This window comes from Pyrus communis, chromosome 8 (genome assembly GCF_963583255.1).
Source record: "Pyrus communis chromosome 8, drPyrComm1.1, whole genome shotgun sequence".
NCBI classification, from domain to species: Eukaryota; Viridiplantae; Streptophyta; class Magnoliopsida; order Rosales; family Rosaceae; genus Pyrus; species Pyrus communis.
Window position 1 is genome coordinate 18,700,789 of NC_084810.1, and position 111,148 is coordinate 18,811,936.

Below are 111,148 nucleotides of genomic sequence, written 5' to 3' on the forward strand. Positions count from 1 at the left end.
ACTAACGTTTATCCTCATGGGGTTGTCTACATTATTAATGAGTAAAGTGGTAACACATTCAATGTGAATGATCACAGGCTAAAACCACACTTAGACCATCGGACTTCTGCTACGTACCGGACTTCTGCTACGTCTAGCTATAGACGTTACTAAAGTGCTTATTAAGAGGCATCCCAAAAAATCCAAAAAAAAAAAAAAAAAAAAAAAAAAAAAAAAAAAAAACAGTTTGCTTTCGATAATACTAGTTTAAAATTTTGTATTTTTAACTTTATATTTGTTGACCCTAAAAATTACAAAGCCTACGCGGCGCGTAGGTCGAATAACTAATAAGCTAACTAAGTCCTTTGGTGGAATGCGGGGTGTGCCAACTCGTCGGCCGAGGAGTAAAATTCGTGGTTGTCGCATTGAGCGCGTTGCTGACTTCTTAATCTTGTGACTGCGACCGAGGAAGGAACACTCTCGGTCTTTGGGTTCTAAAGCCTGAAGACGAGGCTGCTAGTTCTGCGAAGCTCACAAATCGTCGGTGCCTGATTCGGTCACTGTGATTATATTCGTAAGAGTATAAGCACGTCGAATCGACACTAGACTATACGGACACAAATACTCAAAGGTGATGTATGTCTTGATGGTGAACGTGGTTCGGCCATCAGAATGTCGAACTCTAAAACTCACTTGTGAAAATCCAATCATAAAATCACTCGGCGTCCGATACGCCGAATGTCATAACTCGTAACACCTTACTTCGTCGAGAGGGCTGATAAGATGACCCCCTCCAATAAGGATTCGAAAACCTTTTTCGACCGAGATTTGGATAGGTAACCAGTCGGCCTCGACGCAGTGCTGTTTATCCAAACTAAAGGTACTCCTCGGTCGGTTGATTCTACAACAACAGTGCTGTTTATCCAAACTGAAGGTATGTTGGCAGAAAAAGAAAAGGAAAAATCTCAAGGTGTTTAGGAGGTTTTGCGCAGCGCAATTGTATGTTGAATTCCAGGTCCCTCCTTGTTGCATGATTTCTTCTATTTATAGCACCAACTCCTTGAGATCGAATTAAACCCCTATCTGGATTGGGAGTCCTTGTTCCGTTCCAACTTTGCTTCAAACCACCCTACTCCCATTATGACTTTGAACTCACCTCCTTTCGGGGCTTTGTTCATTGCTGGTCGAGAATCCTAGTTGCACCAGGACTCCCTCGACCCTCTTTACTTATCCGGGCTATTCCTTCTTGCGATAGGACTCGACCATTCTTGCTAAATGACCCAGGATCATCAGGTGGCCCATAGTATTTTGACATAGCTTTGGGCCGAGCACAACCCTACACTCGGCCCAACAATATTATTTTGGGCCAAAACATTGCCCCCTCGCTTCTGAGGTCATCGACTGCCAATCTTTGGTCGGATTTCAACCTTGAAGAAGCGGAAACATCTTTTGCTTTTTAGACTTAACTGTTCTTGATAACCATTACCATGCACATTTATGGGAAATGATTGCACTATCCTCGTTACTCCCGACGTACAGCCACATGTCGGCTCTCTGCCGCTCCTAACAACTTTCAATCATAGCCCTCGAAAACGTGCGCCTGTCGAAACGTCTCTTCCTCATTAATGCCTTAAAATCACCGCCGCACGCAATTGTGCGTCCCAGATCCTTGAAAACCTCGATCATATCCTTGCAAGTTCCCAAAATATTCGAAATGATTAGGGCCATTTCTCGGTTAATTTTCCCCCCAATTCAAACTCTAGTGCTTTCGAATACCGAACATTTGATCTTCCTTCTGAAACGCCTATAAATACCCAAATCTCTTCCATTCGTATCCCACGCCTTCAGAGATTTTGAAATCTTCCTTTCGCCATTCCTGCTTGCTCAAACCACGCACCCTCAAGCTCATCTCTCCTAAACCCCTTTTTCAAACCTACACAAACCCTTTACTCCTTATCAATGGCCTCCTTCATCTCCAAGCTTTCCGACGAGTGCAACAAATGCAAGGACTTCATCGACCGAAGCGCCATCAAAACGCTACGCTTCGAAAACGACCTAGCCACCACTCACAAAATTCTGGGGCCACTATTCAAAGACGCAGTGTCGTCGTGCATCACCAACCTCCTCAAGGAACAGTGCCTGGCACCCTTGTTGTAAGGGTTTGACGGTCAAAATGGTGTTTGGCAAGGCCCCAAGGAGCTTGATCCTCGACCACTGCAGCCTAGGCCGCCTGGGTCGACCGAATGAGAGCATTCTTCAGCAAAGAATAGGAAGCTCTCGGCATTCATGACGTCATCATGCTCTCGACCATAGAGATCACCATGGATAAAGAACTGCTCATGGCGGCCCTGAGTTTATGGTGTTCGGCTACCAACACCATTATCCTTCCTTTCGGCCCTCTCGGCCCCACCGTCCTTGATATCTCAGCTATCCTTAGGACTTCCCTGTCTGGTCTCCCAATCAATGCTGCCCTTTTCGGATGCCCCTCGCATCTCGACCTTAAAGCGCTGTTCGACGAACGGGCCGTCGAGACACTCAGCCGAGGAGATTGAGAGTCTCAGGAAGGGAGAACATGAAGCCTTCATGTTCTACTGGTACAACAAATTCATCTGTTGTACTAGGTCGAACATCTGTTGTACCTTGGCACTCAGTCCGGCCATTCTTGCCAATCTCTTCCGTTGTTTGGTCGAAACGACCATCAACAAAATCGACCCGCATCAGAACAGACCCCTCTAGGTATTCCAACTCTGGCTGCAGGTTTATTTTTCCACACTTCAGCCTGAAGTCCCCGTTTTCTAGCCTACCGCAGCACTTGGTCCTCAACTGGCCTCTCGACCGACGCCTCCTCACCGGGCCGACTAAGTCCTCAAACATTTTTTCGGCCTAGACGTTCTTTCTGACGACGAGTTCCTGGTGTGCCGGCATCAGAAATACCCCGCCTCGATCAGGCTTCCGAAGATAACATGGGGTGAGGCCGAGGATGCTGATCTTCGTCAACACTGGGGGTCGTTCGTATTGACTCGCGACCTTCCCTTTGGTTGCGACGCCTGCCGAGCTAGTTGGGAGGTCTACTATCCTTATTTCGTCGCCCGGCAACTTGGCTACCTCCAAGGTTGCCCAGTACCCTTGCTCTCTTCTCATTCCCTCTTAAGTCGAGGACTCCTTTCTGGTTCCTCCGAGAGGGAGTGTAAGACGACAGAACAGGAGTTTCAGGACAAGTGTAAAAAATTTCGACTCCGATCGACCGTTCCTGAATCTCTAGGTACTGACACCTTTGGGGACTGGTGGGAAAAGTACACCCGTGACTTCTTCGGCGTTTCGGCCGAAGACGTGGTGAGTAAAATCTTCTGCGACTACCCCAGACAAGCTCCTCCAGCCCAATCCAAAGAAATGACCCAAGGTATATTGTCCTTTCGCCCTTTGTACTTCAATTACTTGCCCCCTGTTACTGACTACTTCGCTATCTCAAGTGGTCGTGTGTTGAGACGGGTGGAGGTGGTCGCCGCGGCGGTGGCCTAGAAAAAATCGGTCCCCTTGAAGAAGAACGTTATTACTGGGCAAACACCGTCGACCAAGCGCCCCCATTAGGACGCTGAGACAGGGGATGACGCTCTTCGCCCTTTCAAACGCGTTAAGAAGTTAGCGAAAAAGGGGGAACAGGAGATTCATGTCATTCCCAGTGACACCACGGGAGCAACCACTCCTGCTGTTTCTCCTTCCGTCCCGGGTGCCCAGGCTTCGGCAGACCACCTTCATTCGATCGTCCCCACAACTGGGGTTATGGCCCATCCGGCCGCTGTACCAGTTGCAGCTTTGGAGCCGGCCATTGCGCCTATCTTAGGGGAAACGGCTGCACCCGTTGAGGCATCCCCCATCCAGCAATCGACGGTCATTCTGGAAGAGGTATGATTCCACCGCTGACCTTTGTTTATTTAATTTTCCAGTCGTAACAAAAGTTTCCTCAGGATGATGAGAGCGAGGAGAGTGACGAGAGTGACGACATACCGCTGGAGCGTCGCTTTCGACCAGCCAACTCTCCTCCCGTCAATCCTTCCCCTGTGGTCGAGGCAGGCGTCCAACCGGCTCCTCCTCTGGCCAATCGTGGGAAGAGGCCCTTGGCCGAGCTTGAGGTGATGGTCGAAACACCGCTTCATTCGCACAATATTCCTCCACAGGAAGTGTCCTCGGCCTTTGTAATTCTTACTTCTCTTTTTGTTGATTTTATCATGACACACCTGTACTTAAAAGAAATATTAAATGTCAGGTGCCCGAACGTTCATTTCACCGACAATTTTAGGCGCCGACAGGCGTTGTCTATATTTCCTAGCCACCGTCGTGGCCATCAAATGTAGATAACCTCCATCGGCCGCGTGAATTGAGAAGCGGTCTTAGGCACTGAGCTCGGCCATTAAGTTATCTAGGTTCGAGCAATGAACCAGAGGGCATGGCCGAGGTCTCCTCCCGGCAGGTCTAAAAAAACACTCCCTTTGTCATGCACTCCCATCTAAAAACACATTCCCGTTGTTATGCATTTCACATCTTTCCTTTTATTGACATTTTACTTTTCTATGCAACCTTCATGGGAGGTCGAGCTCGACGTCTTGATTGCGACTACCTCGGGGGTGGATGGCTCTTCCACGCCCACACCAAGAACTTCTGCATCCACGGTCGAACTGAATGCCCTCGACAAGCTGCAAGAATTGCTGTCTCTATCGGCGTCGCAAATCCTTGAGCACCAAGGCCTCGACTCCGCAGAAGCATATCTAAACGATCTAGCGGTTAATGGTCAGTTAAGCACCGAAGCCATCACTCGAGCTTCTTCCACTCTGGAATGCACTCGGGAGTATTTCAGTGTTTTCGAGAGAGCTCTCCGGGCCGAAGATGACCTGAAAGCCACGATGGTCGTTCAGGAAGCTTTGCATCCACGGGTCGATATGCTGAAGGCGAAAAAAGATGTGCTAGCCGACCTTGACCGTCAAATTTCGGAACTTCAAAACCGTAGGTCAGCCGTTGCTTCTGAGCTAGCGAGAGACTTCGAGTCGGGCGGCAAGTTCTGCCTGACTGAATATGTTGCTAGTGTGCGGCATGTCGAGCAGCTAAAGATGGACAAGAGGAATCAGCAGGCCAAGGTTACTATAGGTAAAGTGAGGTGGTTAGAATTAAAGGCTGTTCTCGAAACTCTCATTCCTTCTTCACCTTAAGGGTGTGTTAGCTGTAAATAGGTCGATCATATGTACTTGTATGCTCGTTTTTACGAGCTTGTTAATGGAACAGTCTATTCTTGCATTTCCCATGTGATCGGATAGTACTTTTTTATAAATTTTCCATTAATCAGTAATTTGTGAATTAAACCGGTCCACTCTCTGAGATGATACACCCCTTTGCCGAGAACTTTGTGAACAATGAACGGTCCTTCCCAATTCGGCGACCATTTACCGAACCTGGAGTCTTTGATCCTGACAGGTAACACTGTTTGCCAAACCAATTCTCCTTCGCCAAACATTTTTTGTCTGACACGTTGGTTATAAGCTCGCTCGGCGATTTTCTTCTGTGCTATTAATAAGTTACCCGCTCGGCGAGTTTCTTCTAATTCTTGTCGCATGACTTGACAATATTCGGCACTAAACAAACTACTCTGCTCGATCACTCGCAATGAGTTTATACTTAGCTCGACTGGCAACATAGCGTCATGTCCGTAAGTTAACGCGTAAGGAGTTGTTCCGGTGGCCGATCGGGGGCGTAGTCCGGTATGCCCATAATGCTTCGTTTAACTTTAAATGCCACATCCCAAGCCTCTCTCTTACCATTTTCTCGAGAATACCGATTAATACTTTATTGCTTGCTTCGACCTGCCGGTTTGCCTATGGGTAATACGGCGTAGATTGCTCAAGTCGGATATTCAGACTTGCCGTGTATTCCCTAAACCTATCGGCCGTGAAGATTGTGCCATTGTCGGTTACGATCGTTTCAGGCACGCCGAATCTGGTCACAATATTTTCCTCAACGAAACTGCAGACTTCTTTGGCTGTTAATTCAGCATATGACTTTGCCTCGACCCACTTAGTGTCCATTTCCCAATTTGGCCTTTGACGATAGGCCGAGTGAACATGTAACGAATCACATCTGTTTGGGCAATGACCTGCGTAACAGATGGGAGCATGTAGTGCCGAAGTTTTGATGCGGCGAAAAACAAAGTTAAGCAAAGTTTTTCGACGGGTGAATAGTTGAGCTCCGGCGAATTCAGATTACGGCTGAGATAAAAGATAGCTTGTTCACGCCCAACATCGTTATCTTGAGCGATGAGACAACCAATGAATTCAGCGGCTGCCAAAATTTACAGTTTGAGAGGTTTGCCGCGATAAGGTGGAACTAGTACGGGTGGTGTGGAAAGGGATACCTTAATTTGCGTAAATGCCTTTTGATGTTCTTCGCGCCATTCAAACTTGTCGGAATCTTTAAGTTTGAAGAGCGTAGAGAATGCCTTCATTTTGCCGGCCGAATTGGAGATGAAGCGACGGAGAAAATTTACCTTCCCGAGCAATGACTGGAGCTGCTTCTTGGTTGTCAGGTGTGGAGCGCTAATGATTGTGCAAGCTTTATTTTCGTCGACTTCAATACCGCGATGGTGCACCAAAAACCCCAAAAAATTACCTGCCGATACACCGAAGGCGCACTTAGCCGAGTTCATTTTTAGATTATTCTTGCGCATGCGGAGGAACGCTTGCCGCAAATCATCCAGGTGCGTTCGGCGACTTTTCGATTTCACCACCACATCATCGATATAAACTTCTACGATCGTACCAATCAAGTCGTGAAATATCGTATTCATGGCTCGTTGGTATATGGCGCCGGCGTTCTTGAGGCCGAATGGCATGACAACCCATTCGTAGGTACCGAGTGCCCCTGGGTAGCGGAAAGCGATCTTGTGGACGTCGGCTTCAGCGATAAAGATCTGGTTGTACCCAGCATGGCCGTCCATGAAGGACAGCAGCTCATGATTGGTGGCATGCTTGTTGGAATTATGATACTTGCAATATATTTTGCCTTTCAACTCTTCGGCCTTAGGGATGTTGTGTCCTAGCTGAAGTTTGATGATTTTCGCTACCAACAATTGGTCGAAAATTGCATCGGCCTTCGTGATATCGAAAGTGTAAACTTTCGATGTTTTACTAATCTCTTCAGTGGCTGAGCGGGTCTTGGTGTCTTTGGAACTAACTTGAGTTACACTTTCGATGTTTTACTCATCTCTTCGGTGGCTGAGCGGGTCTTGGCGTCTTTGGAACTAACTTGAGCTAATGCCTTGCAGACGTAAGATTTATCTATCACTATCTCAGCCGCGTCCACACTGGCATACTGGGTGTCCTCGCCTTCAACCAATGCGTAGCTAACCGTGGGATTCTTATATAATGTTCCCCGGGATGGTGACTTCGATATCTTCTCTTCTCGGAGCAAATAATCATACTGCTCAACGTGTTGAGCAAGTTCATACATATCTCGAATATTTGCCCCTAAAAACTTCTTTTTGTATTCCACGTCCAAGCCATTTAGGGCAATTCTGACGAATTCAACTTCAAGGAGAGGTACTCGGCACCAATTCCTGGCTGACTGGAACCTTGTTAAGTATTCCATTGGAGATTCGTCGGACGCTTGGGCCATCCTAGCCAACGATGAGACAGACATTTCCATCCCTGGTCGATAGAATTATTCATGGAATTTCTCGACCAATTCCTCCCAAATCTGGACAGAGTTTGGTGAGAGATTAATGTACCAAGCGAAAGCTGACCCTGTCATTGAAAAGTTGAATAGCCGTAGTTTATGGAAGTCACTATTGACGTCTCCACATTGTGCCGTGAACCAAGCCACATGTTCTAACGAGGATGAGGACGATTCTTCGGCGAACAGACTTAAATCGGGAATCTTGAAGCCTCGCGGGTATTCGAACCTTTCTACATAAGCTGGGTATGGATTAATGAATTTTGGGAATTTCGGCCCCTTTTTTAGGGCTGAGTCGATCATTCTTTGGACTTCGGTCACATTGACGGATGTTGCTTCTCCTCCCTGCTTGGTCCATCAAATCTATTGACTGGTCCACCTCTTTTCTCTAAGTCAATTGGTTGTAGCCGAGTGGACCCTTTCTCGGCTTGTACTGGGACATTTGTAAAGGAAGGCTGCCGAGATTGGCCGGCCTGGCCATCTTCAAAAGCTTTACTAACCAGCAGTTCAAGCATCCTAGTCTGTGTGTCGCTGTTGCTTCGTATTGCGTCTAGTAAATCATTCATTTTTTGGCTAATCGACTGCTCGACTTGTCGATATTGTTCATCAGTCGTCTCCGAAGAAACGACCTAGTTGGCGGATCAGAACCTTCCCCACCATCTTCGTCGCAATCTTCTACTATTCCTTCAACAAAAATGCCTGCTGTTTGGTTAGGAACTTCTGGGTTGCGAGATTGTCCGCCGAGACAGATTTTATTCTCTCGGCGCGTCACACTTGTAGCTCGAGCGGTGCAACAATGATCGGATTTTTCGCCTGATGCAAATCCTGCCCAATGCCTTGCACTGGCAAGTCAGTTGTTGACTTTCCTATGATTGTTTTCTTTTTCACGGACCAAGTCTCAATGGTCATGAACTCCGAAGGTCTAGCACAATGCTCCCACTGGGCGTGCCAAAATATTGACCCTAAAAATTACAAAGCCTACGCGGCGCACAAGCCAAATAACTAATAAGCTAACTAAGTCATTCGGTTGAATGCAGGGCGTGCCAACTCGTCGGCGAGCTCGGCCGAGGAATAAAATTCATGGTTGTCACGTTGAGCGCGTTGCTGACTTCTTAATCTTGCGACTATGACCGAGGAAGGAACACTCTCGGACTTTGGGTTCTAGAACCTGGAGACGAGGCTGCTAGTTCTGCGAAGCTCACAAATCGTCGGTGCGCGATTCGGTCACCGTGATTATATTCGTAAGAGTATAAGCACGTCGAATCGACACCAAACTATACGGACATAAATACTTAAAGGTGATGTATGTCTTGATGGTGAACGTGGTTCGGGCGTCAGTATGCCGAACTCTAAAACTCACTTGTGAAAATCCAATCATAAAATCACTCGGCGTCTGATACGCCGAATGTCGTAACTCGTAATACCTTACTTCGCCTAGAGGGCTGATAAGATGACCTCCGCCATTAAGGATTCGAAAACCCTTTTCGGCCGAGACTTGGATAGGTAACCAGTCAGCCTCGACGCAGTGCTGTTTATCCAAACTAAATATGCTCCTCGGTCAGCTGATTCTACGGCAACAGTGCTGTTTATCCAAACTGAAGATGTCCGCCGGTTGCCTCCACAGTGCTGTTTATCCAAACTGAAGGTATGTTGGCAAAAAAGGAAAAGGAAAAATCTCAAGGTGTTTGAGAGGTTTTGCGCAGGGCAATTGTATGTTGAATTCCAAGTCCCTCCTTGTTGCATGATTTCTTGTATTTATAGCACCAACTCCCTGAGATCGAATTAAACCCCTATCTAGATTGGGAATCCTTACTTCGTTCCAACTTTGCTTCAAACCACCCTACTCCCATTAGGACTTTGAACTCACCCCTCTTCGGGGCTTTGTTCATTGCTGGTCGAGAATCCTAGTTGCACCAGTACTCCCTCGACCTTCTTTACTTATCCAGGCTATTCCTTCTTGCGATAAGACTCGACCATCCCTGTTAAATCGCCCAGGATCATCAGGCGGCCCATAGTATTTTGACATAGCTTTGGGCCGAGCACAACCCTACGGCCCAACAATATTATTTTGGGCCCAAACAATATTATATTATATTTTTTGTAAAAATTGTTAGCTATGAAAATTCTTGTTTGCCTAACAATATTATTTTTCAAGATATACTTGCATCTTCACTAAATATTGGTTCTAAAAATATTTTCACCAAACGTGCTTTCAGTCATTTTAAAACCACATCCAAATGAGCTGTAAGTTGATAAAAACAGGTCATTGACTGAAAAACTTTGGCTTTTGTAGGTTGCAATCAAGACAAACAAGGCGGCCCTATATCTTAAGACATGCAAGGAAAATAAAGTAAAACTGGATACTGCATCCGGCAGCAATTCATTCATTCACATTAACCACAGCAGTTCTAAGGCTTTCATATTACAGAAAATGTAAGCAGTTCAAAGTAATCGAATTTCACGCGGAGGACAGTCAAAACAGACAAGCAGATATGGGGTCCTAGCCTATCATTGAATTGCTAAGTCTCTAAGGTCTCATCCTAATCTTGTTTACCTAGAAGTTAACTCCTATGCATGTTTCTAAGCAGTCATAGCAAGCAGCAGTGATAAAGTGGATTTTTAGAAAGCATACCAGGACAATTCTGATGAAGCTTCTACATTTGGACCGACTGACTAATGAATCACTTCATTGTAAAGTCTTTTTTGTTCTTGTTTAAAAATTCATGTTCAATACCTAGACATCCAGAAACAACCAATTACAATCAAAGGGAGAAGGAAAGTTGGAATATAATCGCGAGTGATGAAATATAAAAGGACTCACTTAGCAGCAGAATGGTGTTTAGAACTGCAGGGTCCGGAAAGGGATTCATTGTGTGCTTGGCTTCATTAGACAAGACAGTATGCTCTCTCTTCAAATCCTAAAGAATAAGAACAATTAGTGAATTTGCCGAGAGATTCAAAACAGAAAGAATATACAAATGCTTCCAATCACTTTCTAAGCTTTCGTCAAATCAGTGATCCTCCACAAAACTGGAAGGACCATCTGACATGGAGAACCTTCTTGAGTTCCGTTCGACGTGCGACTGTCACCAATGAACTCAGAATCTCCCTCGATGGATTTGGTAGCAATATCCGAAGTGCATTATGAAAATAATGTTATAATTAGAGCCCGACTTCAACAACCACTCAAAAGTTAACATTTCCATTTTCTTACAACTCAACTACTCAATTGAAATTCACAATGTAACAATTCAGTTGAAAAAGTTCCCAATTTTTATTACGAAAGTAAAGAATAAAAAAGCCAAGAATTGCAGAAACTACCCACCTTTGTCGCTCACGTCACTCTCCAACTGGGTTGTAATCATCTCTAGGGCTTTAACTGAAGAAAAAGAGGGATGAAATCGAATCAGAAAATTTCACAATTCTACATTTTCTTGGACCGAAAGTAAAATTAAAATTATAAGAAGCAGTAACAATCGAATCCAAACCTCAAATTCAACATTTCTTGTAATTCAAAAAATTAAAAGAGGGGAAATTGAATAAAATAAGACAAGAACACGAACCTGCTTCAGAGCTTGAAGAGGGCTTGGAGTCGTGATCTGGAACGAGGTCTTTTCATTTTTTAAGAAACATTTCCGCCGTTTGATCTGAATTAAAGCGCAAACATTCGCGATTATTACCTTCCACGGATTTGACAAGAAATTAAATAAAAAACAAGAAATAATTTGATAGAGAGAGAGAAAGGAGAGTACCTTCCACGGATTCGGATCACAGCAAAATGCGAGTTCTAGAGAGAGAGGGTTGTGAATTTTGGAGAGAGAGAGAGAGAGCATTTGTTTTTAGGACCAGAGGGATTGTGAGCGTAAGGTTTTGATTGCATTGAAGTTTGAATTAAGTGAATCTGACCCTTGGTTTAAATGTAAGCGACCAGGGAGTTCTTTCTTTCTAACGGCTATCAAAATTTTCTCCTGGACCAGGGAGCCCTTGGCTTAAAGACCCCAATTTACATACAAGGCGTTTCAGCACGTAGAGGCCCTCTCAACACTGAATTGTTTTAGTATACATCAAAAGTTTACATTTAAATTGCACATCTGACCAAGAGTCATTAGATTCCGTTAAGTTAAAAGATCTATCGACTCTCGTTCAAATGTATAACTAAATGTGTACTAGAGAAAGCCTCATCTCATCACCGGTTGCTCTCTCAAGCACGAGCCCTGTTTTTTTTTTTTTTTTTTTTTTTTTTTTTTTTTTTTTTTTTGTCAAATGATAAATTTGTTAGATTAGTCACTGACGGAGTTTGAACTCACGCCGGCATGCAATGCGCTCTTAGAATATGGCTCCCTTGGGGCTTTTTATTTGGTTGTATCGAAAGGCCCAATGAATTAGGATTTCTCTATTGGGTTAGGTCGTTTCGGGACAAGCAGATCATTTATGATAAAAATGATGGATTCAACACTTTTCCATCATTATAGTTACGTGCCCCGCTAAATGTGTATATTAAAGCTTAATGGGCCCGCATGATCTCGTGGAAAAAGGCAAAAACTAAAGGTTGATGGGCCCAACCTGATATTTGTTCTCCAAGGTTTCACCACCCGACCCACTAATAATAAGAATTTGGATTCTAACAAGATTCTTTTTGTGAGGATCTTAGGAATCCTCACATCCTATCCGTTTATCGTACATTGTGCTGTCATAAATCATTTTGAATTTCTTTATTTAAAATTAAACACAAACATTACCTAATGAAAATTGACCATACAATGAATGATAAACGGATAAAATCCCTAAAATCTTCACAAAAAAGATCCGAAGAGTATTCTCGTCCTAATGAAGAATACCATCATTCCAGAATCAAATATTTCCAATTCGCAATGTGATTGTCTAGTGGAACGAAACACCGACAAAAAATGAATGTATTGTTTTTTACCCATAAAAAATTCGAAAATTTTACTCAATTATACTACCATTTTTTGCATGGATTTTTCTTGCAAATATGCCTTTTAAAAAAAAAAATTATTGTTATTAAGGGAAAGGAAAAGGGTTCAAAATTATTACAACAATTTTGGGGAGGGAAGAGTTTTAAACTCAAGATGCATTGGTAGAAACCAACACCCTATGCCCTAAGATCTTAGATGACATACAATAAAAGGAAGGACAACTCTATTGGGGATCGAATCTTAATCATGCCCCTTAATTCTTCTTTTATTTACTTAGTCTAATGAATTAAAATGGGTTAATCATATTAACACCCCCTAAGGTTTTTCATGTTTTCACAAAAACCCCTCACATTTGAAAAATATCACAAATACCCCTAGAGGTTTTAATTCACTTTCACAAAACCTCTTTAAAGACAGATATACCCTTCTAATTAATTACTTAAAATAAAAATCTTTATGAATAAATAAAATAAGTCTAGAAAAATGTTAAATTAACGAAAATTACATGAAACACCATTAAATAAAACAAAAGAAACCCTACGAAGCCATCTACTTATGAGATGCTTCAAGATCAGCATTCTTTTCAAAGGATCTAGTACCTGTCCTTAAGTCATCACCACAAATGGATAGCAAGAACATTCCAAAATCCCAACAACGATGCCGCACAGACCGGTACCAGCCTAACACGTTTACACGACAATCAGCCAAATTATCCATTATTTCTTAGCCACGATTCAATCAGAATCACCCTCATTAAGTGCAGAAAACCCGCAAACCCAATATGCACAGACCATTTTTATATTAATACACCCTTCAACCCGTTGTCATTTATCGTGGAAGATTTCCCTCGCCAGCCTCTGCAACTGCTTCTTCAACTCCGCCGCTTTGGCCACTGTCGTCATATCAGAGTGGAAAACACCCGTCTTTGCAATTTTTATTCTTTTTTGTTTTGTATTTTGGTGGATTTTTTTTATTTCTGGGAATTAAAAATGATCAATGAAATCTTTATTTCTGTAAATTATAAACAATATTAGAAGAAGTTTTCGTTGTCGTAGTATATGTTCTTCTCCGTTCTACTTCCATTCTCGCAAAGAGAGTATGAATCCGACCAACAAAATATAACGAGAATAATTATGGAACTTGAAATTATTGAAGGAAGCCACCAGTAGTTAAATACCAAAACCAAAAACCCAACACACACGTATCCCAGAACTCAAAGACAAGAAGAATTCTACAATTTGGCCATTTTTAATGTTTAATGTGATTCTTGTTAATTTGATTTCTTTTTCTATTTATTTATAAAGATTTTTTATTTTAAGTAATTAACTACATGGGTATATACGTCTTTAGAGGGGTTATGTGAAGGTGAATTAAAACCTCATGGGTATTAGTGATATTTATCAAACGCGGGGGTTTTTATGAAAACACGAAAAATCTCAGGATGTGTTAGTGTAATTAACCCGAATTAAAATGAAACATGAGAGTGTAACAACCAAGTGAAATGTTTAAATAACTAATGGCATGTCTGTATTAAAAGCGAAGTAAGATGAAATTTGAAAACCGAGATCCGATAGGTAACGGAGGAGTGGTCCAACTCTCCAAACTTTTAGATGTGCGAAACTCTTCACATTATGATATTAGATCTTGGTTCTGCCTACGTGTGAACCTAACGATTGTACGTGTCCAGTGTCACTTTATTTGTGTTGTGAACGTGTTTTACATAACCAACCAGATTATTCAACTTGAAATCTTGAAGTGACCAGAATCTGTAGAGACTGGCAGATCAAATATAAGAAATATAACTAGAGAGTAAATGCAAGGACAATTTGTGTAGTGCACTAGTTATGTGCTTATTCCAAAAAGCACTTCAAGTATTTTTTCAGAATGTACTTAATTTTTATTAATAATTGATTCCAAAAGCACTTTCATCAAAAACACATCCTTATACTCTCATGGTTACTTCAAATTCTCACTAAGGTTTTTTTATTATCTTCGTTTTTTCTTTTCATATTAAAATAATGCTAGTACTACAATATTCCAACTTAAAACAGAATATTTCTTTACTTTTTTTTCTAAATTTTCTTAAATAGTTTGCATTATTTAATAGTATAAAAAATGAAAGGTTATGATTGACTTAAAGAAATACTATTTTCTTCTTTATAAGCCTTCAAGAAGTACATGCTAAGGCTATAGGACCGAATTGATAAGCCTTTGAACTACCATTTGATGTCGTAAATGATGTGAACATGCCCCATCAATTATTAAATTTACCAAATTGAGTCTTTATATATTTGTTATACAAGTGGTAGATAGATTACCCTTCAACCCGTTGTTTTTTATCGTGGAAGATTTCCCTCGCCAGCCTCTGCAACAGCTTCTTCAACACCGCCGCTTTGGCCACTGTCGTCGTATCAGAGTGGAAAACACCCATCTTTGCAATTCTGATTGTTTTTGGTTCTGTATTTTGGTGAATTTTTTTATTTCTGGAAATTAAAAATGATCAATGAAATCTTTGTTTCCGATAAATTATAAACAATATTAGAAGAATTTTTCGTTGTACTTCCATTCTCGCAAAGAGAGTATGAATCAGACCAAAAAAATATAACAACAATAATTATGGAACTTGAAATTATTGAAGGAAGCCACCAATACTTAAATACCAAAACCAAAAACCCAACACATGCGTATCCCAGAATTCAAAGCCAAGAAGAATTCTACAATTTGGCCATTTTTAATGTTTATTGTGATTTTTTTAATTTGATTTCTTTTTCTATTTATTTATAAAGATTTTTTATTTTAAGTAATTAACTACAAGGGTATATACATCTTTGGAGGGTTTATGTGAAAGTGAACTAAAACCTTAGGAGTATAGTGATATTTATCAAATGTGGGGGGTTTTTATGAAAACACAAAAAACCTCAAGAGGTGTTATTGTAATTAACCCGAATTAAAATGAAACATGAGAGTGTAACAACTAAGTGAGATGTATAAATAACTAACGGCATGTCAGTATTCAAAGTGAAGCAAGATGAAATTTGAAAATCGAGATCCGATAGGTAACAGAGGAGTAGTCCAACTCTCCTAACTTTTGGATGTGCGACACTCTCCGCATTGTGATATTAGATCTTGGTTCTGCCTACGTGTGAGCCTAACGACCGTACGTGTCCAGTGTCACTTTATTTGTGTGGTGAACGTGTTTCACTTAACCAACCAGATTATTCAACTTGAAGTCTTGAAGCGACCGGAATCTGCAGAGGCTGGCAGAGCTAACATAAGAAATATAACTAGAGAGTAAAGATAATGAATAGTTGACATACAATGAGACCAATACAAAGACAACTTTTGTAGTGCACCAGTTATGTGCTTCTTTTAAAAAACATTTTCAGAATATACTTGACTTTTATTAATGATTGATTCCAAAAGCACTTAAATCAAAAACGTTTTTTCTTTTAATTATTTAAAGTACACTTCCAAACACACCCATATACTCTCGTGCTTACTTCAAATTCTCACTAAGGCTTGCTTGCATATTATCTTCTTCTTTTTTTTAATATTAAAATAATGCTAGTACTACAATATTCTAACTTAAAAATAATATTTCTTTACTTTTTCTCTAAATTTTCTTTAATAATCTGCATTATTTAATAGTATGAAAAATGAATGATAATAATTGAATTGAAGAAATAATATTTTCTTCTTTATAAGCCTTCAAGAAGTATATGCTAAATGATGTTGTAAATGATGTGAACATGCCCCATCATTTATTAAATTTACCAGATTGACGTTGCTTCTGTGCATCATTTGTGGCATTATAACCAATATTTATGCAGGATCGAGTCTTCGTATATGTGTTTTACAAGGTGGTGGTGGTAGAGAGATTACAATTGTTTGGGTTTTAGATTTCGCAAGAGTAGACTCTATCTGAAGCAACATGGGGTTTTGATTTCATTATTTCGAGGGAGAGCATTTTCCATCACACTCAACAAGGGTGGTTTATTCCCGAGTAGACTCTATTGTGGAGGATTAACGCACTGAATCGCTGACTTAAGATGCTGTTGATGATGCGGGCAGCGATTGCTGCTGCTTCTTCTTATTTGAAGGTTGGTTATGGCAGCAGAAGCAGCACCACCAGACTCAGACTCAGAGGTATGCTGCCTTGTCTTCTTCATTCTTCTTCTGTTGTTGTTGTTTTCTTCAACAATTACTTGGCTTTATTTCATTCTCCAGCTTCTATATCGACCGAATCTAGAAATACCCAACAACACCAGCGTGTGAAAATCACTAATGTTGAGGATGCTCTCAATGTGTTCGACGAAATGCTTCAAAGGCGTCCTCTGCCTTCCGTTGTCCCTTTCAACCAAATCTTGACTCAACTTGCCAAGTTGAAACATTATTCGGCAGTCATCTCCTTGAATAATAAAATGGGTGTGTCGGGAATTCGTCCTGATATTTATACTCTGAGTATTATCATTAACTGCTTTTGCCATTTGCACCGGATGGGGTTTGGTTTGTCAGTCTTGGGAAACTTCTTCAAATTGGGTTTTGAACCAAATGTCACGACCTGCAACACTCTAATCAACGGTTTTCTTCTCCAGAATAGAGAGGCCGAGGCAGCAGCACTTTTCAACAAAATGTTGGACAGTGGTACTTGCAAGCCGGATGTGGTTACTTTCGGTACCCTAGTCAAGGGCCTTTGCGCGATAGGTAACAACACTGCAGCAATCCAATTGCTTAAGAAGATGGGAGAAGGGGCTTGCAAGCCTAACATAGTTATTTATAACACGATTATCGACAGTCTTTGCAAAGATACTCTAGTTGCCGACGCACTGAACCTCTTCTCAGAAATGACGAGTAAGGGTATTGCCCCAAATGTCCTGACCTATACCTCTGTGATTCATGGAGTTTGCAAATTACAGGATTGGAAAGAAGCTACAAGATTGTTGAATGAAATGGTGAGTAAACATATCTTTCCAAATGTGTACACCTTTAGTGTCTTGGTTGATACATTTTGTAAAGAGGGAATGGTCCAAGAAGCAAGGAGCGTGATTGAAATGATGATTCAAAGAGGTATCGAACCTGATATGATTACTTACACTTCGTTTATGGATGGGTATTGTTTGCGAGGAGAAATGGATGAGGCAAAAAAGGTTTTTGACGTAATGTTTAGCAAAGGGTGCATGGTTGATGCTCATAGTTATAACATATTGATAAATGGCTATTGTAAACTTAAAAGGATAGATGATGCCCGGATGCTTTTTCTGGAAATGTCTCAAAGGGGAATTGTTCCAAATATGGTTATTTATAACACTCTTATAGATGGGTTTTGCAAGATGGGAAAACTACAAGATGCACATAACTTGTTCTCTCAAATGCATACTTTAGGTCAACTTCCAAATGTTCAAACGTATAATATTTTACTGGATGGCCTTTGTAAAAACCAACAATTTCCCGAGGCAGTTGAATTGTTGGACGAGATGGAGGAAAAGAAGTTGGATTTTAATATTGTAACTTACAATATTCTTATTCAAGGTTTGTGCAGAGCTGAAAAAGTTGAATATGCATGGGATCTCTTTCGGAGTTTGTCATCGAAAGGAGTTCAACCTGATGTCAGGTCATATAATATAATGATTAGTGGATTTTGTAATGGGGGGCTAACATGTAAGGCAGAAAACTTGCTAAGGGAAATGGAAGAGAGAGGTCGTTCTCCAAATGGTTGCACGTACAACACAATTATCCGAGGGTTTTTCAATAACAACAACATATCAAGGGCGGTGAGGCTTATTCAAGAAATGGTGGAGAGGGGTTTTTCTGCAGATGCATCAACCACGGAGTTGATCGTTAATTTATTGTCTAAAGATGAAGTAGATCCTACTTTGTTGGCATTTATAGAAAGTCCGCAATGAAACTGATTTGCATCTTAGCAGTTAGACAAGTTTCGGGGCTTCTTTCCCTTGAATGCTGCATTGGAGGGTGTTGTTCCACTGCTGAGTCCCGTTCAGGTAACCATTCATTCGTCTATCACCTAGTGATGTATGATATGTGTTATTAATTTAATCTATCAAGTGATAGAGCAACTTTGATGTTATACTTTTAAGATGATATCTGTGTCCATTCAAAATCATTACACAAGTAACAGAATCAACGAAATACAAACCTTCATTTGCTGACTGCAATTACTGCTCAAGTAAAATACTCAAACAAACAGCCAATTAGAACACAACACCTCCCAAAAGTACAATGTGTGATCATATTACGTACATAAATTTGTTGTAGCAAAGCTTGTATCGGTGTTCTTTTGGTGTAATGTATAATTCTTATGCATGAGGATCAAGAAAGAAGTTGGGATTGCTCTTAACACACGTGCTTATGAGTGACGTATCTTGAACTTAATACACACGTAAATTGTTTAGCTAACAACGTATATAATGTGCTCTGATATATTGGACAAATAGGTTGGACAACTGCTTGCTTCGAGAATTTCTCTCTTTGAAAAGAACCAAAGGATCGTAAGAAGCCATTTAAATTACATGTAAAATTTGTTAGTTCGAAGGAAATTGACTCAACCTCGAGTTTTCCACTATTGAATAATGAGTTTATCGTACTTGGCCATAAAAAAAAGATTGAGTTTACTGTCATACTATTTATGTACAATCTGATAATAAAAAATGAGAATTATTACGGGAATTGCTATTTTAACTTATCAACTTGCACTTCATTATTTTAAAGACTTATTTAGAAGAGCTTTTAAATAATTAAAAGCGTTTTTTGAAAGAAACAAAATGTTCATAGGTTCCAAAAACACTCCAACTGCTTTTTCACGATTTACTTGCATTTTCATTAAAAATTGGTTTCAAAATTATTTTCATAAAAGTGCTTTTAGCCATTTTAAAAGCAGTCCCTAAATCATCAGTACAACATTTTTAAATTTCTCTTAAGAAACAATGTCTAACGTCTTTCAAAAAATTCGTGAAGCCAGTGAAATCATTAAGTGTTTTTCTTTATAAGAAGATTGATTGATTCTTAAATATTTTTAAAGGAAAATGAGATTTTTAATGATTGGAAATGAAGAACAAGCAAAAAATAATGCAATTGGGGAAGAAAATTGGAAGAATTGGAAATGTTGGGCCCTTTTAGAATGAACATGCCCTCTTAACACTGAATTTTTTATATCATACATCAAAAGTGCAAAAATAGATAATCACATTTTGAGAAGTTTAATAATGAATTGTCGTGCTCTAATGCACCAAAGTTGATCTTCTGAAATTCGTCATAACTATTGTGAAGGGAATTTTGTTGCTTATAATTTGGCTTGTTTGGGTCCAGGTTTTTTTTAGCAAGGTCAACCTTCTTGTCTTTGCTTACTAGTTGCATATATAAATGAGGTCGTGGTCTCGTAATATTCTTTCCTTATCTTTTAGGCTTATGCCCTATTGGGCGCATTTTTTTTTTTTTTTTATGTATGATGAGTCGATTTTATATTATGTATTTTACCCTGTTTTTGTATATTTTGATGAAATTTTTATACTTTGATTTATTATTCCAATGTAAGACTTGTGATTTCCTCTTGAGAAAAAGTGATCAAACAAACGAATTTTGAAGTAATTCTGATTGGAAGACGTTCGCAAGTCTTTCAACTTGTTCGTATCAAAGTTTTAGATTTTTGTGCCAGCTAATTAATTTATGACGAATTAATAAAGGATCAGCGCATGAAGCTGGCAGATTGACATTTTGTGCTTAATTGGACTTTTTGGTGCACCAGACGATGTTTTCTCGATTCGTACGTTTCTACAAAGTTGTTTAGAACCTCTCAAGTTTTAAACAAATCTCTTCTCCCCATTTTGGAGGTGTTTTGGGCCCTGAACATGGCATATTTGTGACTAGGCAACTCTAGCATATTTGTGTCCTAGTTTTTAGAAGATATTTTCTAGGAAATATTTCATTGCTGAATAAATAGATCTAGTCGACCATTAGGGTTCTCTCTATGCGATTTTGAGAGAGAATTCGGCTAGAGCTGTTGGAGATTTGTAGATTTTGTAATCCAAGGTGTTTTCAATTTTTTTTCCCTTCTTAATAATATTTTTCTTGATTTTGATTATGAATATGCATAACTAATTCATTTTTCTAGGGCGAAACCACAAGGCTTAACATGAATATACGGACTTTATTTAATTGTTTATGATATAATGCATGCATACTTTGAATTATTAATCATTGTGTTTAAACTGTCTTTATGTCTTAATAACTAGTTACCATTAGAATGTTTAGATAAGTAATCAGATGCAATTTCTGTTAGAAAGGTCACTTTGAAATTGACGAATGCTTTTTGTGGTTAATAATTGTAATTTCACTTAAGGCGAGTACCACGTCTTAAGGGTTGATGGTTTTCAAGGGTTTTCACAAAGCGTAATGAGTCTTGCATGTTTACATTTGATAAAAATGCTACAAAAGGATTGCATATTTGATATACGTTGTATTTGCCGCAAGTAGAATATGCATTAGGAAAACTAACATTCAAGTTGCATGCGCAATTCATAAGTAATTGGTAAAACTACATAAGATTGTTAAGGTGACGGCTGAACCTAAGTGTCTCTTTACTCTTATTTTATCAAACTAGTGTGTTGTTACAATTTGTTTTCCAAAATTTTTTGGAAAAGACCCCAAAATGGGACAATTTCTTAATCTTGGGACAGAAATAGGACAAATCAGCCATGCACAAGCTATGCACACCATGCACACAACCAAAATTACTAAAATACCCACATATAAATGGGTTATTCCTCACTTTCTCTCCTCCATTTTTTGATTTCTCTCTTTCTCTACTCTCTCTCCCTTCCTCTCTCTTCTCTCACTTTCTCTCTCTACGCTCTCTCCCCTCCTCTCTCTCTTCTCTCACTTTCTCTCTCTACTCTCTATCTACTCTCTCTCTCTCTCCCTTCCTTAGATCTTTGAGCATAGGCAAGCGAGAGCGATGTGAGAATAGTGAGTTGGGTTTTGTACTATATTTTCTGTTTTGGCCATAAAGTTCCATTTTTTTTCCGTGACTAAAGCTTCGACATGCATAGTAAGGTAGGGTGTTTAGTTCCAAGATCCTTCATCAATGATTTATGGAATAAATGGGTTGTTGTAACATGAATTAATACTTAGAAGTTAAATTAGGGTTTGTGTTTCATGTTGGTGCGTATGGGTTGTGGAATAAATTTCAAGTTTTGATGTGCTATAAGACTGGGATGGAACAATTTCTGGTTCAAGTGTCCAATTGCAGAAATTTGCGAAATTTTTTTCATAATGTGCATGTGGTGTGCATGGCTACATCTTAATATAAGAAGCGGAAATGTTCACTAATTAATTATGATGCACGTATGTTGTGCCTCATAATTTAGCGAGTATAACCACAACCTAGTTGGCCTCAACGAAAAACAAAATTAAGAAAAAACTTAGAGGATGTTAAGGATCATGCGTGTCTATGAAATAACGACAACAAATATCATGTTTTCCACGTGCATGGTTAAGCGGTGGTTGATATACGTAACAAGACTTTTCAAACTGTCACTATAACCTTATATACATAACAATTATGTTTTAATTGTATGCACAATACCAATATGTTGCCGTTAAAGTTTTTCTAGTTCTGTGCATATCATGTGTATGTATTGTGCATATTATGTGCATGTGGTGTGCATATAGTGTATTATGTGTAGATGGTGCATATTTACATCTTGGATACTCTTCGCATTAATGTAGTTTACTACTTTTTCCTTTGATTCAGAGGCAGGCGTTGCAAATACGGAAAAAGCGAACGAGTTCGTGAAACAATTTTTTTTTATTCACTTGGGTTCTTTTGTGCCCATTCAAACTGTAATTTTTCAAATCCTTGAAATATTTGAACCCAATCAAATTTGATACCAAATTCAACATATAATGTTTAGGGTCATTTATCTAATTGCGTCATTTTTTCTGATTTCAAAGAGAGAACTATGAGCTATGGGTTTTTGGGTTGAGCTCAGATATGTGAGCATAACATGTCCATGTCCTATGCATGTTTTGTACATACAGTGTATGAGCGAGCTTGATACGAAGAGATCGAACAAGTACGCGAAACAGTTTCGTCCATATCATTCTCACTTCCTTCTTTCCACTCTAATTTCTTCTTTTTCCCTCAAATTTATCTCCTCTCCAAAAGGCAACGGACCTTTAATACGTTATTTCATTTAATTGCAGCAAAAGCCAAACCTTATTTTAGTGCTTGTAAATTTGGATTGAGAGAGGGAGCAGAGGGAGGGAAAGGACAGAAGAAATGAAAACCCACATATAAACCAGAGAAATGGTAAAAAATCAAAAATCAAAATTGAAGGATTTTGGTTTCCTCCAAGAAACACCAAACCAATCACTTCAACTCCAAAAATCCATTAATCAAAAAGCAAAATTAAGCAAACCCAGTTCAGAAAACTTACGAATGAAAAGGTAAAAATCAAAGAAGATGAGTGAGTTAGAGAGAGAGCTCTTGTGCATATTCAAAATGTAGAGAGAGAGAGAGAGAGAGAGAGCGAGCTTGGATGAAGAAGATGAGTGAGTTAGAGAGAGCTCTTGGATGCAGAAGATGGGTGGGTTAAGGTTCTTTGAACTACAATTAGGGGAGGGAGATTTTATCTCTCCTCTCTATTTCTCTCTCTACAAAATGAGAAATGAGAGCTAAAATTTCTAGATAACTCATTTATATGGAAGGAAAATTTAGGAAAAATCTTATTTATGTCCAATTGTTGTGCATGGCATGTGCATGCCGTGTGCATGTTTGAAATATCCTATTTATGTCCCAAGATTAAGAAATTGTCCTATTTCTAGGCATTTCCCAAATTTTTTATGTGATTGCTGATTTCTTCTTAATTGTTTTCATCAAAACGTTTTTCTTATTTTAAATTGTAAATTCAATCTTTTCTAAACCTTGTTTCGGATAGTTAATTAAGATTTGGTTTTTAACATAAATTGTTTCAAATAATCACTTTGGAAAACGACCTTGCATAAGCATTCTTCCTACAACTACCTTGTACTCTTGAAAGCATTTGCAAGTATTTTGTGTGATTTTAACCCCTTTTGCGTATGTGGTAAAAATCCTATCAAGAAGCCGGCGACGTTGACGGAGACTGTTTTTAAATAATTTGTGCTTTACCATATTATTGGTTAATTATTTTTGTGAATAGCTTTTTATTAAATCATTTTTTTTTCTCATCGCAGCAAGCAAAATTTGAATGGTCAAAACTTGTTCACAGAGGATATCACTTGAACAGTTTGATCCAGAACCTGAACAAACGGGCACTTAGGAGAGACGCAAGGATAGTAATTTGGCGTAGGAACCTCCTTCCAGAGGGCTTTCCTACATTATTTGTTTGCAGATTTTTTAGAGGAACCAATGGCGTTGGTATTACTAACCTTTCATGGACCGGCCATGCAGAGAACCATTGAAAACCTGTGCCAATGATGTCCCGAGCTGCATTATGTATATAGGAAGAAGACGATGCTCTCGAGATCAAGCACCATATGCTTGAAATTTTAGTAACCTTTCATGGGATGCCAAATGAGGATGCAGATATGCACATTATGAAATTTTTGGTGGTGGGATGCAAGAATATTTTGATCATGGGCTCTTCGGGTGAAACTATTAAGCTTCATCTTTTTCCATCTACTCTAAAGGAGAAGGCAAAAACATTGCTATTCACCATTCCGGCTAACGGTATCACTACTTGGCAGCAGTTGCATACAAAGTTTTTGAACAAATACCATCCTACGTCCAAGACCTTGAATTACAGGAGAGATTTTTGTCATTCTCATAGCGGCCAAACAAGGAGTTTCACGAGGCATGGGAGAGGTACACTGAGGTGTAAATGAAATGTCCACATGCTGGCGTTGACACAGACCCACATATGAGCATCTTTTTACCGGGCTAATCCTACATCTAAGAGCTATGTCAATGCATCAGTTAGAGGATCTTTGTTTTCTAAGTCAGCTAGGGTGGCGTTTGAAGTATTTGACAAGATGGCCAGGGAATCTCAACAATGGGCAACAGAGAATTCGTTGAATTATATGCATTGGAAAAGTTTTGTTCATACTTGGTCGGGTCAAAAGTAATTGTTTACACTATTCATGTCACCTTGAATTATTTGTTGTCTAAACAGGATGCAAAACCAAGGTTAATTTATTGGTTCTTCTACTTCAAGAATTCGATTTGGAGATTAATGATAAGAAAAGTAGTGAGAACATGGTGGGTGATCATTTATCGCAATTAATTCTTCCAACGGTTGAAGGGATTCACTCACATTAAGTGAAAGCTTTCTAGATGAATAGCTCTTTGCCGCCCATAGCAGTACACCTTGGTTTGATGACATTGTGAATTATTTGGCAGTTGTAAATCCATATTTAACGTTTCAGCAAAGGGAAAAAATTTAGGGTTTATGCAAAGCATTATTTCTAGGATGAGCCATATGTTAACACTCAAAATTATAAAGTTAGCAAACTTAATTAAATCCCTTGTAATGGGTTTATGATATGGACTGAAATGAAATGGATTCAAAGATATAAGTGGTTCATCTCTCAAAACTGTGCTAAATCCATTGTATAGCTCATAATTTATTGACTTTAAGAAAATAGCGCTCAGCTCTTACGATCATTATTTTCTCTCTTATTCATCCGACCCCCATATTGAAGGTCTTCATCTCTATATATAGGCCTCTCAATCTTGGAGTCTTTCAAAGTGTCATTTAATGTGCCAACAACTTGTACTAACTCACTAACACCATTCCACCTATTCGGCCAGGCTCTTGTCAGTGACAATTTTGTAGTATGGGTTTTTTTAGGTCTAAGCGAGTTAATCGTCCTACTTGGACCTTGGTTAATTCGCCCCATCATAGGCTTCTATTGTTGAGTGCAAACCGCCACATAGTCCAAATGGCACTTGAGTAGTTTTACCCTTGGAGACTTGTCCCATAAAGATGTCAGTTTACCCACGTGGTTCATGCAGTTGGACAACTCTTTTTTTATTTCGTCCGACTATAGTGCTCGGGGAAACTTTCTATGAACCCTTTGGGCCTTAGGCTCCTAGGTTTTTCCTTGGGGGTGAGCCTAAAAGTGACCAGCGTTAACAAGTATCATAACTCCTTGGTCAAGGGTTCCTCATCAGAAGGTTCGTCGTTTGTTTCTGGGGAATGGTCTTTCTCTAGCTACGCGAAGAAGACTTAGAGCATGTTGCCGACCAGGCAGCCCTCAGCGAAATGGGAGTCGAAGGCTTTCCCAATGCATCCGAGCGCTACGCATTACAGTTCCCTGCGCTCGGTAGTATGTGCTTTGAAGACGTTCTTTCGCCTATCGAGTCGGTGTCCTGCTGACCCGTTTCACTATAACGCTTGTGAATAATGTCGATCATACCCATATCATCATAACCCAACCGTTGTTAGAAAAGTTGGCACATCTATATAGCATCCCTTCTGATGTCATCCTCAGACCACCGGTTACGGGGAAAAACTTAGCCGACTGCCACATGATTGGGTGGCTTTCCACCCCTTCCTTCATCATATCATGGCCTACACTGGTTTAGCTTCCCATAAGTCAATCACAATAATTTTCGCTTCTTCCTTAGCGTGTATGTGATTTAGAGGGAGTTTTTCAAACTAGCCTTGCTCTTATCCGACACTACTATAAACTACGAAACAGTCATAGCCAGGTCAGATTCTACCACATGCTCGGCTTTTGTCTACTATTTACGGACAATTCATCAAATCAATGACCCTACAAGAAGAGCTGGTTCCTTATAAGCGGCAACTGGGGAGCTTGACTAAGTTAGAAATGATAGACGCTCGAATCGCAAGGTGCTTTAGGATTAACTTGCTCAACTCTTGTTTATTATTTACGGACAGCCGATCAAATCAATGACCCTGTAAGAAAAGCTGGTTCTTTGTGAGCAACAATTGAGAGAGCTCAGCTAAGGTGGAAGTGACAGGCACTCGGGTTGCTAGGTGCTTTAGGAATAAAGGTTCTAATACATACCATGCCTCATTCGTATCCTAGTGTCTCGTAGTTTGTTATGAGTTTTCTAACTTAAATACAACTTCCCACTTTTTCTATGTAGTTGACTGTTCTCAGCAAATCTCCTGCTTCGAGAAGGAAGAGCTTTAGTTGGCAGTCGTCACTTTTTTGCCTTCTAGAGAAATTTACATTGCCACTATCCTAAATGACTTTCATTTACGAGCGATTGGTATTCTAAGAGATAAATTGCATAGTCTCTCAGTACTTGTCTATCTGAATAGACTCACTTCTACTTGTTCATTTCTGACTTCTTCGTACTTTACAGAAGAAGAGATGAATAAAATGGACAAGGATGTTGAGCGGAATGCCCGCCAAGCTATGGGATAAAATAGTGCTCTATGCAGAGCTCGCAAACAGCCAACTGGCGATCACTGCCTTCCCTCTTGGTTGGTGCATAGTACCCTTTTTTAAGCATGAGCAAATCTTCGGGCAAGGCATGGCTGCTAATGGGCCAAAAGCCCCATTTCCTAAGAGACCGGTGGTCAGCGCCTCTGCTTCCCTAAGAATAGAGAGGTTGGGTATGACCGCCATGACAGTAGCTCGTTCGAAAGACACCTCTATCCAAGAGATCGACTCATTCTTGAAGGTTTGCATGAGGATCTTTCACGAGGTGAGTGTCGTGGATGACATAGCGCGAGCCGAGGGGAACACCTTTTCCTTGAAGAAGCAAGTAGCCTCGCCTTTGATCTGCAGGCTGGAGTAAGTTCTTCTTCCCATTTCACTTTCTTTTGCTACGGAACTTCTTTTCCTTTGTTGATTTCCATAGTATTTTCCTGCGCAGGCTCTCTTTTCTCAGTACCGGGCGATCTGACACCTCTTCTCTAAACCAGGCAGAGTGTTCAAACTCGAGTGAGACCTGAAAAGGCTTCAGGATGCCTTGGTAACCAAGAAGACGGAGCTCAGGGCTGCTATGAGGATTGTCGAGATGGTTAAAGAATGCTCGCATAAAGCAAAGTAATGGGCGCCTAGGAAGGCAGTTGAGCGAAGCAGCCACCAAGAAACTTCTAGTTGCTTTGGAGCTGGGTAAGGCTAAAGATACCGCTCGGGTTGAGGGGAAAACGAGCCAACTCTTATGCTTCCGGCCGACCCGTCGAGTGTTCTTGCTGATCAAGCTGACCCAGTAACTCCACACTTAACAGCCGTAGACTCCTTGGATGTCGACTACGCAGCAGTAGACGACATGACCAAACCAGCCGTAGACTCTTTGGTCGTCGATCTAGCAACCGCAGCTGGCAAGAGACCAAACCGCCTCCGTCAACATAATTTTTGTGCTTTTAGTTTTTAAGTGTTCTGTGACAAAACGAAAAATTTTAAGTTTGTGATAATTTTTTCTTTTTATTGGACAAGGTCTTTCAGGGGTTAATTTTAAATATTTTTATGAAGCGTATTTTGCTTTATCTTTTAACATGGTTGGGTGTTTGATAAGGCATGGAATATTCTGAGTCATAACAGTGATGATTGGTTTAAATTTTTGAGTAATTAGTGATAAGACAAATGTGTTTTTGCAAGCTTTTTAGTGTAATAAGGGACCAAAATGCCTTTACAACATTTTGCTGGCTTCTGATCCAAAATGCCAACTTCTTTCAAGTCGAGTTCTTCCAAAAAAACGTTCGCGTTCACCTTCCTTTGAGCGGCCTCAACTGACACACCTCAACCTGGAATGTCCACCTGGACTTCGAATCGGGTTGTGCTGGCAGACACCCAGAAGGTGACAAAACCATAAAGTGTAGTGAGGTGGAAAATGTGAATAAATTTAAACCTAAAAGTGCATAAATGCAAGAGTGCGCATGTGAATAGGATTGAACTCATTTCATACGTGATATCAGAGCATAAACATAGTACAGTAAAAGTAGAATGAGAATTATACCATCAAATGTAATCTCATATACCAAGATTTGCCAAGAATCCTCGTCGACAAAGAAGCTCTGCCACTAATAACCCCTCGTTATAAAACAAGTATACTTTTCAAATATAACATACTACGTATAATATGACAATACTTACCGTAAACAGTACAATCATTGAAAATGCAATACTTCATAATATTTCCGCATATAAAACATATAACACCTGCTAATCACAATATCTCAAATAAACGAACGTATACTATCAAGTGCTCATCGATGTATGCTAACATACGAGTTCATGCAGAGGTATTCTGACATGAATATGACTGGGTGTAATTTGATAGTACTACAATCACGTGAAGACTGATACTATGCATATCAAGTACGAGTCCTAATTGCCTATAGCAATCTAGGAATTGGCACCTACAATGGATCCCAGGTGAGCGTGTCGGTGTGATGTGAGCATACATGTGAAGCCTGGCCCTGGCTTGGACTAGTATAAACATCAATGTAGCATGCATATGAGCAGTAATATAAATATGATCATACTACGAAAATTTGGTAATTCAGAACAATAAATAATAATATTTGTAACCTAAATATATATGTACATCGCGTCAAAATATGTATAAACATGCATCCTGATAGAAGCATTATTTATCACATTTTCATGTTAATTATCCCTAAGTTTTGCTAAGGAATTGGTCTTAAAAGAGACTTATTACTTTCCTTTTCTCTGTTTCAGCCAATCTGCGCATGCAGGACGTTTTTGGTAATAATTCGACTTTCCGAAGGAGTTTTGATGTAAGGTCAATTGGAAAAAGAAGCTAAGAGGCAGAATATCATTGTATCCAAATTTCATAATTTTCCATGAAGCCAAACGTTCTAGTTTTCCAAGTTAATCCCGCAGAAGTAGTTTTCCCGTCAAAACTGCACAGCTGTAGGAGAATGAAGATTTGAAGGCTTTCCCGATTTTTCCTAGTGGCATGTGATATATATCTGGAAAGATAAGAGATAAGTTTACGTTTCCCATATTTTTAAAGAATTTTCCAGAAGATACCCAAAACTGGTGTGAAAAACAGATGACATTTCCCAAGTCAAGAAGGATTCTTTCCTAGTTTATGTCATTAATTATTTAGGAGTTTGTTTTCGTTTAGGATAGTTTTTATCAGATTTTTGAGGGTTTTACTAGAATAAATAGAGGGCCTTAGGCTATCTAGAGGGGAAAAAAATACACATAATTTGTCCAAAGTGCAGGAAGGAAGCCTAGCGTGTTTTACCATTCTTTTTCGGGTTTTATCTTCTTCTTTGACTTCTTTTGTAATTTTTATTATGACTATGTGTAACTAAACTACTTTTCTAAGGTTTATGATGAAGCCATGACATGATTATTCCCGAAGCATCTTGTTGATTATTATCTTATTACATGCCATGTTTAGTTCTTAATCTTTGTGCTTAATCTATTCTAGTTTCGAATGTTCTTGTGACTGGCCATCATTGTGAACTTGTTTCTAGATAATTAGATAAATCTAAGAGGATAACCTATCAATTAGGTTTATTGGAACTAAGATTAAGAAGAGTAGACAAACTAGTGAGGATGACCAATATCAAACTAGTCCTACTTGGTTGACATAATTCTTAAGTGCTTAATGGGTTTTTATGTGTTTAACTGTATGTGTAACCAATAGGATATAGTTGTCACATAGAGATGCACGAGTTGATGTCTGACCACGGATTAATTCATATTTTAGAAAGAACAACCTCAAATATTAGCATGGTAATTGGAGAGTAATCGGCTTGAAGAAAAGGGAATAGGATTGTTATTAGTGGATTCATGACCTTAGCCTTTCATCACATTAATTTCTTTTAGACTTTCATTTGTTGTGTGTTTTCATCATTCATATTCCAGTTTAATTTTAAATTGAAGTTTTAATTATTTTTCATCATTAATTAATCAATCATTTTTTTCCTAGTCGAGCTAAGTTTTACGTAATCAGCTGGTTGAATTGGTATTAAAAGCAATCCCTGTGGGAGCGACCTCGTATTTGCATTTATTTCTACAATTGATTCGTGTGCTTGTGAGTTTAATTTGGTTTAAGTTAATCTATTATTTAGGTTAGTTTAAATATACATCGCATCCCATAGAATTCTTGAGCATTTCATAAATTTCGTCAATACGCTAATTCTTCAAACGTTGGTCTAATTAAGGTATAACGTAGAAAGTTCGTTGTTAAGTATATATGGAAACTAAATAAATATATAATATTTTAAAGCAAAGACCCATTCACAAATCATGTCGTCGGGTCGAACCTACCTCACTGGCATTGAAGATTCTTGCAATGCGTTTCACCTAAAAACGAAACCATTTACGTAAATATAACGTACTAACTTGTATATGGATGTGACGTTGGGAAAGAGAGGAATCAATATATACCTACATAGGACCAACTCGTGGCCGAAAATATCATCTGAAAATGATCGAATAGTCATTGATTTTGCCAGAATCTGGGGAACTTTTCCTTCCAGTGGTGTTTCTGTATCAAACTTCACCAAATCAGACATCATGCATCTTAACATTGCTTCTAAATCACGAAGGAGGAATGGCAGAGGTGACCCAAGGCTTACCTTGGTCGAAACACGAGAACCTGTTAGGAAAATAACACAATGTGCACAGACGATGAGAGAACAGACGAGAGAAAGAGGTGCTGAGTTGGGTACGTGGAGGTGGTGACTTTCTGGTAACGCTCGACGTTGCACAATCTCAGTGCTTGCCGAGGAATGAGGGAGAGAGATGAGAGTTAAAATAAGAGAGAGAGTGAAAGAAATGAGAGTTGAAAGAAAGAGAGAAAGAGAGAGAGATCTGGGAGATTGAGGGACACGAAAGAGAGGGAAAAGTTGGGTGTGAGCTCCACTGGCTCACCAAAAAAGGCCACAAAAGACAAAACAGAAAATACATCCCAGGAACATGAAATTACTAAAACACATTTCCAATTCGTAGTTCTGTAAAATTTTAACCGTAACTCTTGCACCTATGCGTTCGTACCATCGAGTACTTAGAGAATATGATAAAATAATAGCTCATACGCTTCACAAAATAACGATCAACGAAATCAACAATCTTGCATTTAAGGGCATTATTGTCAATTCACTCTTAAAATTAATAAAATCGTAAAATTAGTGACGAGTTGTTACATCAACGACTAGTTGTGGGTCAAGTTTTGTACCATTTGTCATTTCCGATATTCTATCATTTATTCTCCATCTTCTCGACTTGCTTGTTTCTAGCTCTGAGCATTTAGCCACACGTCGTGGTCGTTGTGAAACTCTTCCTTTTATTTTTCTTACTTTGGTGTTATCCACCTTAGACAGGCTAAAAGAGTCTTTCCTATAGAGAGACAGGTTAAGAAAGTATTTCCTATAGAGTTTAATTAACGTGTTAACTGATGCTCGGAGTAAATGCTTCAAACTAGGTCTTCCTTAACCTTCCTCCTTGTTCTTTTCATCCCAGGTAATGCATCTGGGCAACCTTTCCGCTCGAATGAGCAATCAGGCCATTCAACAAGTATTGGGATTTGGTGCAAGCAACCCTCCAAGCATTTGTACGAATCCCTCGGTCGTTACCTTGGTCTTCACTTTTACTATTGACGCATAGCACACTCTTGCTAGCACCTAATTTCCTCTGATCACTCCTACCTCCATAGGAATCGGGAACTTCATCATTATCATCCTTTAATTAATTGTCACGTCTATCTTAATGAGAAATGGTCGCCCAAAGTTAACATTGTAAGTTGAAGGGCAGTCTAGAATTGTGAACTTAATCGTTAAGCTGGCCTTTCTAAGATGACCTCTGATTGACACCGTAAAGTTTGTTTCTCCGATTAGGTGTACTAGAATGTCCCCAAACGATATAAGGGGTTCTATGTTTTTGCACAAGAGATCCTTGTTGACCTTTAGCTAATCAAATGTTGAGAAGAAGATGATATTTATAGAGTTACCAGTGTCAACAAAGACTCGCGTAACCTCACAGTTAGCTATCTTTGTCGAGATGAGCAGGGGGTTATCATGGGGTTGCAAATGAATCCATCCTCTTCATTAAACATGACAAGCTATTTTGACAATCTTTAAAGCTTTAAGGGTTGGCTTACCTCTTCAAGTAAAGATGCGAAGTTGCTTAGCACGACACCTAAGCATAAGCCTTCTTATCTCGATTAGAATTCCCTGCTAGTGAAGAGCATCTGGACAAAGTCTAGATCACTTTTCTTCTTACCAGATCAGAATTTACAGTGGCACCCGATGCCAAGAAAATGTTTGGGCTAGGCCGAGGATCTATTGGCTACATATTCTGTAAGTCGCCATCGAGCGAATGCTTATAAGTCGTCTTTAAGATCCATGCAGTTGTTGACAACGTGGCCGTGGTCTCTCTGATACCAACAATACTTTTGGTATCATCTCCCCGCCTACGAAAATCATTTTCACCCTTCGAGTGGTAAAGAGCTAACGCATCACAAAAAGGACATTTCCCTCTAAGACGTATTCATGAGGGTATATGACTTGTAACTATCATGTTGCCCGGAGCAACTCTCTGTGTTGGGTTGCTAATTCTTATACTTTTTTCTTTTTTGACGGGCAGTCGTACACAACTTCCTAATTGGCTTCAGGCAACATACTTGTCCTTAGCCGACATGCTCGGCCTATTAATCCTTGTTGATGCAGTAGTTATCTATATCCTTGTTTTGTTAATCCTTATCTTGTTAAGTTGCTTAGCTCAGGAGTAATTGGTTGACTCACGAAGCAAATTCTTGAAAGTATCTGGGGAATTTTGAGTTAGATGGAAGTAGAAATCGCCACCAGCAAATCCCCCATGAAGACATTATTTCGTCGCCTCATCACACCATTTGCATCTAGTGTGGTCTTTGAATCTAGATATATAATCTCCTAGGGTTTCATTCAGACTCTGTTTCACGCAAGCAAGACCAGTCGATGTGTACTGCCTTTTAAAGATGATTACACAGGTGTCCGGGAAAACCTACCTCATTCCCAAGAAAGATGTATGAACACTGGGGATATTTGCTTGAACTAATCCCAAGCAACTTTACTGAGGGTAATCGAAGATAGCTTGCATTTGGTGGCATCATTGTCTTCTCAACCCTTGATAGCATTTATGAACCCATAAAGATGGTTATATGGATCAGTATACCTCTCATAGCTTTCCATCTTGAGCGCTTCGGTGTCCCCACTTGTTGAGTAGCTCTTTGAAGAATGGCAGTAACATCTCATCCTCGAAATAATCAGGGTTCTTTAGTTTGGACGATTGCTTAATGTCTCTAAGCTGATACCGCATGTTTTTTTAATTTTCTAAACCATAACTTCTCTCAGGGTGCTTCTCAGGTGATGAGGACCAACCAGAGTTCTCATCAAGCCTCCTAGTGCTTGCTCAATGGCTATCGCCCTTTCTCCTGAACGTCATCATCTACTCATAGCTTATTTTTGATGACTTCACGGGCATCTTTGTCTCCACTCCTGACATCCAAGAAGAGGATGAGCCATTTACTTGCATATCCTGTCAATCTTCTTGTTCGTCTAATTGATTTGTATCAGGAGGTCATCATACTTTTCCTGGAGCAGGGTATTTTGGACGTAGATAAGGTTCCCCACCTAATTCATCTCTTTGGCATCAACAAGTATGTCATTCATTTTCTCTTCCAAGCTGGCAAGTCAAGCTCGCTCTTCTTGTCTTCTTCTTCGGAGTGTCGTCTTAGGCCTTGCTAAATATAGGATCATCCATTGTGTAGCCACTGCGTATCATCCTTAAACATCTGGGTAACTCTTTTTTTGTCTCAGTCGGCTTAAGTGCTTAGGGCGACCTTCAACCTTTGGGTCTTGCACTCCTAGGTCTTTCCTGGGGCCTACACCATTGGGTGGGGCAATGGTCCTGAATTTCCTCTAAGATACAATTTTTCCGCATTCGAAAATTCCAAGAGCTATTATCAGTGATGTAGGTAAGCACTTCTTGAATAAACCTTTTGTTGCACTCATTGCAAAATATGGGATCACCCATCATGTAGCCACTGCATATCATACTTAGATGTCTGGGCAAGTTGAAGTCTCCAACAAAGAGATAAAACGCGCCCTAGAGAAAACAGTCAGCTCCACTCGCAAGGACTGGAGCATGAAATTAAACGATGTTCTACGGGCGTACAGAACAACATATAAAGCTCTAATTGGGATGCCTCCATTACGGCTCGTTTATGGTAAAGAATGACATCTACCTATAGAGCTAGAGCATAAGGCGTACTAGGCTATCGAATAGCTAAAGTTTGCCTATTTTTATGCGGGTGATAAGCTTAAATTGCAACTCAACGAGCTGGACAAACTTTTGTAATGAGCTATATGAAAGTGAGAAGCTCTACAAGGAGAAAACTAAGGCGTTTCATGATAATCAAATTTAGAAAAGAGTTTAAACCATGGCATAAAGTTTTGTTGTTTAATTCAAGGTTGAAGTTGTTTCCAGGGAAGTTGTAGTCCCATTGGAACGGGCAATATCGGGTTAGTAATGTTTATCCTCGTGGGGCTGTCAACATTATTAATGAGTAAAGTGGTAACACATTCAATGTGAATGATCACAAGCTGAAACCACACTTAGACCACTGGACTTCTGCTACGTCTAGCTATAGACATTACTAAGGTGCTTATTGAGAGGTAGCCCAATTTTCTAACCCTAACTTGAAAAAATCCAAAAAGCTTTCGATAATACTAGTTTAAAATTTTGTATTTTTTTACTTTATATTTATTTTATTTTTTGTAAAAAATGTTAGCTGTGACAATTCTTGTTTGCCCAAAGAGTATTTTTAATTCGAAAAAAGCATTTATTTTGTTGGATAAAATTCTTATTTTTTCAAAGAAATTTTTTTTCGCAGAAACTTCTATTGCGAAAAAGTAAGTTGATAAAAACATGCTATTGACTTAAAAAACTTTGGCTTTTGCAGGTTGCAATCAAGACATACAAGGCGGCAGGCGGCCCTATATCTAAAGTCGTGCAAGGAAAATAAAGAAAACTGGATCTTGCATCCAGCAGCAATTCATGCATTCACATTAACCATAGCAATTCTAAGGCTTTCATATTGCAGAAAATTTAAGCAGTTCAAAGCAATCGAATTTCATGCAGGGCTAGAAAAAATTCCCAAAAATCCCTAACCAAATCAAAAAAATCCCGATCCCAAACCGAAAAAGTTCCATACCAAAATTCCCAAAATTTTCTAGATGAAATACCGAACAGATCCCGAAATTTTGGTACGAGATTAGGTATTGTGTACTCAATTTTTTAGTAATCCCATACCGAACCAAAAATAAGCATTATATATATAGCAATATAATTGGTGTGGTCTATGGGTAGCAACCATAGCCATTTTTGTTACTTATTTTATTTGGGTTGCATGTTAATTTAACTTGGCATAAATGATTGCTATTTCAATTTGTATGAAATTTGGGAATACCAAACCATCCCAAAATACCTAAAATATTTCAAGAATCCCGAAAATTAGGAATACCGAAATTTTGGTTTGGGATTGGTCTTCAAATTCATGTTCCAAAAAATTTCAATTTGGGATTTGGGATTCCATTTTTGGTTTGGATCCCATACCAAACCACCCCTATAGAGGACAGTCAAAACAAACAAGCAGATATGGGGTCTAGCCTATCATTGAATTGCTAAGTCTCTAAAGCCATTCCTAATCTTGTTTATCTAGTAGTTAACTCCTATGCATGTTTCTAAGCATCAAGGTTCTAAAAAACGCTAGACGCTAGTCGGGCAGCGGGCTGGTGCCTAGCGCCTAGGTGGCTAGGCGAGGTCTAGGCAGATTTAGATAAATTTCTTATATATTATATGAATGAAATAAATTTACTTTATCAAATGTAAATAATTATTGACTAATATGGTATTTCTAGAAGAACATACATATGTGAATGTTTTATGTACATATATAATATGTTTGCCTAGGGAAAAAAACAAACTATTATCTAAATAATTTATAATTTATATAACATATATATATATATATATATATATCCCAGACTTTTAAAAATATAAAAAACCCACATAGTGGGTGGTTTTCATAATTAAAACCATCAGCCGTCCACCTCACCTCTTTCACATCACTCGTCCACCTTGGGTGGTTTTCATAATTAAAACCATCAGCTTTTGACCTTGGATTTGAGATCCCAGTCCTCTACTTGCGCCACCATATATTGAAATGTTTAAGTCTCTCTCTCTTCACACTCTCTCTTCCCTCATCTTCACATAGACGAGCTGCAGTAATTTGTCTAGGCTCTGCTACTACGTACGAGATCGGAAGTTGTAGATCCATTGCAAAAATTGCAGCAAGTTTGAGATTTGCAACAAGATTCAAACTGCCTAGACTGCCGCCTAGCCCCCCTCAGGCGCCTAGCGAGCGCCTAGGTGGCCGCCTAAGTCCTCCCCGCCTAACTAAATGTTTTGGTCTAAATCGGATCGGAGCTCCACCGCCCAGCACCTAAACGGCCGCCTAGGTCGATTTTTAGAACACTACTAAGCACAGTCATAGCAAGCAGCAGTTATAAAGTGGGTTTTTAGAAAGCATATCAGGACAATTCTGATGAAGCTTCTACATTTGGACCGACTCACTAATCAATCACTTCATTGTAAAGTCTTTTTTGTTCTTGTTTCAAAATTCATGTTCAATACCTAGACATCCAGAAACAACCAATACAATCAAATGGAGAAGGAAAGAATATAATCGTGAGTGATCAAATATAAAAGGACTCACTTAGCAGCAGAATGGTGTTTAGAACTGCAGGGTCCAGAAAGGGATTCATTGTGTGCTTGACTTCATTAAAGAAGACAGTATGCTCTCTCTTCAAATCCTAAAGAATAAGAACGATTAGTGAATTTGCCGAGAGATTCAAAACAGAAAGAATATACAAATGCTTCCAATCACTTTCTAAGCTTTCGCCAAATCAGTGATCCTCTACAAAACTGGAAGGACCTTCTGACATGGAGAACCTTCTTGAGTTCCGTTCGACGTGCGACTCTCACCAATCAACTCAGGATCTCCCTCAATGGATTTGGTAGCAATATTCGCAGTACATTATGAAAATAATGTTATAATTAGAGCCCGACTTCAACGACCACTCAAAAGTTAACATTTCCATTTTCTTACAACTCAACTACTCAATTGAAATTCACAATGTAACAGTTTAGTTGAAAAAGTTCCCAATTTTTATTACAAAATTAAAGATTAAAAAAGCCAAGAATTGCATAAACTACCCACCCTTGTCGGTCACGTCACTCTCCAACTGGGTTATAATCGTCTCTAGCATACATTAAAGAGGCCCTCTCAACACTGAATTGTTTTAGTATACATCAAAAGTTTACATTTAAATTACACATCTGACCAAGAGTCATTAGATTCTGTTAAGTTAAATGATCTAACGACTCTTGTTCAAATGTATAACTTAAACGTGTACTAGAGAAGGCCTCATCTCATCACCGGTTGCTCTCTCAATCACGTGCCCCCTTTTTTTTTTGTTTATTAAACGATAAATTTGTTAGATTAACTACAAACGGAGTTTGACCCTACGCAGTCATGCGATGAGATCCTAGAATATGGTGCCCTTGAGGCTTTCTATTTGATTGTATCGAAAGGCCTAATGATTGGGATTTCCTTATTGGGTTAGGTCATTTCAGAACAACCAAATCATTTATGATGAAGAGGATGAATTCAACACTTTTCCATCAGTATAGTAACATGCCCCGTTAAATGTGTATATTAAAGCTTAATGGGCCCACATGATCTCGAGGAAAAAGGCAAAAACTAAAGGTTGATGGGCCCGATTTGATATTTGTTCTCCAAGGTTTCACCACCCAACCCACTAATAATAAGGATTTGGATCCCAACAAGATTTTCTTTGTAAGGATCTTAGGAATCCTCATATCCTATCCGTTTATCGTACATCGTGCTATCACAAATCATTTTGAATTTTTTTTATTTAAAATTAAACACAAACATTACCTAATGAAAACTGACAACACAATAGACGAGAAACGGATAAGATCCTTAAGATCCTCACAAAGAAGATCCGGAGTGTATCCTCGTCCTAATGAAGAATATCATCATTTCATAATCAAATATGGAAAGTGTTATTGGCACTTCAAAATTCTCATTATACACTCCTCACAAGTGTATTTTTCTTTCTAAATATAGAAAGTTTGGAGTGTAGAATGAGAAATTTGAAGTGTCAATAACAATTCCCTCAAATATCTCCAATTTGCAAAGGTGATTGTCAAGTGGAACGAAACACCCACAAAACACGAATGTATTGTTTTTTTTTTCCCCATAAAAAATTCGAAAAATTTACTCAATTATCCTACCATTTTTTGCATGGATTTTTCTTGCAAATGTGCCTTTTTAAAAAAATAATAATAATAATTGTTACTAAAGGAAAAGAAAAGGGTTCGAAATTATTACAATAATTTTAGGGAGGGGAGAGTTTTAAACTCGGGATGCATTGATAGAAACTAACACCCTATCCACTAAAATCTTAGATGACATACAATAAAAGAAAGGACGACTATGTTGGGGATCAAATCTTAATCATGCCCCTTAATTCTTCTTTTATTTACTAAGTCTAATGAATTAAAATTGGTTAATTACACTAACACCCCTTGAGGTTTTTCGTGTTTTCACAAACTTAAGAAATATCACAAACACCCCTTGAGGTTTTAATTCACTTTCACATAATCCCTTTAAAGACAGATATACACCAGTAATTAATTACTTAAAAAAAATACTTATAAATAAAATAAGTCTAGAAAAATGTTAAATTAACTAAAATCGCATAAAACACCATTAAATAAAGGGAGTTTTAACGAAAAGTCCACGGTACTGTTCACTTTAACGAAAAACCATATTTTTACACTAAAAAGTAAATCCTGGTACTATTCACTTTACCCTTTATTTTGTCCTTATCATTAAAACTCAAAGTTTTTAAGCCATTTTCATTAGTTTTCCTTTAAATAAAACAAAAGAAACCCTATGAAGCCATCTACTTATGAGATGCTTCAAGATCGGCATTCTTTTCAAAGGATCTAGTCCCCGTTCTTAAGTCATCATCACAAATGGATCAAGAACATTCCAAAATCCCAACAACGATGACACACAAACGGGTCACAGCTTGACACATTTACACGGCGGTCAGCTAGATTATCCATTGTTTCTTAGCCACAATTTGATCAGAATCACCCTCGTTAAGTGAAGAAAACCCTCAGACCCAATGCACATACCATTTATATATTAATACACCCTTCAACCGGTTGTTCTTTATCGTGGAAGATTTCCCTCGCCAGCCTCTGCAACTGCTTCTTCAACATCGCCACTTTGGCCATTTTCGTCATATCAAAGTGGAAAACACCCGTCTTTGCAATTCCGATTGTTTTTGGTTTTGTATTTTGATGGATTTTTTTATTTCTGGGAAATTAAAATGATCAATGAAATCTTTGTTTCCGGTAAATTATAAACAATATTAGGAGAATTTCTCGTTATCGTAGTATATGTTCTTTTTCGTTCTACTTCCATTCTCGCAAAGAGAGTATGAATCAGACCAAAAAATATAAAGAGAATAATTATGGAACTTGAAATTATTGAAGGAAGCCACCAGTAGTCAAATACCAAAACCAAAAACCCAACACACACGTATCCCAGAATTCAAAGCCAAGAAGAATTCTACAATTTGGCCATTTTTAATGTTTAATGTGATTCTTTTTAATTTGATTTCTTTTTCTATTTATTTATAAAGATTTTTTATTTTAAGTAATTAACTACAAGGGGGCGTTTGTTTGCCCTCACTAACTCGGACTGGACTGGACTAGACTAGCTATTAGTCCAATACTGTGTTTGTTCCATGCTGGGACTAACATTAATGAGACTAAAGGGGACTAGCATGGACAAAACCCTTCACTAAGAGGTCTTAGAGAGACCCCCCCAATAAACATGGGACTAGCTAAGACTATCCTCTATTTCTCGTCCTTGTCATGCTCAACGACCACTCCCGACAGACTCCTCGTCATCGCCAGTCACCTAGATCAATCATTAACTTCCCGACTCTCTTTCAGATCCATTTCACAACCAAATTTCATATAAAATATACCAAATTGAAGCTGGGAGTGACAAGATTACGATTTTACTTGAATCGAGGCCAAAATGTGGTCAAATGTGGCCGGAAAATGGCCTGGAAGTCTCGCCCTGTTTGGGCTTCTTCAAATCCATGACAAATTCGAGCATGCAAAGCCAAGATCTCGGTCCAGGGATGGTGATGAATTTTTCGGCGGTGCTAACTTCATCCAATTTAATGAGGGTTGGCCAAAAAACACATCGGGAAACCTGCAACTCGTCGGGAAAATTGGAGCCGTGAGGTTCCGTTCGAACAACGCATAGCTAGAAAGGGAGGGAGGACAGAGAAATAGAGACTGGAATCAATAAGGAGTTTGACCAGGAATGAGAAAGAGACATGAATTGAGAGGTCTGAGAGGAAAAAAAGAGGGAGAGGGTGGGACGATGAGAGAAGAGGAAAAGAGTGGGACGGAAATGGTAGGAAAAGATGGAGAAAAAGATAAGATCATAATAAAATATTAATAATTTATATATTAAATAAAATAATATTAGAATTTGTTATTATCCAGCTTCTTAGTCCAATACTGCACCAAACGCTTCACTAAGTTAGTCCAGTTTAGTCTGGTCTAAGCCAGTCCAGCTTAGTCCTTGAAGCTAATCTAGTCCGAGATAGTCCGGCGCAACAAACGCCCCCCAAGGGTATATACATCTTTAGAGGGGTTATGTGAAAGTAAATTAAAACCTCAGGGGTATTAGTGATATTTATCAAACGTGAGGGGTTTTTATGAAAACACAAAAAACCTCAGAAGGTGTTAGTGTAATTAACCTGAATCAAAATGAAACATGAGAGTGTAACAACTAAGTGAAATGTATAAACAACTAATGGCATACCAATATTGAAAGTGAAGCAAGATGAAATTTGAAAACCGAGATCCAATAGGTAACGGAGGAGTAGTCCAACTCTCCTAACTTTTGGATGTGCGAAGCTCTCCATATTATGATATTAGATCTTGGTTCTGCCTACATGTGAACCTAACGATTGTACGTGTCTAGTGTCACTTTATTTGTGTTTTGAACGTGTTTCACTTAACCAACCAGATTATTCAACTTGAAGTCTTGAAGCGACCGGAATTTGCAAAGGCTGGCAGAGCTAACATAAGAAATACAACTAGAGAGTAAAGATAATGAATAGTTTAAATACAACTAGAGATTACAATTGTTTGGGTTTTACATTTGGCAAGAGTAGACTCCATCTGAAGCAACATGGGATTTTGATTTGATTATTTCAAGGGAGAGCATTTTCCATCACTCAACAACAAGGGTGGTTTATTCCCGAGTAGAATCTGTTGTGGAGCATTAACGCGCTAAATCGCTGACTTAGAGATGCGGGCAACGATTGCTGCTTCTTCTTCTTCTTTGAAGGTTGGTTATGGCAGCAGAAGCAGCACCACCAGACTCAGACTCAGAGGTATGCTGCCTTGTCTTCTTTCTTCTTCTGTTGTTGTTGTTTTCTTCAACAATTATTTGGCTTTGTTTCATTCTCGGTCTTCTAAATTGACCGAATCTAGGAACACCCAACAACAGCAGCTTGTTAAAATCACTAATGTTGAGGATGCTCTCAATGTGTTCGACGAAATGCTTCAAAGGCGTCCTCTGCCTTCCGTTGCCCCTTTCAACCAAATCTTGACTCAACTTGCCAAGTTGAAACATTATTCGGCAGTCATCTCCTTGAATAATAAAATGGGTGTGTCGGGAATTCGTCCTGATATTTATAGTCTGAATATTATCATTAACTGCTTTTTCCATTTGCACCGGATGGGGTTTGGTTTGTCAGTCTTGGGAAACTTCTTCAAATTGGGTTTTGAACCAAATGTCACGACCTACAACACTCTAATCAACGGTTTTCTTCTCCAGAATAGAGAAGCCGAGGCAGCAGCACTTTTCAACAGAATGTTGGACAGTGGTAATTGCAAGCCGGATGTGGTTACTTTCGGTACCCTAGTAAAGGGCCTTTGCGCGAAAGGTAACAACACTGCAGCAATCCAATTGCTTAAGAAGATGGGAGAAGGGGCTTGCAAGCCTAACGTAGTTATTTATAACACGATTATCGACAGTCTTTGCAAAGATACTCTAGTTGTGGATGCACAGAACCTCTTCTCGGAAATGACGAGTAAGGGTGTTGCCCCAAATGTCAGGACCTATAACTCTTTGATTCATGGAGTTTGCAAATTAGGAAATTGGAAAGAAGCTACAAGATTGTTGAATGAAATGGTGAGTAAACATATCTTTCCGAATGTGTGCACCTTCAATGTCTTGGTTGATACATTTTGTAAAGAGGGGATGGTCCAAGAAGCAAGGAGCGTGGTCGAAATGATGATTCAAAGAGGTATCGAACCTAATACGATTACTTACAATTCGTTTATGGATGGGTATTGTTTGCGAGGAGAAATGGACGAGGCGAAAAAGGTTTTTGAAGAGATATTTAGCACAGGATGCATGGGTAATGCTCGTAGTTATAGCATATTGATAAACGGCTATTGTAAGCTTAAAAGGATAGATGATGCCCGGATACTTTTTCTGGAAATGTCTCAAAGGGGAATTGTTCCAAATATGGTTATTTATAACACTCTTATAGATGGGTTTTGCAAGATGGGAAAACTACAAGATGCACATAACTTGTTCTCTCAAATGCAAGCTTTAGGCCAACTTCCAAATACTCAAACTTATTCTATTTTACTGGATGGCCTTTGTAAAAACCAACAATTTCCCGAGGCAGTTGAATTGTTGGACGAGATGGAGGAAAAGAAGTTGGATTTTAATATTGTAACTTACAATATTCTTATTCAAGGTTTGTGCAGAGCTGAAAAAGTTGAATATGCATGGGATCTCTTTCGGAGTTTGTCATCGAAAGGAGTTCAACCTGATGTCAGGTCATATAATATAATGATTAGTGGATTTTGTAATGGGGGGCTAACATGTAAGGCAGAAAACTTGCTAAGGGAAATGGAAGAGAGAGGTCGTTCTCCAAATGGTTGCACGTACAACACAATTATCCGAGGGTTTTTCAATAACAATGACATATCAAGGGCGGTGAGGCTTATTCAAGAAATGGTGGAGAGGGGTTTTTCTGCAGATGCATCAACCACGGAGTTGGTCGTTAATTTATTGTCCAAAGATGAAGTAGATCCTGCGTTGTTGGCATTTATAGAAAGTCCGCAATGAAACTAATTTGCATCTTTGCAGTTTAGACAAGTTTCGGGGCTTCCTTCCCTTGAATGCTGCATTGGAGGGAGTTGTTCCGCTATTGAGTCCAGTTCGAGTAGCCATTCATTCATGTATCGCCTAGTGATGTATGATATGTTTTAGTAATTTAATCTATCAAGTGGCAGAGCAACTTTTGTGTTAATCTTTTAAGATGATGAAATATGTTGGAGAAGCAGAGTATCTAGACTACTATGAAATTAGTAAACGTATTTATGGCTTGGTTTAACTCCTCTTATTTTTTTGGTAATAATTCTGTTAAGCATATGAGTCTGATGGAAGAAGCAATGGAGGAAGTGATAGCTACAGGAGTAGGACTCAATCCATTTTTAAAATTCAGCACTTCCTCCAACACCAGATACAATATAGACATCTGATCAAATAAAAAAATAAAAAACAAAAAACCAAATAATATTTTATTATAATTGCACAAATGAACACGGGGATTTAAGCGGTTCACCAAATCGGCTACATTCACGAGGGCTTGTTTGCGTTTGTATTTCACTATATAAGCTTACTGAAATGTTGGTTTAATGATGCTATTTGTTGCTGGAAGTCAAACTCCACAGTATCACGGTGGCGAATAGACACCGGAGAGGTGATGGAGACAGACTGTGTTGGTTGCCTAGATCATTTGGGATGTTACAATTACACAAATGAACACGGGAATTTAAGTGGTTCACCAAATCGGCTACATCCACGAGAGCTTGTTTGCGTTTGTATTTCACTATATAAGATAATCTTACAAATGCAATGAAAAGTGATCTAAAGCGTATACATAACGTAAAAGAAATAGCTGATGGGGAGAGAGGAGAAATCTTTCTTGTTGGTGTGTTCTTCCTTCGGTAACTCGGTTCTTGCTCTTCCTTAAGGGGTTGGCTGAACTGTCTGCGTCAGGATATAGAACATCTTTGAAATTGACGTCGACAGGTTCGTGAACACTACAAGTCGGAAAAGGATCTTTGCCGGATCATTTTCCTATCGTGGTTGTTCATCGTACATCATGCAGTCAGAAATCATTTGAAATTTAAAATTTAAAATTAAATATAAATAGAATCTAACGAAAACTGACCGCACGATGTACGATGAATGGCTGATCACAGGATCCTCGGGATCCCCAAGAAAAGGATCCAGCGAGGATCCTTTTCCCTACAAGTCGAGGCCCGTAGGCACTCCTATTCACTTCCGCAAACTTCCTCTTATAATCTCATTTCATAATTCTACATATATAAAACAAACAAAAAGCACAACTAATTAATCACATTATCAGCTATATTAATCTGCTCTGTTTTGCACTGAATCATAGTTTGTGTATTGATAATATGTGGTATAAATTAATAAAAATGCTACACAAAAGAGAGAGAGAGAGAGAGAGAGAGAGAGAGAGAGAGAGAGAGAGAGGAAACGTTTACAGAAACGGTTTGAGTAGGAGTTGCAATAGCCATCTGCAAAATATTAAAAAAAAAAAATGTGATGAATAAGATGCTTTTTCCTTAAGGTGTTTGACATAACACACAAACACGTATCACACTTACGAAAGGAACAAAGTAATGTAAAAGCAGTGTAAAAATACTAGATAAATTTTAATGCAAAAGTGATATAATTGTATATCATGACAAAAATGGACATGAAAACGTGGGCAATGACGACGACAACAGTGGTGAGGGCAATAGTGGTAAGTGGCAACAACGACAATGGTGGCGGTTGTGGTTGTGGTGGCAATAGTGGTGGTTGTGTTTATGGTGGTGGTGGTGGTTGTGGTGGCAACAATGGTTGTGCCAGTTGTCATTGTGGTGGAAGTGGTGGTAATGGTGGCGGGTGGCATGCCCCAATCTCAATGTCCGAGGGACATCAGAATGGTCACGTGTTGGCCGACACCCGAGGGTGACGCAAGCCATTTAATGGATGCATATGCCAAGAACATGTGAAACATGCATATAAATTTCGCTCATAACTACGCAAAGTAATATTCAAATATAAGTCTTACAAAATACAATAATAATATTCAACTGCCAACAATGAATATAATGATAATGCATGACATGTTCAGAGCATACAACTAATCCAGAGTACAAGCGAAAGGTAAAATAGAGAGGTGATATTACAATAGATGTCAAAGCAGAAAAGATGATATGAAATCACCGGTAGGGGAATGTCTCGTAACTCGGATTGTACACCTCGTTCCTATGTCTTGAGGGGGCACAAAACAAACATGAGTGGACCAAGTTAATATATATATATAATACTGAAACAGTTATTCAATGTACTGACCCCAAACTTTTATGAAAACTCATAGCATAATATGTAATAGGTTTTCCGAAAACCCTAACATGCCATAAAACTTTTCATGAAAAATATATCGTAAAATGTGCTAAATAGTGGTATCATGTATCATTATCTCACGGCCGAAGCCACCAACCTACGCCTGGCCGAAGCCAATATAAGTATCTCGCCCATAGGCAGAACAGTGACCACTAGATACGCACAAAAACATTGAATATAATCTTTCCAACATAAGTACATATATCTCAAAAACATCTTCATAGCATATAATCATCCATCATATATACTACAAAGAAGTGTAAAAACATGTTCATAAGTAGTTTATAGTCATCGATCATATATACTACAAAGAACATAAGTTCGATAAAGTATGGTATTCCAAAATATTCTTAGTAAAACATGATAATAATAAAGTGCAAATCTAATTTACTCATAAAACGTAACCATTAAATCATGTTTTTCATGTATGCATTTCTACTATTAAAACATGCATTTTAGAAGGGGTCCACTTACAGATACTCTATCGTCGAAGAGCCGTGCGAAATAGGAATGATGGAATCGCCGCTAATAAATGCACCTAAGCATATAAATGGTCCAATTAATAAAACTATACTCAAACGATTGAATTTCGGAAAACGAACATCATAAATGGATTCAGGATGTTGAAACTAGCCTAGGAGGCGTCCCGACTGAAAGTCAACAAAAAGTCAACGATTAGCGTTGATTGGAAGTCAACGGTCAACAGTCAACGAGTCCGGATCAACAAGTCAGGTCACGGGCCAGATCATCCGGGTCGAGTTAGCTGGGCTGGGCCAAGGGCTAATAGGCCGATTCCATGGCCCAAAAGCCTGGGGTCACTTGGGTTTTTGGGCTTGGGTTTAATTGGCTTAGAGCCTGAAAGCTCGACCCAAAGGATTCAATTGGGTTGGCTCAGTGGGCCGAAGCCCTTAGTTCTAAACAGTCCTAAGGCCCGGGTCCAAAGGTTTAAAAGGTTTACTAAATAGGTTTGGGCTTTAGGGGGGTCATTGGGTTGGGTTTAAGGCTTAGAGCTAGTACGGCCCGAAAGGCCTGGGTTTGATGGGTTAAGGGTTTTGGGTTTCCAGGTGTGGGTCAACTGACCCATTTCTGTCGAGAACAAAGGCCGAAGCCTCCTGAGCTTTGCTCGACGCTGATTGGCCACATTAACCTACAATCTGGCATCTAAAATAAACATAAAGACAAAAGGGAGCATTTGGTACCTTCGATTCGCTTTGAAATGGCCAGAGGTGGCCGAACTTGGGTTCGAGCACTACGGCTCGCAAAGGGTTCTCTGTGTTCCATAGAGGCAAGGAAAGAGAGAAAGAGAGTGCTACCACAATGGTGAGTGTGGTGGTGTTGTCGCCGATGGATTTCCTTGGGTGTGGGGGTGTCTGGGTGTGTGGGTATCGATCGGGAAAGGGAGAGAGTAAGCTGCGAGAGAGATTTGAGAGTGAGAAGGAGAGTGCTCGGGAAGAAGAGAAAGAATGAGAGATAAGCAAACAGAGAGAGGAGGAAATTTCAGAGAAAATTTAAAAAGTAGATTCAGATTGGTTAGAGATATAGGGTAGAATTGTAATTTCATAAATTGTTAAAATAAATGTAAAATTACAATTTATTTGGGGATGGGATTTCACAGCGGGTATGGCTGTGGTGGTGTTTGTATTGGTGGTGGTGGTGACGCGACTGTGGTGTGGGCCGTGTGGTGGTGGCGGGAACAATGGTGGTGTAAGAGGTTAGCGTTTGTAGTGGTAGGTGGGCCGGTAGTGATCACTTTGTTTTCTAAAGATAAATAATATCATTCTTTAAAATTAATGGGCGTATTGCATGAATTAAAAATATTCATTAAAGGCTCAACTCCACTTTTTAGTAAATCAACTTTTAAAAGCAATATACATGCTGCTTTTAAAAGTTGTTGTCTGAAAGCCATTGTTTTTAAAATAAACAAGATATTTTGTCTTTACCAAACATTTTTTACTACTTAACTTTAAAATGAATCAGATTTTGATGAAAAAATAAAAATGCAACACCCAAACTTGGCCTTGGTGGGTGACCATTTTGAAGTCATTAGACAAGGAGTTAAGTATTGCAGAGTTTGCCTACAATCATTCTGTCAGCATCAGACTGTGTCCTTTCTATATTGTTTATGGCTTAATTCTGCGAGCACTAGTTGATCTTGCTCTTGCCCCAAACATGAATAGAATTAGTGGCAACGCTGAAAATTATGTTGACAACATCAAGCAGGTCCCTAGCGTGACTCACAAGCACCTTCACGAAACAAGTCATAAATACAAAGCTCATGTAGATTCCAAAAGGCGAATGGCCGAGTTTGATGTGGGAGATTTTGTTTGGGTAGTTTTGATGAAGGATTGTTTTTTAGCTAAAGATTATAACAAATTATGTGCAACGGAAGATTGGCCACATAAAATTCTTGAAAAGATTTACCCCAATGATTATGGCCTGAAGTTACCAAGTCATATTTGTGCTTCAGATGTATTTAATGTGAAACACCTCATACTATTCAGTGGGGACATCGACTATACTGGACATGCAAAGTGATCACCACCGCTGACTTAGAGATGCTGAAGATGATGCGGGCAACGGTTGCTGCTTCTTCTTCTTTGAAGGTTGGTTATGGCAACACCACCAGCAGACTCAGACTCAGAGGTATGCCGCCTTGTCTTCTTCAATCTTCTACTGCTGTTGTTTTCTTCAACAATTACTTGGCTTTGTTTCACTCTCCGTCTTCTAAATCGACCGAATCTAGAAACACCCAACAACACCAGCTTGTGAAAATCACTAATGTTGAGGATGCTCTCAATGTGTTCGACGAAATGCTTCAAAGGCGTCCTATGCCTTCCGTTTTCCCTTTCAACCAAATCTTGACTCAACTTGCCAAGATGAAACATTATTCGGCAGTCATCTTCTTGACTAATAGAATGGGTGTGTCGGGAATTCGTCCTAATGTTTATACTCTTAAGTATTATCATTAATTGCTTTTGCCATTTGCACCAAATGGGGTTTGGTTTGTCAGTCTTGGGAAACTTCTTCAAATTGGGTTTTGAACCAAATGTCGCAACCTTAAATATTCTAATCAACGGCTTTATTCTTCAGAATGGAGTGGCTGAGGCAGCAACACTTTTCAATAAAACGTTGCACAGTGGTAAACATATCTTTCCAAATATGCACACCTTCAGTGTCCTGGTTGATACATTTTGTAAAGAGGGGATGGTCCAAGAAGCAAGGAGCATGGTCGAAATGATGATTCAACGTGATATCGAACCTAATAGGATTACTTACAATTTGTTTATGGATGGTTACTGTATGCGTGGAGAAATGGACGAGGTTAAAAAGGTTTTTGAAGTAATGCTTAGCAAAGGTTGCATGGTTGATGCTCATAGTTATAACATATTGATAAAACGGCTATTGTAAGCTTAAAAGGATAGATGATGCTCAGATGCTTTTTCGAGAAATGTCTCATAGGGGAGTGGTTCCAGATACAAAATGCACATAACTTGTTCTCTCAAATGCAAGCTTGTGGCCAACTTCCAAATACTCAAACTTATTCTATTTTACTGGATGGCCTTTGTAAAAAGCAACAATTTCCCAAGGCAGTTGAATTGTTGGAAGAGATGGAGGGAAAGAAGTTGGATTTTGATATTGTGACTGACAATATTCTTATTGAAGGTTTGTGCAGAGCTGAAAAAGTTGAATACGCATGGGATCTCTTTCGTAGTTTATCATCAAAAGGAATTCAGGCTGATGTCAAGGCATATAATATAATGATTAGTGGATTTTGTGATGGGCGGCTAACATGTGAAGCAGAAAACTTGCTAAGGAAATGGAAGAGAGAGGTCGTTCTCCAGATGGTTGCATGTACAACACAATTATCTGAGGGTTTTTCAGCAACAAGGAGACATCAAGGGCAGTGGGGCTTATTCAAGAAATGGTGGAGAGGGGTTTTTTCTGCAGATGCATCAACTACGGAGTTGATCATTTATTTATTGTCTGAAAATAAAGTCGATCCCGCTTTGTTGGCATTTATAGAAAGTCCGTGATGAAACAGATTTGCATCTTTGCAGTTTTGACAAGCTTCAGTGTATCCTTCCCTTGAATTCTGGCATTAGAGGGGGTATATTTAAGGCTTGGTTTAACTTCTCTTTTATTTTTTGCTAATAATTCTGTTAAGCATATGAGTCTGATGGAAGAAGCAATGGAGAAAATGACAGCTACAGGAGGACGACTCAATCCATTTTCTAAAATTCTGCACTTCCTCGAACACCAGATACAATATACACATCTGATCAAATGAAAACAAAGTTGTGATGTTACGTCTTGCAAAAACTGTCATCTCCCAAAGTTTACTAAATTGTACCTGTGCTTGTGCGGACTTACTGAAATGTTGGTTTCAGTAATGCCTAATGTCATTTGTCAACGATTTAACTTTATGTCATTCTATTATTGATGCATAATGTCACAACTGAACATATACGTCAAAAGGACCATAATACAGACTTCTTAAAACTGCAAGGTCCTCGAGCGAGTACATTCTCCACTGCCCTCGTCTTCATGTTTTTTTTTTTTTTTTTTGAACAAACGATATTAACTATATTAAGGGGTGAAGAAGTAGACTAAATCTCAGAATGGGCTAACTGCTAGCATAATGAGGTTCAAATCACCTTAAGTATGAATCGAACCTAAGATCTTTCACTTACAAATAAAGACGAGTACTACTAGACCGTAATATTAAATGACGTCTTCATGTACGTTTAAAAAAAAAAATTAACAGAACAAAGTCAAATCTTCTATAAAAAGGAATAAATAATGCTAGGTAGACTAAATTTGTAGATTAAATGTACAAACTAAATGATATGTTACTAATAAGAAAGAAGCACGTTAATCAACACTTAAGTAATGATCCAATTATTAACTCCCATGTTTTACAAATTTAGTCTATCTAATACTAGCCAAAAGGCATTAGAATGTTATATAAAGGGTGCATTCCCAGCAGAAAATCAAATTAATCCAGTAAATTGGACCGGTCTACTCAATTCGGTGCAGTTTTGTATTTGTACTTTTTATGAGTAAACTATAAAATTGGTCCCTAAATTTACACTCTAGTTTAGATTTAATCGTGGAGTTAAAAATTCATGAAATATTGGTCTTTTTGTTCCTTTTATTTTTGTCAAAATCAAACTCGATAACAAAACCAAAATTTTCTCAATATGCGTATTCCCACTCAAATATTTCTGCTTGTTTTCTTTGGGATCTGGATTTTTTTTTTCTTTATTTAGCAAAAATTTCTTCTCTAGTTGGAAGAATTTGAAGTTTCAAACCTATAGGAAATTGTCTTGAAATGATTTTAACGAATCGAGTTGTGGTTGACTCTCTCAATTTATAACTTTATGTCACGGGCAGTGTGTTGTCCTTTTTTCAAAGGCGAAATAAATATCCTCAATCTAGTAATGTTGGTTTCACAAATATCAGTTTGATTTCAATGTACAAACTACAGACCCGTGATTTTCTTTAAGAAGGCTTTTAACATATAGACCCACTTGTTTTCTATTTTTTGTTGTTCTCCTCTCATTCAAATTTCGCATTGAGCTTTTGATATATGCGTCCCATTACTAATCCAATGAAAGAGGATATTCAAAAAAATAAAGATCGAACAAGAATCACTTTTTTATGCGGGAGGTAATGAATTTTTTTTTTTTTTTTAATTAGGGTTTTTCCTTGAAAGAACAGACTTTTTAAATTTATAAATAAATATATAAAAAAATAGTTAATTTGATGAAGAAAGAGTCGTAATAAATGTAAGGAAGAGGGATCTTTCACCCAATAGCGAAGGGTTTGAACTAAGATTTCCAGATAAAAGAGTACTAGTATATCTGATACATAATTTAAATGTGGGAATTTGTCCTCTAAAAAGGAAATATTGAATGAATTGATCGCAAGTTAGAAGATTTTACAATTTATGTCGCCTTTAAGAAAGATACTAATAGTAGGAAAAAGACGCAATTTTTATTCTTAATATTTACGTCGGGTTAGTTTTCAAATTGCTTAAGATTGTAATTGTATGAATTGATCTAATAAAGGGCCTTTGCGGGAAATGTGACAACACTGCAGCGGTCCAGTTGCTTAAGAAGATGGAAGAAGGGGCTTGCAAGCCTGACATAGTTATTTATAACACGATTATCGACAGTCTTTGCAAAGATACTCTAGTTGCCGATGGACTGAACCTCTTCTCAGAAATGAAGAGTAAGGGTATTGCCCCAGATGTCATGACCTATAACTCTTTGATTCATGGAGTTTGCAAATTACAGGATTGGAAAGAAGTCACAAGATTGTTGAATGAAATGGTGAGTAAACATATATTTTCAGATGTGTACACCTTTAATGTCTTGGTTGACACATTTTTTAAGGAGGGGATGGTCCAGGAAGCAAGGAGCATAGTCGAAATGAAGACGCAAAGAGATATCAAACCTGATACTATTATGTACAACACGCTTATAGATGGTTGCTGTTTGCGAGGAGAAATGGACGAGGCGAAAAAGGGTGCATGGTCGATGCTCGTAGTTATAACATATTGATAAATGGCTTTTGTAAGCTTAAGAGGATAGATGATGCCCGGATGCTTTTTCTGGAAATGTGTCATAGGGGAATTGTTCCAAATTTGGTTACTTATAACACTCTTATTGATGGGTTTTGCAAGATGGGAAGAATACAAGATGGACATAACTTGTTCTCTCAAATGCAAGCTTTAGGCCAACGTCCAGATATTCATACTTATTCTATTTTACTGGATGGCCTTTGTAAAAAACAACAATTTCCCAAGGCAGTTGAATTGTTGGAAGAGATGGAGGGAAGGAAGTTGGATTTTAATATTGTAACTTACAGTATTCTTATTGAAGGTTTGTGCATAGCTGAAAAAGCTGAATATGCGTGGGATCTCCTTTGTAGTTTATCAATAAAACGAATTCAACCTGATGTCAGGACATATACCATAATGATCAGTGGATTTTGTAATGGGGGGCTAACATGTGAAGCAGAAAACTTGCTTAGAAAAATGGAAGAGAAAGGTTGTTCTCCAGATGGTTGCACGTACAACACAATTATCTGTGGGTTAATCAATAACAACGAGACATCAAGGGCAGTGAGGCTTATTGAAGAAATGGTGGAGAGGGGTTTTTCTGCAGATGCATCAACTACGGAGTTGGTCATTAATTTATTGTCTAAAGATAAAGCAGATCCCGCGTTGTTGGCATTTATAGAAAGACCAGGGTGAAATTGATTTTCATCCTTGCAGTTTGACAACTTTCGGTGCATCCTTCCCTTGAATGCTACATTTGAGGGAGTTGTTCCACTGCAGAGTCCAGTTCAGGTAGCCATTTGGTCATGCATCGACTAGTGACGTATGATATGTGTTAATTGAATCAATCAAGTGGTAGAGCAAATTTTATGTTACTCTTTTATGATGATGAAATATGTTGGAGAAGCAGAGTATCTGGACTGATATGAAATTCATAGACATATTTATGGCTTGTTTAATTTCTCCTTTGCTTTTTGGTGATAATTCTGTTAATGACATTATCTATTAATACTTTTGAAAGCATAAGAGTGATGGAAGAAGCAATGGAGGAAATGATAGTTACCAGCGCAGGACTCGATCAATTTTAAAAATTCTGCACTTTCTCTAACACCAGATACAATAATGCATCCGAATTCCATCGCGGAAGGAACAGTCTGTAGCCGATCAAACGCCGCCTTGCGTAATTCTATCTGCACTATAAATGTTGAAAGAATAGAAGGCCATCTCTCAGTATACAGAAGCCATCTTACATATTTTTAAGCATTCTGTCAAGGAAGAGTATTCTGAAGCTTCTTTTCAGACGTATAATCGTAATGACTCGGGAATTGGATACACATATATCATCATTCTACTTAGGAGTTGCAATAGCCATCTGCAACGTAAAAAAAGAAAAGTGATTAATAAGATGCTCTTGCTTTATGGTGTTTGACATAACACACAGTATCACACACACATCACACTTAAGCAAGAGGAGGGGGAAGTTTCAAAAACTCAACATCATATACATTAGGATATTGGACACATGGGTAGAAACAAGGGATGGGCAAACGGGTCCTAGACCCGCGGATTGGGACGGATCTTTGCAATTTGGGACGAATACGGGACAGGTCCAAAAATTACAAATAAAACACGGGGTGGGGCGGGCCGGTTCTAAATATTGGGGAAAACGGGGCCCCCGGCCCGGACCGTTTATTCCCTACAATGATTACCCTCTATTGTCTATTAGACTATTACCCTCTCTCCCTTATTCTTATACCTAATTCGACCCTCACCCTCGTTCTTTCCGCTATCTCAATCTCTCTCCGTTCTCTCGATCTCCTCCCTCTCTCTCTCTCTCCCCTATCTAACCTCCAACTCACTAGCCGTAAACCATATACGCCACAAGCGACCGTCCACAAAGCATCACCAGCTGCGCCACAAGCTGCCGTCCACGCCCTTCTCTCTTTCCTCCAATCCTGCGCTTGAGTTGTCGTAACTCTCACTCTCTCTGGACGCCTCTGTCTCTGATCTGTGCAGCTCCGAGAGGAGCTCGATGAGAGGTTTCAGACGCTGTGGAACGAGATGAGGATCTTGGTCGGGTCGGACTTATCCTGCAGCGATTTGAGTCTGTGTGGGGGACGAGGCTCGACGAGCGAGTTGAATTGCTTGGAAACGGCCAACGAATGAGGGTCTTGACGTCGGACAGTTGGAGATCGAGTAGAAGATATGGAGGATGAGCGCCTCCAGGAGGTGACCATAACCGGAAAGAAAAAAATAAAAAGATTTGTGGACCCGTCTAGAACCGGCCCGTTTCAAACAGGCTAGGTTAGGTCCGGTTCTAGTGATCAAATTTGCAATGCCCGGCCCGTTTCCCTTTTAAGCGGGTCCGGTCCGGTCCTTTCAAATTTGGGCCCGGTCTGGCCCATGCCCACCCCTAGTAGAAACACACGATTGTCCAGTCGGAGATTGGTGGAATGTTGGGAGGTGGGAAACAATGTAGGGGTCATGTAAACTGATAAGGAATAACATTTGGTATTAGAGCACAATTTCGTTCTATTAAGACCATGAAGGAATTAGTCTGCCATATATATATATATGAAAATGCTAAGGAGACTTTCTCAAAAGTAGAACTCTCTATGAATTCTCCACCACCTCATATTTTTGGCATAATTCCAACATTACAAAGCATTGTGCAAAAAACATGAAGTAGTAAAATTATATTTTAAGAGAATCTAAAATCTACTTTAAAACTATTACAATAATTTAAAAAGAGAGTTTCAAACTCGAGACAGCTGAGCCGTAAATTCTTTAAAAACCAGGAATAGCACTCGATATTTCCTAGCGAGTAGTGAACCCATGACCTTAAACGTGTAACATTTTACTACGCAAACAACTTAAATATTCATTAAAAAGGGCAAGAAGTGGAGCCACTCAGGAAACGAGAGGCGCAGTGCGCTCAATCGCTTTACGCCTTCTCTTTTTCCCACGACTCTCTACATAATAAAAGCTCCGTTTGTTGTTTCGTCAGCCCAATTTCCCCGAGCCGTCGAGCAAAAATGGCCCTCGTCGGCGTGCTTGCTCTTCAGGGGTCTTTCAACGAACACATAGCAGGCACTCCATTTTTGCCGCCCGCCCCCTCTCTCGCAGCATATGTATTCGATATATGATTTTGCTGACTGTTTGTGTGTTTGTGTGTGTTGTAGCTCTGAGAAGGCTTGGGGTGAAGGGCGTAGAGATAAGGAAGCCGGAGCAGCTTGAATCTGTGGCCTCCCTTATAATCCCTGGAGGCGAGAGCACCACTATGGCTAAGCTCGCTGAGTACCACAACCTGGTCTCTCTCTCTCTCTCTCTCTCTCTCTACACTTTTGGGTTTGTGTCATTTAGTACTTTTATGTATGTTAATTCTTGGGTTAATGTGTATATGACTGCTATAGAACTTCAATTTCCAGTAAAACGTTGTATAGTTTTGATATTTAAGTGATTAAATTTGTAATTTTTAAGAGAAACAAAAGGTAATGGGTTTTGTTATAATAGTAATTGTGGGTTAGGAGAGCTATTAACCAAGCATGAACAATTTCGGTTTGCCTTTTGTACTAAAACTCCAACAGAGGGGATAAATAAAGGAGGAGAAACTAGACTATAACCTTATTTGATTGAAAAAGCAAATGACTTTGCCAAATGTAACCACCACCTTTTGTTTCTTTTTTGCACAAAAGGAATTTTGCTAAATATTTGTACAGTGTCTAATTGTTTATACACTCTAATACGTTTTTGGCTTACCAAATGGTTAGGAATTCGGACATTTTCTACGTTTTCATATTTGGTTATCATTTCTGCATTTATTTTGTTCACAGTTTCCTGCTTTGCGCGAGTTTGTTAAAATGGGGAAGCCTGTTTGGGGGACCTGTGCAGGTCTTATTTTCTTAGCAAACAAAGCTACAGGTTCGTTTCCTTCTTTCTTTTCTGCTATGAATCTTCGAATTTTATTTTGCTTCTTCAATACAAATGAAAGTAACCAAACATTTAACTTTATAATTGAGACGAGTTGCATGTTTTTCAGGACAGAAAATAGGAGGACAGGAACTTGTTGGCGGCCTAGATTGCACTGTTCACAGAAACTTCTTTGGCAGTCAGGTAATGCACTGACTTCTGTATTCTCTCAAGTCAAGCATGCTTATCAAGACATATATGCCGTATGCAGCAAAATGATGAGACACATGTTGCATTAGTAAATTTGTCAGTATTTACCATGGTAAGAGAGTCCTAGAGTTCGTGTTCAAAAAAAAAAAAAAAAAAAAAAAAAACAAAGAAAAAAAGTCCTAGACTTCTTTACTTTAGAAAGTTCATAAAAAAAGAGTTGTACGTGGCACATAGTATTTGATTGGTTGAACTGTGTTTGAATATCATTTCTGTTACCTGTAGTCTCATCTGTAACCTATGTTCCTGTGCTTATTAATGGGAAACTGTGGATTCCATAGTTTTAAATTTTTGGTCACACATTCATGTAATCTTGAAAGTTGTGCGCGATATTGGACCTGGATGATGTTTTAGATTATGATGAAATATATGATGTATATAAGAAAAAAAAAAAAAAAAAAGGCATCCACTATTTCTTCACAAAAAACCACGTCACTGTCTTATCTAAGGAGTCCAGTGGTGGTTATTTTACTAGCACAGACATAAAAAGAGAATAAAACACTTGCATGGAACTTTATTCATGTGCTTTTATGTGTACTTCATAGGGTTTGTATTTGGAAAAAAGAGCATGGAGCTAATGGACTACGATATTGGCTCCATTACTTATATTTTTGGTGTCATCTGGAGGAGTCAAACACTTGTCTGATGACTAGATATTACTTTGAAACTAGATAAAGGAAAGGAGAAGGGCAAGAGGGGCTGGGATAATACATACGTATTCTTGGTGGAAAAAAGAAGTTATTTTAGATGGGTGTAGGGCACCCAAACCACCACTTGGGTACATACCTGGTTTTAACGTTAAATAGATAAATAAAAAAGGAACAAGAGCTATGAGGAACTGACCTATTTAGGGAACCGTCTGTTGGAACACATAAGTTTACGTAATTTTGATATTCTGTGTGGTAATTGTTTTGCTTTTCCTAAAACACAAACTTACAGATTCAGAGCTTTGAGGCTGAACTTGCAGTACCAGAGCTTGCTTCTACGGAAGGTGGTCCTGAAGTATTTCGTGGAGTTTTCATCCGTGCTCCTGCTATCCTTGATGTAGGACCAGAAGTTGAAGTGCTGGCTGATTATCCTGTCCCGTCCAATAAGGTGTTGGATTCAAATTCCACAGTTGAAGCTCAAGAGGTTCGTGGTTCTCTCCTGTCTATAGAATTTTTTACTGGTTATACTGTTGTATAATCAGTCTTTAGTCAAGCCTCCTTTGTTTCGTTTAGGTTGGCAGCTTCATTTGCATCTTCAGTAACCATATTTCCTTGTAAACCATAAAACATCTAATATGTAACAGGTGGGTAAGTTCAACCAGCTCCGTCAGTGGTTGGCGGTTCTATTATTTGTGGATAGGGTATATAGGATTTTCTTTCGAAGGAGTTGAAAAAATCAGGTTCATTTCTTCTAAAATAGGGTAGTTAGTTTGCAAGTTCATGATAGCCGAGCAAGCAAGTTACAGTCAAAAGTACATTTTCTTATACGAGAAGCTGTAAATTTCTTGTGGTCTTGTCTTAAGTATATGTCTATGATTGAAAGCGGTTGACTACAATCAGACTAGAATAATTTGATCTGTTCATCTTCTCGCTTAGTTTTGGGCTCTTAGAATCACCACTCACAAACCTGGTTCTGCCATGTGTTTATAACACTTATTGTGTAGTTAGTTAGATTTTGCACAGAAATATATCGTCCGTAACACTGATTCTGCAGTATATATAAAAAGACACTATCAAAGCTTCTGTTCTGGTGTGCAAATATGCTGTTATTTTGCTCCACAAAACCAGATCATCATTCGTCTAAAATGAAATTGCCAATGACGGCATGCTGCTGGAATATATTAAGTTCGTTTTTACCTTCTTTGTTGCTATTTTCTTATTACTTTTTGACATTCCAGGAGAATCCTGTGTCTGAGAATAAAGTGATTGTAGCAGTTCGACAAAAGAATTTGCTGGCGACTGCCTTCCATCCTGAATTGACAGCAGACACTCGATGGTAAATATGCTTACTCTGTCATCCATTCTCCGAAATTCACACGAGGCTCTAAATATTTAAAATCGCAGGCATAGTTACTTCTTGAAGATGTCAACTGAAACCGGAGAAGGAGCCTCAAGTAGCATCGTTGCTGTTGGAGCTGATCTAAGTTTAGACCAACAAACAAAGATTGACCTCCCTATATTTCAATAGTGGCCCATATAGAGAATTGTCATGGTTTATTCCCTGCAGTTATTAGATTCCTTACTTTCTAATGTCTGTTAAAGGTCTTTGATGGTGGACAGTATTCTTTCAGATGAATGGTTTAGTTCTAAGGAATGGTTTAGTTCTGAGAAAAACTAACGAAAAGTCCAAAAAAACTTTAGTTTTAATGAAAAATGATAAATAAAGGTGTAGTGAATAGTATCCAAGAAAGGTAAAAATGTGATTTTTTGTTCAAGTGAACAGTTTCGGGAGTGTTTCATTAAAACTCCCATAGTTCTAAGGTAGATAACGAGTTCTGCACTTCAGATGGTTGTATATACAAACTTTCCTTTCAAAACCCAAATTACCATCTTCCATTTACCTAGTACTGTATCATTAGGATCTCAGCCTGTCCTTTTAACTGCAGTTACTGTTGTATTATATCGTAAGGTTGTCCGTCTTCCCTATATAGCTGGTCGGATAAACGTTGTCGCTAGAACCGACCCTGCGATTACACATTTGACACACGTCACACACAACACAATTACTGGTGCAACTGATGGGCCTGGCATATATAAATGAATCAAATTATCAATTTGCCTCTCTTTTTGTTTGCTTGAAATTTTTTTGTTATAACTCCATTTTACGAACGGTTTTCGCCTACGCGCCTATGAGATTTGGCATGCAATAACATTAGTGAACAATACTGATTTGTTGTGTATTTGACATACCTTAAATGACTCACACAAGCCATATTTCATTAAGATATGTATGGACGATGAATTGTATCCTATGCTATAAGTAGAATGAACTGTTTTAGTATGTGAAACTTTCATTATTGTTTTAGCAATACAGTAATTTTATTAAGTCAGGACAAATAGTCTAATTGCATCTTCCCTTATTTGCATATTTATAAGTTCTAGAATATCTGTTTCTTTTAGGTCACAAGAATCTATCCATTTCAAGCACCATTTGTTTTGCAATCAATATATCAGAACTCTTTCATTACCTGTTGCATTTTTTAATAGGTACTAATAGGGGTGGGTGAGGGTTGGGTTGGGTCGGTTTTGGGCTAAATTGAAACCAAACCGACCTAGTCGGTTAGGCCAAAATTGCAAACCGAAACTGATCAAGCTGGGTCTAAAACCGATAATGTCGTTTAACCAACAATGGCGGGTTGGTTTGGGTCGGTTTTCAATTTGTGTGAACACTAGTTAAATTCAAAGTTTAACATCCAAACATTCTTAAAGTTACAAAAAAGAAATTCATCAAAGCTCCAATTTTTCAAAATATTACAATCCAAAAGTTTCAAAAGATCAAAAGTTCCAAAGTTCAAAAGATCTACTGGCGAAGGTAGTACATATAGATACTTAAATATTACGTTCAGACATTCTTAAAGTTCAAAAGTTTTACTGGAGAAAGCATTATATATAGACAATTAAGAATTAGCATTACATATAGATAATTAAGAATTGAAGTCCCAAAAGTTCCAAAAGATCAAAAAGTTCCAAAAGTTCCGTACTTCCATGCCTCTGGTAACTTTCCCAGCACTTCCTACACTCCAACAATCTACCCATGTAATAATTATGTAAACACAGAAGCATAAGCCTTGCACAAGAGTTCGCAAAACTACCACGTTTTGTTTTGTTGTGGTGGGTACATGGTATACCTATTATGATTAAAACAAATAAAAACAAACACACGGATCAGTTTGGTTAACCGATGTCCAAGAATTATAAGAACTGCTCATCAAACCGACCTTAGTTGGTGCGGTTTGGTTAACTCACCAAAAAATAGAAAACAAAAAAAAAAAAAACCAAACCAAACTAAACCGTCGGTACGGTTTGGTCGGTTTTGTCAGTTTTTTCTTTTGTTTTTAATTGCCCACCCCTAGATACTAATATTCAATAAGTGCTAGTGTAACAAACATATCATAATTAGGCATATATGTGTTAAAAAATCAACAATAAAGAAACCATCCCATCCCATCCCATCCATCCCATAAACATTGTACCAAACAATAGACAGAACATAGGTACGCTAGTCATTTAATCTTCTCGTTCATTCCACCTAGTGTGTACAAACACAAAACAGAACAAAATGTCCCCTTCAAGCATGCGCATACCAAACGTGGCACTACACCTCTGTCCTATCATGTTCCATTCTATTCCATTATGTTCTCCGTACCTAACTCTACCTAAGTGACAGAAAAATATCACCAACCACGTCACAATTGTTGCCCAATCTAATTCAACCCCATAGATCTCTCTCTTCACAACAATTTATTGTCATGCAGTGGTTCGGTTTAGTTCGATTAATAGTATTTCAACTCACTTGTATATAATTGTAATCGTGTTTTTACTCAAAAATAAGTTTTTCGTATTTAGAACCCAATCCAATCCAACCCATATCGGATGAGTTGGTCGGTAGACCACATGCCCACTATTTTGGCAAAAAGTAGCATATGTAATGCCGGTTAGGTCTTCAAATAATATAATTTTGGCAAAATATTAATGTCACATATTTTCCCTCATAGAAATAGGAATCCATTCAGGATTTGGACATCAGTTAAAACAAGGGCAGTACTTGGAAGCATGGACTATGACTATATATATGTATGTGTGTATATATAGGTTTGGTCGCCAAATTCTTTGCAACACTATGAACAAGCAAACCAATCGAAACCACCGGGAATCAACGCCGGTTTGGTCTCCGGTGTACTTTCTGACAAAGGGTATCACGCCATGGCACTAACCCTAGACACCATTCTTGATGCTGTGATTCTTCCAACCCTAAACATAAACCCTAATACCACTCTTACCCTCTTTTGCCCTCAAGACAAAGCTTTCTTTAACCCCAAATATCCACAGCCTCCGTTGACACTCCTTGAGGAGCATGTTGTGCCATTCAAGATGGACAAAGATGCCATGGAGGCGTCTTTGCGTCACGGTTCCAAGGTTGACACTCTTCTGCTCGGCCATCCTCTCGTTGTTACTTCCCTGCCCGCCGGCACTAGCGGATATGCTTCTCTTAACCAAGTCAAAGTCAACGAGTGGGATGTCTACAACGACGGACGACTGATTGTACATGGGGTAGAGGACTTCTTCGATCCGGCTTTCCAAACCCTAAGGTATCCAGAGTATGACGTGACAAATTTGGGAGAGGATTCTTCTCAAGGATTTTTCAGGTGGCCAGATGCAGCTGGGATTATTGGTTGGTTTCTCTTTCTAGCACTGCTTGCTGGTTTCACCACTCGATCACGTATTTCTTGTAATAAGCCATATGACGATGGAGAATATGAACCTCTGCCACTTCATACTATGATTTAGAGGTTTTTTTTTTTTTTTCACTTGTACTTGAGAGAGATTAGTTTCGAACATCGTGAAACACGTTGATTGTTGCTTCTTTCACTTGTTTGTTAGCTAGCCTAGTTTTGCGATTGACAGAAGTCCGAGACCGCCATTTTGATGCAACTCCGCCATATTTCATACTCGATGAGCTAAGGTCATGAAGAACACAAAAGAAACATAACAAACAAGACTAACTAAATCGCAACTAAAGCACAAAAGAAATTTTAGGCCTTTGGAGAAGAAAAGAAGATGAAGGCAACTAAAGCAATGTAATCACACCGCACAATCCGAATACAAAAACCAGTTCAAAGTACAGGACGAGCAGCATCTGATGGCGGAACTGGAACAACTTCTCTTCGAAGTTCCTTAACAACAGCAGCCAATGCCTCAGGGTTGAGACCCAAATCGCATAATGCAATGAGGATGGAGAGGGTGTGACGATCAAGCCCCGTGTCAAGAATGTTGGACATTTGAAATGCTAGTTCAAGAGATTCCCGGGCAATTTTTGCAGCATCCGCATCCATATTAAGAAGCTGAATAAATGAAAAGAAAACAGTATTATTGAACCCTCAATGATTAAAAAGAAATAAATAAGTTCATCATAATAATTCAATAACATTACAACCTATCAAAACACTCTAGTATTCCTTTTCACCTCTCCAACAAGAATACACATGTACAAACATACTTGAGCATAAATCATTATAAACAAAACTCAAAGGTACGAGATTTCATTAATACGCAAGAGAGATGACTTAGTGATGCCGCCGCAATGAGCCTTACTCAAAATGCGTACAACAACCGAAAAGACAACAAAACCAGGAAATAGCGAGATTTAAATACGGAAGCATAATCAACTTCTTGGATTGATCCAAGCCTTTTCTGTCATCAATTTAGGATTAATCTATGCCCTTGATTAGTTTAAGGCATTCAAACCATAGGGAAACTGAATTTTCTAAACAAGTTAGAAAAATTGATTGCACGGATTTTTCTGATTCTATTTTAATTTTTGAATTACTGGTTTCAATTGGAATCTGTTCTCTTGTTTGAGACGGTCATGGCATTTCCATATTCCACAATGTTCTCAAAATTCATTTCGTTTCTATGAGATGCCTGCCTATCAGGTGCATAAACAATCTGTATACGGAGACGACAGACGACTTAGCTTGAGGATACAAAAGCCAAGTTTTGGTGTTTGGGGTACAATGGACGAACAGCTAACTCATTGCTTGAGGTTGGGTGTCATCCGGACTACTATTGGGAAGCAACAACACAGCAATAAAATTGTGGCATGTAATTCACTTTGAAGTCCTTTTCTTATTCTGTTTATCTTCTTATTGTTTCCAAGCTTTTGTCAGAATAGCATTGCATTTCATTTGAATTCGATTTTTCATAACACAATGATTATTTACTAAGAACACCGAACCTATTGGGGATCGGGTTGCTAGGTCCATGAAACTACCTAAACCCCCAAACCAAACCCAAGAAAAAGGTTAGTACTTTGCAAAAAACAACCCCAAATTGAAACCTCTGTTAATGTGGGCATCCCTAATTCTAGCATATTTCAACCAATTAGAAGTATGAATACAGAAAGCAACGCTGCAAACACAAGAAACCCAGTAAATTTCGAAATTAAAAACCCTAATTTAAATCCTAAATCAAACTCCCAAGTTAAAACACCTAAATTAACAACCCTAAACGAAATATTTCTTTTCAAATTAACCTCCAATCGATACCTTGTTGCAACTTTTGGTTATGCTTGACGTTGTGTTGTGAGAGCTGAGATGAGAGCTTCCAAATTTGTGGGAGAGGTAGCAGCAAAGGTAGAGCCAGCAAAAAGCCTGTTTAAAATAAATAAATAAATAAAAGAGAAAACCATAAAATTATAGGAAGAAAGAAAAAGAAGAAGAAGAAGATGAGGAAGTTACCGACTGAAACAACAGTAGTTACAGAAGCGAGAGGGAGAAGGAAGGAAGAAGAGCTACTACCTACTGGTGCGATTCGTGCCAAAGATGAAAGGGAACTCGGGCGTCAACTTGTCAGCCCGGCTGGGCTGGGTTATACATCCCTTTGTTCCGTTGGCCCATGTACTATTCACTCCAAGTTTCTCTGTCCGTGATTTACTTTGAAAAGGTTCAAATTTTAATTTTTAATTAAATTTTTTTGGTCAAGAATTTGTTATTAAATTTACTGCAAGAAATATTACCATTCTAAATAAAATTAAGGGTGAAGTGCAAATTTAGTCTCTAAACTATCACTTCAATAAAAATTAGGTTTTTGAATTATTTTTCGGTAAAATAAGAACCTAAATTCATTAAAAATTGCTAATTTCATCTTTACTATTATCTTCTAAGTTATTTTATTCAATTTTTCGTCAACTTAAGTCACTTGACATACTTTAGAGTATAATACCATCATTTTCTCGCCTCTAAGCCATTAACATTTCATATATGTTGCGAATCTAACGTCTAATTTACCTTCCAAAGTTAACTCCATACACAATTTTTTTTATGGAAAATTACCAATCTACCCTCCAATGTGTATCATATGCAAATAATGTAACTTAAATTGACAGAAAATTGAATATAATATCTTCGAATCTAATATTAGGCAAATTTTTATAATTCAAGGATTGATTTTTCTGAAAAAAATAATTTATCAACATAATTTTCACTCAAGTTATAATTTAGGAACCAAATTGGCAGTTCACTCTTAAATTAAAGATAAATTGGGTTATCTAAATATGAAACTTGATGGGTTGAAGAGGAAGTCCACCTGAGTAATTCCTCACTTTTTTTATTAATTCAATCGTGGAGGCATACGATACTGAAACATCTACAGTTTGATAGTGTGCTTCTACACGTGGGTTAACCATAACTACTAGCATCTGGATTTGTCTGCAGTACGCGTAAGGGGAGTGAAACTCTTGCTCTAATATGAATAAGAGGATCATTGCTCCGCAAGACAAGTTAAGAGATTAATACTTACGGATTTTTAGTTTAACATGTTTAAAATTATTGCTCTATATGTGGAAATATATAGTTTAGGACTATTGCTCTATTTTTCTTTTAAAGTTATAAGCTTCGCATAAAATAAGATATGGCCTTTATTCTGTTGAAATATCTCACATTGGTCGTAGAAAGAAAGAAAGAAGAGTTCAAATATCTTAATTTCACACCATCTAACACCAAGGTCTTTTGTGATAAAAATTTCACACATGTCGAACTGTACTAGTAGTAATTAACAAGCTGGGGACAATATTGATGTTGCTAGAAGTGGCATTTAGTCCGTCTATTTGATAATTTGACATATTCTACTACATCTCGGAATCCAATCAAATCCTCTAAAGTCATTGAAACTGATCAAAATATATTGTTTTGGTTAATTTGAACAGATAATTCTCGATGGTTGACATTCAAATATTCTCTCCCGTGAGGAAAAAAAAAAAAAAGTATCTTCTATTGTGTATCAATGTCAACCAGGTTGCAGTTGACGCTAATTTAGCTATGGAGTCTTACATTAGGTATTGACCAATACATTGGAGAGTATAGTTGTACAAAATAACTTTACGTTAAAGTCTACCAAATTAGTTATGCCTTGCCAAACAAGCATTTCTAATTTTCTAGGGCTTAAAGAGCATCTTCTATGAGCCTCCATGGGAGAATAGTTGTTTTGAGTACTAATATATTTCTTTCTTTACACACACACACACACACATATACACAGAAAGAAATGCTAATGTGAACTGGAAAAAGAAAGAAGGCTAATGCTCTATATAAAATGCAAAATGCTTGCACCACTGAATTTTGAATTGATGCAATCGAGGTTTTAATAAAAATTCTTACCGTTTAAAAAGTTCGGATTTTTTTTTCTTTCAAAATTTTAAGTTTTTTTTTTTCATTTAAATATATAGTAAAGGTATCTCACTGTAATTTTTATGGTGAACTCGTTTTATGCATGCAAGTGGATCCAAATGTGTTCATAATTTAGTTCGCAATGTGATTTGTACGCTAGTTATAATCATCACTTGTTAATGTGAAGAATGTAACGGTGTTTTGAATTAGATAAGTTTAATAAAATGGCAAAAAAAAAAATTAAAACTTTTACTACAACCTTCGCATGCAAATTACAATTTCGCAGTTGTTGACGATGTTCAAATGCTCATATTGTCTAACTGCATATCCAGACTACAAAATTAACTGAAGCAAGAATCAACTTGTTCAACGGTAGATTTATGACCGGACAGTAAAAGGATTTATCAATATAAAAAAACAGTTGATAATAGTTATTAATTTTAGTTGTTCAAAATGAGGTGAGTAAATATGAGTGTATAATAAGGTGGGTAAAGAAATATCCACCCTGTTAACAACTGATAAGGCTTTACTAACCTCATTGTGTAAACTAATGTTAGTAGCTATTGTCAAGTTTTCTTGTAATGTATGTTAACTACATTTCCCATAACATAGAATTCGAATAAATTTTCTTCTCCAATCTGTCAACAATCGAATAACCTAGCAAGAGAACATTTTCCATACATGTACCCTTATAATTCTTCATATAGGCTACGCGTTACGAATCACTAATTCAATTATTAATCAATGGCAACCCAGCCAGGTAGTGTTTGTCGTATTTGTGTCGTTTCTGTTATTTGACGAACCGTATTGTGTTCGACTCGTTATCTTAACGGTGACCTGATAACAAATCGATTTGTTAACGGGTTGACCCAAAATCTGCTATTTTCGTGTTGTTTCATGGAGCATTAACGGATTGTGCAATAAATTGTGAGGCATAATGAGTAAACTTGGGAAAATGGGTCGTATTTGTCGTTTTCATGTCATGTTCGTTATCTTAATAGATGGTGTCTTGTCGTGTCGGACCCGTTATCTTAACAGGTAACCCAGTAACAACCCAATTTGTATTTATTCTTATGTCGTTTTGTGTCAATTTTAACAAATCGTGAAATAAATTGGCAAGCCTAAAATATATTACATACACAAGTGAGAATCATGTTACATTAAAGTCCACTAAATTATCATGCCTTGCAAAATAAGCATTTTCAAGGGCTTAAAAAAGAGCATCTTTTATGAACCTCCAGGGTAGAATAGTCGTTTGAGTATATATAATATACTTTATTTAACTCATGAAATAGGAGGCAAGAATTAAGCTCCTCCCTCGTGGAGTGGCAGGCGGTGGCGGTGAAGTGTTCTTACAGTACTGGAGCTAAAGTGCTTTAATATTATGTGTATTCTGATGACAGTCTAAAACGTCTCAAAAAGTTTCTCAATCTTTAATATGATTTTATAAATCTATTTCTAACATATTTGCTAATCACATTGATCGATCGATCTCTCATAAAAATGTAACTCATCCCCCAATTTGTTATACGAACTCATTTATGGAAGTCGATCCTAATTTTTTTTTTAATTAGTATTATTATTAAGAGAAAGAGGGAAAAATTTGAAATTATTAATTACAATAATTTAAGGAAATGAGAATTTCGAACCCCGAACGCATGTAAAAAGCCAATATATTATCCATTGGAATATTAGACCACATACAAGTTCATCCTAATATGACAAAAAAGAACACTTTATATGACAACTTTCACGTGCAAATTACAATATGTTTTCAAAACTCATGCCGAAAGAAATGTTAATGTGAACTACAGAAGAAGAGAAATGCTAAGCAATACACTAAAAACAAAATTAACAAATCGAGGATCTGTAGGTTCCTACCGTTAAATTTCTTAATTTTGTTTACGTTTCAAGTTTATTTTACTCATTCAAATAGACTTATCACATTTTTCATATAATTTTTTGTGCATGCAAGCTAATCCAAATATGATACATGAACCAAAATGTTGTAAGCAAATATATCTATTACATCAAGTGTCATAATACAAATAATTGAAATTTTTTATTTCAAATAACAACCACTTTTATTATGAAACTTTGTATACTGAGTCGTGTTCCTGCACAATAAAAAGTTTCTCAACAATGTGATAGTGTTTGGGATAGAAAAGTTTTGTTATGATGACAAATATAAATAATAGAGAAGACTTTTCTTGCAACTTTCACATGCAAATTTCATTATTTTTTTCGGGAGTCGGCCATTTTTTCCCTCGATAACGACGCTTTGAGCAAGCCGAAAGAAGTGCTAATGTGCATTGCAAAATACACAAATAAAAAAGTAGAAGCAATCCCAATGCTTAGCCAAAACTGCTGGTTCTAAGCTGTTTGATTACATGAAGAAGCAATATGAGCACAAGCATTAAGTCGAATCCCAAGGCTAATGCTAGGGTTCCCTCCCTCGTCACTCCCTTATATAATCTCTTGTCGGACCCTTTCTTTCCCATCAATTCTTCAGCTCACAACACAAACTACAATCAACAGAAGGAGAAGAGAAGCATACATATTTGGCAGCCAGAAATGGCGCCTACGATTACAATGTCGCATATTTTGGTGGCTGCTTTCGTCGTCCTTGTTTCGATGGAAGCCGCCTTGGTTATGGGGCAAGGCAATGGAAACGGGAACGCGAATGGCAAAAAAGCCGATGAGGCTAATTACGACGTGTTGACACCACTGGGATCCGGGCAGGAGCGAGGGTTCTGCAAAGCAAAGGGGGCTTGCTATTACAAGACCCTTACGTGCCCGTCGGAATGCCCTCAGAGAAAGCCGAAGAAGAACAAGAAGAACAAGGGTTGTTTCATTAACTGCGGTAGCAAGTGTGAAGCTACTTGCAAGTGTAAGCCATTTCACCCTTCTTTTTTTCTTTCAATTAACCATGTAACTGACAAAAAGAATTTAACTAGATCATATATTTTGAAACTTTTACTAAAACTAGATCTTCTTTTCTTCTGTGCAGATAGGAAATCCAAGTGTGATGGATACGGCTCTCTGTGCTACGATCCTAGGTTTGTTGGCGGTGACGGTGTGATGTTCTACTTCCATGGAGCCAAGGGGGAAAACTTTGCCATTGTTTCAGACACCAACCTCCAAATCAACGCACACTTCATCGGGACTCGACCAACAGGAAGGACCCGGGATTTCACATGGGTTCAGGCCTTCGCATTGATGTTCGACTCTCACACCCTTGTCATCGCAGCAAAGAGGGTCTCAAAGTGGGATGACAAAGTTGATGCTCTCATGGTAAAGTGGGACGACAAAGTTGTTACCGTCCCCACTGATGGAGATGCTGAATGGAGGACTAACGGTGAAGATAGAGAGGTAGTAGTGGAAAGAACCGATGACACCAACTACGTTAGGGTTACAGTGGCCGGCCTTGTGGAAATGGACATAAGGGTTAGGCCTATCGGAGAAAAGGAAAACAAGGTTCATAACTACCAAATACCAGCTGATGACACATTTGCTCACTTGGAGACACAGTTCAGATTTACCAATTTATCCGATCTTGTGGAGGGAGTTTTGGGCAAGACTTACAGGCCAGGTTACGTTAGTCCGGTCAAGGTCGGAGTCCCAATGCCAATGGCAGGCGGGGAGGACAAGTACGAGACTTCATCCCTCTTTTCGCCTCTCTGCAAGGTTTGCAGGTTCCAAAAACAGCCTGCGCTTGCAGCTGCTGGAGGAATTGCTCAGTACTGATAGTGATCAATAGTAATAAACACTTTATTTACGTATTTTGTGTAATTTGTTAGCATTTCAAACATGAAATTAAGGAATAAACAAATAAGGGCTGCAAATTAAGCTTGCCTATGACATATTTGCTATGCTACTTGTAACCCTAAACTTGTAAACTTAAATTTAGTGTGCTTATTATCTAAACTAAAGCTTTTGATTAAAACTTGTTCATTCTTTTCTATAGATCTAGGCAGAGAGAAAAATGATGTTTGAATCTTGTCTTGCAAGTAACCCTGCTTGATTGTAGGGATGGCAACTTCCCTGTCAATTTCGGGCCCCGAGGAACCACCTGAATGGAACACCGACACCGATAGGTGTAACATGTCCCGTCCAGTTTATCGGAAGTTAGGATCTTCATCAAACCGAGAGAGAGAGAGAGAGAGAGAGAGAGAGAGAGAGAGAGAGAGAGAGAGAGAGTCTAATATATTTGAGAATTTTATTAATATTCAGTAGCCTCCTTGAGAATGACATTATTCAACTATAGAGAAACTTGGGGATAACAAGTTAACCATATCCCACAAGAAATTTTCAAAGCCAGGAGCGATGTCTATCTACAGGATGCTTCAACTGCTAAACTCTTTGCTACTCCTTTACATGGGTCACCGAACGTTTTAACCGAGACTTCGATGCTACAACTCTTGGATCCAACGCAAGCCTGTTCAAAAGGTAGCACTTATCAGTAAAACAATGTGAATCAGTAAACAAAGAGGAGACAACAGTTGGAGGTGCGAAGAATTTTATCAATGTAGCATCATACCTTCTGTACAATGGATAGAGCGCTAGTGCTCTTGCACTGGCCATGGCTAAAGCTTCCACAGGTCCCCTGAGGTTTTCCGTAACTTGCAAATTTGATTGAAGAAATGATCTGGTTAGGAAATGGGCACTCTAGTGATAGCACTGGCCCTAACTTCCTTCCCGCTTTTGAATCTGAACTCCACGTATCTACAGGTGATGGATGAGACTCCGATACATGTGAGCACAAACTTTCAATCTGTCTTGTAGCAAAAGATATCTGCGTTGGATCACCCCCAATTTCCTCAAACAGGACAAGAGTATTTCCACTTGGTTTCAACCATGAACGAGGCACGTGGTACCTGTACGTTTAGTGATATCAAATATTCAGAATCAAAGTTTCAATTCAAGTTTTTCCCTTAGAATCTCTAACGCTTACAATTCCTGAGATGGCTTTCCACAGTTCTTTCTGCATTTGTTGGAGTCATAAGGTCCTCTGAAATTGCAAGAGTCAGGGCAACCGCTAGTTGGAGCATTGTTGGTCGGCCAGTACCGCCCAATGCTTTGTCCGTTCACCCATGCTTCACCCTTTCCCATCCCTGTAAAGTCTAGTGCAACAGGATTACTGCCATCAGGAGCCTTAAATGTTGCCTGAATGAGAAAAGAACACTTCTTCGGTTAGTATCTAAATCATGAGCAGCCAAGACTTGAGGAAACCCACATCACTCAGAATGCACCACATCCAAGCATGAACACGCAAGAAAATACAACACATGCACCACATGTAGCAGTATTAGAAAGGTTAAATACTTTTTGTCCCTGCAATTTCTCCTCAAAATCACATCGTTTTTCACCACCTTTACCCTTATACATAATTATTATGCTAAACGTTTACCTTGTACCATGTCAAGGGTTGTTTCTTGGGTAAGGTAGGTTGTGAAATCCACTGAGAAGAACTTCCGCTGGAAAAACCCGAGTCTTCCCCTTGAAGTCCAATCTGCAGCCGCAATGATGAAGACGACAAATGGAAAATTGTTAGCCTTTGTCCTTTGAAGGTACGCCACTGCTTATTCAGATTGAAGAACTTGGGTGTTTTTCTTTTTGTTTTTGGTTTTTGAAATTTCAAGTTATCAGGGAATTGCAACAAAACAAAATAGGAAGACTGACCTGATAGGTCCACCGCTGAGATGAGAGATCAGTGGTAGTGCCATTTTTCAAGCCCTTCAGCTGAACAGGACCAGTTATTCCGGCACCTGATTTGTCAAAGAAGGCTCCATAGTTCTGATTGAAAAATTGATGTACAAAAAACAATCCGTGGTCAGAAATTGACCTTAAAGCATGGCATTCATTTACAAAAACTGCACTTCCAGAATATAATAAGAAATAAGGTGAAACCTGAAGGCCAATAGTCAAACTCAGAAGATCTATTGTGTTCTTCCCAGATGCAAATGTGACAGGGATATCCACAGAAATTTTGCCATTGTTAGCAGTGATGATTCCTCTCCCTGAAAAGAATCCAACTAAAACATAAATACAAGAGCAGAACAGTTGTAAAGTAGAGCCAGAACAGTTGCAATAGTTCAAGCAATGCACTAAATACTTGCCAATAACTCTCATTCAGATCTGAAATTCACAACTGTGAAGCGTGAACCTTATCATCAGGCTTGTCTTAGTTTCTAATCTTTGGTATTACAGGAGGCTTTTCCGAGAAAGAAATAAACATAGAACCACTATATTTTGAGATTAAAACCTCATTTTACATGGTGCCTTATGACAGTATTCTGACATCTTCTTTTGCAACACAGTAAGCAGAAACTATGTTTAGTGCTCTTATAATCTATAAAACAGAATGGCATTGGGAATTTAAAACTCAGATTGGACAGCAATGTTAGCATAGTCGCGTTCAAAGCCCTATCAGATTCTCAGCCTTCAAGGCCTGCATCTCCAAACTACAAAGGTTTAGGGATAATAAAATTATGGTTTCCTTCGTAGTTTCCCAAGACATGTCAACGTCTATTTACCAGGTAACAAATATTGCTGCTGGATCAAGACCAAGGAAGAAGGGCCAGCAATCAAATTATAGCCACACTCGTTTATAACTTTATACATCACCTGCAGGCTTTCCGTTAATAAACGCATGAAGGGCATGGCCAAGTGATTCCACATGAAGAATGGTTTGAGATCCATCTTGAAGGAATGTGTCAGAACTTGTGACATCAATGCTGCAGAATTTGTTTAGAAAACGGATTAAAGTCTTGAAAGAAATCAAGACAATCGGATGAAAGGAAATAAATATATTCAAAGTTAGTAACAAAGAATTCGTGGATTTCCTACCTTAAAGAGTACCACAAATAGTCACTTTTGTCAGCTGTGGTGTTTATTTGCTCCAACAATCCAACTCTGGTAAATGCATCCTTCTTTGAGATACCCACTGGTTCATTTATCCAACTCCAGCCTGAGCCCAAAGCTTCAGAGGAATCAATATCATCTATCACTGAGTGATGCATGAAGCTTGGAATCATGGCGGCAGAGTTAATCTGTCATGATAGATTATATTGTTTTGCTTATAAGACGATTCCAATGAAAAAAGAAAACATAACATTATTTTGAGCATACTACTTATTATATATGAAGGCTTCAATAGAAAATACTTGCAATATCCCTAGGAAATGTATACCAAATATGACATACGAGACACACAAAACAACAGCATTACATATATAGTATTTTTGAAAAAAAACCCTCAATGGAATTTGGAATACAGTCACACAGAGATATACAAAGTAGGGACCAATATTTTCAAGTGGTAAATATAGAACGTTGTGAAGATAACTCATCTCTTGACCAGACCAAGAAAAGGTAACCATAATATATTATACAAATATTCTGATACTCTATATTCTAGACCCGAAGGAATAAATATGGGTAATCTTCTCCAAATACATGCAAGCACAACGCGATAGAAGATGGAGAGGCAAACCTTTGCAGTGTTAAGCACTACATTTTTGCAGTCTGGTAAGATGCTCACAGACCATGCAGGCAAGTGATAAGAATTTCCATTGAAAGTCACAGTGGCATCAGATTTGGTGTCAGAATTAGCAAGGAACGCAGCACATGCTGATCCTGTTTTGTAAACAGTTGCCTGAAGATGAGAATAAACAAAAAAGGAAAATACATGTTAGAAAAATCATGTTGCAGGACATTCACCTAGACTGGTAGAATACCACTTCATTTCAGATATACAAAGCATACAGGTGATGACTAGTATTACGTTTTGGAGATCCTAAGAACTAGTTTTGGAGCTAAAACCATCCGGTTTTTTTCCTTTGCAATAGTTTTGCAGCATCAATTTTAAGAAACTTCATCCACAAATACTTCCTTTTAGATATTCTAAAATGAATACTAGGAAGTTCAGATATTCCATAAATTTCTTCTCAGATATTCAAACGTGAATAACATGTATGTTCTATTGCTTCACCAGTAATAAACTGGTATGGGTGATCAATTCCACGATGGATATGGCTATACGGGGGGCATGCACTTAGACTGGAGGACCAAGGACGGCCTAGAAGTTTATGTAACATTTCTCATCATAGCCACGAATAGGACAAAAGATACTCTCTAACACTGAGTAAAAACACCATACCTCAACGTTTGGACCAAAAGAAGAATATTTTGGGTCAGTGGCCACCATCGCTTCTTCGCAAAGCTTTATGGCCTTATGCACATCTTTTAGGTGACCCCACTTAGGCTGTCTAAGAAGCCCTGCAACATGAAAAGGTTGAATCGATTACTGATAAGCCATCCATGTTATATGCATTGATGTTTTTAATTACTGTCTCTTCTCATTATAAAAGTATATCGTAACATTATAACCATTGCCTATACCCTAAGTTTCGTGTTGACAGAAGCTGCAATTCATTTATATAGCACCGATGAGCACACAGTTCTATATGGTATATACATACAATAAGCAAATATGCATACATCATGAGCAGTAGTAAAGCAATAATACAGGGATACTGGACAACATACCATACTCATCAATTGGAGCATCATAGTCATAGCTGGTAGCAATAAAGGGTCCACCAGTACTCCGCCCAAAGTTAGTCCCGCCATGGTACTGTTCAAGAGCAACAGAGAACAAATCACTTCATATTTTCTTCCTAGTTTCTGAAATATACTGGACTTGTCCTAAATCATGACAGTCCCCTAAAGTTATGCTAAAATGTTAAAAACTCCAGAGACGATTGCAGTACCATATAATAATTTTGGAAAGTTCCACCTCGCTGAAAGAAGCGTGCTACGGCAAATGCAAGGTCTTCCACTGGTCTCTGAGGCACAGCACCACCAAAGGAAAGAAACCTAGTGACCGCAAATATTTTGAAGGTTACCAATAAAAGAGCAATCAAATACAGATACTACAGGTGATGGCAGAAATTTATTCAAATTTTCAGAAAACTAGCTCAAAGTACCAACAAAAAAAAAACAGATTAGATCAACAAATTACCATCCACTCCAATTCTCAGTCCACATTTTGGGTCTCTTTTCAGGAAGTCTTGGGGTCCATTGGTCACAATAAAATCCATTGCAAGTGCTGATCTGCGGGTAGTTATACGACATACGAGTTGAGTAAGGAAAGCACGGTAAGGGTGCTGTGTTCATACAAATGAAACCTGACTACAAAAGCCTCACCACAGATGGAGGAGCATCGTCTTGCTGGCACATGACCCAAGGCACCCCCGTATCCAAAGACACAGCCATGTCTGCTGCCCACTTAATATAGGTTTGGGCAGCTGCCCCGTATGCTCGATCAATGTTTCCATACTCGTTTTCAATCTGGCATAATTGAAACAGCACTTAATCCGTAAGTCATATTGGAATATTCTCAAAACCACACACATTGGGTAAATTATAAAAAACAACAACAACAAAGCCTTTTCCAACTAAGTGGGGTCGGCTATATGAATTCTAAAATGCTATTGCGTTCAGTTCTGTGAGGGTAAATTATAAAAAGAAGTAAGAAAATTTAAACCTGAGATAAAATGATCGGTCCGCCCTGAGATGCATAAAGCTTCTCCTTCTTCATCATATCAACAATTTTTGCCGTGAATCGCTGCATTTCTGCCTGAACCACATAAATTCAAATAAAACACTGAAGTTGAGAAAACACCGAGAAACAAAACACAAACACACAGAGGCAGTTGGGATAAAGTGGAGAAGAAGAAACCTTGAACGGCTCATTGTCCGTCGCAATTGAATTCCGGGTATGAAATGCAACCAAAGAGGAAAGCCACTGTTGGAAAATTGAAACACAAACACAATCACACAATAAAACTCTTCAGAAAGTAGTAAAAAAAAAAAAAAAAAAACAAGCTGATCATCATAAAAGCAACTTCCTTTTCCTGTTTCTCCAAAAGAGAAAAATGGAAAAGGACCAATTAAAATTCAATTAAATTCATAATACCCGTAGTTCCATTCTGCGCACACATAGGGACCAATTCGAAGGTGCACATAAAGGCCAGCTTCTGCTACTGTCTTCACAAATTTAACCAAATCTTTTCTTCCCCCAAAATCATACTGCAAAAATTGAATAGTCCACCAGTCACCACCATCACAACAAAGACAAAATGTGCATAATTCAAGATAACCAAAAGCCCAAAAAACTCACTACGTCCCGGATTCAAATCATTCCCCTTACACTAACAATAAAACACGAAAACGAAATAAAAAAAAATCATGGGTTTTCACTTTTCATGATTTCTTTAGCGTTTGTGTCTCCTGACCAAGAAAAGCAGTAATCATTGCAATGAACTTTTAGTCTTCGTCTTCCCACATTTTCACAGAAACCAAACGGCGTCGCATTGGAAATGAAAAAATTCAGCAAATGCTAGAAGAGAGAGAGACCTGGCCTCGAACTGCTTCGTGCAAGTTCCAGAAGACGTAGGTCTCGATCACGTCCAAGCCTCCGTCTTTCGATTTCTGAATAAGGTCCGGCCACATCTACAACCAAACACACACGCACAGAGCAAAATTCAGGCAGAAAAAAAAAATGGAAAAACGAGAGGAAGAGAAGTACCTCGGGAGTGCTACGAGGATAGTGAATGGAGCCGGACACCAAAACCCTGCGCTTCCCATCAATCACCAGCGCTCTGTGGTCGTACGTCACCTTCGCGCAATACGACGCCGTCGCCAGAACTCCGAGCACCAAAACCACCACTAAAATCCTCATCTTCTTCAACCCTGAATTTTGAGGTCGCTTCTGTGTAGAATCCTTTTTTTATAAAATTTCGTTTTCGGAGTGCGATTTCTTAAAGCAATGGTTAATCAATTAAACAACAGTTTCTAAAAACGATTGCTGGATTTCTTGCAGCGTTTGCTTTGCATTGTTGCTTAATTTTTATTCCTCGTTTATCCGTTTGTATTTTGGCTCGCTTTGGCCGCTTCCTTAAAACGACGCTTCGAATCAAAGCGGTGACATTGTGGAGAACGTCATCGCTGCCGTCGTCGTCCTCGTCTGCTTCTGCCTTCTGGCTTCTGCTTTCTGCTGCTGCTGCTCTCTAACTGGTAATACTCAGTGAGCTTAAAAGAAGTAAGTGATTAGGATTTGGATGGATAATAAGCGCGTTAAAATGCTGTTGCTGTCGATGCGGGGAAATCATCGGGCGTTGCCGGGCGCATTGAAAGACTGGCGTGTCGCGTCTCTGCGTACGGAAAAGCGGAGTGGTAATTATTTGTGACAGCAAAGGAAAGGTTTTTACTTTTTCGGTAAAAATCACCTAAAAGGTGAAAAGTAAGCGTAATGTCAGCCGGGACCGTTTTGTATTTTAGTAGCAGGTGGTGGATTGGCAGAATTAAGATTTCCGCCGTGATCGTTCAAATAGATGAAAAAAAAAAAAAAAAAAAAAAGGGGGGGGGGGAATCCTACTTTGGATTGATAGGAGCTGGCGTTTCAGTTATGCGTTTGTTGTGTCATGCGTGTGAACGTTGGACTGCCAAAGGCAAAAGAAATATTTAAAGTCAACAGAAAATCTCGTGAACGAGAGAGATGAATGGAGCAGGGTATGGGATTTGGATTCAATCATTGAAATTATTATTCCCGATTATTGAATTAATTTAAAAATCATGTTTAACGTCGTAAATTTAAAGACCAATCATCATTTTTTGTTTTGAATAATATAGGAGGTATCTCGTCATACATTAATAGCATATTAAATTACTAATATTTCTCTTCATATGGCACTGTTATCGCATAAGGTGATAACATATTATAGTTTCTGCAAAATCTCCAAACTCCAAATTATTATACTAAGAATTAGTGATTACTTTTAGATTAGACGGTCATTGAACTTGCACAACTTTTTCAATTTCTCACACGCTCTCTTTACTTCAAGCTATTTGTTTGCATTTCACTTATTCAATTTGATGGCTAAATATAAATACGAACGTGCCATGTTAAAAACAATGTGTGAAAATTATCTCCTTAAATTCTAGAATATTCTTTCGTGTTTCAGCAATACGAGATGGGATTAGAGTTTTGCTACAAACCCTAGCATTATTCTTAATCTATTTTCATTTAATAAACTAGAATTCAAAGTTGAGCGCAGAAATGCATACCAACAGAAACAGACTAATTTCAATTCATATATACCACGTATGTGTTCTTGATATAATAATGGTCATCACATTCAAGTCCGTGTTCCAAACAGTAGCTGCATCATCCATATCATTTATGTTTTTCTCTTTTCTTTTTTTTTTATCAAAAATATCATTTATGTTATCCATTTGTTCGATTGTGTGACAGGTATTTTTGTCTGGGGTTTTTAATCCAACTTTAACTTTAGCATGGACAGCTGGTAGCTAGTCCACAGCTTGGCATGACTTGCAAAAGTGTGATGGTTTGCTATAGGGGTGGGAATCAAATTGATCGAACCGACCGATCTGAATCATATTGAACGTTTAGAAAATTAAAACTCTTGAAATGTTGAACGTTTTTATTTATGTGTTGACTAGACTTAAAATGATCAAATCAAACTGAAACAAACCGAGTAACACTGATTTGGTTTGAACAATGATTCAATGGTGGTATTGAATCAAACTGAACCAAACCGAATCGTTGAATACTAGTTGATTTAGTTTTTTTTTTTTTGTAACAACCCGAATCAAATCGATCCGTGCCCACTCCTAATTTGCCACATCAATGCTTGCCAATGAAAACTAAAAGCCACAGTTGAAAAGTTTGAATAGGGTAGTTTTGTAGCATTATTATGGTTCAAGTGGAAATCCCAATAGCTAGTGGGAAGGTTCGTCATTCAGATATTGTGAGAGCTGCCCAAGTTTGATGAGGATATTGTTCTAATTTGGCATACATTCTCAATTCACAAAAATACAAAACAATTACTGTATAATACTAAAGTAACACGCGTACATAAATGGAGTTTATACAGTAAAGTTTGTATCATTAATAAGTACAATGCATGTTATCACAAAAGCAGATTGTAACATAACGTGACGGTCATGCAGTATATACGTCTTATCCAAAATTAGATCCAACGCATGTTATACCTCGTCCAAAAATTACTCCACATCATCCGTATGTGTTGCCTCACTTTAACTTAAACGACGCATACTTCTTTAGTTTGGAAACAGAAAAATGCTTGTCATCTCAACGCTATACCCTAAAAGAACCAGTCACTAATGAAGCTCACTGCAATCCCTTATATAGCCCAAAATAACCCACCAAATTATAGTGGTGCCATGTAAAAATCAACACGAGCGTGCACAATGGGGGTGTCACAAAATCATTCAAAGTACCCGGATTCTAGAAAGAATGATGAAGCGCATATAAAGATGAATTGACCTATCACTTAGTATTACACTTTACTGATATTCCTGAGAGGTCTTAGATTCGATACTCATAAAAAAACGAATTCGAACCATAGTATCGTTAGCCCATTGTGAGGCTAAACTCACACCCTCTCCTTTAGTATAGATAGTATCATTTGTTCTAAAAAGGAAAAAAAATACAAGAAAAAAATAAAAGAAAAGATGCATTGACCTTTATGTTCTTTAGGTTGGTCTACTGAGAAAATGATATGTACTTTGGGGCGGTGCATGCGTGCAGCGAGTGCCATAAAATGGTCCAAAACCTACTTAGTACTGCATCATAGCTGCATGGTTGATAGTATTGGCAAACCACATGAACCACTAGTATATAAGTCCAACCAGTATTTCAAATTGAATTAAACCACTAACAGGTGATATTTCAGTCTGATAACACAATACTTCATATTAATCTCATTTCATATAGTATTTGTATTATCGGATCAGGATGTTTACTCGGTCCATCTAAATTATTCTCCAAATAGACCCACTCCCTCTAGATTGTTTCAGCGTTGAATGCCGTCTCTTCCAAATTGTCTATTGCTGGACCTATTGTGGAAGACTCAAAGCTTCTGCTGTCATCAAGGTATTTCGACCCATGTTCGACTCCAAGCTAACTCCACTACCCATCGACTAGCACGTTACGCTCTTCGGTGTTATTTTTTTTTGTAACTGGTTTGAGGATCCTCCAGACCTCATTTCAGATTTATTGATTGAGTGTAATAGTTAAAGAGTCTCGTAACTGAACAACTTTTTGTACCGTTGTTTATTCTCCAAATAAGGACAGTTGACCTAGTATTTTTTTTACTAGCTACACACCAAAATAGTAGGCACAAGGCACTATTGTGATCAAGTAGTGGGCATCGTATAAGTTAAAGGCTCCATTGGTATACAAGGGTTTGAGGAAACTATAGCAATGGTCTTTCAACTTTAATTTAATTGGAGTAATAGTCTTTCAACTAAAAATTTCATGACCATTGGTCCCTTAACTCTTCAAAATGTGTAGCAATGATCATTTTTGTCAACTCCATTAGAACTTCCGTCAAAATGAGTCACATACCACACACGTGAGGCTGAATCAAGGGGCAAATGTGAAAAAAGAAATGAGAAAAATTGTAGCAATGGCCCCTCAACGTCTTAACTTTAACCCAATTAGAGCAATGATCCCTCAACTTTAACCCAATTAAAGCAATGATCCTTCCAACGTGACTTATTTTGATAGAATTCTAACTTTGTTGAAGAAAAGGATCATGGCTGCACATTTTGACGAGTTAAGGGACCAATGGTCATGAATTTTCAGTCGAGAGACCATTGCTCCAATTGGTTTAAAGTTAAGAGACCATTACTACAATTGGGTTAAAGTTGATGAATCATTGCTACAATTTTCTCACAAAAGTTTTAAAGAAGCAACATATATTTGGATAAAGTTTTATATGCATGCCGCTTAGGAAGGGAAATCAACCAATCACTTTTAAGTATAGAGATAAATATTCTTAACCACTTCATTTGCTCACCATTAACAAAATAAAATCATCTATTTATGCATTTACGTAGTAATATTTTGGGGTGTACCTACAATCCTACATGCCCCGTGATATTCAATGCTTTAGATCTCGATGCCCAAATCTCGCTGTACATTTAAATATGGTCCGAGTGCTAGTTGGGTTTTAGATGGTGATGGCTTCTTTTTAAGGGGACTGGGGTCAACAAGGACGACAGTTGGAAGCTGTCTCAGACAAGCACATTGACAATTTGACACAATCACATGCCCTGCTAAGTTGCCGAAACAGTTATTCAAATTAAGAATAATCTCAACCTAATTCTTGTTTTAGGTGTACGCGGTCCAATTTGGTCCGTTACACCTCAAAAACCAAAAAAATAATATAACCAGGTTGTTTGGTGTTAGCTTAACTTGTCGCGATCGGTTTTGTTTGGATTGGTTTGGTTTATTAATTTTTGTAATTTCTAGCCATTGTTCTACATGGAACATGAAGATGAAATTGTTTTTCGTGATCAAATTGGGTTTTTGAGTTCATAGAATGAAATGGCATATGGTAAAGAATCCATAGTATTTTTCAAAGTAAGGATGAGTTTTTAGTGAAATTTTTGTGTTGGTAGGGCCTAGGCCGTACGATGGTCATGAGGCTCAAACCAGGCATGTGGCCGACGCAAGGATCGAGCAACCGACTCTAAGTTGGGAGGTCTTAAGATACGGGTTTTTAGTCGAATAGTTAAGATACCGGATCATTTCTCCTCTTCACCCTTTTGATTTGTTTACAACAACAACAACCAAGCCTTATCCTCTTAAGTGGGACGGCTGTATGATTCCTAGAACGTCACTGCGTTTAGTTGTGAATTTAATACTTCAATTTTACTTTTGTCTATGATTATTGCATTGTTATGAACACTGAACCTTTTGATCAAATGGGTGTTTGAAATGATAGAAATTATCTGATGCTGCTGTAGCACATTAGCACTCTCATGGTTTGGTTGGTTCATGATTCGTGAGGTCTTGCTTTTACATGCTGCATAGAAATCAAAACGGGGTTCGCATCTCGTTTTCCTCTTGAAATGGAGCTGTCCTGGCGCTAAATCCTCCCATCGTGCTATGTAAGCAATACCCGTTTTTACCAGAGCAACAAGGCTCCAGTTTGGATTGTCCAACGATATGAAAACTTCGAGTGCAGAAGATTTTGTTAGGAGTGAAGAACCTCCGCTTTGATTTTCCGTTGTGTTTTAATGTCACTTGGAACTAAAACGTTTTATTTTTACTCCGCCGTTGTTTACGCTGTCTGATCCACAACCGGTTATGTTCATAGATTATGTTCCGGAGAAAGTAGAAGCCGAGGATGCATTGGTAAAGAGAAAATTAGCCGAAGCAAAAGCAGGGTAGGGGTTTCGGAACATGCTAAATGGAGACCACTAAAAAACTTACAACCTTGTACCGTTGTACAAAGTATTGGATGCACTTGCTCTTCTTCCCTTTGCAAGTGCACAAAACGTGCATGAACTTTGTTCCATTCTTCAACTTAGCTCATGTTAGTTTCCAAGGACAACATTTTCCCCCGCGATGAAAACGTCGGAGGTTTTAGGGGCCGGTCGTTAGACGGCAGGCCAGCTGGTGGAGTTGGACTTGAGTTCGTCTCCCCCGTTTCTCCAATATACTTATGTTTACATCTCACAGTAATATGAAAACTATAAAGCTCCTGTTAGACACCAAAGCAACCGAACTTTCATATGAATCACATCCGGAACATATACCGATGCTAGTTTAAACCAAGCCGCTCTGGACACCGTTGTAGGCAACTCCGATATCGCTTTTATTTTGGCCCTGGTGACCATTACACAAAATCATATTATCTGAAGTAGTCACAAGGAAAACGAAAAGAATCTGCCCCCGCCAACGCAAAACAATGGGCATTTGTACATGTATTGTGCTATAGATAAGCAGTCAGCACCATGTGAATATTGTGAGTTGTAAGCTGTAAACCTACCTTTGCAAAAACCTAAAAGCGATACAATTATACTATGTGCGTCTCTCTCTACCCCTCTCTTTGCTTCTTATCTAAAAGAAACCGCCGTTTGTCACCATTGAGCTAGATTACTTCCTCTGTGCATAAGCTTTGACCAAAGCAAATTCAATTACCTGGTATGATACATATGGCAATCTGAAGGATCAGAGTGGCTGAAAGCGGCATAATTACAGGTTCAAACAGCGATTCAGCTCTATGGAAGGTTACCCCCAATTGACTGTTTTTTGACATTTCCTTGAAACTAAAAGCACCGCCTTTGCCTGTCAGTGGTTTTTGGTCCTCTGAACTAGCACCGAGCAGGGTATCCATGCTGTTTCGATTTACTTTCACTGAACGGCTTGCTTTTAGATGGTTCTGTGTAACCTTTGCCTGTGAGTGGTTGGTCCTTTGGACTAGCACCTAGCAGGGTTTCTGTGTTTGACTTATTTTCAGGTTCGCCAGGTCTCATCCAAATTTTTACATGCCCTTCCCAAGACGCAGTGAGAATAGTTTCCTCTGTGAAAACTAATCCGGATAGGGGCTCAGAATGAACGCAGTGAGACACTAGTGGGGAGAGCTTTGGAATGTCCCGCATGCTGGGAGCAGGTTGAAGAGTGCCAATGGGGTGAACGCTGTCCCAATGGGATGATTGACTACCTGTGCTGAACGTTGGAGATCCACCAAGTGAACTTCGGCGAAGTGGCACTACAATCTCATCCATTGGCAGGTCCCATAGGAGCAATTTTGTGTCCTGCAAGCACACGTATCAGAGGTGGAAGTAACCAGACAAGCAAAAACTCATTGGCACAGATAAAAAAAAATCACATCTGAAGCAGAAAAATATTTCATGGACCAATTTTAGCCTCATAAAAATATATCATGCCCCAACTTCTCTCTTTGAAAATCTTACACCTAGCTATTGAATTTCTTTAATTGGACTTGAACAATTGTCTCCAGGAATAACAAAAAAGAAAAATCTGATAGCTAAAGATATTTGATACTAACCAGCACGAGAAAAACTTAAAAGAACATGTAGCTTAGCTGTGTGATGGAGAGGAATTGGAACTGATAAACATTCGGTCATCAACAGAAAAAATATGAAGATAAACGTATGCCCTTAAATGATTTTGTTTTTAAACATGTTAAGCATGGCATATCATCTCAGTGTTTTCCTTAGGCAAGGACGAGAAGGGGAGAGCAAATACCTGACCCACAGAACCAAAACGGTACACAATATTTTCTTCCGCGTCATCTGAACTTGGTGGTGACCAATATGAATCAAACGCCACACCACTAACCTGCAAGCATAAGGGCTAAAAGGTGTGAGATGTCCATGAGTTATGCTAAATCAAATGAGGGAAGGAGGGAGAACTCAACGATTATGCACAAAGGTTTGCTGGAACTGTACCCATGAGTTGTGCCCTTCACCCCAAGCTACTACTTTTCTATCTTCCATGCTCCATACAGTAACGAGATCCTCTTCTCCTCCTGTCAAAATGTATTTCCCATCCGGACTGAGAAACAACACATAATGAAGGTCAAATAAGAACATCATAATGTGTAAACACATTCAGTTTGACGAAAATTCTTATGAACATCATGTGGAACACAAGTATAACTTTCTGGATATACTAATGGCAGGAATTTGGCCAGTATAATCATGTATCAATGAAAAATATATATTTTAATTTTTTACCTCCACGCGCAACACAGAAGAGCACCATAATAACTCTTACCACCGAATACTAGCTGTTCTTTTGAGTAGTCAAATACTCGCAAATATCCTACATGTAGCACCTAATGTCAGTACCAATTAACAGATACAATCATACAAAGAGTCACAAGGGTAACAGATTGAGGAATACCATCTCTACCGACTGTTGCCAAATTTGCCCCATCTTCTGAGTAAACAATGCTGTTTATTGCACCTTGGCAAATATGCCATCTGGAAATTGGATTACTCTGCAGATAAACCATAAAAAAGAAAACGGGGGGAAGAAGAAACAAAAAGGAAGATGATAAAAACTTTTATATTTGGTTCTTGTATAAGCTTTAGGAAATAACAAAAGTTCCAACGATTAGCCAAACTGCATAACCTATATGGCGGTATTGCAGCAGCTCAAGCGAAAATGTGGCAAAGGTAGGTTAATACGCAGTGGCAGTAATAATAATATTATTTGACCTTGGTCATAATGGTATGTACTTTAAAAGCCAATCCTTTACATAAGCAAAAAATTACGTATAATAATGCTTTACTTAACACGCGAAGAAATTTTATACATTGATATTACCTTACTGGATCTTGCATGAGCCACCGAAAATTGAGTATGATCCTTTATAACTGGGAAAGAAGAATCACCAGCACTTTCCTTACTCTAAAATGAATTAATGCTGATTTCAGTTCATGAAGTAAGGAAAACAGGAAAACCAGGAAAGGATAAATAGCATTTGAAACAGGAAAAATTAAAGATCAAGGCTTGCCTTCTCATACACATACAAGTTTCCATCAGCATGAGCAGCAACAAAAGCACCGCTACCTTTGGGAACCCATGCAACACTGGCACACCGACTGTTAAAACCAAATAGTTAGTTTGTGCATGAAGACTGCTACCAAAACAGAAACCACTAAGCACAGTCCAACAGCCATACCGCCCTGCACCCCCACAAGTTATTTGGTACGTTGCTTTGTAACGTTATAACAAGCCAACAGCTATGGTACTTTTCAAGAGTGATCACAATTTATGATTACATTAGCAAACTTATTCGATATATAACAACCACATTCTGCTTCTACTATGGTATGTATTTCCGAGGTACAGAACTAAACTGTAAGATCAACGAAAGTGGGAATTTTCTGGATAGGGAACTCTCAGCTCCACTTACGCAAGAAGCATTAATTTGTTTATCTACCTTATGCCAAATTTATTCCTTGGCCCACCCCGTTTCCCCGTAACACAATCAAGATTATATGCACACCAGCAGGCAGCAGTGACAATATGCATTCCTGACACCTTTTTTCATCAACAAACTTGTAATACATAGATAACAAAGCAGAAGGAAACGAGGCAAAGTTGAGTCACAATCTTGCCTGCTAGTGACAGAACCTTCTTTGTTATAATGATGGGCACCAACAAGCTTCTTTCCAGAATCTTGCATTTGCTGCCTCAAAGACGCCGAATAAACTGCAACAACAAACAAATTAACCAAGTCACAAACAGCCTCCGCATCACCGAAACCCCATTCAATCACACACAAACAAGATTCATTACTATCTCCGGAGCTCAATCCAATAAGCAAGTCATGCCCGTCTTTGGCCTCGGAATCAAACGCGTGGCACACCGGATTTGAATTGCCGAATTGCAAAGCCTTGATAGGATCCTACAAACAAAATCCCGAAAACCCTTTACACAGATTCCCAAAAAACAGAAACCCAATTATCCAAACCGCACAATAAAACACCAATCCAACCCCAAGAACGCGGAAAATTACCTTATCGGGCGAATTGAGATCACTGATATAAACAGTATCCCCAACATTGAATACCAAAAACGACCCTTTACTACCTAGATTCGAGTTAACCGTGTGATGGGTCCCATTCGACCCGCCGAAATGAGCATACCTACTACTCCCATTGCTGGTTCTGCTATATCCACTCCCTCCCACAAAGCTCAGAGCTTTGCCCCCATTTCCCCCCAACAGCCTCGCCGCCGCCGACCGTACTCCGGTGGTGCTGAAACTCGGCGCCAGCGTAGGCTGGCTGCTAGGCTTGTCCTTGAGCTGCGCTACCGTCACCTAAAATCCACAAACAAACACTGACTACTCCGAGTCAACAGAGACAACGACAACATATCTAACACAGCCGATTAATTCGGGCCCTGCTTCGATTAATCCTACATTAAATTCGTTTTTTTAGTTTTTGGGTACCTGAGAAATTGTCTTGGCGTACGAGTACGGGAGGAGGTTGGGCGGCCGAGTCTTCTCCGAGTGAAGCTTGTATCGGCCTTCTGGGGTTTTGAAATACGCCTTTATAAGCGATTGGGTCTGGGAATTCGGCGTTGCAGACAAAGAAGACGACGTCGTTTGCAGCGTCGCAGTCGTTGACGATGATGCCGACAACATCGGGTTCAGGCCGTTTTTGTTGTTGGAGTAGCCGTTGTTGAACATCGTCGTTGGAATTTAGGAAATTTTACGGTCGCCGACTAACAGAGCGAGACAACATCGTCGAGTGTTTTTTTTCCTTACTGGTTATTTGGTCTGCTTTTTGGGGAGGAGGGATCGGGTGGTGCGCGGGGTGTTGGGGTTTGGAGCGTAGTTGACTTTCGGGTTTGGACTTTTCGGAGAGGAGATGCAAATGGAGGTGGTCAGTATTTGGGACGATAAGGGCGATTCCACGTGTTGGCTGGCTGTGAAGTATGAGAAAGTTGAAGAAATGGACGGTGATGCTAAGAGCCCTTCCACCCCCTAACAAATGTGTTAGTCCAAAGTCTATTTTTTAGGCCACCCCACCTAATAGGCTAGCCCAAAGTAGAGGCCAGCTTTGAGCATAACACACAGTGAACTAAGCAAGAGATAGGCCTACATGATGTCAAACTGATGTCAGCATAGTCAGGTGAATTTCTTTTTTTTGCCGCTGGCGCGTGGGATACACACGCAAGTGGGCACGCGTTCCAACATTAACAAAAAAAAATTGTCATAACCTTACCATGGGCTGCGTGTCCACTTTTGGATTTCATTTTTTTAAAATCAAACGGTTCAGATTAATTAACTTAATAAAAAAGTATTTTAAAATACAAAAAAAAATAAAAGATTTTTTTTATTTATAAATACCTAACCATCTTTCACAAAAATTGTACTTTCGAAAAATGATATGTGAGGTGATAAGATTAGTTAAAATTTATATCTGAAATTAAAAATGAAATTATTTTTTATTATTATTAAAAAATAATAATAATATTTTAATATGATTTGACTAAACTCTTGCCCAGCTCATTTTTTAAGGGTAGAGATGCACTTGGCAAATTACTGTTTATTGGAGTCAATTACTATTCATTTGGGTAGATTAAATGGGTCCATTAGAGTCAATTACTATTCATTTAGGTGGATTAAATGGATTTTGGGCCAGCTCATTTTTTAGAGGTGGAGTTGCTCTAAGAGTTGCTATTTTTTAGACCAGCATCCTCGCCTGATCTTTCTATGCGGATCCCCTCGGGATCAATTCATCGTAACCGTTCACCACAAATCCTGCGGTCCGAATAATTTTGAATTTTTTTAGCTTTATTTTAGTTTGCACACACAAGTCACGATCCCGATTCTCTCTTTTTCACCTCTCGGGTGCCTTCTCTATTCTCTCTTTTTCACCTCTCTGGTGCCTTCCCTGTTCAACACACATAGAAAATCTTCTAGACAAACTTCGCCGAATCGACACAATCGCCCAAAACCATAGACATCTATGACCTCGAAGCTTATAATTTTTCTTCCTCGCCATCACAAAACTCTAGAACCCTCCAGAAACCATCTTCAAGCACAGCGATTTGAGATTCATCAGCAATCTCTTGCTGTCACTCACCTCCCAGTGCTCGTTGCTGCTGCCTCTTTTCCACAGCCTAAGAACTCTTGGCCTTCTCTCACGGACCATTGCTCTTTGGGGAATCCAATTCTGATTCCAAGAAAATTCTAAAATTCAATGACTAATGGGTAAAATATCTCCTCATGGGCTCGAATTTGTATGGGGGTAATAAAACTAATTTCATTAGTGAGTTAAAAAGTTAATTTATCTAATATTACTCATAAAAGCAGTTAGTACTATGATCTAGTGTTATTCCTCTTTACTTATAAGTGAGAGGTTTTAGGTTCGATTCTCGTCAAATGTGAATTTGAACCACATTATTGCAAACCTATTGTGAGACTTAACTCATTCCCCCACCCCCTTTGTTTGTTTTAAATTGAGTAATGATAGAGAAATCACATTTCTTTTTTAGTACATCGATATTTTTACATTAGGAGATAGGAAGTTCGGTTAAGCTACACAATGGGCAGCCTAATTTAGTATCGAATTCGTCATCCATGAGATTCGAATCTAAAACTTTTCACTTTTAAATAAAGAGGAATACCACCGTACCCCATTCGTTTGTTAAAAAACACATTACTCCCAAAAAAAAAATAACTACAACTCCGCTCCAAATTTGAGACAGAGACAATTGCCAATATGAGGAATTGCCATCCACTCACATCCTCTCAATACCCTATTCAATGTCTAAAGCGCTATTCCGTCTCCCCAGATTCAAAGCACCAAAATCCTAAAACTTGAAACAATTAGGCAGAATTTTCACTTTCCTAAATGGAGAAAACAAGAATTGAGACCTTGGAAGTAGTTCCGGAGCCAAGCCAACATATTTTGGTATCAAATTATTGTTGGAAAATAAAAAAGAAAGTATTTTAGGATTTGATTTAAAGGAAAACTAATGAAAAGGGTTGGAAAATTTTGAGTTTTAATGATAAGGACAAAATAAAGGGTAAAGTGAATAGTACCATACTTGACATTTTAGTGTAAAAATGTGGTTTTTCGTTAAAGTGAACAGTACCAAGAGCTTTTCGTTAAAGTTCCCTTGATTTAATTAGTGATTTTATATGATTTAATTAGGGTTTGGATATGATTTGATTTTGTCTAGATTTCCTTGTCTTGTAGAAAAATGATTATTTTGATTTATTTCCTAGTTTGGTCTTTTGTAATCTTATAAATTGCTCCTTATTGAGAAGAATAAAATATTAAAATTGTATTTGAGAATTGTGATATTGTAGAGAATTTTAAATTTACCCCAAACACTTTATTTTCAATTTGTTGAATCCCACATCGGCCATAGAAAGAGAGAAATAATAGTTTAAATATCTCAATCTTACTCCAACTAATACCGATGTATTTTGTGATAAAACTCCATGCCTGACGAATTGTGTAGGTAGTAATTATCAAGTTGGAGATAATATTGGTGTGGTTGGATTCTACAATTATTGATGATCATACGTTGTGGTACAGACAGACAATCACCATCAGCCAAATGGGGCTACTTTTGTTAGTGATTTAATTGCTTGCATTCATGCAGGATTTGTAAAGGAAGGCCGCAGGAGACTCTTTTTTTTTAAACGAAATGCACCCTTTAGGCCATCTCCAACTGAAGGGTGGGCCAGAAGGCCGAAAATAGCCCGAAAACCGTCTCCAACCGAGGGCTAGGCTAGAGGACTGTGGAATCTGAGAATGCCCCACAGAATCGGAGAGGGCTAGAGGGCTGGCCAAAAAATTCAGTTTTCCTGTCGGTCATAACCAACAGGAATGCTTAAGAAAAAAATTCAAATGCAACGGCTTGCTGACGTCAGCTAGCCGTTTCATTTGAAATTTTTTTTATATATAGTTTTATTATTATTTTTTATTTACAAAATTTTTCCTATAATTTCTAATTTTAATATTCTTTTTAAATTCTATTTTTTTCCTATAACTTTTATTTTACAAAATTTGTTTCATTTTTTTTTTAAATTCCATTTTTTCCTATAACTTCTATTTCACAAAATTGCTTTATTTTATTTTAAATTCTATTTTTTCCTATAACTTCTATTTCACAAAATTTGTTTCATATTTTTTTTAAATTATATTTTTTTCCAATAACTTCCTAAGCCATTATACAACATTAAATTAAATTAAGTAACATGAAACAACATTAAACAATATGAAATAATATTAAATAACATTAACCAACATACAAATTATACAACATAAAAAAAAAACATTTAACAACATGAAACTTAAACAACATTTGAAAAAACATTTAACAACATAAAACTTAAACGCCTACTCCATGCTTCTTTTGGCCCAAAGATGTGCAACAAGATCATGTTGTAGGTACTTGTTTGTGGCACGAGAACGTATCATTTTATAGCACCTCATGTACTCATTTATAGAGATACTACCAGTTCTTGGATTGAAAGGCAAATTAGGCCCATCATATATTTTTGCACGAGCCCTTCTTGACCTATTTGGATCTTCTTGGTCGTCATCGGACTCTCCATCAATAAACCCATCTCGCTCATCCTCCACTATCATATTGTGTAATATAATGCAAGACATCATGATGGAGTCCAAATTTTCTTGACTCCATCCTCTTGCCGGTTCGCTAATAATCTTCCACCGTGCTTGTAGAATGCCGAAAGCTCTCTCAACATCTTTCCGGTATGCCTCTTGGTGTAAGGTAAACAACTTTTCTGTGTCATTCATAGGGTTTGGAATTGCTTGGACAAGTGTCACCCACTTTGGGTAGATGCCATCTGCCAAGTAATACCCCATATTGTATTGACGGTTGTTGATGTAGTAGTGAAGTTGAGGTGCTTTACCTTCCGTCAAGTTATTGAAGAGGGGTGAACGCCCAAGAACTATAATGTCATTTTGGGATCCAGGGACTCCAAAGAAAGCATGCCAAATCCATGTGTCATATGAGGCAACCACCTCTAACACAACAGTTAGCTTTCTCGACCTTCCGCTAAAGCCTCATTGCCATCCGGTGGGACAGTTCTTCCAATCCCAATGCATGCAGTCTAATGACCCTATCATGCCCGGAAACCCATGGTCTTCAGCTTTGCGAATAAGCCGATTCAAATCTTCTTGATTTAGTTCGCGGAGGTACTCGTCTTTGTAAACCTGAACAATTGTGTCACATAATTGTTGAAGAGTATCAAGGCATGTAGACTCAAACATACCATGGATTTCATCCATCGAATCAGCTGGCAAGCCATAAGCCATCATTCGGAGTGCAACAGTAACCTTCTGATGAGGTGAGAAACCAGGGCGACCTGCTCTGTCCTGCTTCTGTTGAAAGTATGGATTGACTTGCTAGATATCACGAAGTAAACGCTCGAAGACATGACGTCTCATCCGGAAGCGACGTCTGAAATCCTCTTATGTGTACACCGAGTTGGGGTTGAAGTAGTTGTTCATCAGATTGGCATGCGACATCGCTCTGTTTTGTGGTTTGTAAGAGCGACCAGCAATAGAGCCACCACATTGAGGTTGTTCTTTAGTTGGCTGACACACCATGGCCGTAGCCATGGATGCTGCTATGTTTTGTTTGTTGCGCCTACTTGAACTTCTTCATCAGACTCCTCATCTTCTCATCTCATTTGTGCCCATTTTTCTTCCAATTTGAAATTGGATGAGGACCCCCAGTTAGAATCCGAAGAGGATCCAAAGTTGGAATTCATTGCAAACTTGAATTAAAAGAGATTGAGTTGAAATAGATTGAATTCAAAGTTGTGGGAATTATAGCCCAATATCCACCCTATTTATAGCAAAAGAAAAATTCAAATCCAACGGCTAGCTGACGTCATTTAGCCGTTGGATTTGAACTTAAGTAAGTTGTAGTTTTTAAATAATAAAACGAGCTCTCTGGCCCTATGGCTCTCGGTTGAAGACGGAGGTAAATATGGGCTTGTACTGTTCATTAAAATATTAATATCTTTGATAATCTTGGAGGGCCAAAGGGCTAAAACGAGCCATCTCGCTAGCCCTCGGTTGGAGATGGCCTTATAAAAAGGGAAACGAATGCAGCAGCGCAACTACAAAGCACCAAACAACACCGCCATTTGCAAAGCAGCAGCAGCCTAGCAAAATGAAGGAAATCTAGGTCTTAGAAACAAATTCCGGCGAGTGGAGGTGTGGCCACACCTCCTTGCGCCTCTGCAGCTTCACCGCTAGTGTTTGTAACCTATTACCTACACACACATATACAGGGTAAGTAATTGTATTTAATCTTCTACCATGTACGTTTAAAAACAAGTGACTCTACCAAAGGAGAGAGGACCTTTGCCGGATCCTCTTTATGAGGATCTCAGAGATCCTCCAATCACATCCGTTTATTGTACATCGTGTGATCAATTTTTGTTAGGTACTGTTTATATTCAATTTTAAATAAAAAAATTACAGTGATTTCTGACCGTACGATGTACGATGAACATATGTGATTGAAAGATCTCCGGAATCCTCACAAAAAAGATCAAGCAAGTATCCTCATTCCTACCAAAGATGAAACGAACATATTATAATGAAATATTTCCACTTTGTCACATCACTTCCCATTCCAATTTTCTCGTCAGTTTTATAGCATAATACATGCTAATGTAGCAAAATGAATTGTTTTTCTCATATAATACTAGGTTTTTTATTTTGCCCACTCATATAATACTTGTTAAATGTGTTTAACATGTAAAAATTAGATTATTGAGATTGGCACAAACCCAACCCGTTTAAAATTCCTACTTAGAAATTGTGCCATAATCATGTTCGGGTCAAAAAAAGAAACGGCACAACTTCTAACTTCATAAGTTCAAATCGTATTATTATGTAAAAAAAAAGATATATTATTCTGTCATGTCAAAAATTATCATACCTTTTTTTTTATCAAAGGAAAAAAATAAATAAATAAAAAGAGGATGTGGCAATTTATGACACAAATATCTTTTCCCTTGATGCATTAGAATCTACTTGATATTTTACTTGAATCTAACTTTTTAAACTCAAAAACAATTTTCAAGTTTTAGGCCTTAAAAACTTGTTTGGTGGGACTACTGAACTCAAGACTAACTCAAAAATATAGTCTATTCTCTAAAAACATAAAAGTGAGTTTTTAGAGTTTTTAAACTTAAAATCAATCACTTATTTTCTCTTCCTCCTCCCTTCTCACTCCAAATCTATCTCTGTATCTTTTCTTCTTTATCTCTCCTTTTTTTTTTTTTTTTTTTTTTTACCTTTTTCGTTTCTCTTTTAATTCGCTCTCTTCATTCTCTCGGTTCTTTCACTCCCTACTCTTCATCTATATCTCGTCTGATCCTCTCTCTTCTTTCTCTTTCCTTCAATCATCTCTTACTTGCTTTCCTCTTCTTTCCTGTTTCTCCCTCTCCTGCAACCCCATTTTTTTAGATCTCTTTATCTAGTTTAAATTGTAAGATTTAAAATTTTTAAATTGCAAACCAATCAAATTTTTTAGTCTTAAAGAAAATTGTTTTGAAGAAATGTTTTTAAAAAATGTTTTGAGAAATGATAGAAATTTTCAAATATGATACCAAACAACCTTAACTATTTGGGTGGGCTTTGCTCTAGGTGGGTTGGGCTAATATTTGTGACTAAACTTTTAACGGGTCTCTTAAGATCCATTACCATTTGAGATGTGAGAAGACAGTAATGGGCTTTTCCCTTTTTGGGCTGATACAAGAGTCGTCTCTATTTTGCATCGGGCTCATGAGAAGCATACTTTTTTTTCTTTTTTTTTTGGAACAAATGATATTATTTATATATTAAGGAGGTAGGAGAGTGAACTAAGCCTCACAATAAGCTAGCAATAGTATGGTTAGCAAGAATTGAACATAAAACCTCTTACTTACCAATGAAGAGGAGTACCATTAAACCATAGTACTAAGTGGCAAAAGCATATTGATTACCTACAAAAACAATAGGGTAAAGTACAAAAAACTACCTTAACTATTGGTGTCACGACACTTTCATACCTCATCTTTTAAAATTGACAATGTCATATCTCATTTTTAGAATTGGGTCCAATGTTATACCTGCTGTTACTTGGCCATTTATTTTTCAATTAAATGCTGACGTGGCTTGATTCGGGACCCATTTTCTATTAAAAAAATTAATAAAATATTATTAAAAACTAAAAAAAAATTATTTAATATTTTTAAAAATAATAAAGAAGAGTAAAAAAAAAAAAATTCAACCCAACCCTCTCTCTCTCCCCATCTTCATCTTCTTCCCTTCTTAATCTTCAACCAAAAAATAAAAATAAAAAAAATTTGAAAACCTATCAACCACCCCCCGCCCCCCCCGAGCGGAAGAAGGAGAAGGAGAAGGAGAAAGAAGAAGAGGAGGAAAAAAAGGATGAGGAAGGAAAAAAAAAAAAAATTCCAACCCAATCCAATTCGCCCCCCAACCCCCTGTAACCCAGAAAGAAAAAGAAAAAAAACCTAACCCAACCCAGTTCCGCCCCCCCTCCCAAACCCAACCCCCTGCCAACCCCAAATCCACCACTCTCATCCATTCTCCGCATCCTCTTCCGCACCCATCGTCCACCTTCTCCGTGCACCCATCTTTCCGCCGACGGGATCTGGGTTTTTTTTTTTTTTTTTCTGGGTTGCAGGAGGGAAAAGAGGGGGTGGGGAGGGGGAAGACAAACTGAGGGTGGGTGCGGGGGGAAGACAAATTGAAATTCTTTTTTTTTGGGGGGGGTGCGGGGGGTTGCAGGTGGGGGGAAGAAGATGAAGATGGGGAGAAGAGAGAGGAGGGGGAAAGGGGAGGGACGAACGAGGGTTGTTTTCTTTTTTCTTTTTTTTTTATACTTTTTTTTATTATTTTAATATTTAAAAAATATTAAATAAATTTTTTTAGTTTTTAATAATATTTTAATGATTTTTTTAATAGACAGTGGGCCTCGAATCAAGCCACATCAACATTTAATTGAAAAGTAAACGGCTAAGTAACGGAAGGTATAACATTGGACCAATTTCTAAAGATGAGGTATGATGTGACAACCCGTTCCAAATTTTAAGTTTTTTATTAATTTTAAAAGCGTGAATTTACAAAAATACCCTAGAGGCGAAGATTTCGACTAACGTTGACCATCGTCTAGAGAGACGTATGACTTATTCTTTTAGCATATCCTCGTGGTACTCGTTGATGCGAACACATAAGCGAAAGCCGTTTACGAGTCCGGATTATAACGGTATAGTTATAGACGTTTGAAGTTGGTTATTGAGAGTTAGTTAAAAGATTAAGAAGGACCAATTAGATGAAAAAGAAGAAAAGGGCAGCAGCCCAATCGGAAATCAGAAAGAAAAAAAAAAGGGAAAAAGCTGGGAGCTTTTCCCGTGGGTTTTCCGTCCATACACCTCCACAACCACCCATCTTCCAAGGCTGATTCCGACCAACTCTGATGGAGTTTTTCGACGCCACCACCACCATCTTGAAGTTCTCATTCCCCTCTACAAAATCCACCACTACTACAATATTAGCTTTAGGTGGCGGATATTAGAAAAATCACGTTGAATAAAATATATCTGACACATCATTTAATTAGTGGCGGATATTAGAAAAATCATGTCGGTTATATCTGACATAAATTCCTGGCGGATATCACAAAAATACTGTCTATTATAACCGACAGTATTTTTGAATCCTTTTTTTTTAAATATTTTTGAAGTTTCTGGCGGTTTTTAAGTTAATTGTGGCAGTTATAACCTTTAGAAATTGACAATTTTATTATTTTACTTTCTGGCGGTTATTATTTTAGTATTCTGGCAGTTATAACTAACATAAATGAAATTTTTATTTTTAATATGTTACATTGATTAAAAATAAATAAATACACACATATTTTAAATATATAATTTTTTTTTACTCATGACCCTAAAGTCTAATGAACCCAATTCCCACAAGCCATAAATTTTCTGAGAGAATAATAACAATTAACTACAATCTGAAGCTCTATCATTTTTGTAATAAGGATTATGCTCCCTCACAAGCAAGCAACAAGATACAAAGAAATTTAAACAATTTTTTCAATGCGTCACAAACCACATTGTTTGGCACATAAGCACACATGAACATCTAGTGTACTCTATCATGTCTGATTTTATTATTTTAAAATGTTATATTGATTAAAAATAAATAAATAAACACATGTTTTAATTTTTTTTTTCACTCATGACCCTGTCGGATATAACCGATACAAACAAAGCAAAATTTTGGATGGCCGCCAGAATAATCTCTGAATGTTTTTTTTTTTTTTTTTTTGCAATTTTTTACACGTGCTATCTCGGAGTATATATAAACATATCTGACGGTTAGATCGTTGAAATTAGTTTCGTAAAATGCATATCCTATCAAATTGATAGATTTAACAAACACCTAAGAGTTAATGTTATACTTTCATTAAGTATAAAATAAGATTTATCCACTAGTGTAAATATTTTAAATTGAAGATCGAATTCATTCATTGCATTCTTATAGGGTCGAGGACTGTAGCTGTAAAAAATCATCAAAATCGGAGCTAAAATAACCGTTAAATTGTAATTTTTCGTTTATAACCGTCGAAAACTTTTGTTTTGTTACCTAATCTTTGAATGTTTGTTTTTTGTGATTTTTTACATATGCGATCTCGAAGTGTGTACAAACAAGTTTGACGGTTAGATCATTGAAAAAAGTTTCGTAAAATGTGTATTGCGTCAAAATGGTAGATTAAATAAACACTTAAGAGTTAATATTATACTTCCATTAAGTATAAAATCTTAGTGTAAATAGTTTAAATTGAAGATCAAATTTATTCATTGCATTCTTATAGTGTTGAGGAGTGTATTTGTAAAAAATTATTAAAATCGGAGCTAAAATAACCGTTAAATTGTGATTTTTTGTTTATAACCGTCGAAAACTTTTGTTCCGTTACGTAATCTCTGAATGTTTGTTTTTTACAATTTTTTACGTATGCAATCTCGGAGTGTACAAATAAGTTTTACGGTTGGATTGTTGAAATTATTTTCGTAGAATGCATATCGCGTCAAAAGGGTAGATTAAACAAACACGTTAATATTATTCTTCCATCAAGTATAAAGTAAGATTTATGGTATCCACTAGTGTAAATATTTTTAATTGAAGATCAAATTTATTCATTGCATTCTTATAGGGTCGAGGAGTGTAGTTGCAAAAAATTATTAAAATCGGAACTAAAATAACCGTTAAATTGTGATTTTTCGTTTATAACCGTCGAAAACTTTTGTTCCATTACGTAATCTCTGAATGTTTGTTTTTTATGTATGCAATCTCGGATTGTGTACAAATAAGTTTTACAGTTGGATCATTGAAAAAAGTTTCGTATAATGCATATAGCGTCAAAACGATAGATTAAACAAACACTTAGAGTTAATACTATACTTCCATCAAGTATAAAGTAAGACTTGTGGTATCGACCAGCGTAAATATTTTAAATTGAAGATTGAATTCATTCAATGCATTCTTATAGTGTCGAGGAGTGTAGTTGTAAAAAATCATCAAAATCGTTATAACCGTCGAAAACTTTTGTTTTATTACCTAATTTCTGAATGTTTGTTTTTTGTGATTTTTTACGTATGTGATCTCGGAGTGTGTACAAATAAGTTTGACGGTTAGATCATTGAAAAAAGTTTCGTAGAATGTGTATCGCGTCAAAACAGTGGATTAAATAAACACTTAAGAGTTAATGTTATACTTCCATTAAGTATAAAATTAGATTTTGTGGTATCCACTAGTGTAAACATTTTAAATTGAAGATCAAATTTCTTCATTGCATTCTTATAGGGTCGAGGTGTGTAGCTGTAAAAAATCATTAAAATTAGAGCTAAAATAACCGTTAAATTGTGATTTTTCGTTATAACCGTCCAAAACTTTTGTTCTGTTACATAATCTTTGAATGTTTGTTTTTTACGATTTTTTATGTATGTGATCTTGTAGTATCTACAAACAAGTTTGATGGTTCGATCATTGAAACTAATTTTGTAGAATGCATATATCCGTTAAATTTGCCTAAATTTTTAAGTGGGAAAAGTAATTTGTGCTAAATTTTTATTTATGTTTTTCAAGTATTGATTAGACAATATTTAGTTTGTGTGCTGACATTTTCATTGTACAATTATCTTTTGGTTTCTTTATTGCATATTTTACATGGGTTATTATCTATTAAACCAAATAATTATTTATTTAATTTTTAAAAATGTATTATATTTAAATACATATTGTTTATTTATTAAACCAAATAATTAGCATTTTATTTTTTAAAATCGTAACAAAATTTGGGGGGGGGGGGGGGGGGGATTTAAAATTTTGGGAGGGAATGTTGGAGGGATTTTTGCAGCCATTTTTTTTTTTTTTTTGTCGATTAAAACCGCCAGTAATGAAAATGTTTTTGTCAGTTTTATATTTTAAATTATGTTTCTGTCCGTTTTAATCGACAGTAATGCAATTTTCCAGAATATAACCCCCTCCTTACACCGGTGCCTTCTCCCCTTCCCCCTTTTCTCCTCTCTTTATTTCCTTTTCCTTCTTCTCTCCTTATTTACTTCCAGTTCAACACTTGCAGCCAAAGTTCAGAAGGTAACACTCTTGCTCTCGCTCTTTCTCTCTCTCCCCTCTCTCTTTCCCTCCTTCTATCTCTTTCTCTCTGTGTCTCTCATATGGGGAACTGTGGGTACGAATTTAAACTTGCTAAAATTTGTTAGTAGTTAGATGTTGTTGGAAAACTTGAATAATTTTGTGTTGTTTGTTTTAATGGGTTGGATGCTGTTGGTGGTGGTTCTACGAGCGGATGTGGTCGCTTAGAACGGTTAGCACAACCTTATGGTGCTGATGCTGCTCGAGACACCTCAAATATGGCCAGCAAGGTCACGAAGTATAGGAGGAAGTGGAGGAAAATTGCTGCTCAAGGTATATGCGTGTGCTAGACATGAGTTCAAGCACATTTATTTAAGATAAATGTAAGAAGCAAACAATAATGGGTGTTGTTTAAGATATATAGTCCATACAAATTTTTCAAGCACATTTATTTAAGAAGCAAACATGTTGTCATCAGAGAGGAATGATTTGAAACAGGTTGAATATGGAAAATGCAGAAAGTTCAGTGAATGCAGTGAATATGGAAGGATTTGAAACATGTTGTCAAACCATGTTGTGTTCAAAGAGAGTCTTTGAACTCTCTAAACCATGCTGCTCTTAACAAGAAGGAGGATCCTGAGGTGATGTTTAGTATGGAATGCAGAAAGTGCAGGGAATGCATAAACAGGTTGAAAATGCAGAAAGTGCAGGGAATGCAGTGAATATGGAAGGATTTGAAACATGCAGAAACAGGTTGAAAATGCAGTGAAAGCAGTGAATATGGAAGGATATGGAAAATGCAGAAACTGGTTTATATATTTTTTTTATTATTAATATATTTTCTGTCGGTTTTATCCCACATAAATGCTATTTTTAGTTATTATTAATATATTTTATGTTGGTTATATTCGACACAATTTCTGTCAGTTTTATAGTATTTTCTGTTGGAAAATTCATTTTCCAACGCTGGTAATTTTGTCGCTTATTATATCCGTCATTGCATCCATTTTCTGTCGGATTTTGCTTAAAATCCAACAGTAATATACGTTTTTTGTCAGTTTTTGGACCGCCAGTTATAGATAATTTTGTAATAGTGCACCCAAGAACCACTTTGATTAACCTCTGTATGTGGCGGGTTGAGGCCACGAAAGTTAATGGTTCTCACGGTGCCCTGGCCACCCTTTTTGATTTTCCGGCAAAACGGCAAAGCAATGACCAATGCCACTACTTGGGCTTTGTAGCCCATCATCCCAGGAGCAAATCCTAACCAACCTTGACCCCGTTGGTCCACCATAGACAATGAATCGGCGCCGGCTTTGTGGGCAAAATTGACCATTTTCCGTCCACTTTTGGACTTCGTGGTAGGCGCCAATCATTCGGGACGCCTCGATGTGTGCGCTAGAGAATCATAGCGTGGACTCCAGGTGAGTGGATTTTTTTCCTTTTTATCGTACATATTATTGATAGTTCCATCGACACTTTTAAATTGATTTAGGTATATTACCTTCACATAATTAGTGTGAATGCTTGAAGTACTAATATGAACTACGAATGGCTTGATCCTTGTTTAGGGTACGTAGGACGTTAGAAGTAGCCATAATATATTTGAGACAATGATAGCATGACTATATTTATACTTTAGGCAACTCCGGCCTTGTCGTACAGGTTGCAATGATAGGCAACTCCGACACTGTCGTACAGGTTGCCTCTGAGTTGTACATGTTATGTTGAGATGCATTGAGAGCTCAAAAACCTGCACCCCGATGTTAGTGCTCCCGTCCGTGGTCATGGCATAGTCCTTCATGTGATGTTCACCCCCCGCACCTTACGTTCACCTTGGATCCAAGGTAGGTGCACAGTCCTGTCGTATAGACCATAATAGGTGGTTCCGACTCGTAGGTAACCCGCGATTATTCGCACAGTCTTCACGTGATCGTAGCATTTGAGCGTATTTATTTACACCCAGTCATGTTGTACAGACCACTTTAGGTGGTTCCGACTCGTGTGTAGGTATACTTATTGAGCTATTGGTTAGCACGTTGATGAGCTATTGGCTAGCACGTTGATGAGCTATTGGCTAGCATCTTATTGAGCTATTGGCTAGCATCTTATTGAGCTATTGGCTAGCATCTTATTGAACTATTGGCTAGCATGTTGATGAGCTATTAGCTAGCATGTTATTGAGCTATTGGCTATCATGTTATTGAGCTATTGGCTAGCATGTTGATGGGCTATTGGCTAGCATATTATTGGGCTATTGGCTAGCATGTTATTTAATACAATTACTATCTCAACCGTCAGATAATAATTGTATTTAAATAAATAAATAAATAAATAAATATATATATATATATATATATATATATATATATATATATTCACATGAATCTTTTTTACCATTAGATGATAATTGTATTAAGTACATACGTGAAAGTATTGTAACAAAATCCAAAACTTTATTGGAAGATGGGCCTATTACTAAGTAAACGTAGGGAAGATTACCATATTGTCCTAAAGCTTATCTGTTTTAGGATATTAGAATCCGGGTTTGACTTTGAGGGTTTAGGGAATTAGAAGGTCCGTTAAGGTTTGAGGTTGATCATTTTGGATTTAGGCCTCTCGATGGTTGGATTGGTCATTTTATGTCATTTTAACTAACAATTCATTTGACTTTTCAATTGGTACTTAAATTAAAAATACGATATTTATTTGTTGGTATGAAAATACAAGCTCACGTTTCAAATCCCCCTCCCCATATTTAAAATCAAATTAGTCTGTTGCTCGAATAAAAGAATTCTCTACTTTAATTATATACTGTAACTATATATATCTAATGTTAAGATGGGCAATAAATTATAAATTGCTTCAATGAGACACATAAAAAAAAAGAAATTTCAGAATCAAAAGTGCCAATGTCAACTGATATATCTAGGTGAGGCCCCAGCATCCAAAAAGAAAATAATAACAAAAATTTAAGAAAACAAAAGGAAAATAGTAAGATTTGTGAAGGTGACCTACTTGGAGCAATCATCAACACATAGCAAGGGATTTTTCATCCGAGAGGTTGGCCAATAGGGATTGTACAACTTGCATAACTTCATCAATAATCATCATGTTCCTGGTAAAAAAAAAATGTCATACTTCTTCCTTAAGTTTGTGGCAAGCAAATCATATGCATATCCTTCTTCTTTTTTTTTTTTTTTTTTTTTTTTAATTTTTTTTAGAGAGGAGAATGCATATCTTTATCTGATTTCATGATATTCTATTCTTTTATTTTGCAAACAATAAATTAAATAATTATATTAAGTCCATTTAAATTATAGGAAGTTAGATTCGAACTTGTTGAGAGTGAAGGACATTGTTGTTTAGCTAACTTGACTAAATTTATATATGCTTTCATGATATTGTATTTTATTTTTTAATTAATTATTAAATTTAGCCTAAAGTGCATGCACATATAAGTGAAAACAAAGTAATCATGCACTTAATAACTAGCTTTATTTGCCCACACCCACCTGATTTTCCCTCTGTTCTTTTCCTTCTTTCCCCAGCAAACTAGTAGCTATGACACCATAATCTCACTCTACATTCATTCTCTCTCCATCTCAAGAAAATAAGACATGCTAACTACTAAGGTTGTACAAACGATCAAAAGATTAACCCTCTCTCACCTAATCCCACCTCTCCCACTACTAATATAAACCCTCTCCTGTCCTCCAAACTCATATCCAACATTTGTGTTCAAAATATAAAACACATCCCACACCACACTTAAATATGATGAAGCAACAGTATCAGCCTCTCTTCTCACTCACACTCCTAGTCATCTTCCTCTCCCATTGCACCAAAACCCTAGGCCAAGGCCCTGCTGCTGCCCCGGCAACCACCAGCCCGGCGGCCGTTCCGGCACCACCAGCCGATGCCCCAGCGCCACCAGGCCCAACCAACATCACCAAAATCCTTGAAAAGGCAGGAGGCTTCAACATCTTAATCCGCCTTCTAAAAAGCACCCAAATCGAGAGCCAGCTCTATAGCCAGCTCAACAACTCCAACAGTGAACTGACACTTTTAGCCCCGCCCGACAGCGCCTTCTCAAACCTCAAAACTGGCTCCCTCAACTCGCTCACTGATTCACAAAAAGTCGAGCTCTTGCAATACCATCTCATCCCAGATTTTCTCACGACCCAAAACTTCCAAACTCTGAGCAATCCGGTGAGTACCCAAGCCGGAGACGCATTCGAGTACCCGCTAAATATCACCACATCAGGCAATGCTGTGAACATTTCAACTGGCCTTGTCAACACTTCAATCTCAGGCACTGTCTACTCTGATGGTCAGTTGGCTGTTTACCAAGTTGACAGTGTGCTCCAACCCTACGGTATTTTTGCTCCCAAGACTCCGCCGCCGTCACTGGCACCCGCTCCTGCGGAAGAGAAGCACAAGAAGAAGTCTTCATCTCATGAACCTGTTGCTGAAGTGAAGTCTGGTGCTGTGCCTACACCGAATATCCCCAAGATTAATGGCATTGTCTCTATTGGAGTTGCATTAGCTGCTGCAGCTATAAGCTTTTTGTGACGAAACTGTTTTGTGCCCACTGCCGTTGAATAATTCTTATACAAGCGATATTGCAGGTGGGGATTCGAATTCGGATTGAATATGAAGGATAATGATGAACACGTAAGGTGAGGGGTTTGGAATAATGTTGTGTCTGGTAGACTTATTACCATTTTTATGCATGCCAGTTTGTGATCATATAAGAGAGCAATGCCTTGTAATTAATGGATTTTATGGGGTTCTTGTTCGTAATTTGCTTGTTCTTTTGTACTGTATTTGTTGATAATTTTGTTTTGTTCTATTGTTATGCTAGCTTCATTGTAAATTCAACAAGAAAATTTGTGTTTTCATCATTCATTTTCCCCCTTAATTTGGACTACATTTTCTAATTTAATTATTTTAGGATAAAATTTATCATGTATGCTAGCTTCAGCTTCTGCCAAAGCAAGTAATTAAGTTAATTTGTAAGCCATGACGCATTGGCATTGACTTTTGCCGGATTTGGCAAATACTATTGACGAACTGGTAAGAGGAGCTTTTAAGTTTGTCAACTACAAGTTCTTCCTAAAACGATCCAGTTCTTTAATCGTGTCTAATGACTTCAAATTATTTCTTACCCTAACCTATTGCCTATAAGGACGCATAAAACAAAAAATCCATTTGTTCCAAACTTTCATCTCAGGATTCTCATTCTTCAAGTTCCATGGGAAAAACAATTATCTAAGTATAATACTTGCGTTCCTCCCATGTGAGAATGCATATATTCTACTATTTGCAAACAACACATGTTCACTGTCTAAATTTATAATCAGAACCATTTAATTTTTTTTTTTATGTGAAGATTATCACTAAACAAATCATTTCGAGTCGGAGATTATTTATGCATCCAAATGTACGGAACATATCGACGTTGTGACTTGGTAGTAACATATTCATGATAAATCATTTATTTATTTGATATATTTGGATGACTAAACGATTGCTGATTCGAATGATTTTTTGTATAAATAATCTTCAAATTAAAATTAAAATATAAAATAGTTTCAATATAAAACTTAAACGATAAAATACGTTATTCGCATATACTGAAATATGTACATTTACTCCATAGAGGAATGGAAGTATTATTTAATCTTGAAAAGCTCTTAGCTAGAGACCCACATAGATACACTAAACATGACAAGTTTTAGGCTGGGACTTGAATTGCTAATGTCTTTTCTCTTCATATCTGATGACGTTGTCTTAGGTCAAGGTTAGTTTCGGCGAATCGTCATCTAGTTTTGTTCGTTTGAGGTGAAGCTGTTTTGTCATGGTCCTTCATCCTTAATTAGAACGGTTCTTCATGGCAACAAATGGTGCCCTTGGTATTAGGACTATGTTTGTTGTTTTGTCCTTGTAGTAAGTCCAGAAAACTCGAGTTGTCTGTATGTTTAGTCTCACTGTAGGTGAGTCTGAATTATTAAGTGTGCACTAGCATTGTTCTAAAAATTCTCATCCAAGCCCTGCTTAGGAGCTAAACAGCTAGTCACCACCCTAATTAATATTTAGTTTGAAAATTAAGAAAGGGCACCTAGACCTGCTGAGGCGCCCACCTAGACAGCCCAGACCCGCCTAAGTCGCAACTCACTTAAACAGAAAATAAATAACTTTCATTTTGCATTTTAATTTTTCAATGAATTATAAGAGACTTGTTGCATACTTAAATGAACACACATTATATCCTTGTTCCCCATGTTTTCATTATGTTCCAGTACTTCATAATATATATGTCATTCTATTTTGTAATTTATGATGAAGTTTTATATATTTTAAGTATAAGAAGACTCTTATTTATACAAAATATAATAGATTTACTTAAATTTACCCATCAGCCTAGGCACTCGCCTAACCGCCTAGGCGCTAGGCCCCAACCCGCTGCACAACTAGCTCCTAGCGTCTTTTATAACTTTGTGCACTAGTAAGAAATATATGGTGTTTATGTCAATTTATAGTTGATCTGTATTGATGGCCCTTACCAGATTGGTGGCTAATCGAAATTTTTATCTATGGTTGATTGTGATCCTTTCTAAATCATGTAAGCTTTTATGTTAAGATTAGTCATTGGAGATTGTTTAACCATATTTAACATCAGCTAAAATCTTATAATCTTTTCATTTTAGTATTTTTATTTTGCTCATTTTAAAGAAAATAATTTTTTTAAGTGTGCCTCATCATCATTTGGTAACTAAATAACGATATAATTAATAATGATTCGTTTCTTTAATTTTGTCTGAACTAATTGTATACTTGTATGGTAAATGATGATCATCATGATTTCCCTCCTCATCATGCATGTACACTTTAACAATACTTCAAGTATTCAGTTGGTTAGAAAACATTCTCTGTCTTGCTGATCAAGAAACTAAAAGAAGAGAAACTATCAATGATTTCCCTCGTTAACATCAGGGATAACTTGGAAATTCCGCAAGCCATAAAGATTGACGTTAATCTCACATCGATTTGACATGCACGAGGTAGACATTGAAAATATACTATTCTGATCTATTCTGATGAATCATATAGTTTAACTACACCAAATAATTAATTAAATGAAGTGTGTAGAGTTGTTCATGAAATTTAAAAAAGAAAAGGCCAGATATTTTTTTTTCATGTGGTGGTACATCAATTTTAATGTGATTTTTGTTGTGAAAAAGTTGTTAGCTAAATTCTCATGGTAAGCTTCGTTATACAATTGAGGTCCAAACCTAAACTTCTATTAGTCTTCCATTAAATAAACAAGATAAAGTCATCTTTTTAAAATCAAATTAAGAAACCTATAATACTATGGGTTCTTGTGTCGATTATATGTCGTTTGATTGCTTCTTCGCTGCCTACAGAGGGTGAATTAGGGGTCGACAAATTGTTCGCTGCCTAAAGAGGATGAATTAGGGTTCGACAAATAATGACACTGGGCAGTGGCCGAAGCCATTATTCCAGCTAGAGAGGATGACGTAGTGAATCTTCCTTCATGTTTAGAGCTTCCCGTGAAGAAGCAGAGGCAAAGTAATTCATTGCAATGTCGTACATCTAGTACATCTTTTGTTAAATTGGTCGTTAATTGATGATATGGAATAGGTGTGTCCCCCTTTTTTGTTGGCTAAGATGCCAATTATGCGTCAGGTGGACAAGAAGAAATTATTTTTATTTTATTTGACAAAGAAAATTAAAAAACGCTTAATTGATCAACAACACAAAAAAAAAAAAAAAAAAAAAAAAAATCAAATTTTACATGCCAATGAATTCTCGAACTTGAAGCTTCAATCTTTACCAATGGTTGCTGCCTCGATACTGTCTTCGTATATAGAAATGGCGGTTGGGGCGGCCTTCATGCTAGTGCTCACCAACTGCGCCTTCACTGACTCTCCCTTTAGAAGCTTTCTTCTTCTCCGCCTCCTCCTTCCACCGCTCCGCTGGACCAGAACCTTAATGCAAAATTGGAACCTCAAGTTCGTATTTTTGCTCGGTTGTTAATAAGGGGTCGTCTTCATACTAAAGATCGTTAATTTGACCCCTCTTGTGCTTTCTGTCACATAGAGTTAGAGTTATTAATCATCTTTCTTTCATTTTTTTTTTTTTTTTTTGTGTCTTTCTCTTTTGCTTCTTTTGTCTGGCTGCATCTTCATGATTGTCCGAGGCCTTCTGTGTCTAATGATTTTTTGGATTGACTGACTAGTTTTCATCATTGGGATCCCTCTTTTGAAATTGATCGAAAGTTCCTTTGCAAAGTTCTTATTATTTGCTGGCAAATATAGGAATCTGGAAACCATCTTTTGTTAAGGAACGATAACCCGCACCCCATTAGAGTTATTAGAGTTTCTTCCAAATTTTAGTCAGACTTAAATCTTGATCATATTCCTTTAAGTAATTCTACCGAAGTGACTAGCTAACTCTTCTACGTAGTTATAACTTTTGCTTCTAGTTGGGTTTGGTGCTTTCTTTTTGCATAACTCAGCAAGAATATTTTCAGTTTACTGATTTTTCATATTGATCTTGAATGACGTGATTTACCTGATAGAGAAAAAAAGAAAAGGCATTCAACAACATTTATATACATGTACAACGGGCATTGGGAATCAAAGAACAATGCCTTTGGAGTACAACAAAGTACATATATTCAAGAAACAAAATATTTGACGTCCAATGAATCATATTTAGGAAATACAACTTTATTAAGGATAAGCAAGTAATTTTAATAACAACACCTCTACTAAGTAATAACCTTACTAAAGTTATAAAATTGATTTGGTCCCAACTTTATGACTTTATAGAGGTTTTACTGTATTTTTTTTTTTCAATCACCAACCACAACGGACCAGTACATAACACATGATCCTTTTCGACCCTAAACAGTACAGACTTAAAAGAGGCTCAATAAAGGCCCAAAGGAAGAAAAGAAGACCAAGGACAAAAAAAGAAAGGAAGAGCAAGGACAAAAAAAGAAGGAAAGACCAAGGCCCATGGAATAAGAAAGGGCCACCTCAAGCGCTACGGACGACTACTCAACGGTTTGATTTTCCTACCAATAAAGAAGCTGGTGGCAAGTTGGCATACTGACAAATTTATAGTACAAAGGCCAAAGAGCAGGCCTACTTGGATACCAACCCCAGGCAGTGTGTTGGCTGTCAGCGAGAGCAGAAGCCTATGAAGGGACATAAAAGTTGTCAAAAGCGCTCAGGCGTGGGTTTCCTCAAACTCCAGGTTCAAGCAAGACACTTGGTACACATAACATTGGCCTACGAAAACATGCATTTAGACTTGGACGAAGGTCACTTCATCACCACGTGTCAACTAAGGGATAGAAAAGTAGCTGGCAAGTCATGTTTACGCACTTGGTTCATTAAATGCGAGAGCGGTAGAGTACTAAAGCCCACAAAATATTGGGGCTCACTGAGGGCCTATATAAGGGGAATGAGTACCTCTTATATGGGTTAGACACAAGAGTGAAAAGGAAGGTTAGACTATACTGAGCGCTTCTTGTAATCTTTATTTAATATATACAAGCATCTCAATGGATGTAGCCCAATTTTAGGGATGAATGTTGGGTTGTTGACTATTTTAGTACATGTGTGCGGAAGTGTGACAAGGTGACATAAGCATATATAATCCAATTTACATGCATGGTTAGTGAAACTTTGGATTCCGTTTAATCTTATTAAATTAATCCACATGATCTAGGTTAATCGATGTGCTCGTGTTCTTGTAAAATAATTTTAAGAACACATGCATACTTAAAATTAAATTTAGAATTTCAACTTTTAGATTTCATATAAATATGAATTCATTGTTGAGGCTCAAAATTGTTAGCCCTCTATTAGTATACACACGAATAAATCTCCGGTTGGTGAAACATGAAGACAACGAACTGCTGGGTCCTTCTCCTTCAATAGGTGCAGCGGCAAGGGTAAGATTGTGTGGCACTTTATTTTTCAATTTCTCTAAACTGGAAAACCTAATTCCTTTCTCTCTAAATTTTGATTTCACAATATGTAAAACCACACACAAAGTCTAAAGACCCTTTAGGCTTATATATAGAACAATTCCATAAGCTAGTAGGATTACAACTTAATCATGCATCTTTTACCACACATATGCCGCAAGCCCTAGGGAACCCCTTCTTGCCCTTGTCGCACCTTTCCTTTGCCACCGGGCTACAGTCTTATTCGCTCCCTATTTTATTTATTTAAGTTATTCGGTTTGCTTCGGGACTAGGCTTCCTTATTTTATTTTGGTACATTAACCAATAATAAATAGAAGGGGCAATGAATAATTTGATTAATCAAACTAGTCTAATTTACATAGTCAGAAACCATTCTAATTCAACCTTATAGGATTATTCATAAACTGAATAGTAACATCTAGCAATGGCTTTCGATTACCAGATTAGTTACAATATTTTTGAATTCATACAATACATATTTAGAACCTTAGTTATGGTTACAATACAATTCAGTTCCTCTGTCTACTATATTCCAATAGAGCATGGAACATTTGTCAAGGGTGATGCTATCCACACACCCATTTTTACTTTACACACACCTCTCTCAATTTACGACTGTCCAATCGAATAAATTGAAAAAGTTCAAGGGACATAAATTGACAATGGTGTGTCGGAGGTAAAAATGGGTGTGTGGATAACACCACCCTTTGTCAAAACTCTAAGCATGAATGTGATCAAATGATCCCGAAACTCACACTATAGGATTGCGCTATTGTTTGAGAGCTTTTAGGGGAGACCAAAGATCACATTTATTTACATGAGATAACAGTGCCTCAGGTTTAAGAACTAGTTGCATCCATTAATCAGAAGTGTGGTACAATTGACAAGTAGGTAATCTTGCATTCGTATACTTCTATAGTTGGTTAATGTTCAATGAGTTTGATCTCCTAGCACCTTTATGTCTATTCTATGTCACTACATGCTTACTCTGAGACATATTATTGCATACGACATAAACCGGCCTTTGTGGATGTTCGATAGTCCTTTAGATCATCCTATGGCTAGGAATATAGTTTAGGACTTAAGATCCATAGGATACATAATACGTTTATCAGTATTGAAACATTTTTGCAATTCCGTGCATACTACTTAAGTTATTCCTTAGACTCATCCCAATAACTAATTCCTTAGACTCATCCCAATAACTAGCGAAGCTTGTGTAAACCACCATCAGGAAAAAAAAAACCAAAAATTAACGCTAGAAGCTCTAACAGGAAGAGACAACAAACTTGCACAACAAACTCAAGTTAAGTTGCTACAACTTATTTTGATTTAAAATGGTCGAGCTGAAAAAAACGAAAACCTAAAAGAACAGTTCTACAACAGTTGCGCTTGGGAGATATGTGTTGCTCCTTATTTTGACATAGATCTCATTACTCATTGTAATCACTTAGATATGCAAATCCTAGCCATATGCCGCCATCACCTCAACCATTGTTCCACTGATCGGGCACAACTGCACCACCCCGCGTAGATTAAGGTGACCTATCCGGCTCAACTATCAAAATTCTTGGACTCAACTCATACCTTGCTAGAGTTGTCTAGATCTAACAATTTAATTGGGATTCAAGACAAATGGCGTTCCACCACGAGAAAAGCTTGCTAAGAC

At 38.0% G+C, this 111,148-nt stretch overlaps 9 protein-coding genes and 1 pseudogene across 10 annotated transcripts; 6 read left to right on the forward strand and 4 right to left on the reverse strand.

The window, feature by feature from the left end:
- The first annotated feature begins 16,274 nt into the window (after positions 1–16,274).
- Positions 16,275–18,532, forward strand: LOC137743068 (putative pentatricopeptide repeat-containing protein At1g12700, mitochondrial). The gene has a single exon (XM_068482987.1). It carries the CDS (start codon positions 16,679–16,681, stop codon positions 18,530–18,532), a length of 1,854 nt encoding a protein of 617 aa, XP_068339088.1. The 5' UTR covers positions 16,275–16,678.
- A 23,370-nt stretch (positions 18,533–41,902) lies between these two features.
- LOC137743900 (putative pentatricopeptide repeat-containing protein At1g12700, mitochondrial) lies at positions 41,903–44,162 on the forward strand. The gene has a single exon (XM_068483829.1). The coding sequence runs from the start codon at positions 42,073–42,075 to the stop codon at positions 43,909–43,911; it is 1,839 nt and encodes a 612-aa protein (XP_068339930.1). The 5' UTR covers positions 41,903–42,072; the 3' UTR covers positions 43,912–44,162.
- A 4,211-nt stretch (positions 44,163–48,373) lies between these two features.
- LOC137741420 (putative pentatricopeptide repeat-containing protein At1g12700, mitochondrial) lies at positions 48,374–53,533 on the forward strand (annotated as a pseudogene).
- A 2,194-nt stretch (positions 53,534–55,727) lies between these two features.
- LOC137742632 (probable pyridoxal 5'-phosphate synthase subunit PDX2) lies at positions 55,728–59,410 on the forward strand. The gene is made up of 7 exons (XM_068482546.1): positions 55,728–55,927; positions 56,020–56,147; positions 56,671–56,758; positions 56,877–56,950; positions 57,953–58,144; positions 58,899–58,996; positions 59,065–59,410. Exons 1-7 carry the CDS (start codon positions 55,873–55,875, stop codon positions 59,186–59,188), a joined length of 759 nt encoding a protein of 252 aa, XP_068338647.1. The 5' UTR covers positions 55,728–55,872; the 3' UTR covers positions 59,189–59,410.
- A 3,369-nt stretch (positions 59,411–62,779) lies between these two features.
- Positions 62,780–64,578, reverse strand: LOC137743350 (mitotic-spindle organizing protein 1B-like). 2 transcript variants are annotated; one of them, XM_068483228.1, is made up of 3 exons: positions 64,458–64,578; positions 64,266–64,370; positions 62,780–63,062 (listed from the first exon to the last, which is right to left on the reverse strand). In XM_068483228.1, the coding sequence occupies exon 3, from the start codon at positions 63,051–63,053 to the stop codon at positions 62,835–62,837; it is 219 nt and encodes a 72-aa protein (XP_068339329.1). In that variant the 5' UTR covers positions 63,054–63,062; positions 64,266–64,370; positions 64,458–64,578; the 3' UTR covers positions 62,780–62,834. The 2 variants fall into 2 exon arrangements, with proteins under 2 accessions (XP_068339329.1, XP_068339330.1); XM_068483229.1 differs by having other exon boundaries at positions 64,518–64,562.
- Positions 64,579–68,866: 4,288 nt separating this feature from the next.
- LOC137741491 (uncharacterized) lies at positions 68,867–70,295 on the forward strand. The gene is made up of 2 exons (XM_068481194.1): positions 68,867–69,273; positions 69,394–70,295. Exons 1-2 carry the CDS (start codon positions 68,958–68,960, stop codon positions 70,128–70,130), a joined length of 1,053 nt encoding a protein of 350 aa, XP_068337295.1. The 5' UTR covers positions 68,867–68,957; the 3' UTR covers positions 70,131–70,295.
- Positions 70,296–70,578: 283 nt separating this feature from the next.
- LOC137742293 (beta-galactosidase 8-like) lies at positions 70,579–76,924 on the reverse strand. The gene is given in 19 exon segments (XM_068482123.1): positions 70,579–70,821; positions 70,924–71,260; positions 71,338–71,549; positions 71,794–71,895; positions 72,066–72,179; positions 72,294–72,403; positions 73,011–73,120; positions 73,233–73,435; positions 73,879–74,040; positions 74,545–74,663; positions 74,934–75,021; positions 75,158–75,263; positions 75,409–75,500; positions 75,594–75,737; positions 75,934–76,026; positions 76,129–76,151; positions 76,154–76,194; positions 76,366–76,478; positions 76,806–76,924. Coding segments are annotated over 19 exon segments (2,373 nt in total). The 5' UTR covers positions 76,902–76,924; the 3' UTR covers positions 70,579–70,713.
- Positions 76,925–82,910: 5,986 nt separating this feature from the next.
- LOC137742294 (probable catabolite repression protein creC) lies at positions 82,911–87,632 on the reverse strand. Its single transcript, XM_068482125.1, has 11 exons — positions 87,218–87,632; positions 86,783–87,085; positions 86,563–86,671; positions 86,382–86,475; positions 85,775–85,862; positions 85,585–85,668; positions 85,159–85,255; positions 84,990–85,077; positions 84,702–84,807; positions 84,499–84,591; positions 82,911–84,044 (listed from the first exon to the last, which is right to left on the reverse strand). Exons 1-11 carry the CDS (start codon positions 87,455–87,457, stop codon positions 83,601–83,603), a joined length of 1,746 nt encoding a protein of 581 aa, XP_068338226.1. The 5' UTR covers positions 87,458–87,632; the 3' UTR covers positions 82,911–83,600.
- Positions 87,633–91,823: 4,191 nt separating this feature from the next.
- LOC137743069 (uncharacterized) lies at positions 91,824–92,381 on the reverse strand. The gene is made up of 2 exons (XM_068482988.1): positions 92,244–92,381; positions 91,824–92,141 (listed from the first exon to the last, which is right to left on the reverse strand). Exons 1-2 carry the CDS (start codon positions 92,379–92,381, stop codon positions 91,824–91,826), a joined length of 456 nt encoding a protein of 151 aa, XP_068339089.1.
- A 10,817-nt stretch (positions 92,382–103,198) lies between these two features.
- On the forward strand, positions 103,199–104,311 carry LOC137741381 (fasciclin-like arabinogalactan protein 12). The gene has a single exon (XM_068481098.1). It carries the CDS (start codon positions 103,227–103,229, stop codon positions 104,022–104,024), a length of 798 nt encoding a protein of 265 aa, XP_068337199.1. The 5' UTR covers positions 103,199–103,226; the 3' UTR covers positions 104,025–104,311.
- Positions 104,312–111,148: the final 6,837 nt, after the last annotated feature.

Coding starts and splice junctions, on each gene's coding strand:
- LOC137742294 (XM_068482125.1), bottom strand. CDS start 87,457: ATGTTCAACAACGGCTACTCCAACAACAAAAACGGCCTGAACCCGATG. Junction 85,863..86,381: donor GAAGGTTCTGTCACTAGCAG/GCAAGATTGTGA, acceptor TGGTTTTAACAG/TCGGTGTGCCAGTGTTGCAT. Junction 85,078..85,158: donor GGCAACAGTCGGTAGAGATG/GTATTCCTCAAT, acceptor TGCTACATGTAG/GATATTTGCGAGTATTTGAC.
- LOC137743350 (XM_068483228.1), bottom strand. CDS start 63,053: ATGGATGCGGATGCTGCAAAAATTGCCCGGGAATCTCTTGAACTAGCA.
- LOC137743900 (XM_068483829.1), top strand. CDS start 42,073: ATGCGGGCAACGATTGCTGCTTCTTCTTCTTCTTTGAAGGTTGGTTAT.
- LOC137741381 (XM_068481098.1), top strand. CDS start 103,227: ATGATGAAGCAACAGTATCAGCCTCTCTTCTCACTCACACTCCTAGTC.
- LOC137742632 (XM_068482546.1), top strand. CDS start 55,873: ATGGCCCTCGTCGGCGTGCTTGCTCTTCAGGGGTCTTTCAACGAACAC. Junction 56,148..56,670: donor TCGCTGAGTACCACAACCTG/GTCTCTCTCTCT, acceptor TTTTGTTCACAG/TTTCCTGCTTTGCGCGAGTT. Junction 56,951..57,952: donor GAAACTTCTTTGGCAGTCAG/GTAATGCACTGA, acceptor ACAAACTTACAG/ATTCAGAGCTTTGAGGCTGA.
- LOC137741491 (XM_068481194.1), top strand. CDS start 68,958: ATGGCGCCTACGATTACAATGTCGCATATTTTGGTGGCTGCTTTCGTC. Junction 69,274..69,393: donor GTGTGAAGCTACTTGCAAGT/GTAAGCCATTTC, acceptor TCTTCTGTGCAG/ATAGGAAATCCAAGTGTGAT.
- LOC137743069 (XM_068482988.1), bottom strand. CDS start 92,381: ATGGCTACGGCCATGGTGTGTCAGCCAACTAAAGAACAACCTCAATGT. Junction 92,142..92,243: donor ACTACTTCAACCCCAACTCG/GTGTACACATAA, acceptor TACTTTCAACAG/AAGCAGGACAGAGCAGGTCG.
- LOC137743068 (XM_068482987.1), top strand. CDS start 16,679: ATGCTGTTGATGATGCGGGCAGCGATTGCTGCTGCTTCTTCTTATTTG.